The 144,179-nt window shown below is 35.7% G+C and overlaps 1 protein-coding gene across 1 annotated transcript; it reads left to right on the forward strand.

Moving 5' to 3' along the window:
• Window positions 1-61,355: 61,355 nt before the first annotated feature.
• Window positions 61,356-116,618, forward strand: EIF3E (eukaryotic translation initiation factor 3 subunit E). The gene is made up of 13 exons (XM_030303949.1): window positions 61,356-61,473; window positions 65,567-65,681; window positions 67,345-67,462; window positions 70,091-70,133; window positions 71,830-71,934; window positions 77,977-78,102; window positions 78,776-78,900; window positions 95,324-95,450; window positions 96,502-96,603; window positions 97,916-98,025; window positions 115,152-115,254; window positions 115,544-115,678; window positions 116,432-116,618. The coding sequence occupies exons 1-13, from the start codon at window positions 61,384-61,386 to the stop codon at window positions 116,468-116,470; spliced, it is 1,338 nt and encodes a 445-aa protein (XP_030159809.1). The 5' UTR covers window positions 61,356-61,383; the 3' UTR covers window positions 116,471-116,618.
• Window positions 116,619-144,179: the final 27,561 nt, after the last annotated feature.

Here is a 144,179-nt window from a genome sequence, read left to right on the forward strand (position 1 = left end):
AATCTGGTCTAATTAATAAACATCTTTAACTTGTAAAGCTGTAAATTACCTCTCAGATCATCTATCAGATTCAGATCTATCAAGATCAGAATCTTGATTCCTGTTTCCAGAAGAAGCTTACTTAATTTGCTCAGCCTTAAGAACAAACTCAACCAAAAAGACTCATAATACCAGCAAAAGCTTAAATTTTATTTCGTCACTTGATTTTTTTACCATTACCCAAATATGAAGAATATAAATAGAATCACAAGCTTTCCCCCTTCAACAGTTCATTTCCATTTCCTGCTAGTTGCTGCATCACTGATCTTTTCAAAGTCATCACTCCAATAGTACTTGGTCTTTCACTTTCCACTCCTAATGCCTACTCTAGATACACCCCATATAAAAGGCCACTGTGAGAATTATAAGTGTTATAACACCCAATGAATATGATGTGAGGAGGAGAGCAAAGCATTATGTAACATATTTCAGTTGTGCCAATAGGTGTTAACATTTCTGACTTAATAAGTTGACCTCTTCTAAGACAAACAAAGTGGCACAGCATGTAACAAAAAGCATCAACTTCAGGGCCAACAATCCAGACTTGGTTATGAATCCGAACACAATTACTTGCTTACTATGAGACTCTAGTCAAATTATTCAGCTCCATGCAATGAGGATGAAAATAACTTGTTGTTTCAGGTTGCTTTGAACATTATAGATAATGTCTACCATGTACCCAGTACAAAGCAATTGCTCAGTAAAGTGAAGCCACAAATATTTTTATCCAAATATTCTGTTTTGATAGTCAAAGTGCCACAGATGGAGCCATAGTAAAACAATATAGGTCTCTGGCCATGGAAAATGAAACAGTGTAGTGAAAATGAGTCTAAATACAGAAAATTACTTGAAAGTTTGTTTAGGAAACAGATCCCACATTCCCCTTTCTACTCTAAAGTGCAGGGCAGCTGCAGACTTCATCTCCAGGAGACGACTGAAAACATTTCTCTGAAGAGGGTAAAATAGAGGGTCTCTGGAGTAAGGAATGCCAGAGACATTGGTATCCTTCCCATCACACTAAAAATGTGGAGATTAAATCAACTTTTACATACTGAATGCTGAGATATCATCCCTCCTTCCCTCATCCAGCTCTCCGAATTCTGAAAGCCAGGTCTCTAACCTGCAGGCAAGAGATTGGAAGTTTACTTTGGGCAAAGTGACCAGCCCAAAAAGAAAGACTAAAGGTAGGGAACATCAGAAATTCAGTGAAAGGGCAGACCACCGAAAGTGAAGCCCCCAATTGACAAGCAAACTTGCAGCCAAATTTTCAATGGCCGAATCTCTGGAAAAAAAGAGCAACTAAGGATTACCAGACAAATAAACAAGGGAATTTAAACTATTAAGGGAGAAGAAAAGTTGACTTTAAAAAATCATCCTGAGATGTATAAGAGATAAATATTATAACCATGAGGCAAATATGCTATTTTAAAAAGGAAGGGGAAGTATTCATATTTTTTTGAGGAACTTTTGGAATTAAAAAAAATGCAGGAATCAAAAGCTCAATAGAAAGACTTTCAGAGAAAACTTTTTAGAGAATAGAGTAAAAAGACAAACAGAAACTAGGTAAGATAGGCAAATAGAGAACGAATTCAGGAAGTCCAAGACGTAAATAAAAGGATTTCCAGAGAGGGAATGTACACAATGGAGTAGAGGAAATCAACAAAGAATAATCCATAACATGTTCCCAGAACCGAATGACACGAGTTTGCAGGTGGAGGGTCCTGCCTCAGCACACTGGAAAAAATTGATTCATACTAATGTCAATTATCATACATTATCTGAACACCAAAGAGAGTCGGGTATTAGAATGACTTTGGACTTCTCAACAGCAGCCCTGGAATCTATGAGACATTGAAGCCATGACTTTTAGAATACTGAGATTTCTAACCTAGGATTCTATACTCTGACCACTAATTGACTGTGAGAGAAAATAAAGACATTTCAGCCATCTAAAGTTATGAAAATTGAGCTTATGTGAATCTCTCAGTAAACTGTTAGAGGATGTGTCATACCAAATAAGAGCATAAACCAAGAAAGAAAAGATACAGGATTAGGAAAATATAGGAAATTGGGAAAAGTCAAATAACTCGGGGAGATTTTTTCAAGAAAAATGAAATTGGTAGAATACCTAATATGTCTGAATGTATTTAGAGGGATATAAACAACTAAGTGGTTGAAGTTTAAGAATATATTAAATTATGTATACATACACACACACACATATATATGTACATACATATTATTTTTACTTTCTTTTTATTAGCGTACATTGTCTTCTTTTCTTTTTCTTTAATTAGTGATTTTACATATATAATCCTTTGGTAAGTAGTAACCTTATTATAGTAGTATAATCCTTTGGTTAGTAATAAAAGGAAAGTAAAAATAATCTCAATATAGTATGTGGCTCAGCAGGAAATGTTGTTTAACTACTTATTCAATCATTGAATATTGACATAACTAAACATGATATAACTATATTTGGGGGAGGGGAAATATATTTGGGGGTGGGGGGATAGAGACAGGCAGTAGGATGAATTGTTTCAAACAAAAATGAATGCTAAATCCTCATTTCAAGGAGGAGGACATGAAATAATATCTAAACTTGATAGACTAAGATGTAGCAGTAAAGCCATGTTGTTTACAAATATGCAGATAAGTTAAAAACAGCAAAAATATCAAATGGTTGCCTCTGGAAATTAAAAAATGGAGGAGCACTAAGGGAGAGGGAAAGTCTTGTTTTATAGAATGATTTAAGTTAACTATGTGCATGCATAGCTTGGATAAAAACTCAAAATATGCAGAAATTTAAAATGGAAAAACAAACAGCTAGCAAGCCAGCTTAAGTTTCCTTATAGTAATACTTTTGATGAGGAGTAAGAAGAAGGCAGTTGGCTTTTACGAGGAGGTGACCGTTTGAACAAACAATGTGAATGGTGTAAAAACGTAAAGATTGATAGAAGTGTAGGCTCATTGAAGTTGTCTGCCTCTATGTTTGGGAAGGAAGGGCACTGACCCTAGGAATATAGACTGTGTAACTAAAAGTACATTATTCCTATCAATAATTTCTGATGAAATAGGTTAACTTTAGACACAGAGTGAGGTAATATTTAATGTTAATATTAAATAATCTGCAGAGTTCATAGAAACACTGTTCAATATTAATTTTTAAGTTTACAATCCCACATACTTCTCTGATATTTAGATTGAATTGAATTGAATTTAGTGAAGTGTCAAAGAAAACATGTGAGTCCCATTATATTGTTTGATCACACAGAGAAAAGACAGTAGTTAGAAGTAAAACTCTTAGCTTTACAGATTTTTGATGTTTTAATGGTTTTCCACTAAAATCATACAATTTCCAAAAAGAAGTTTATAGATGTTTAATAACAGAGCTTCATATTGAAGACAACACTCGGCTTTTATGGCACATTTTTCAAAATCTTTTTTTTAACATTTTTTTAATGTTTATTTATTTTTGAGAGAGAGGGAGAGCACAAGTGGGGGAGAGGCAGACAGAGGGAGAGAGAGATTGAGAGATAGAAAGACTCAGAATCTAAAGCAGGCTGCAGGCTCTGAGCTGTCTGCACAGAGCCGGACAGGGGGCTCAACCCTCAAACCGTGAGATCATGACCTGAGCCAAAGTCAGATATGTAAACTGACTGAGCCAGCCCAGCAACTCCCACATTTTTCAAAATCTTAATGATTAAATACTTTCCATTAAAAATGAAATAGTTTTAGTTTTTAATTGTAAATTAAGAATATCATGTATATAATCATTTTAAGAAATTATCTAATACTTTTATCAATTAAAAGGGAAGATTGTTTTGCCAGCTCTAGCCTAAAAAGATCCAGGAGGAAAAATACAATAAATGCTCTTATATTCTTGCAATTCTCTTGTCATAGCTGTCACTTATATTTGGTGACATGATATACTGATTAGTAAGATATAAAAAATCTTTATAAACAAAAATTTATCTTAGAGGCTTTTTTGAAACTCAGATTCTTAAGTAATTTGTCTATATATGTGTGTGTATGTACATATGTATATAGGATCTAATTAGAATCATCCTTAAACATTACTTAGTCCACTCTTAGCTTTTGTCGAAACACAAAACTGAAGAACAGAATGGTTTAGTGGTTCCCTAGTGCTAATATACACAGCTGATTGGTGGAAAAGCAGCAAAAAAAAAAAAAAAAAAAAAAAAAAACCACACACACTTGATCTCCTGATCCTCAATCTCATTCTACTTCTGTATCACCAGTTGTATAAGAAACCCAATTTTTGGTAATTATGAATTTAAATGAAAAAAAAATTTTTAAAGCATAATTTTGTTTTGATGATAATAGCAGGACGAAAAGAACTTTTACAAATTATTCAATCAGAGTTGGAACAGATTTATTAAGGAAAATGGGAAAATTTTGGTAAGACTGTAGGTTGGCAATATGCCCCAGTCAGATTTCCTGTATCTATTTAACCCTAAATAACATATCTATAAAAATGGCCCTTCTCCCTCTTCAGTATGTGCAGCATGGGAAGACAGAACTCTGGAAGAAAGCCAATCTTATTGGCCTAAGAATTTAGAGAACTGAGTTTAGGTCTGTCTGAGCAGCTAAATCTAGGGTGAAATCCCCTAAAAGTAGGTGCTACTGAGTGAGAAGCCCTGAAATCTACATATAAACTCCCCTCAAATTGTTGGCTGACTGCCTGTAAATGAGCCATTGACAATCTAAGGAGCCTCGCAGAAGGAGGCTGGGGAAAGCTCTAAGAGCTGAGCAGAGATTTTAGCTGCTGCTCACCGCTAGTAAGATTTTAGATGCTGAAATCCAACTGGGTGTGCGGCCTTGGTAAACACCTTGGGCTTTCCATGAAGTTAGGAATAAAGATTGCATCACCAAAACTAAAGTATAAATCTGTCCTAAAGAAGTGAAAACCAAGGTTCCCCAAGTTAAAGTTGATCTGTCTATAATTTAACTGCCTGCTAGAGCAAAACTCAATACTTTTCAGAGGAAGATCCAGAGTCTGCAATATATTACCCACAGCATAACAATAAAAAATTATTAGAAATGGGAAAATGTGACTTTATAGTCAATAGAAAGAGACCAACAAAGGACCTAGGTGTTAGAGTTGGCAGAGAGAGATTTTAAAATAACTCTGATAAATACGTTTAAAAGTCTACAAGAAAAGATGAATATAACATATAAAGAAATGGGTAATGGGGGATAAAGATTAGAAAAGCAGAAATGAAACTGCCTTATTCACAGACAACATGATTCCACATGATTCTCCAAACATCTATTAATTCCAGTAAGTGAATTCAGCAAGTTTCTAGGATATAAAGTATTTCTATACTATTTCAATAAACAATTGGAAATAACATTTAAAAATAAATACCCCTCATAATAGTATAAAAAACATTAAATACCTAAGAATAAATTTTTTAAAAAGGTATAAAAGCTCTCTAGTTAGAAAACTACAAGTCTGCAGGGGAAAAAAGCCTAATAAGTAGAGAAATACTTTGTGTACATCATTGCAGGATGATATTGTAAAGATGTCATTCCACCTAAAAATGATGCATAGAATCAGTATACTTCCAACTTAGAATGCTTTTTTAATGGAAATTGATAGTCTAATATTAACTGTTATATGGAAATACAAAGGACCAAAACAGCCAAATTAATCCTGAAAAAGAAAAGAGAAGTTGGAGGACTTAGAACTACCTGATTCTAAGACTTATTATAAAGCTGTAGCAATTAAGACAATGTGTTATTGGCATAAAAAAAGACAAATGGATTGATTGAACTGAGTAGAGAATCTATAAATAGACCCCCCCCCCCATATATATTCAGTCAATTGACCGAAATGCCAGAAATTCAATGGGGAAAAGAAAATATTTTCAACAAATGATGCTAGAACAACTGGATATCTATATATCCTGACTTGCACATCACAACATATGAAAAAAATAACCTGAGGTGGATTATAAACCTAAAAATAAAAACCAAACCATAAAATCCTTGGAAGGAAACATAAAGAATATCTTTTCAATAATGCAGTAGGCAAGAATTTCTTTTTACATAAAAAAGCAGTAACCATAAAAGAAAGTAAAGACATATTGGACTTTATCAAGATTAGAAATTTCTGTTCATCCAAAGACACCTTTAAAAAAATGGAAAATGTAAATCACATACTCACTATCAAAGCCTAGTGGAACTGTATTACACAGCTCACATGCAATGGCAATATGATTTTTAACACAGACCTTTTAATTTTAGTTGCATTTTGTCGTGCAGAAATATAAATATCATAAATGTTGACACTGAAAAAGTACAGAAGTTGAGTTTTAAAAATGGGCAGCAGAGGGGCACCTGGATGGGTGGCTCAGTTGGTTAAGCACCCAACTCTTGATCTCAGCTCAGGTCTTGATCTCAGAATTCAAGCCCCATGTTGAGCTCTGCACTGGGTATGAAGTCTACTCAAAAAAAAAAAAAAAAATGGTGGCAGAGATAGAAGTTTGGATAGTGGTGTTGGTATCATCTTACTAACATGAAGAGTGAAGAGAAAGACTTGATAGTCAAATGGAATAGGCAATAGGAATTTCAGTATAATATTTAAAGTCACTCAGTAACCAATACAAATCAAAGTAACAATAAGATTATTAAAACTGGTATGAAGGAAAAACAAGTAGCAAATAACCTAAGTAGACTAAATACTCACCCTTTATAGCTGGGAATCAACAGAGAATATCCAAAGTTTAAAACTCAAAAACTAGCAGTAAAACATAAACATTTAACCTGGGGAAAACTGATTTAGGGGTGGAGGAGGGAATTCTGCTTTTCATTTTATGTCCATTCTCTAATATCTAATTTTTTCCATACATGTGCATTTAGTGCATTGTTTTTTGACAGATTAATAGATTATAGGAGACAGAGGGAGGGAGAGAAATCCACATACCTAGAGGTTATCACTAATGAACTTTCAGATGGTTTCTTTCCTCATTACACCTGTCTGTATCATATGACACTAGTTTTGTAATTATAACATGAAAATAAAGCTAGTTTCCCTTTGGAAAAAAAAAAAACAGAAAAATCTCAACTTTAAAAAAATCAACCCTGTTGAAGTACTTTATTGCCCATAAGAAAATAACATCTGGCGGTATTGGAGCTTTCTGGTGGGAAAACACTTTTCAGAATGTCAAAGTACTATTTACTTCTTGGTTTCAATCACCATATTACACTGAATACAAACTACTGTTGTTTCAACTGATGAATTCTGGAGAGTCCTTAGCCTAACGTGCCAGGTAGGACTGAAGAATACTGTAGTTAAGCAGAAAGTTCTCACAATAATAAAATTACTGTCAAATGTCATTGAGTTCTTTGCAATTATTGTGGGAGTAAAGAAATATTAAAAATATCCCTTATGGTAGTGTCTTTAGTTTGTACTGACATAAACTCTTTTGGGATTCTTCTCTAAGATTAAGTCTACACCCATAATTATGTCATCATGTATGCAGAAGTGTCGTTTTTGCTCAGTTCTTGTAACTTGTTTATAAGCATGGAAGAGCCAATAGCTAATGGTGATGGCCAGAGCCATCTGCCACTTAGATACCAAAACCTTTTGTAGTGTTCCCATTAGAACTGTGATGTTGATTCATCTATGTCCTAAATGAGGTGTGTAGAGAAAAAAAATACATGCCTGTCAGAATGCATTTTATAGCAAGCAGAGTGTTGTTCCAGAAACTAGTCATCAGGTTATCTTGCCCATTGTAAATGAAGTACATCTGGGAATTATTCTCAGTGAAACATTGGGTAGAAGCTCTAAGTAGTGGCTTTGACTTTGACTACTACAAAGACTGGAAAAAAGTAAAGCATGTATCAAGCTCTGGTGTATAATCTACAGGTTAAGTCCATGATATATGATAGTGAAACCTTCTTCAGGAATCCTCACTGGTTTTTTTAAGATTATATTAGTGGTTATGGTAGACTCCTTCACAAATGGCAATGAAATGTTGTTCCCAATTCCCCCATTGCTTTATTCCTAAGTCCGGGCCAGATATTTGCAATCAATCTCTGCTGTGTGTGTGCATTTTTTTTCCTTAGTTAAATTTAGGATTCTCTAAGAACCTTGCTTGCATAAATATAGTGAAGTAGTTAAAAGTAGGGATTGTGAAGTTAGACAGATCTGGGTTTGAATCCCTCAAGCTGTATTTGCTGGATAACCTTCATCAACAGTCATAACAGTCATTGTGAACCTCAGTTTTCTTACCTATAAAAAAAAAGAAATGAAAGCACAACTCAGAGAGTTGTAAAATTAAATATGATAGCTTATGTAAATCACCTAGTGCAGTGGTTCCCAAGTTGTATACACACTGGATTCTCCTGGTGAGCTACAAAACGACCTATGGGTTAGTGTTCCATCCCAAAACATTGTGATTTAATGGGTCAGACGTGTGGCCTGAGCTTGGAAATTTTTTAAAGGTCTCTAGGGGATCCTAATGTACAGACAAGTTTTAGAACCACTGACCTAGTTTACGGCAATACCTGCCTCAGGTACACATGACCTAAGTGTTTTATAATTATCTAACATAATATTTGTAAAAATCCAAATGCCATATTATCCTCCATTTCCAGATGATAAACTGGAGAGATATTTGATAACATAATCAAGGGCAAGTAATTATCACAAAGTATAATCAATATTTAAACCCAGTTTCCCTGAATCCAAAGCTGAGCCCTTGGTTGTAATTTTATCTCACTTCAAACAAATTTCCTATGCATAACTTTCCCAACCCAACTGAGGTATGGCATGTTGAGAATCTCAGTTTTGGGAGGAAGAAAAGAAAGAAAAAAATAGAAAGAAAAATCCTCCAGAATTGTGAGTAAATACTGAAAAAAATCATACAAACAGCTGATTTATCATATCTCAGTATGGTCTCAAGCAGATGGTCAGGCTGAAAGCATGAGGATTGTTGCAGGAAATTGGATAATAAGATTAGATATGTTTCTCATCTATAGACATATCATTCCATGGTAGACAATAGTTCTTAGTTCTGTTGAATTTTTAATTTTTTTTTAATGTTTACTTATTTTTTGCGAAAGAGAGAGAGACAGAGTGTGAGCGAGGTAGGGTCAGAGAGAGAGGGAGACACAGAATCCGAAGCAGGCTCCAGGCTCTGAGCTGTCAGCACAGAGCCCAGCATGGGGCTCGAACTCACAAACTGTGAGATCATGAAATGAGCCGAAGTCGGCCACTCAACCAACTCAGCCACCCAGGCGCCCAGTTCTGTCGAATTTTTATGTAGCGTTTTTCATGAAAACTCACTCCAGATTCCTTCTAAATGGATCAAGAACTCAAAAGACCAAGATGTCTTTTGGAAGTTACACTCAGCACATACTTTTCACTTACCTATACTACAATAGCTAGCATTTATCAAGAACTGGATTGATGTAAATCTCAGCCACAATAGTTGAAACATGGTCTGTATTCAACAAAGTCCAAGATACAAGTGGAGTGGTAATTAGAGTATTACCATATTTCTGTGAGCATATCCTTCACAGAACCATCTTGAACTAGATTTTTTTTTATCTCAGCTTCTCAAAACAGAGTAGAACTGAGAGACGAAAGAAAGAAAGAAAGAAAGAAAGAAAGAAAGAAAGAAAGAAAGAAAGAAAGAAAGAAAAAGACAACACAGCTATTCTCTGTCATGACACCTCGGTTGTCTGAGTCTCCAACTGAAGAAAAAAAACAAAGAGGACAAATACTGTCTGATTTCAAGGCTTATTATAAAACTACAGTAACTAAGTGATATATTGGCATAAAGATAGATAATAAAAGAGAATAGAGAGCCTAGATATAGGCCCACACATGTCCAGACAACTGATTTTTGACAAAAGTGCAAAGGCAATTCACCGGAGATAAAGTAATCTTTTCAACAAATAAAAAGTAACAAACTGTTATACGTGCAGCATGGATAAACCTCAGAATAATTATGCTGGGTAAAAGCAGCCAAGTGAAAACCAAATACATGCTGTATGATTCCATTTATATAAAATTGTAGAAAATGCAAACTAATATATAGTGACAAAAAGCAGACCAGTGGTTACCTAGACTGGGGTAAGGGAGGTAGGAGGGATTAGAAAAAAGGCACAAGAAAACTTTCGGGGGTAACAAATATGTTTATTACAGTGCTTGTGGTGTGGTGTGGTTTCAAAACATGTCAAAACTTACATTGTTTTAATATACTTTGAAAATGTGTAGTTTTTTATATCAATTGTATTTCAATAATTCATTGAATATGCAAATTTTCAAAAAAGCTCTTCTTGTTTAAAATTTTTTTAATGTTTATTTATTTATTCATTTATTTTTTGAGAGAGACAGAGAGAGACAGAGAGAGAGAGAGAGAGACAGTGTGAGGGGGGGGGGGAAGGGGCAGAGAGAAAGAGGGAGACACAGAACCTGAAACAGGCTCCAGGCTCTGAGCTGTTAGCTCAGAACTCAGAATGGCTAGATCATTACCTAGGCCGAAGTTGGACGCTTAACCGACTGAGCCACCCAGGCGCCCCATTTTCTCTTCTTGCTTAAAGAACTCATTAGCTAAATAGCAATGCATTACATATGATGGTGATATTTTTACTTTATATTTGTTTCTTTTGATTACATGCTACAGTGATTTCTGATAGGGTTAGACTTCATTTTCAATAATAAAAGATTACCTTTTTAAAAGCCTGTTTTCTTGTTTGAAGACAGCACAAATATTTTAATCAATTGTCTAGAAGAAAATGAAAAATTCCTTCTACCTCAAAAAGAAATTAGGAGTACTATGCATTAGAGAATGTTGTATAAAATTTTATAATATGATTGCTTCTGAAATTCAAAAATTGGAAAGCGTATTCAGTAGTTTGCAGATTTATCTCCTGTATCCTGACCCATTTGATAACAGGCAATTATGAGAGCACACCCCCGGTGAGACTATCCATTCTCATGACTAAAAATAAATCCACCACCCTTAAGTACATTTAATTTCTGTGCATCAATTTGCTGAAGCTTTTGTTTGTCTTTTGCTCCTTTCTTCTCTAAAGGTAAATGGCACAGCAGAACCTTTAGAGACAAAGTTGCATTTCAACAAGCTAGTTTGGGGATTTGTCCACATCCTGTGCTTGCAGTTATTTATTGCTTTATAAAGGTTATAGGTAGGTAAATATAACTAAAGGTCGATGAAACAGAACATTTTACATAACACCCCATTGGCTTAACATATTAGAACTTGTAGCATTTAAAATTATTTTAAAGAATGAATAGATTAGAAGTATTAGACCTGAAATATTCATGGTATATCCATATAGATAGGAATAGATGGTTTTTAAATGCCCACAGAGAATATTCCACAACTTTGCTTTTATAATCTATGTTGTGGTAACTTCACCTTAAAGCCAGGACTTAAAGTAAATTCTTGCTTATTCAGAATTGTGATGGATGACATATTAATAACTAACTTCATATTCTTGTTAATAGGATTTGCTGTATGTAGTATACCTGGATTTCTATTTTTTAAAGAAATATGTTATTATGAAATATACTAAAATGAAGCCCTAGAATACCTAAAACAATCTTGAAAAAGAAGAATAAAGTATGAAGAATCACAGTTCCTGATATTGGGGTCATTATATAGCTATAGTAATCAAGGCAATAGGGTATTGATGGAGAAAAAGATGGATAGATCAATGGAATAGAACAGAGAGTCCAGGAAGATACTTACACTCTATCAATGTCAAGATCCTGCTTGTCATATTGTACTATAGTTTTGCAAGATGTTACCACTGGCGGAACTGGGGAAGGGTACAAGGGATTTTCTTATATTATTTCTCACAAGGGCATGTGAATCTACAATTACCTCAAAATTAGAAGTTTAGTTTAAAACAACAGTAAAGGGTGCCTGGGTGGTCAGTTGGTTGAGCGTCCAACTCTTGATTTTAGCTCGGGTCATGATCCCAGGGTTGTGGGATTGAGCCCTACATAGAGCTCCGCGCTGAGTGTGGAGACTGCTTAAGATTCTCTCTCACTCCCTCTGTCCTTCTCCCCCACTCACTCAGGCTCTCTCTCTCTCTCTCTCTCTCTCTCTCTCTCTCTAATTTAAAAAGTAAAAAGATAGTAAAATAATAGCAAATGGAATGGAGGAATTTTTTTGTTTTAAAATGAAATACAGGGTTTTAAACTTCTTGGTGGCATTTATTATAAAGATGAGTAATCACATATAAAGACTAGAAAAAACAAATCATTTGAAATTTTTGGTTAATTTGATTTTCAATGAGTGGGCATTGACTGGACACAAGAAGTGCAGGAATAAGACCTCAGAGAGTTCTGTAACCTTTTCCAGTTGTCAGGAAGATAAGCCTTAAGCAATTTATCAACCTGGAAAGTCACTGATGCCCCTAGGCATGACCGAGGTCTATGCACCTGATTGGTTCTCAGGTAATGCAGTAAGAAAAGGATGTTCTCAGAGCACCTGGGTAGCTCAGTTGGTTTAGCATCCAACTCTTGATTTTGGCTCAGGTCATGATCTCACTGTTGTGACATGAGCCCGGCTTCATGCTCCATGCCCAGCACAGAGATTAAGAGTCTCTGCTTCTCCTGCTGCCCCTCTCCTGCTCATGCTCACTTGCACATGCACATGCTCTCTCAAAATAAATTGTTTTTAAATGTTTGCATGAGGTTATTTTTGAACAGTATATTTGCAAGTAATCCAACCTATGATGTTATCATGGATATTACAACTGTGAAAGTTTTATTGTGTTTTCCCTAAAGCATGGTCTTTCTGTTTTAGAAGAGATTAACATTGGAATAGCTGATAAAAGTGTAATACATTTTGAATTAGATAAATTTTCAAACATAATGTCATAAACTTTTAGAGCTTTAGAAATATATGGATTGTTAAAAATGTTTCATAAAATGCTTTATCAAAACAAAATTGTTAATGTAAAAGAAAGATTACCATTTTTTTCAGCTACTCCATTTCTACTGTGACCATCTTGCCTCTTACTTCAAATGACTTGCCTGAACAATTTAAGTAGCCTACTAATTTCTTTTCTCTGACCTATTCTCACTTCCCACCCCTTGTCCATCTCCCTAACTGCCCCTATAGTGATCTTTCTAATAAGGAGTCTGCTTACCCTTTCTGTCTGCTTGAAATCCAATCTTTGCTTCTGATTGCCTAAAATAGAAAATCTAGACTTTGCTGGGCATCAAGGCCACCTAAAAGGAGGCCCAGCTTACCTGCCACTACTGAATACAAATCCTGTGGGGCGCCTGAGTGGCTCAGCTAGTTAAGTGTCTGACTTTGGTTCAGGTCATGATCTCATGGTTTGTGAGTTCAAGCCTCACATCAGGCTCTCTGCTGTCAGCACGGAGCCCACTTCAGATCCTCTCTCCCCCTCTCTGGCCCTCCCCAACTTGCTCACATGCTTGCTCTCTCTCTGTCTCTCAAAATAATGAAGAATAAACATTAGAAAAACTGTTAAAAAATAAATAAATACAAATCCCGTATCCATCTTCTCAGAACACACCATGCTTTTTCTCATGTGGGCCCTTTCATCTAGAATGCCCAACTTTGCCTCTGCCTGGTCAATGATCTCACCTCCTCTCAGAAGCTGTCCTCAATATCCTGAAGCAGTTCATCACTCCTTCTTTTTGCTCTCAGGGGATTTTATGTGGAATAATAGTTAAGTTACTATTTGTTGAGTGCTTACTAGGTACCAGGCACTGTGCCTAACTAAGCATTTTACAGACGTGATCTCATTTAATCTTCCCAGCAGCCCTATGAGGTAATGTGGCACTTCTCATAGTGTCTTCTCATTCATTGTTTTCATGTCCACATCCTCATCATAAGAGACCAGCCTTATTCATCTTATCTGAGCCACGTTCTCTTATAATGTCTGATCAAATCAGGTACTCAGTAAATGTTTGTTGAGTGAGTGAATGATGGAATGAGTGAAGTGAAATAAATAAATACAGTAGGGTTCCTTAAAAAGTAACTTGTTGGATCTGGCTTTACCATACATGTATGTGGCCACAGCACTGGAATATGCTTCCTAATCCAAATATCTCTCTCCTTGCCCCTGGCATGCTGCCTGAAATCCCCATGGTCCTCAAGAAAGTCCTGTCTTTATTTTTTATTCTTACTGCCACCAACCTAGATTAGACCCCATCTTGCCTCTTATTTGATCCACTCATCTACTTGCATATCTTCTCCTCTTTAGTTATTACAGGCACTTTAGAAAAGATCAACTTTCCTAAAATACTCATCTGATTATTTATTTCCCTTGCTCAAAAATCTTACATTTTCTAGAAGATATCCTTTCTCCTTACCCTGACTTTCAAAAATCTCCACAATCTGGCCTTAACTTCATCACACACTACACTTTAAATCTTACAGTCCAATCAGTCTGAAATGGTTGCCATCCTCACCTCATGCCTTTGTTCAATATACTCTGTCTGCCTGTCTGGGCTGCCTCTTTCCCTACATTGTGTATAAAAATTATATCCCTTCCATAATGCTTTCCCGGAACACACCAGTCAGGAAAGACCTCTGGTTTTTTCCTACGTGCTTATTCCACTGACAGAGGGCTTCTGAGAGACATTTAACATTTTAGACATCTCTCATATTCAGAAGGTAGCTCTTTGAGCGATTAGGTAGACCTTTTCAGTTAACTTCCCACCTCGTAAATGGTTCCTTTTTAAATAAGTTCCCCTTTCCCCCATGTAGGGATGAATCCTCTGTAGCTATGTTTCTGCCATAATAGCCTGTGTCTCAGAGCATAGGTGAGTAGATCAGAATGGGCACTTAACTATGCTGGGCCAGAGCATCTCAGAGACCAGGTACTTGTAAGAAAGGAGCCTCTGTCTTTTAAAGGGAGAAGCTGGGGCCACCCGTAGTGATGTACCTTGAGGCCATGTCCCTCCGGAGGGACTATTTTGTTCATATAAGAAAAGGGCAGCCTTCTAGGTAAATGCAGTTTCAGGTGCAGGGCACAAATCTATGTAGTGACCTTGAGTAGCCATAGTATTTTCCTTCATAGCTGGGAAGGCAGAGAGAGCTGGGTTGCAGAAAGAGCAGAATGGACCAAATGTCTGGGGATGGCCAGAGGGAGATAAGAATAAACCAAAATCTGCAGAGAAGCAGCAGTTTGTGAGAAAAAGAGAGAGAGAGGCAGTAAGAGAGGAAGGGGCGGGGGAACCACTGCCTGGTTCCTGTCAGCTTTTCTGATACTGGGTGCAGGCCCTAAAGAGATCCCACTCCCTGTGGTTTTGCTGAGAAAATGCAGGATTCTTTCAACAAACTCTTTTTTAACCCCTGGACAAAATGACTTGTGTTTTGGTCATCTAATCCCACAAGGCTGAGAGTAGCTTTTTAGAGAAACTTGCAATGTAAGGCACCTGGTGGATACATGTCTTGGATGTAGGTTAGACTCCTGGTTCTTAAACTCAATCATCCGTTAAAAGCAACTGAAGTGCTTTTAAACCTACCAATTCCTGTATCACTGCAGACTAATTAGATTCAAATTGGCTTGGATGGGAGGGCTTGTGCATTTGGTATTTTAAAAAATTGTTTTAAGTTTATTTATTTTTGAGAGAGAGAGAGAGAATGGGAGAGAGAGAGCATGAGCAGTAGAGGGACAGAGAGAGAAGGAGACACAGAATCTGAAGCAGGTTCCAGGCTCTGAGCTGTCAGCACAAAGCCCAGTGCAGGGCTAGAACTCACCAACTGCGAGATCATGACCTGAGCCAAAGTTGACCGCTTAACCCACTGAGCCACCTAGGCACCCCTGCATTTGGTCTTTTTAAAAGTTTCCCTGATGACTCTAAAATGTGATCAGGAATTATGCGCTAGATGCTATAAAAGCACTAACACGAGGGAACACTAGTAGCATCTTAAGCCATTTTTATTGGTTAACTCATCTGTGTTGAATCACTTATCAGGTTACACAGGCTGGGAAAAGATTTGGGACAGTAGGGTAGGGTCAGGGTAGCATCAGAGTAGTAGAGAAATGTGTATAAGAAGAAGGAAGACAGGCATTGGCTTTAGTCCATAATTTTTCAAACAGCAAATTATTAGGACACTGGGAATAGTTGCATAAACCAGTAGCTGATCAAAGAGAAGGAAATGGGTTACCTGATCATAAAATGTTCCATTGAAACTCAAGCCAAACCATATGACACACAATTGTTAGCTTGGCATAAAAAAAGTGATCATAGCTTAATGTGCAGTTATTACTTCTATATTAATAATTTAATTATTAATGTAATTAGGAAGCAGCATAAACTTCTAAGAATACTAAAATATATCTTTTTTAAGGCTCTATGCCTGATTTCCCCACATGGTTCCCTAAAATCAAATCCTCATCTTGCTGAAAATGTTGGTACTGTATCTCTTCTTAATGCATTCTGACTGGTATTGTGGCCAGTTGAGTGTTCGTCTCTTGCTTTCTACTCAGAAGCTCTTTGAGAGAGGCAATCATGGTAGTGATCTCTGTATCCTTCACAAGGAAACTTCAATTCGGGCATTTTCATTTTATTTGTTGCATTAAGCTATATCATTTAGGCATAAATTCTACAAATAATGGTAAATCGTACCACAGTGGCTTAAACAGTGGGTTTATTCTCCTCATATAGCAAAAAATCCAGATACAGGCAGTCCAAGGCTGGCACAGCTTCTCATTAGGGATACACATTCTTTTCATCTCTCCACTTCTGCCATCCCTGCAGTTTTGCTTGTCACCACATGGTCATTAAGATGGCTGCTACACCCTATGCATTGCATTTTTTTCAGTCAAAAAGGGGACAGGTTCAAAAGGCCCAAATGATCATTCCGGCCCAAGATATCCTTTTAAAGAGCTTTCCTGAAATCTCAGCCATTAACACTTCATTGGTTAGAACTGGGTACATGCTCATCCCTGGCTCAATACCAGAAAATGATTAGGGAGAAAGGAATTATAGATTAGGGTTGAGTCAGCCAGAAACATTAGCATGAATTTTGATTCTAATTAGAATTAAAAGGAATGTTACAGATTATTTGGCACCTCCTACTGAGATCTGACAGATGAGAAAACTATGGGCCAGAAATGTCTGAGATCCATAGCCAAGTAATGGCAGGACAGAGAATAGATGAGGATCCAGCTATCACCATTCCTAGGCGATAAACATTCCATACATCCACATACAAATCATTACAAGGTCCTATGTTAGAAGCTATGAATCATTTCCAAAGACAGAATCTAGAACATTGGAACTTTGTTTCAGCTGTCTCCAAAAGAACCTTCCCTTTCCAATAAATATTCAGAGCAAAAAATGGGGAAACAAATCTTCCAGTCTTCCTTCGACTTAAAAGATGGCAAAACAAACTTCAAAATTTCCAGGAAACAGACCCATCCTCTGTAAGTTGTCCTCTTGCTCTGTGTAACTTGCAAGATTGTTTTTTAAAATTCCTAATCCAGAACAAATTCATTACACAATGAAAATCCAAAAATGGTCAAGTGCAATTCCAGTGTTTGCTTTTTTCCCTTAGTATATAATACCATTGATTATTTTTGTTAGGAAAATTTTTTTACAATTTATTGTTATTATCAAATGATTGTAATTCCCTTGATCCCCCCAAAATAAGTTTTGCTAATTGTATGATATCTAAATAATTATCATTTCATAATTTTTCAGTTTCCCCAAATGACCAATCTCAGCAATTTAGGGATGATAGCCACATTCCAGGGGGAAAAAATCCCCATTTCAACCAACTAATGTTCTGAAGACATCAATTATTAGTTCTCTGTATCTACCATTTTTATCATGAGTAACTGCTGAATAAGTGGTAGCTATTATTAAGTTTAGGTTAATATAAGTTCAACAACAAGACAATAGATAATACATCTTTGAAACAGTAAATCACGTTAAAATAAAAATCAATTATATTTTTATCATGTTCAAACACATTTGGGCCTGGATTTCTGGGACTCATAGTAGTTCATAACTCTATCATTACCCTTATGTATTTAAACCATTCATCCATCTGCTGTCATGTGCAGTTATTTTATACTACTTTAAGGATTTATTCAGCAATAATCTTGCTACCACCACAAACTCAGCTAGGGAGAATGATTTCTCTGAAAATCCTACTTCATAAGCTATCATTTTAAAGAGGGAGGTACAGTAAAGAGATGTTTTATCATACATTTTGTAATAACCCTACATAGTTTTTCTAAGTCAATGTTAATCTGTTTGGGGTGTGTAGTTTATCGGTTATATTTCAGTTTCCATGGCAACAGATGCAATCATCACATACACATTCTGCAGCTGGGTAGACAGGCAGTCTCCTCTGAGACTTCAACTTGCAAATAAAGCCGTGTGTGAGTAAGAGGCAAGCATTCCTCTCCTCCAAGAGGCTGAGCACACTGTACTTCTAGGATACCAGTCTCAGGTGATAGCCAAAGCAAGGCTTCCAAACGCAACTCTTTCTCCAGCTTTCTCATGGAACAATTGAGACATCTTTACCCAAGGCATTAAGACACTTCCACTTCTGCTTTTAGAATCTGGGACTTGGGTTAAATAAAACACAATGGAAAACTGTACACCACGTACCTGGTTCTCATCCATTTCTTAAGACTTCCTGTATTTCTGAAGTGGAAATTCATAAAAAATACAGTTCAGCTGTTCTGAAAATAAAACTTAGATAATGATGAAGAATAAAGTTGCAGAAATCACTGAAACAGAAGTAGGAGTCAAAGAAATTTTGGTAACAAAAAATGCTTGAGTCTTTCATGACACCCTAAAGGTGAGATATCGTGTATTCATCTAGCTACTTTTTCCAAACACAGTGCAATAGTTGACTCAGTTTCAAAAAAAAAAAAGAGACTTTATTTTTTTATTGTAGAAAATCTCAAATATATACAACAATAGAAAATGCATGAGCCTGTACATACACATCTCCCAGATTCAGTTATTAGCAATATTCTGCCACTTGTTTTATTTTTAACCCCCACACATTTTTGACAGATTATATTAGAGGAAATCATGTCATTTCACTCATATATGTCTACTCTATCTCCAAATGATGAGGATATTTTAAAAATAACAATTATGTTCTCATCTATAACACCTAAAAAAAAGCAATTAATTCCTTAATTTCAGAAATATTTTATTTTGAATTAATAATAATAATATGAAAAGAGATGGATGTTAGCAGTTGTTACACATTATTTAAAGGATTTGTAAATAAATAACTTTCATGAAAAATTATAAATTGTTTTCCCACGAAGAACAAAATACTTTTTTAAAATTGTCTTTTATTCTGTCCTAAATTTTTCTCCTCCTCTTTCTAGATGAGGCACCAGTTTCTACTTAGTTACTCTCATTTTACAATAGTGTAGGGAGTGCCCATTGAAGAAGTTCATTTTAATTGAAATAACATTGGGAAATCTCTGATGCAGTCTTCAGTTCCTCTTCCGTCAGCCCAGAAATTGGTGCCAAAGAGGTTATCATTCCCCATATGCCCATGATTGCTTAAAACTACTATGTTTATGAAATCTGCTTTGTTAAAAGCCATTGATTAAGCTATTTCTCCATGAAAACCTTCCTTGTAGATGACTAATGTTCCATTTGTTGAGTGTCTGTCTGTCTTTGCCTGTCCACTTAATGTCTGTAAAAGTCCCCCTGTTGTTGGTCCTTATCTTCTGGCTTGTCTATTTCTCTCTCAGTCTGTGAATCCCTTTCTTTCTTTTTCTCATTTTTTCCCTCCATGTTCATTTTTCATTTCCTTTCTAATCTCTGCCTCTCTTTACTAGTTTTTAAATGTATTGACAATTAGGCAGTATTCCCTATTCTTGATTTTAAAAATAGATGAGAAAAATATTTGGGGCTTGTCTAAAAGAAAATAAAATGGTTTCTCGTGCTTTTTTTCCTTTTTTAAATTGAGGTATAACATAAAACATGTTAGTTTTGGGTGTACAACATAATGACTCGATATCTGTATGCATTGCAAAACAAACGCCACAAGTCTACTTAAACATCCATCAAAAAATTTTTTTTTAATTCAAGTTAGATAACATACAGTGTCATCTTGCCTTCAGGAATAGAACCCAGTGATTCATCTCTTACGTATGACACCCAGTGCTCATCCCAAAAAGTGCCCTCCTGAATGCCCATCACCCATTTAACCCATCCCCTCCAGCAACCCTCAGTTTGTTCTCTGTGTTTAAGAGTCTCTTACAGTTTGCCTCCCTCTCTGTTTTTATTTTGTTTTTCCCTCCCCCTATGTTCATCTGTTGAGTTTTTCAAATTCCACATACTAGTGAAATCATATGATATCTGTCTTTCTCGGACTTATTTTGCTTAGTATAATATACTCTAGTTCCATCCATATTGTTGCAAATGGCAAGATTTCATTCTTTTTCATTGCCCTACAATACAGCAACTGCACCACTAAGAATTTATCCAAAGGATACAAAAATGCTTATTCAAAGTGTCACATGCACCCCCATGTTTAGCACTATCAACAATAGCCAAATTATGGAAAGAGCTCAAATATTCATCCACTGATGAATAGATAAAGAAGATGTGGTATATATGTACAATGGACAAATGGTTTTTCACTTGACTTACTTTCTTCCTTCAAAGTAGTAGCTCTCTTAGCATGTTTATTTAGGATGTATATTAATCATTCTAATAGGTAGCTATACTGCATATTTACTGAAGATGATTTCCAAAAAATTCTCAGCAGTTTTGTAGCTAGGAATTTTACTCATTCTCATGGCTTCTTTGCTAGTAAGATAAAGAAAATTGTACAATGCCCTGATTTTTAGTAAAGGTCACATGGTTTAGGGAGTTTCAAAATGTTGCTCAACAGGTGTATTGCAGACCCCTTGCTAGTGCTCAGTATTTATTTAGTAAATTTAAAGTTATTCCAATTGGATTCTGGCATTAAATACGGATTTTATAGGTCTTGTTAAAGTCTTACATCTGGAGGACATCTTAGAGACAATATACGCTACAGTCCCTTATTTTACTGGCTGGGAACTGAGACCCAGAGAGACCAAGTGACTTCCAAGAGTGGCCTCTTAAGTTAGAAATGGGCTTAGAACTAGAACCTTAGTTTAATGACTACCAGTTCAGTACTTTCTGTACAATTTCTGTAAATAAAGGGTGATTATATGTTACATGATGTGAGAAGAGGGTAGTCTCTCACATCAGTATAACCTGCATCGTGAATTGTTTTTCCAGGGTGCCCGATCCTCTCACACTCTTTGACCCAGCAAGTCTAGAACGTGAAAACATTATAAGGACAGCTGGTTAGATTACGAGGTATGGAAGAAGATTTAATCTGCTTTCATATAGGAATGCAGCTAAAGTAGTCCCTCTTTTCTGAAGGCGATATGTTCCAAGACCCCCGATGGATGCCTGAAACCACAGGTAGTATGGAATCCTATATATATATTCTATGTTCTTTCCTATACATACATGCCTATGGTAAAGTTCCATTTATAAATTAAGCACAGTAAGAGATTAACAACAATAACTAATAATAAAATAGAACAATTATAACAATGTACTGTCATAAAAGTAACATGAATGCAATATGGTCTCTCTCAAAATATCTCATACTGTATTCACCCTTCTTTCTGTGATAATGTGAGATGACAAAAATGCCTACTTTCATAAGATGAACTGAGGTGAATGATATATGGTTGTGACATTGGTCTTCTGATGGTATGTCAGAAGGAAGATCATCTGCTTCCAGGTAACCGTGGGCAACTGAAACAGAGAAAAGCCAAAACCACAGATGGGGAGGTGGGAGGACTAGTGTAATGGTAACTTACTAAGAACAAGTCAGGATACCCATGCAGGGGAATTTCAAAGTAAGAAACTCCCTGTAATGAAGCAGGAAAAATACTGGAATGATTTTCTAAAACAGCATGTGAAAGGGAATGGATGTCCATTCTTTCCTTCATCTTCAACGATCTAATGTATTTGTTGGCTTAATAGAGTCCCTGTCATTTTTGTTCTGTTTCATTGATAAGTTCCCAAAGAGCATGTCACTTGCTTTAATTAATGATGAAGTGTAAATGGATACACATGCCACATTCTTACTGTGGCTAACGTACCTTGATAATAACAGTGATGAGGAAGATAATAACATACATGTCCTAAATACTCATTTCATTAATTTAACCCTAATGCCTTCTGCTTTCCAAAACCAACTTTAGGAAATATGTTTGGTTTTTCAACTCCTAAATGGATGACCTATATTTTAAGACATTAGTAGCCTTATTTCATATTAGCTATTTCTCTCACGTATTTTTAAAATTATTAGCCTTATTTACTTTTATGCTTAAAATACCCTTTTTATGACACACAATTTTATTGAAGGGACACACTATCAACAACTCATTGTAGGTTGGAATTAGAAGTACTGATGACAAACCACTGTCCCTCATTCTGTGTTTCCAGTGACAAAAATAAACAAGTAAAGATTAGAAATGTCACTTTGGTGAGGTTATTAACAACCTTAAATTATAGGGAGGTTCCTCTAAAGGGGGAAAAGGATGATAAAACACGTCTACTTGAAATGGTTTCATAGTTTAAGCAAACAGCATAGCAAAAAAAAAAAAAAAAAAGAAAAAGAAAAAGAAAAAGTCCCACCCAGCAGGAAATGGTAAGAGCAGCCTTAAACCATTCCAGAGAAATAGACTGTTTCAATAAAAAGTTAGGGGGAAAAGATCAGCCCACAATATCAATTGAATTTTGACTGAGACTGTCAAAGATTTGGGCTGAGAAAACACAATGTTGGGGAAACTAACATTCTTATAGAGCATTGGAAATGCAGCCTGTAGGAAAAATAATGGCGGGTAATGCACAAAAATAAGTTACAGATACGGATCATATGTTGTAACTCAGTCTTTCTTTCCTCATATTAAGCTTTAAGTATAACATTGAACAATGTCACAATGTAGCTTTATTCCAATATTATTAAAATGTACTCACTGAGAACATACACTTCCAGATCTCTATACTTAACATCTAATTCATGCTGTGAACTAATAAAATGATTTCTACAAAAATATTTCCCGACATCCTGAAGAAAGTTCTTAACTTGTTAGTAGCTTTTCCCTAACTATAGTATCAAATAACAACCAAAAGACATGAGTGGTTTGTAGTCATAGGAGTTAACATAATGGAAAGAACTGGGGATTTCAAAGTCAGTTTAAATATTTATATCCTAGCTGCTAGTAATGACCTTGGTTAGATTATATATCTTTCCTGAGCCTCCACTTTCCCTATTTGTAAAATGGGGCTAATGATAATTACCTTATTGGGTCACCTTTACCATTTAAGCAAGATTACATATATCTTGGCTTAGTGTGTTATAGGTGTTCAATTAATGCTTGTTTCTTCCATTTTTATGATTAGGATAGAATCTGAATTAAAACCTGGGTATCTTAGAATGTAGGACAGTGTTCTTTTCCCACAGATTACACCAATTGCTGTGGTAAACTGGAGGGCCTCCCTGAGAAGGCTGGGGAATAAAGGTTTATATAAGAAAAAAAGAAATGTTAATCAATTTTAGAATGTTTAGATGGGCAGTATGATAAGAAGACCACATACAAATCAAGTATGGAAATGCTGCTTCAGATTTTTGTGTCTCCAATACTGAACGTATCATAAGATTCCTGGTAGAAACACAAACACTCTAACACACTGTGTCATGTTCCACATTACTTAAAGATGTTTTCTTATAAATTTCACATTTTCTCTATGAAGCCTGGTATTTTTTTTTCCTGATTCTTAATGACTTGATTCTCATAATGTATAATGTTGAGACATCTATTTTACAAAACATATCAGTAATAGTAGAGGACAAGTAAGCATTTGTATAGAATACCGCCACCTTTTGGTTAAACTTTAACAAGAAAGATTCCAGTGAGCTGTCTGGAAACAGGTTTTTACAAAATCCAGAATGGGCTAGGCAAGAGCCATCTCAAATACATTTACTTCTATCTAACAACTCCATTGGTGGTTGGATGTAGTATTAATTGTCAAGTCAAAGGATTTTCCTCTCTTATTTTGTATTTACTTAGTCTCTAGAGGGTGCTCTCAAAATTCCACCATTTTGGCAGCAATGGGTTCATTTACATTCTTGATCGTTGTCCTGTGATATGAAAGGCAGTCATTGAAGATGGCGCCTCTTACTCAAGAGGTCATGTTTTGAGAAGGCCGAAATATCCTAAACAGCCAACTAAAGCTTCACCATACTTACTGCACGCTGTCACTCACACATTCCCATGTGAGATTTGTATTTTCATTTTCTTTCTAGGCCCATCTTTAAGTGTTTGGATTTACATTTACTATATTCTTTTTATAGAATAGGTAAGTTAAATACATGAAAAAGCACAGCTTGATTGAAACAAGGATGCTCTGGAAATATATATATATGTATTTTATGTATGTATTTTTCCCCCCTAATGGTTAACTCATCCTCTAGGGTAGAAAACAAGCATTGCCTTACCAAAAGAAAAGGAGGCTGACTCTTACTTCCATTCTTTCATCTACCCACTCTTAGAAATTCCATGTACTCCAGAGGTGCATTTGTGGCTCTTGATTTTGGGTCAGGTCATGATCTCACAGTTTGTGAGTTCGAGCCCCACATCGGACTCTGCGCTGACAGTGCAAAGCCTGCCTAGAATTCTCTCTTTCCCTCTCTCTCTGCCCCTCCCATGCTCTCTTGCTCTCAAAATAAATAAATAAACTTCAAAAAACAGTTAAAAAAATTCCATGTACTCCAAAGATTTCAGTCCTCCTATTTATTCATCCTGCAACTCTATTTTAATCTATCCCTTGAATTCAAATTCCAAGTCCATATTGTTAATTTTGACAAGACAGAGACCCAAAGTATCCAAACTGAATGCTTCTTTTACTGAAATAATTTTCCCGTCCAAACTGTCCTGAAATCACTCTTGATTTTTCCTTCTTCCTTCCCCCCCCCCCCCACATCCTGTCAGTTATATAATCCTATTACTTGTTTAATTCAGTCAGTCCTTAAATAGTTCCTGGGTGTACACTTGTGCCCCCTGAGGTAAAATCTGCTCCAGGCACAGGCCTGGGAGCAAAGGATATCAGGAAAAGTCCCTGTCCCCAGGGTCACAGTGAATAATTTGAAGTTTTTATTTAATGACTTTCATATCCAACAATTTCTTTCCATTGCCACTGCCAATATTTTAATCCAATTGATCATCTTGTCAAGATCAGACGTTGCACGAGTTTCCTAGCTGCTGTCTGTCTGCTTCTATTCTCCCTGCTTACTCCCTGCTGGGGGGTAAGCTCTATCTAACCACTGTATTCACTACCAAGAGAAAAATCTTCCTGAACCCTGCTTTGTAATGTTGCTCCTTTGCTCATATGTCTTTAAAGGCTGCTATTGCTGGCAGAATCATGTTCAAACCTATTAGCCTGTTTTTCTCAAAGATCTCTGTAATCCTCCACTCCTCTTGTTCAGCCTTATTTCCCATCATAGGAAAACTTGATCCTCAGATTCCCTCAGTCAGAATCACATAGACGTCGTATTAGAAATATAGATTTCTTGTCCACCAGTGAATCAGTTTCTTGTGCTGCATCTAAAAAATGGGAAAAGCATGAATTTAGCAAAGTTGCAGGATACAAAATCAATGTACAGAAATCAGTTGCATTCTTATACACTAATAATGAAGCAACAGAAAGACAAATAAAGAAACTGATCCCATTCACAATTGCACCCAGAAGCATAAAATACCTAGGAATAAATCTAACCAAAGATGTAAAAGATCTGTATGCTGAAAACTATAAAAAGCTTATGAAGGAAATTGAAGAAGATATAAAGAAATGGAAAAACATTCCCTGCTCATGGATTGGAAGAATAAATATTGTCAAAATGTCAATACTACCCAAAGCTATCTACACATTCACTGGAATCCCAATCAAAATTGCACCAGCATTCTTCTCGAAGCTAGAACAAGCAATCCTAAAATTCATGTGGAACCACAAAAGGCCCCGAATAGCCAAAGTAATTTTGAAGAAGAAGACCAAAGCAGGAGGCATCACAATCCCAGACTTTAGCCTCTATTACAAAGCTGTAGTCATCAAGACAGCATGGTATTGGCACAAAAACAGACACATAGACCAATGGAATAGAATAGAAACCCCAGAACTAGACCCACAAACGTATGACCAACTAATCTTTGACAAAGCAGGAAAGAACATCCAATGGAAAAAAGACAGTCTCTTTAACAAATGGTGCTGGGAGAACTGGACAGCAACATGTAGAAGATTGAAACTAGACCACTTTCTCACACCATTCACAAAAATAAACTCAAAATGGATAAAGGACCTGAATGTGAGACAGGAAACCATCAAAACCCTAGAGGAGAAAGCAGGAAAAGACCTCTCTGACCTCAGCCATAGCAATTTCTTACTTGACACATCCCCAAAGTCAAGGGAATTAAAAGCAAAAATGAACTACTGGGACCTTATGAAGATAAAAAGCTTCTGCACAGCAAAGGAAACAACCAACAAAACTAAAAGGCACCCAACAGAATGGGAAAAGACATTTGCAAATGACATATCGGACAAAGGGCTAGTATCTAAAATCTATAAAGAGCTCACCAAACTCCACACCCGAAAAACAAATAACCCAGTGAAGAAATGGGCAGAAAACATGAATAGACACTTCTCTAAAGAAGACATCCGGATGGCCAACAGGCACATGAAAAGATGCTCAACGTCTCTCCTCATCAGGGAAATACAAATCAAAAGCACACTCAGATATCACCTCATGCCAGTCAGAGTGGCCGAAATGAACAAATCAGGAGACTATAGATGCTGGAGAGGATGTGGAGAAATGGGAACCCTCTTGCACTGTTGGTGGGAATGCAAATTGGTGCAGCCACTCTGGAAAACAGTGTGGAAGTTCCTCAAAAAATTAAAAATAGACCTACCCTATGACCCAGCAATAGCACTGCTAGGTATTTACCCAAGGGATACAGGAGTACTGGTGCATAGGGGCACTTATACCCCAATGTTTATAGCAGCACTCTCAACAATAGCCAAATTATGGAAAGAGCCTAAATGTCCATCAACTGATGAATGGATAAAGAAATTGTGGTTTATATACACAATGGAGTACTACGTGGCAATGAGAAAGAATGAAATATGGCCCTTTGTAGCAACGTGGATGGAACTGGAGAGTGTGATGCTAAGTGAAATAAGCCATACAAAGAAAGACAGATACCATATGTTTTCACTCTTATGTGGATCCTGAGAAACTTAACAGAAACCCATGGGGGAGGGGAAGGAAAAAAAAAAAGAGGTTAGAGTGGAAGAGAGCCAAAGCATAAGAGACTCTTAAAAACTGAGAAGAAACTGAGGGTTGATGGGGGGTGGGAGGGAGGGGAGGGTGGGTGATGGGTATTGAGGAGGGCACCTTTTGGGATGAGCACTGGGTGTTGTATGGAAACCAATTTGACAATAAACTTCATATATTGAATAAATAAATAAATAAATAAATAAATAAATAAATAATTGGAAAAGCAATCCCAACATCCAGGAGCTGCCCTGACCTTCACAGGTAGGGCCATGGTATTCTGTTGAGCCCCAGCAACTTCACAGAACACCAACATCAGACAAGACCACTTGGTACCCATGATAACCAATCTGTAATCACGTGTTAGCACAGACTAATACAGGAGCAGTGCCCAAACCACAAAAGTGCCCAAATACCCCCTATCCTGAATGGTATGATTGATTGCTGCTTCTTTACTAATTGCAGTTATAGCATTACTTTGTTTCTTCCATCTTCTAGGTAAGACTTATTAAGATCCCCAGTCATGGAATTACCCTGCTTCTTGACAGCATCTAACGTAGAGCAAAGCCCTGTTTCCTTGAACCCACCCCAAATTAATAGCATTAGCCTAAATATTATAGTAAGTCTTTTCTATTGCCCTCTTACTAAGATACTGCATAGTTGTCCCTTTTTGCAATGAAGCAACAAACCTAGCCTTCTTCAACTGCAGGTGTGTTCCTGGTGGTCTTTGGCTGGAGGATATTGACAGATCACATGAATTCGGAGGACACTGACAGATCACATGAATTCTCATTTTATTGAGCTCAAGTGAATCCAAAGTTGAGATCACAAACCACTATCACAATCAAACTGTTCTCAATTTTTTCCTGTAAACAAATCATATGCACTATTACTTATCTAAAGCCTTTCTATTTTCAAAGTTAACTTATGACCCACTTTATCACTGAGGGATCCTTGACCCTGCCATCCCACATTCTCTCTTCTTTCACTGAACTCATACCAGTGACACCCATTTGGTACCAAATACAACATATCATATTGCTCCTTGTCCTTTAACATTGTATGGCCTTCCTCTGCTTAAAAGCTATGTCTCTTCACCATCCACCTTTCCAGAGAAAGACCAATTCTACTGGTCATTAACAGAAGAATCTTCCTGGTTTGCAATGTTGCTTCTTTGTTCACACAACTTTAATGACTGCTGTTTCTAGAAGAATGCAGTTCAAATATTTCAGCCTGTTATGAATGAACAAGCTGGGACTGTTCAATATCAGGCCCTTCAAAGCAAAAGATAGAAAGTGAGTTCCAGGAATGTCAGGTTTCTGCTAGGGCCAACCTGGAAAGCAGCCCCCAGAGAGGCTTCAGAAGCCAAAAAGGAGAGGTAAAAGGCGTTGCTGAGTATGCAGGAAGAAGGTAATAAATAAATGAAGAAATGAATGAAAAGTAATTAATGGATCTTGTGCTCCTAGGAGAATTATTTATCACCAGACATGTTTTTTTTTTAACGTTTTTTATTTTATTTTTGAGACAGAGAGAGACAGAGCATGAACGGGGGGAGGGGCAGAGAGAGAGGGAGACACAGAATCAGAAACAGGCTCCAGGCTCTGAGCCATCAGCCCAGAGCCTGACGCGGGGCTCGAACTCACGGACCGCGAGATCGTGACCTGGCTGAAGTCGGACGCTTAACCAACTGCGCCACCCAGGCGCCCCACACCAGACATGTTTAAACAGCCCTACAGTGTGATTTTATTTCTTTTCAATGTTTTTTCTATCTTTTTAGAGAAAGAATGCATATGATAACAGGTCTTTTTTTTTTTTTTTTTTTTTTGGAAAACCCTTTTTACTTCCATATATTTATTCCTTTATTCATTACACTTTCCATGTGTGAGGCACTGTGCTAGGGACTAGTGATACAAAATTAATCAAGAAAGACAGGTCCATGCTCTCATTAAAATCTCATGATTTATTGGATGGAAATGGACAATTAAATATTAAATTACTCTAAATTATGCTGGAGTACAAGGGACTATTGAACTACATGGGATAGACTCTTGGAAGAAACAACTTTGAATGGACACTTAACAGACTAGAAAGAATTAGTCATTTTATAGAATTGTAATGAATCATTTAATATATGTGTGAAGGTCTTTTTAAAATACACTATAAGTCCACTTGCTCAAATGAAAATTTTTTAGCTATCCAGGTTTAAGAGGTTATTTTCCAAGGTCTTACTACCCGTCAATATGCTCTGACAACTGTTAGTTGCCTACTTTTCAGATACTGCATTTTTGTGTCTCCAGCATTTGTGTTATTTATCTATATCCTTTATATGAGTACATATTTCTGTTCTGAAGAGCATTCTGTGTTGAAAAATCTTATGGAAATTTCTTTGGTACAAGATACCACTCACAGCATATTGTCAGATCAAAAAATGGATTCTTCACTGGGAAATAGCATGACACACCATGGGTACTATCTTTAATCGTTCTTGGGAACTGTCACTGTTTATGTGTATTATTGTTTAATTAATTTTTCCCTAATAATACTGTACAGATGACATGGGTAGCAAATGACAGAAATGACATGTCTATCTTATCAATGACAGCATAGTCTCCCAATACCTAGCACCATTACTTGTACCACATCACAATGCCCATAATATAAAGAAAATGTAAAATGCACCTTTGCAAAAATTGGAGAGAATGTAACCAATAGCATAGAGAGGCAGAAGAGGGTAGGAAAACAAAATAACCCAGAGAGATTTGAATGTCACTAGAGGCAAGATGGTGGCATTTCAAATGATACATGTATAGTGATCCAAAATTCTTGTGGTTTCAGAGAAGGTACACAGAAATATGTCCACACGTACTCACATTTCAAGTAAGAACTTGTGGTTAGAGGAGGATTATTGTATGAGACATGATCCTTTCCTTAAGCAACTTACAGTCTAGCTGAGGAGACAAGGCTCAAGAACAAGAAACAACCTGGTAGCAATTAAGTGCTAGGCATGAGGTGCTGAGAGTCTGAGCCTGATGGAGGCAGAGAGAATGGTGAGGAGGAAGAACATTCATTTAAAATTTAGAGTGATACCCTTTTATATGCTTGCCCAGGTCAACTTTTCCCTTTAGAAATATAAGCTCCTACAGGGTAGCAATCATGCCTATTTAATTGACTAAACTCTGATAACTAGGACAACTTCCACATCAAATGTCATATAGTCTCCCAGTCTATGGGGTAATTCCAGCTTCTCTATAGCTGCCCGCCCCCCTCAATTAAGGTCATTCACCTGCATCCTTTACTAATCTTTGAGGTTAAACCTTTATGTACCGAGTTTTCCAAAGTGTGCCAATTTTGCTGGCCCTCCAATCCTTCAGTCTTGACATGCTGACTATCAAGACCTGTGGCATATATTTTCTTCTCTTAAGTGACTACTTAAATGTGATATATTCCTATCTCGTCCTCTTGCTGAAATGAACTCCTGGCCCTATCCTTTCCAGGATAGAGTGTGTGTTATGACTCCTGCTTCCTTGTGCTAGTTATCTGTTGCTGCACAACAAATTACCTCAAATTTTAGTGACTTAAAACAATGAACATCTATTATCTTGTAAAGTTTCTCAAGATCAGGAATCTAGGAGCTGCTTAGCTGAGTAGTTCCAGTTCAGTCTCCCATGAGGCTGCAGTCAGACTGTCAGCTGGGGCTATAGTCATCTAAAGGCTTGAATGGGGCTGGAATATCCACTTCCAAGCTCATTCACATGGCAAGAGGCCTTAGCTCCTCTCCACATGTGCCTCACCATAGGGTTGCTCATGCTACTATGGCTAGCTCCCCAGAGTGAATGATCTTAGAGAGAAAGAGGGAAGGAGGGAGGGGAGAGAGAGAGAGAAAAAGAGACACTACACTGTCCTTTATGATGTACATTGTTAGTTATACCTCATTCTGCTCATTAAAGCAAGTGACTAAGTCTAGCCCACACTTCACGGGAAGAGACTACATGAGGATGAGAATACCAAGAGTTAGGGACCATGTTCTAGAGTCTACCTACTAAACCCTTTTATAAGGTGACTTCTCAGTTCTTCATTTGAAGTACTTACCTTAGTTTTCTCATATATTTATTAACTTCCTATGGAGTTAAAGTGAATTTTAATGTGTTTGCTCATGAAGTTATAAAAAATTAACATTTTATACATTAGCTTCAAAATAAGAGTTCCCCTTTCTCCTACTGACAGATTTTACCTTTTTGATAATGAAAACATACTTCTCTTTTCCCGCCAATATTGTCTTCCACTGAAGGCTGTAGGCTACCATTTCTTGTTTGTTTGTTTTTTTAATGTTTATTTATTTTTGAAGGAAAGACAAGAGTGTGAGCAGGGGAGGGGGAGAGAGAGAGCAGGAGACACAGAATCTGATGCAGGCTCCAAGCTCCAAGCTGTCAGCACAGAGCCCAATGCAGGGTTTGAACCCATGAGTCTTGAGATCACGACCTGAGCTGAAGTCAGACGCTTAACAAATTGAGCCACCCAGGTACCCCACATTTCTTGTTTATTTTGATTTGTAAGTCTGTTGGGATAAAAGCACAGAGCATTCCTTAAACTCACAATGTCAAGACACAAATAGAGAGAATTCTTTCTCTTCCTTACTGCCAACTGAAAATATTCATATCCAAATGCTTTGCCACTCAGTCAATAAGCCAAACCGAATTCATTGTAAAAGTGAGCATTTGCCAAACATCTTCTTCATCTACTTATATGAAATAAATAAATAACTGTATTAATGTGACCACTGGTTTATTTCATAAATAATTGAAATAATTCAGGGCTTCAGTCTTCAGGGTTTAGAGGAAGCAAGAATTCAACAACGAAAACATAAGCTGCCATGGCTTGACTCTGGGCAAGATTCTTTTAAGCCGGGTATAAATTGGGAATTAGAAGTCTAGGTCATGGTCTCTGTCATGCAGGAGTTTACAGTTGGTGAACATGTTAGAGGTTGGATCCTGAAAACATACCCATTGTTACTAAGAAGGCAAAAACTGGTCTGATAGCCCCCTTCTTGCCTTTAAGGAAGCAGCAGAGATTTTCTTTTCATAAATGCATGCCTACATTGTCAGCACTGAAAAGACTGTCTGAAGAAGGAATGATGCTAGAATACCCATGGTGGGCTACTTGGGCTGAACTCTCTTACATTCATTGATTTGTACCTAGATCCTCAGTCATGCGTGTGAACAGAACGAAGACAGGATTGTATTCCAGTCTCAGTTCCACCACAGCTGTGTTAATTTCAGCACAGCTCTGAGCTTAATTTCCTTAAAAATGAAATAGGAATAATGAATACCTCGACTTTCAGATTTGTTTTAATGGCTACACCGTGTTAAAATACTAGTGAAAGGCACTAGTGAAAGGTGCACAGGCACTCAGGAAATGTTGATTCTTCTTCCTTTTAAATCCTATCAAAATGTGCTAAAAATAACTGCCAGGACATTTTTCATACAGCTATTGCCTCATTTTCTGGCTCTGCTTGTGGCTCTGGGTGTGGAGGGAAGCTTTTTTACCTTCTGCATGCAGGACATTATATTGTTAACTATATTCTGAACACTTAAGAGAGAACTGAGCTGAATATTTAAGTACTCCCTGAAGTCAATGCCTGATTTAGGAAATTATGTATATTAGAATGTTATGCTGCAACATGATACATTAAGTCCCAATGAAGCTGTGGTTCCCAATTCAGACTGTATTAAGTTTCTCTGCTTAAATTTTATTATAGTGTAGATCATCGATATCAAGTGAATCAAGCCAACTACGAAAGCATCACTAATAAGAGAAAAACATTTTAATGTATCAAGAAACCACTTTGAAATTTTTCGTGAAATACACCATTTATTTCAGAGACATTTGCTGAAAAGTTGCTAATATTTAGTTTGTGTTAATTTATGTTTACCAAATGCTTTGCAATCACCTTTATTTCCCATCTCCAAAGACTTTTGGATAAAGGATAAAACCAAACCACTAACTTGGAGATGCGATTTTGCTAAGGTCAAAGGCTCCGTTACACCACACTCTAATTGAAAATTGAGGATAACTGGGTCTACAATATTTTGTAGAGGTCCTTCTACAATCAAAATAGCCAAGCTATAGCCTTAAATCTTTTTCTCACTCTGTCTCCCATAGTTGAAAACTATATTATCTCCCAAACCTCCTTCACTTTGTCCACAGAGCCAGTAAGAAGAGTCAGCACACTGCCCTTTCTATTCTTCCAAGCCACTCGACTCTTTCAACCTTTACTCAACTGCTTTTCTTACTAGAAAAGTGATCCTCTTCTTGTTATATCATAACGGTTTCCTTGTCACATCCATGCTTGATATATTTTTAAACAATATCCCAATCATGCTCAGTATTCTTCATCTCACACTACCCAGATTCACAAAGGATTGACATACAAATCATAGTTTAGTTTTTTAGGTTTTTTAAAATGTTTTATTTATTTTTGAGAGAGAGAGCATGAGTGGGGGTGAGAGAGAGAGGTGGGGGAGGAGACAGAGGATCTGAAACAGGCCCTGTGCTGACAGCAGGGAGCCCGATGTGGGGCTCGAACTCACAAACCATGAGATCATGGCCTGAGCCAAAGTCAGACGCTCAATCAACTGAGCCACCCAGATGCCTCCAGTTTTTTAGTTTGTAAATTTACAATGATAAACGTGACTTTGAAGAGAAGACAATTACTCATGTTGGAAATGGGTCCGTTTTATCACTGTAGACCAATTTATGAGAAAGCCTCAGGAGAATCAGAGGTTGTTTGGTAAACATAGAAGCAGAGTAAATAAAGTTAGTTAGATGATTCCCAGTTAATGTCTTTAAGTTATGATTGCCTGATGCCTCCTTCACAAAAGACCATGTTGATAGACAGACTAGATATTTGACTAGTTTATAGGAGACAATGCTTTGCAACTATATTGAAGGCACACAAATCTTCCATAGTGCTTAAAAAAAATTTTTTTTAATGTTTATTTATTTTTGAGAGAGAGAGAAAGACAGAGTGTGAACAGGGGAGGGGCAGAGAGAGAGGGAGACACAGAATCCAAAGCAGACTCCAGGCTCTGAGCTGTCAGCACAGAGCCCGATGTGGGGCCCAAATTCACAAACCTTAGCCGAAGCCAGACGCTTAACCGACTGAGCCACCCAGGTGCCCCTTGTCTTCCTCTTAATAGGCCCTGTGCAGACTCGAAAACATGGGATATATTCTGTAACTATAGCCTGTCTTTTCTTTACTAAAACACAACATGGTTTATTACACTTAGACATTCTTTCTTGCAGTCATCTTGATAAATCTTCGGCATTCTTGTATCACCTTAAATATCAATTTGCAAATAACTACATCTATTGATTGTTATACCATGTTATTTTTCCAAAATTAACCATGAAAGAGTGTTTAGACACCTATTGTGTCCCACCTCACTTTCTCTCGAAGTACTTCTAGCTAGCCTAGGTGTTATTATGACAACCAGGCATACACAAATATAACGGGACAGCTCCTTGCCTCTAATGCAATTTCTTGCTTTCTACATCAGGGACTTCTGGCTGTAGTACCTGTGGGAACATGTTGAGCTAAGTTTTGACTCACACACAAACTTGCAAGTGTGAAGGTATTAACACAATGCAGAACAAGAATCAGTAGAGAAATATTTCCCTCTTCCAGTCCCTGAGTGGACCATTCTGAGGTGTGTTGCAACAGCTCCTCAGACTGTCCCCATAAGATAAAATCATATTGGTTGATTTGGAATATTTCTTAAAAGGAATGTATTTTTTGTTGTTGTTGTTAATTGGAAAATGTAGAACTAGGGATATTTTGGTTATGTCCATTTTTACATTGACAAGTAGCCATGCCATCATGAACTTCAGAAGTATTTTACCAGCTCCCAAATCAATTTTCCAGAATATTTAAACCAATCAAAAAATATTTGGACAATTAAAAAAATAAACACAGCAAGAGAAAAAAATTTTAATGAGAAATATAAGTAAATGAAATATTAAACTGTCTTCATGATTCTCTTCTATTCAATGTTTTAGAATAAAGAAATAAAAAACTAAAGATTTGCTGTTAGAAATTAAATACTTTTCTCTTTTTAATGATGGAAACATGTTATGGAAAATAGTCCCAATAAAATTACTGCATTATAAATATAAAACGTATAAGAGCCCTGGTATATGACTGGTCTTTGAATTTGACTCAAGATGATTTCTCATTTAATATCTTCCCTTAAATATTGATACAAAATCAGAGGTCAGCCAAACATCTTGGCAAAACTAAGAAATTATACATTAAATGAAGTATGCAAACACTTACTTTCATTTTCTAATCTTAATTCAGAGAAGATGGAAAATACAAGTATTCAGTCCCCAAAGAAATATTAACTCTTCAAATTGGGCTGCTTTGGAATAAAAAGTCTTACATGTGTGCCCTGTGAACTTAATATAACTATGAGTACTGTAATTTCTGCATTTCCTGATTCATACTAAAATTGCAAGTATATTAGTTTAATATTTTATAGGGGTTTTGGAAGACTTCTCTTGAAATTTTCAAGGTATGGGGTTGTCATTTCTCTGGAAGGAAAAATCCAGCATCTGACAATAATTCTCCGTAATCTTTCACTTGGACAAAGACTACGATTGGTTATAGTCATGGCTTTTTCTCCACACAAAAATTGAACAGTTTCACAAATAAAGAGGTTTATTCTTTTCTCCTTTGTTCAAAATAACAAGACTACACGTCATATGCTCCCTTTTTTCTCTGTCCTAGATTCACTAAAGTACTAGGTCTAATCCCAGTCACCCTGATTAGTTTCCCAATCGCATAGTTACTTTTAAAAAGAGAGAGTTTTTATCTGAGTGCGCAGATTGTGCTAAATGCTCTGCAGCCATTCCATTGACCTTATTCTTCCTTCTGTGTACTGTTGTCTGTTTTTATTTCTTTGTTTTTGTGACCCTACACATCCACAAGCCATCTGTTATTGGCTGTTGACCAAAGCTACTCAAACAATAAACCTTACCAAAATTCTAAATTATTTCATGGAAATAACAGGTTTAGATTCAGATGCATGGGCTAGCCTATGTAGACCCCTCCCTTCAAAACTAGCCTATATAAACCCCTCCTTTCAAAACAATGAGTATGCTTTTATTTTCACATGGTCATAAGAAACCATAAACTTCTTATTTATTATTTTTCACAGCAACATTCATGGGCCTTAATGTTTAGGTTTATTGATGACATTACCTGGAAACTTGCTAGAAATAAAAGTTTCAATCAAAATCTCCAGGAAGTATGAAGATCATTTTATAATTATGAAGGTCTGAGTAGCTAGCATTCACTGAGCACTTCTTGTTAGGCATCTATGGCAAAGACTAATTAGGCCTCTCATTGTCTCACCATTGGGTCATTTCCATCAATATGCTATAATGTCTTCCTCCTTAAAAACAAAAATCATTTGTGCCTTTTTCCTCAAGCTATCTTCTTTTTCTTTACTTCTTTTTTTTTTTTAAAGAAAAATATATAAAAAGCATCTATACTCACCATCTTCACTTTCTTGTCTCCTATTCTTATTTTTAACCCCCTCTAATCAGGCTTTCATTCTTCCCCTCCATTGAAAACCCATTCTTCAAGGTCATTAATTCTTATTGAATCCAGTGGTCTAACCTGAACCTTCATCATATTTTACCTTTCCCAGTGCAGCATTTGACAATAGTTGATCAAACCTATTTCCTGAAAACGTTCTTCTTTGGGCTTCAGAAGCATCACACACTTGTTTTCCTTCCTATGTAACTGGCCACTTCCTTTTCTCTAGGTGTTCTTATTCTTTTTAGCCTCTAAAAATTAAAAATCCCCTAAGATTGCTCTTCACTAAAAGTTTAAGATTTCTTTATTACTGTCTGTATAGAACTCTGGGCTCTATGGGTCCAGAAATCCTGATTCCCAAAGAGAGAACATTTCTTCCAGGGCACACAGCAAGAGTCCAATTGAACCATGAACTATGGCTGCTGCCTGGACACTTCTGGCTCCTTGTGTCCAGGGACCAGTCAGCAAGGTAAAGAGTCACCAAGAGGATCAAGAGGGGGTAGAACTGGTTGGAATATGTGCAAAACCCAGGTGATCTACTTGGGTGGCCCTTTATTCCCTTGCCCAATTCTGATGGCAGATTGACAAATGCAGTAACTCTGGCCAGAGAAGGGTATGGTAATTGGTGCTTTAGATACCTCAGAGAAAAGGGTCTGGATTATGCCACCAGGTAAACCACTAGAGATGATAGCTGAAGGGGAGGAGATCTAGAATGCATAGTAGAGGAGGGAGATGACCAGTATTTGTGGCCTTGTGACCAGCTACATCAGTGAAAACTCTAGCTTGTCTCATTAACCTTCCTTTTCCAAAGCTCCCCTAGGAAGAAAGGCTCATGGGGAGTGCTTGTGGAAACCATGCAGAGATTGAGGGGCACAAGGGGTGTATTATGGTAGCTTTCCCCAGCCTCTGGGACTGCTGCTGGAAGATGCTTCTTGGCTGTCAGCCTTCTACAGGGATTTCCTCGGGCCCAAGGTCATGCCTCCTTCCCAGAATAGCTGGTACACGATAACCAAAGAGCATGGGAGTATAAAGGTCAATCCCAGTACCTCAACTGGAGACAACTTCAAAGGGCTGTACTGGCTGCACAGCTACACATGGGGTCAGCTGGGGCTTTGTTGAAACTGCATTGCAGTTCAAATTCTACCTGTGCCCAATCCCACTTCATTTTCCTCTCTTCCACATTCCTCAATAAACTTCCTATACCCTAATCTCCATCTCAGGATCTGCTGCTGAGGAAACCCAATTAGAGGCAATAGGATATATTAATACTGTTGTCTGAAGAATATGAACACTTTCCTCTCAGAGCAAGGGATGGAATTGATATTCTTGTGTTATTTGTTCCAGGGTCCATTTCTCACTCTTCCCTTATACTGTTCTGTATGGCAGAAAGCTGGCTCCTGAAACTACATTTCCTTGGCTCTCTTGCCCATTGGCTTCTAGTTAGGTTTGCTCAATGGGAGGCGGAGGTAGGATATAACACAGCAGAAGGAAAAAGTTGGGGTATTTCTACCCCTCTCTCTAAAATGTGGTACTTACATTTTCTTTGTCCTTTTGGACCATTCCATCTCTATATTCTCACTCCTATTGGGCAGCCTCTGCCATGTTTCTAGCTCCCACTGGTTATACCTGATTTCTGAACTCATTAGATCATTGCAACCCCAGCATATAACTAACTACAATTCTATAACATACCAAATGGATTTGTGCATGCTTGTTATATGTTTTCCCCGCCCAGAGTCCGAGGCTGTTTCATCACATTCATCCTCCAAGACTCAATTCAGTTTTCACCACCTCCTTGAAGCCTCACCCCATTCCAACATGTGTTTCTTTAGAAGCCTGCACTTTTCTCTATCATATAACTTGCCATAACAATCTGTAATTATATCTTTACATCCCTGAACAAGACTGAGACTTCCTCAAGGGAAAGTCTGGTCTGGTCTTTTATCTTTAGATTCTAATCCTAATATGGGTATCTGATACAATAGGCAATCGATAAATGTTTTAAAAATGATCCAATAGCATAGAGACAGGCTTCTGTATGTCACGGGTAAATGTGTATGTGATATAGGTTTGAAAATACTGATTTTGGAATCAGACTGTACTGGAATAGAGACGTAGCTCTCTATTTAATATAAGAGATTTGTGAAACGACCTTGGGAAAATTGCTCAACCACTTCAAGCCTCATTTCCTTTAGTTATGAAATGAAAATGATAATAACACCAATTTCAGAAGATTGTTGTAAGACTTAAGACAATAATCATAATGGGCATGGTATCATTAAATGTCGCTCTCATTTGTTGCAGCCTATGGAGTGCTAAAGCTTTTCGCCTGTAATTCTTCAAATAATTCCGCAGAGGTGATGGCAACTCCTTAAAGATTAGAAAACAACAATGGCAAACAACAGCAAAGATTCACAGAATTTATTTAATTTATCTAATGGGACACAGTAGGCTCATCAGGGTCAGTTACTCCAAGCTGCAGGAACAAACAAACCCAAAAATTTCAATGGTTTAACAGATAAAGGTTTATTTCTTACACAAGCAAAGTTTGCTGTGGGTCCAGTGGTTTTATGGGTACCTGCATTTCAACTTTTCTTCAGGCATACAAGAGTTACTGTGTCTTCCATCTATAACATCTTGAACACACAGCTTCACACCTGGTTCACTGCAGCAAGGACGGTGTGGGGGGTTAGGTGTTTACACATTGCACATTGGCTTTTAACTAAGTCAATCAACTGACACACATCATTTCAAACAACAGCACATTGGCCAGAACTAGTCATGTGGCTCTGCCTAATTTCAAGAAAGCTACAAAATATTGAAGGAACATAAGGCTATTTAGTGAATTGTAAATATTTCTGCCATACATGGCTGGTAGGCTGGGTTTGAAATGGTAATATCTATGCCTCATATGCTCCAAAGCTAGATTTGCACGATAAAATACAAGAAACCCAGTTAAATTTCCAAATAATTCCAAATAAATGAATATTTTTAGTATGAGTATATCCCATGAAATATTTGGAACATACTTATAGTAAAAAATTAAGCATTATTTATCTGAAATTCACATTTTTATTTAAGTCTGACTTTACCTAAAGGTCATATGTTTCATACATAACTAAAAGCTGTTTCTAATCTGAAGTAGAGTTACTGCCCCTCCTAAAGTTAGTTAAAAATTCCCAGCCAATGCAAACGCATCTGCAGGTTGAACTTTGTTAGGCATCAGCTACACCATATATAGTTGTCTTTTTTAAGAATCAAATTAAAATACTTGTATCTCCCTAAATCCATCACCAACTAAGGATGTAGCTAACCTTCTCCTACTTAAGTTGCCCGAATTTCACTGTTCCTTAATTCGTAAAATTAAGAGGTTTGACTAGAAAATCTTGAGAGTTGCCTTTGTCCCATAGAATCTAGAATCCAACAGACTCTATTGTGTTACTTCTGTAGCAATGTGTCAGGATGTTAATGAAAACATACCACAAATAACACTTCTAAGTGTCCTCTCTTAAAGTATACTCCTCAGGAGGCCATTTCCTTATTTTAATGATAATGCTGCTGCTTAAGTCATTTTTGGTAAATGTAGCAACATACTGAATATCTTCTCTGGTAGCAAATTATTTTTTCATGAAAATGGATTTGATTTTTTTGGAACCAGACAAGTTACTCAGAGTCAAGTCCAATGGATGGACAAATTCAAAAATAAATAGAAAATTTGGACAAAATACAAGATGGGTTTATCAAATAAATGAAACTGGTTTATTTTTGAGAATCTTAAGCCACAAGTTAAAACCAGTTAGTTTTAAGAGAGAGTTCAAAACTCAACTTTGAGCAATTGTCCCTTCCCTGGAAAAAGTATATTGCCCCTGACTTTAAAGATAAATCACACTCAACTGGAGTGTAGAAGTTCTACAAGTTGGTTACAAAAAGTCACCTTCTATCAAGACGCTAATGATTCATTGCTATTCATGATAAAGTATTGAAAATACAATTCCACATGATTTATTACCCAAATCCTCTTGAAAATGACTTTTATCCTGAGACATAGTTCCTTTCTGGTGAACTTTTCAACTGTGTTTCAGAAAAGAATCCTGATGGTTTTCTACCTCCCAACAAAATACATACATACATACACACATACATAGCTTTTCTTAGCTTTTTCATCAAATGATTTTAAAAGCCCCCAAATTTATAGTCTACATTGTAAATATTACTTGACAATTGAAGAAAATAGGAAAAGAAATTCAATAGAAAGTGTCAAAATTGAAGATTATTTACATAAAAATGCAAAGATTTGAAAACAAAACATATTTCTAAGCAGAAACAAAAGAGATAATCAAATAAATAAGTTATAGCTACACAAGTTTGGCCACATCTCTAGGCCTAGAGCAGTAAGGTATGTGTTACCTATACAACTATGAATAGAATTTAAATAACCAAGGACGGCTCTGATAACCCCCACTATTCTGTTTTCACTTTTTCCCCACCTCTAATTGTCTCTTCTCTTTTCTTTTTTAATTTTTAAATGCAATTCAAAGTCATTCTAGAACACAGTTTGAAAATATTTATCTAAAACCATCATACCCTGAACTAACACTTCTAATTTTACAAATTTATCTTAGTGAAACTGTAGTGGGTTGAATATTGCCCCCTCCCGCCCCCCAGGGTATATTCATGTCCTAATCCCCAGAAGTTGTTAGTGTTACTTTATAAGGAAAATGAGTCTTTGCAGTTGTCATTTAGTTAAGGATCTTGAGATGATAAGATCATTCTGTATTATCTGGGTGGGCCCTAAATCCAATGACAAGTGTCTTTATAAGATTAAGGTAGAGGGAGATTACATAGGAGGAGGAGGCAATGTGACCACAGAGGCAGATACTAGAATGATGCAGTCAAAGAATGCCAACAGTCACCAGAAGCCAGAAATGAGAGGGCCATTACCCCAGAGAATTGGAGGGTCAGTGTGGTCCTGACAGGTTTCAGATTTTTAGCCCCTAGAACTATGAGAATAAATTCTTCGACCAAGTTTGTGGTAATTTGTTACAATGGACGCCAGAAACTAATACAGAAACTATCATAAAATCAATATGATCAGTGCAATTTAATTTATCACATGAAAATAGAATGTTTGCAATAGAAGGATTGTTCAAAATTACACTATACATATGCCAGAGTATAGATTTCATAGCAAAGTAGTTATTCTACATGTATTTAAAAATATATATTGGGTACTAATATCCAGAACATATAAAGATCTTCATCAACAGAAAGCCAAACAACTCCATTTAAAAATGGGCAAAGGACTAGAATAGATATTTCTCCAAAGATGGTATACAAATGACCAAGAAACATGAAAAGATCCTCACATTACTAATTAGAGAAACGCAAACCAAAAGCACAATGAGATATCATCTCATACCGATTAGAATGTCTGCTATAGGGAAAAAAAAGAAAACACAGAAAATAACAGGTATTAAAAAGGACATGGGGAAAATGGAATCTTTGTGCACTGTTGGTGGGAATGTAAAATGGTGCAGCTGCCATGGAAAATATTATGATAGTTTCTCAAAAAATTAAAAATAAAATTACCATATGATCCAGGAAACCTGCTTCTGGGTTTATATCCAAAAGAAATGAAAGCAGTATCTCAACAAGATATTTGCATAGCTGCGTTCATAGCAGTATTATTCACAATAGCCAAGAGGGGAAAGCAGGCTAAATGTCATTGACAGATGAGTGGATAAACAAAATGTGGTAGGGTATATACACAGGAATATTATTCAGCCTTAAAAAGTAAAGAAGGAAAGGAGTGCCTGGGTGGCTTAATGTCAATCAAGTGGCCTGATCTTGGGCAAGTCATTTTTAAGTCTATTCTGTAGTTTTCTCTTCTGTAAAATAGAATTTATAATAGTACCCTCTTGTACAACTGTTATTTGAATTAGATGAGCTAATGTTCATAAAGCAAGGTTGGGTACATTGTGCTAAATAAATGCAGTGACCTATCAGTCTCATTCTTGATGTATTCCTACATACAAATGTTAACAGAGATTATTTCTAAGTGGTTGTTCTACCATAGATTTTAATTATTGCCTTCTCAGCTCATCTGAATTTTTAAGCCTTTTTGTTATGTACATATGATTTTTATATTAAAAGCAAAAATATATATGTTTCATAAAGACAAAATGAGACAGTCCATCTAGTTTAGAAGTTTGTGTCTCCTGGTAATACTAAGGAAATAATTTCTAAACAAATGTGGGCTATTCATTACATTTCATTACATTTCACTATATTTCATTATATTCAATATTCTGAAATATATTCATTATATTTCAGAAATCCTTTTAAATTTTTTAGCACTCTTTATTATTGAAAAAAGAGAAGGATACTATTATATGTGTGACAAAAACAATTTACAACCTATACTTGTTATGAAAATTATGGTGTAAAATCACCTAAATTTTTATAGTAAACTCATTAACTATTAATTTCCTAATTGTATGTAGCTGGGTGACAATAATGCAACTTAAATGCACGATTGAAGAAGTATTTTATATAGATGCTATAAGCCATTATTTCTGCAACACTGGGAAGATTATCCTGCTTTTCCCCTGGACAGAGTTAGTTCTGGCCTGCTCTATCTTTCATTACTCTGATGATGGCCATATCCAGATGCCAAATACTCTAGGGACACTCTTATACAGTCTTAAAGACTCTGAACACTTCATCCCCCAAAGAATGTAGCATTCCAAGAGAAAACAGGCCTCCTTCTAACACTAGTAAAATTGTAAAGGTGTGTGATAAATCAGGCATCAGAATGAGAGTCCACAAATTCTTTAAGGTGCTCTGCCCCTTGCCCTTTAGTGAGTCTCTGCTTCTCTCTTTCCAATACAGAAATAGTCATATATTTTAAATAATAATAAATCTTATAAATACATATCAGTAGAAATGACTACAAAATATGTTCAAACATAAAGTGTTATAATAAGCTATTATGCAGTTCAGAAAGCTGTTATAAGTCGGAATTAGATAACAGTATTTATCATCAATAAAACTGATGATCAAAACATGTGAAATGTCTTAAGTTATTTGAAGGGATTTATTTTGAATAGAAGGGGCAGAAATGTTGTGTCATTAGGGCACTGTTTTTTTCCATTTTCTTTCTTCTTTGCTTTTTCTTTTTCTTCTTTCTTTCCTCCCTCCCTTCCTGTCTTCTTCTTCTTTTTTTTTTTTTCTTTTTTTTTTTTGATTTAGAGAGAGAGCATGAGTTGGGGTGGAGAGAGGCAAGAGAGGGAGAGAGAATCTTCAGCAGGTTCCATGCTTAGTGCAGAGTCTGACAGAGGGCTCAATTTGAGGCCAAATCAAGAGTCGGATGCTCAACTGACTGAGCCACCCAGCCACCCTTCTTTTTTCCTTTTTGTAGAAGTTTTCATTTCTTCATGCTCACAAAACAAAAATTCCATGGGTCTAAATGTACCATTTACTTGAAACATCAACTTTCTAAATTAATACAAAATTTTAGCAATCTATAGTAATGAATGTTATCTATATCAAAGAAAACAAAATAATGGCTTGCCTTTTCACATAAATTTGGCTATAAACCAGAATTATTTTCCATTAAAAAATAAGACTATTTTAACCAAAACTATATAAAATATTGTTTCTAAAATGACCAGTGCCAGTGCCCAGCTAGCTCAGTCAGTAGAGCATGACACTCTTAAAATGACCAGTGCCTAAGTCTGCTAACAAAATGCAAAACAATCTGCTTCAGAGCAACAGAAATATATAAATTATGACTGCTAGTGTCAATTAAAATTTGCTAAGTTTATTTTGCTAAGGAAATTATGTAATTCCTAATATTTTTTGTTTCTTTTTACCTTTTTAAGTTTACACCTTGGTGAATTTTTACATGTTACAGCCATGATCTGCCAACCAGATCAATATAGAGAAGCCTTAAAAGACAATGTTTCCTTCAATCGTAGGTGTATAAACCTCCCCTGTGAATGCTGTTAAAAATGTAGATTCCTAGGCCACACTCCCAGAGATTCATATCCATGAGTCTGGGATAGCGCCCTTGAGGCTGAACATTATATAAGCACCTCCATTTGGAGAAACTCTGCCCTTGAAGAAAGCTGAACTGGATTTATAACTTTAGAAGTTTCATCCCTTTCAACTTGAAAGATAATTTTATTAGGAAATCTAGGTGGTTTTCTACTGAGTAAGAATATATAGGGCTTTCAATATCTCTGTGTAGTCTTAAGTTTTCAGCGGTTTTTTTCTTTCTTGGAGCCAGTTGCCCAAATAAAGTCTCCCTAGTCCATGGCAAAATGAAAATTTCAAAGTCCTTAGTGAGTTTTTCATAAAGTTAAATGTGCTTAAAGGGTTGTCTTTTATTTTGAGATTGCATTCTTCTTACAGTCAGGGCTTTCAAATGCCATTTCCTTTATTAAATAATTCTAACAGTAAAAGAGTAGAGTTTATTTTGAATTTAGAAAAAGAGTTAGAAACTGTCTCTAAATTTCAAAAACGTGGGCTACCTAGCCTTTATGTCTGCTTCTGAAATTTGAAATGATTGCCACCAGGGGAAGCAGAGTGCCACAGCCTGTACAACTTTAAACCTAAGTAGGGGATTTTTCTCTGCCAGAGTGTGTCAAATTTGACTGAAATGTTCTACTGCTCCAAAAAATGACATTAGTATCTTTTTTCTCATTAGATAAGTAATATATGATCTCCATAGAAAACTTTCAAAGACTGGGGGGTGGGAGGGGAACCCACCCAAACTATTGTTAATATATTGATTTGCTTTTTCCAATTATTTTTCTATGTACAATTTTTAAACAAGAATATATGTATAAATATATATTGATCTTGCCATTACCACCACCTCGTATTTTTCTTCAGCATCTTCCAATATCGTCAAAATTCCTTTCAATGTAATTTTGTCTGTAGAGTGCTCTATGCTATAAAAGAATAATAATTTATTTTATTACTCCACATTAAAATTTTAAACACACAGGTTGTTTCCACTTTTTAAAAAAATGCAATTATCACTATGATTAACAATTTTGTACATATTTTAAAACATTTCTTTAAGATAGATTATTAAAAGAAAGAAATTAATATGGAAGGTATAGGCATTTTTAAAGATTTCTGATATATGTTTTCATTCAATTATCTATTGTTATACAACAAAATAACCACAAGTGGGTGGCTTCAAGTAACAAGCGTTTATTATTTCTGTATATGATATTGGCTGGGACCACTCATGCGGTTGCATTCAGCTGCAAGCTCAGGTGAAGGGGCAATATTTGAGATGACCTCACTTGTGTCTGGCACCTTAACTGGGATAGTGGGAATAGCTGGGGGATGGCGTGTCCTCTCTCTTTGTACATCATCTCTCGTCATTCATTTGTCTAGCCTGAACTTACATGGCAGCTGGATTCCATGAAAGTGAAAGTGGAAATTACCAGGCTTCTGAAGACTTAAATCTAGAAGTCAAGATAAGTCATCACACCAGCCCAGATTTGGGGAGAAGAGAAATCAACTCCAAATTTTTAATGGAGAAACTACAAAATGACATTGCAGAAGGGCACGTGAGATTAAGGTATTGTGTGGCCAGCTCTGGAAACAATTGACCACATATTGCCATGTTATTATTTTGTAAAGCATCAATTTATTATAAAAAAGTGTAAAAAAAACACTCCTCCATCAGATTGGCATGAATTAAAAAGTGTCAGCAAGGATGTATATCAGTAGTAACTCCCATATATTCCTGGTATGGGTATAATCTTGAATGCCCACTCTAGAAAACAATCTGGCATTAATTGTCAAAGGTCATAGGAATATACTATGAAGACATGGGTGCACTGGTAGATCAGGATATGTGTATAAGAAGGTTTGTAGCAGCATTATTCATAGTTCATTACAGCCCCAGACTGAAAACAAACCTAAAGTTCACTGACTTTAGAACAGATTTTAAGAAAATGTAGAATATTATAGAGCGAGAAAAAGGAAAAATTATACAATCAGCAATATGGATGGATCCTTCAAACATAACGTTGAGTATAAAATACAAGTCATAAAAAGATTTGTAGAATTTGATTTCACGTATGTAAAGTTCAAAAACAAGCAAACGTAAACTATTTTTAGGGCTATATTTATTGAATATAATTATAAAGAGCAGAAAAGTATTTACCATATTACAGCCAAAGTATGAGTTTGGCCTGGTAAGGGGGAAGGAGGATCCAGGCAGAGGAAACAGAATGACTGGGTGATAGGAAGGAGTTGGCTGAATTTGAGAAACTTAAAGGAAATCAGTGAGCAAAAGGAACAGGAATTTAGAGCCATTTTAAGGATTTTCAGACTTCATGCTAAAAACAATGAAAAGCAACTTTTTTTTTAAGTTTATTTACTTTGAGAGAGGGAGAGAGATCATGTGTGAGTGCAAGTGGGGAGGGGCAGAAAGACAGAAGGAGAGAGGAGAGAGAATCCCAAGCAGGTTCTGTGCTGTCAGTGCAGAGCCAGATGTGGGGCTTGATCTCAAGAGCTGTGAGATCATGACCTGTGCCAAAATCAAGAGTCAGACATTTAAGTGACTGAGCCACCCAGGGGCCCTAGCCAGTGAGTGGTTTTAAAGCAGAGGACAAGCTGATCAGATTTTCATTTTCGAGGAGTAATTTTTTGTCTGTTATATGTAAAACAGATTAGAGAAGGTCAAGTGTAGATACAGGAATATAGTTAGCAATCTATTTTAAATGGCTTCAGGTGAGAGATTATATGGCTTCAAGTGGTGCAGTGACAGTGGATAAGAAAAGGATGGAGCTGAGAGAGGCTTGGAAGGTGGAATCAGTAAGACTTGATGACTGGGGAGCTTTGAAAACATAGTGAGTTAGCATGACTCCTATTTTCGGGCATGATCAACAAGGTGCCATTGATGAAGAAAGGGAACTCCAGTGGAGAGCCAGATCTTGATTTTGGATTCCTGGGAGATACACAAGTGAAGATGTTACTCAAGCAGCAAATAAATGTTCTGAAGCTCAGAAGACATATCTCAGCTGGAGAGAAAATTGATTTTTTTTTCTTTTAACATACCATGGCAGTAAATAGGACAAAGCTACTACCAAGTAGCAGTTGTAAAACGACTCAGAAAGGACAGATAGAGAAGCAAGTGGCAGTGAAAATGTTAAGATTATGTGCAAAGCATTATATGTGATGCGAGGCACACAAAGGTGAGTAAGATGTCCCTAGTTTACTGCCAACTGGAAGTGACAGACACTTAAGCAGATCATATGTATCTCACTTGGTCAATGACAAGAAGTACAAGATGCTGTAAGATCCAAGAGGAGGGCAGTGAAGTCTGGAAAGTCAAATAAGAATTAGCCAGAAGAGAAATGGTGGGAAAGGCCTTCCAAAAGCACTGAGCATGAGACAATGTAATATGTGTGTGATCGCAAGCAGGCCAGTAGTCGTTAACCCACAGGGTTGGAAGGTTGTGCACCAGATCAGACAAGAGAAAGAGAAAGTCCCCAGTTATGGAGGGTCTTGCATGCACTGCCAAGGAGTTGGTACAGGGAAGTGACATGGTCCTGTGTGATTGTTAGGGAGATTACTTAAACCAAGCATGGAGATTGAGGACAAAGGTGAACCCAGCAGGACTGGCTAGGGAAGAAATAAGCTGCTAAATGTGTAGACAGTGGTGATATGGATAACGAGGAAGCATACATTTAGGACAGCTCTTTAGTTCAAAGAGCCTGTGTGGAAGGTCATATCTGCTTAGTCTCAGCTTTCTCTCAGCTTTAGATGCGGTTGACAGGGATTTGGGGGAGACGGTGGAAGCCCAGGTTTTAAGTCTTTGAATTCCTACAAAACTAACAAGCAAAAGCAAGCAAATAACCACAAAAACAGAGTAACTACGTGGGGAAGCCAAAACGTCTCGGTAAACGTGGCTGCAAAACTAGGGCACCCAAAATACAAGCGGGTAGAGCCAAATCCCCAATAGTCAGATTCTCAGGGTCAGTGCGGGAAGAAGAAGGAAGCTAGCAGGCGGATGCCCTGAAAAAGCAGAAGCCCTGCGATAGCCCAAGGCAGGTGAGCTCAGGTGCCGGCAGGTGCCACCGCCGCCGCGAGCGCGCAGCAGCTCCAGGCTCAGCAGCCGGCAGCGCGCAGCCGGGGTGGGAGCCGGCACCTTGTCCGTTCCCGCCGGATGGGCGCTTCAGCCCGCGAAACTGCAGGGAACAGAGCAGAAGGGCTCCCTGGGACTCCCAAACCTGCGCCTTGCCCCAGTGCGCTGATCTGGGGTAGGGTTCCACACGGAGGAAAAGCTGCTGCGCAGAAAAGAAATCTCAGCAGAGATTTTCAGAAAGAAAAGGTGCAGGGGGAGGAAGTGGGGCCAGAGAATTCCAGACAGCTAGCCACCAAGGTTTTGATCGCTATACGAGAACAGCCAAAGAGGGGGCATGCTGAAGTCAGAAAAGCTTTTCTCCACCAGCCTAACCGTAAATTTTCGGGGGGGGGGGGGTTAATTTCCCATAGAAGTGAGCATGAGGAGAGTATCGAGGGAAAATCCCTTACAAAAATATTATAAGAAAAAGGAATTAAGGAGCAAACTAACATTCCTACAGACAAGGAAAATGTGCTCACAAAACAGCTCAAAACTGTAACCCACCATTTCAAAACAAGCCTAAAAAAGACATTAAGAAAATGATTCAAGATGTGAAAGAATATCGTCAATCAGAATTAGAAAAGCTCAACACCGAGGTGACAGAAATTAGAAAAGAATTAAACCATTAATACATAAATTAAAAAATATTATGTTAATGCCTTAAAAATAAAGTAAAAGTTTTTTAATTTTAAAAAACAAATTATTTAAAAATCAAAACGAAATGAAGAGATTAAAAAAACAAAACAAAAGACGTGAAGCTAGTACACAGATCTTTTCCAGCAGCTCACAGACCAGGAGCTCTTGTTTTTACCTGTTGCTGCTTTACAACCTTCCTCTGAGCCATCTTTGTATCTTGTGGCCCCACTCAGTTCTTGTCACATAACAGGTACAGAATACTTTTGTTAAATAAATGGAGCTTAATGCCTGTAACAACTCCCCCATTCCTGATCTCCAGGACTCAGAGAAGCCTTCAAAATAAGAGTATCACTAGCTTAGTTCCCTCCTTCCGTGACATGGAGTTAATTTCCCATCGTCACATAGGAGAATAAAAAGGAGAGATCTCCCTTTTACAGATCAAATTCCAGGAATCAAGGAATTTTCACATTCTTTCTTTTTTATTTTTTAATGTTTATTTATTTTTGAGATAGAGAGCGCCAGCAAGGGAGGGGCAGAGAGAGATGGGGACAGAGGATCCAAAGCGGGCTGTGTGCTGACAGCAAGCCTGATGCTGGCTTGAATTCACAAACCCTGAGATCATGACCTGAGCCAAAGCTGGACGCTTAACTGACTGAACCACCCAGACACTCCACATTCTTTCCTTTTTCAATAGTTCTATATGTGTATATGTATACATGTCTATATGTATATTTATGTGTATACACACACACACACACACCAGGATATATAAGTAAGCCTTTTCTTATCATGTAGTTCTGCCGAAATAACAGATATTAATTCATTCAAAGATCCATTCAGCAAATAGTTAATAAGCAACAGTTATCAGGCAGTAATGAAAAAGACCACAGATTAGGTTCCTGCCTTCATGAAATTACCTTGAGGTGAGAAAGACTTAAATCAGTAAACACAGACTGTGATAAGCATTGGTGGGGAAATAAACAAGGTATTGAAATGTTGGAGGAAGCTATTCTAAATAGCAAAGTCAGGTAAGACTTCACTAACCACATCCATAGTCTCTTACTGTCTGGTTAGTTTGATAATATTAAAATATTTAAATGCCTTCCCATGAATCCACATGTTATTCCCCTTTGGGGCTACCTACAGGCCTTTCCCCCTCCCTCTTTTCTTTATTTCTTCCAAAAGGTAAATGGGTATAGACATAAATATGCCTCATTCCTGACCTTGTAGAACTCATAGTTTAGTGGAAGGGACAGACATGTAAACAGATCAAGTAAATACGATATGACAAAGGGTATACCACAAGTATGAACAGTGTTACTGTTCTCCTACTTAACTCGTCTGCCTTGGGGCGCTGGAGTGCCTGGAAAACTGTGTTTTCTTGTTTGGGTTCCAGGCTGAAAATTCTGCCTGGCTCCCTATAATATCTCAATATTTATCTTTTATTTTTTGGCTGGATCAGCAGTAACTGGACGTGCATGCAATACTGGCTTAATTTCTTCATAGCCAGTAGATCTAACATTGGCTTGAGCTATATAACTTAAAGTAATATGGAAACTTGATTTAACAATTATTTTCTTAAAGAGCCCGTATTTTTTACAGCAAAATTTTCAAATAAATTCTAAATAGGATTTTTAGCCAGATAATTGAAGATGGTTGTTATCACATAAGAGAATGTGTTCAAATGACAACTGTCATTATCAGAAACCTGTATTGCATTTCAGCACATATTTCTGTTGGTAAGTATGTTAACCACTGGTCTGGTAATCAGGCGGTAAGGGCTTATTTAGACTGCAAGAATTTTTAAAGACAGATAATACCGACACAGAATATTCTATAAAAGACACACCGAATTAGAAGTATTTGAACAGATACACAGGTGTTTTAATTACGTTCTGAAGTGGCCAGCAGTTTATATTAGCTTGTCAGCTCTTTTAGATTCATCACAATTCTTTCAGATTCCTCTGAGATACTCCCAACTACCAGTAATTGCTACTTTCCCAAGAATGAGGTAGCCACATTCCAGGTCCTGGTGTTGGAGACAGATGAGAAAGAGCAGTGATGGTTCCCTTTGGCGAATATCCTTCACTGCACTTATTACAAAGTCTCAGAGTAGAATAGAATTAGCTGTCAATCCTAGCTTTATATGAGGTGGTAAGTGAAGAAAGAAGGGGATTTAAGTCCTCCAAAGGCACCTTCTCTCTCTGTGATACTTTAATGAGGCTGACAGCAGGACTGAGGCTCTGGAAATTCTCATGCAGGCATTAGGTAGAATCAGCACATAAGGAGTTACAAGAGGTCCCTCCAGTGCAAGAGAATAAGGTCAGGAAAAAGTCATCTTCTGAAGATACACACTCCAAGAAGTAATAATTATTTGGGAGGAGAAAAAAAGACTTAAAAAACACCTAGATGAAAGGTACGTCTGCACTTTCAGTCTAATGAAATTACTCCATTAATGCCTCCTGTACATTTCTATCTTTGCACTTACCACACTAAAGTATAATTGTTGGTTTATGTATCTGTCCCTTTTACCTAACTGTGAAACAGCATTTAGTCTCTCTCTCTTTTTTTTTTTTAACTTCACAATCTAGCATGTGTCTAGCACAAAATAGAAACTGAACAAATGTGTGCTGAGTAAATGAACTGGAAATATAACTAAAGAAGGCAGACACTAAAATGCAATAGGCATCTGCATGCAGTATATAAAAGGGTAACTGGATTACAAATAATGTTATTTAGTGTTATTTATAAATATGTAAGAAAGCTATTAAATCGGAGACATGAGCATTCTAAAACATGTGTCCCCTATCGTAATGATAGGATTTCATTAAACCATTCCAAAATATGGCTGGATTTCTTTGAAGAACACATAGGTCTGGATATCCAGACACTGTGCACACTTATTCATTTCCATAGTATCTATTGAATAATTGTTATGTGCCAGGCACTAAGACAGGAATTGGGACTATAAAGACAGATATCATAGTCCTTATACTCAAGATGTGTATAGTAAAGTAGGAGGAAAAAAACATGTAGAAAAAAGAAAAAGTGGGCTAGAATGTTACAGGATGGGATAAATGTTGCTGCCAGTAAAGAGGGTTAGAAAGAGGGATTAATTACTTCAGATATGCTCTGCTAGTGGAAAACACAGTATATGGAAGATGATGCTTCATTTGAGTCTTAAAAAGTGAAAAGGTGGTCAGTGGGGTGGGAGGGGGCAGAAGGGCATTTTCGTCTGAATGACCTGCTCGAAAGCAAGTGCAGAAGCAATAAATGCATGGTTCCACATATATTTTAGAAGTTTTTTTTTTCCCTACTTCTATAAAAAATGCCATTGGAATCTTGGTAGGGATTGCATTGAATCTATAGCTTCAGCAGTATTCTACTTTAACAATATTAATTCTTTTACTCCATCAACATGAAATACTTTTCCATTCATTTGGGCCTTAATTTTTCATCAGCGTCTTGTAGTTTTGAGAATAGTGACTTCTCAACTCCTTAAATTTATTCTTGAGTATTTTGTTTTTGATGCTATTATAAATGGGATTGATTTCTTTCTTTTTCAGAAAATTTGTTGTTAGGGTATAGAAACACTACTGACTTTTATATGTTAATTTTGTATTCTGCAACTTTACTGAATTCACTGATTAGACCTAAGAGTTTGTGGTTAAGTGTGCAGGATTTTCTATGTATAAAATCATGTCATCTGCAAATAGAGGCATACCTTTTTTAAAAAAGTTTTTATTCAGGAGAGAAAGCATGAGCAGGGGAGAGGAGCAGAGGAAGAGAGAGAGAGAGAGAGAGAGAGAGAGAGAGAGAGAGAGAGAGAGAATCTTAAGCAGGTTCCACACTCAGTGCAGAGCCTGATGTGGGGCTTGATCCCACAACCCCGGGATCATGATCTGAGCCAAAATCAAGAGTTGGACACTCAACCAACTGAGCCACCCAGACGCCCCATAATTCTCATACCTTTTATTTCTTTTTCTTGCTTGATTGCTTTAGTTAGGACTTCCAGGACTATGTTGAATAGGAGTGGTGAAGGCAGACACACTGTCTTGTTCCTGATCTTAGAGGAAAAGCTTTCAGCCTTTCATCTCTGAGTATGATGTTAGCTGTGGGCTTCTTATACATGGCTTTCACTATGTTGAAATATGCTCCTTCTATGCCTAATTTATTAAGCGCTTTTATCAGAAATGGATGTTGAATTTTGTCAAATAATTATTTTGGAAAAAAAACTTAACCACCTAGATATAGAATAGACACACTTTTTCTGTCTGTTGAGATGATCATACAATTCTTTTCTTTCATTCTATTAGCATGATGTATCACACTGACTGATTTGCATACATTGGACCATCCTTTCAACCAAGGAATAAATCCCACTGATCATAGTGAATTATCCTTTTAATGTGCTGCTGAATTAGGTTTGCTAGAATTTTGAGAGTTTTTGCATCCATATTTACCTGGGAAATTGACCTATAGTTTTCCTTTCTAGTAGTATCCTTTTCTGGTTTTGTTATCAGGATAATGCTATCCTCATAAAATGAATTTGGGAGTGTTCCTTTCTCTTTGACATTTTGGAAGAGTTTAAGAAGGGTTGGTATTAATTCTTATTTAAATAGTAAAGAGTAAAATCCACCAGTAAAGACATTTGGTCCTGGGCTTCTCTTTGTTGGGAGAATTTTGATTACTGATTCAATCTTCCTATGAGAGGAATTGGTCTATTCTGATTTTCAGTTTTTTCTTGATTCAGTCTTGGTAAGTTGTATGTTTCTAAGAAATTTTCCATTTCTTGCAGGTTATCTTTTCATTAATGACTTTGATTTGGATCCTCTGTCTTTGTTCCTTTGTTCGGCTATCTAAAGATTTGTCCATTTTGTTTATCTTTTCATAGAACCCACTCTTAGTTTGGTTAATCTTTGTTTTTCTGTTCTTGATTGTATTTATTTCTGCTCTGCTCTTTATTATTATATTTATTTCTGCTCTGCTCTTTATTATTTTCTTTATTCTACTAACTTTGGGCTCCATTTTTTTTTTCTAGTTCCTTAAGGTGTAGAGTTAGGTTGTTTATTTGGGATCTTTCTTCTTCTTAATGTAGAGAAACAGTAGACTTGGTGGTTTGTTTGAGCAGAGCTTAGCATGGAAAGGTATAAGATTCTGGAGAGATAAGTTTCCAAAGAACTTTATATATAATATGCTAAGAAGTTTTGACTTTTATTATATGAAATAGGAAGTGCAGAATTCATTGGTTTGCTAGGGCTGCCATAACAAAGTACCACAGACTGGTTGACTTAAATAACAGCCTAGAAGTCTAAGATCAAGGTGTTAGCAGAGTTGTTTCTTCTAAAGGCCTCTCTCTTTGGCTTGTAGATGGCTCTCTTCTCCCTGTGTCTTCGCATGGTCTTTCCTCTGTACGTGCATGTGTCTTAATCTGTCTTTATATTTGGTCACCAGTCATATTTGATTAGGGCTCACCGAATGACCTCATTTTAACTTAATCATCCCCTTTAAAGACCCTATCTCCAAATACAATGACATTCTAAGGTACTATGGGTTAGGACTTCACATATGAATTTTGGGAGTTGGGGGCACAATTCAGTTCATAACAAAATTAGCTGTATATTGAAGTCATCTGGATAGCAGAAAGGAGGACAGGTTAGATGAGTGCAGGACCAGGGACAGTGAGAGCCTTTGAAAGACTATTGCAGTAGTCTGTGTGAGAGATGATCAGAGCCTGAACTAGAAAGACAGAGGAAGAGGATGTGTCAAAGGGAGATGTTAAAAGAGTTAGGAAGACTGGCCTGCATGATAGAATTTAAACTTATCAGCATAGTCCTCAGTACCTTTGACATTTTAGCCCTGATCCCTCAAAGCAGACTAATGTTTTGCCACTTGACATTACACATGGCACCCTCTAGGCATAAAGACTTTCTCAATGTCTTTGATCACAGTATGCTTTTTCTCAAGGCCAAGTCTGTGTGCCTGCTCATCCCTCATTATTTCCTCTTTACTTAGCCAGCTAAACATCTATGTATTCTGGTAGAGGTAGTCAAATGTTACCTTCCCCATGAAGACCCAACTTCCTCTGACAGCAAATCATTTCTTGCCCTGGGCTCCCAAGTGCACTCTGAATAGACTCTCTCACACTGTGCAACAATTATTTTACATTTTACATGTTTGCTACCACCAATAAACTATAAGCTTCCTGTGGGCTGAGAGTGGTTTCCTTTCTTTGTTTCCATAGAACCTGACATGGTGATCAGCCAATGGAAAGCATTCAATCAATATCTAATAAATGAATGAGAATCAAATACCACTGAGTACTAGGTGAGGCTTTGCTTGTTCCTCTTCTGTAGTATCTGTTTTTAACTAAAACACTAGAAAGATAATAAAGCAAGAAAGTCAGATTTTCCATCTTTGGAGCTAAATCTCTCTTATAAAAAGAAACAAGATATTTTCACAAACCAGCAAGGAAAATTCCAAGGGAAAAGCCAGGCAAATCAGTAGAGTTTCCAATCTGTCACCACTTTAATCCAACTTGTAAATCACTTCTAGTTTAATTTTAAAGGATAACAAACCACTGTATGTTTGTTTGTTTATTTCTTTATTTATTTAAGAACTTAATGAGTGGCTCCCATTGCCTATCTGATCAAATCCAAATTTCCCAGTCTGGTTTTGAAGACCTTCCACAGCCTGGCTGCATTTCACCTATCCAACCCACTGTGCATACAACTGTCAGAATTATCTTCCTGAAACACAGATAGGATTACTCACTCTCATATTCAAAAATATTCTAAGGTTCCTCATGACCTCAGATAAATTTCAAATTCCTCATATAAGGTTTCTACTATTTGGCCCTCGTCTTTCTTTTTTGGCGTATCCTCCCTTAGTCTTCGATCTTCAGCTAACTTCCCAAGCTGTCTTTCTCAACTGCTTCTTCCATTTTCCTGTTTTTGTGTCTCTACATTGTTCACATTGTTCCTGAACCACCTGCAAAGCCCTCTTCCTCTTCTTTGCTCAATAAAAAAGACATCCAACCCACCAAAATTTCCCCATTTTCTCTACTCCCATTGAGAATCAATCTCTGGGGCCAGCCTGACTGGGACCCATGCTCTTCTCATATTCCCTACAGTCTAGGATTAATACTCTATCCTTCCATGAGGGTCATATACATAAATATCGTATCATGTCAATCAGTATACGTGTTTTAAAACACCCTCCCTAGACTCCACATCTATAGCTCTATTTCACTGCTTCCCTTTCTAGTAAAATTCCTCAAAAGATGTTTATATATGTTGTTTCACTTCTTCTCCCATCTTTTGAGCCCAATGTGGGGCTTGATACCACAACTGTGAGATCATGACCTGAGATGAAATCAAGAGTCAGACGCTTAACTGAGTGATCCACCCAGGCATCCCAATAACCTGCATATTTTGAAAGCCAAAGGGCAATACTCAGTTGTCTCCTTGAACTAACAGCACCATTTGATATACTGCTCTTTCCTGCATGGACCACTCTCCTTCTTTGGCGCCTGGGACACCACTTTCCCTTACTTTCTTCTTCTTTTTGCCATCTCATGGTTCATCTTTCTCCAGCTTCTTTACTTTATCTAAGTTGTCCCAACTTCTACACGTTGAAGTGCCTAAGATTTAGTCTTCCTCATGTCTTTTCCAAATGTACTCACACTCTGATCTCATTCAGTAAATGTTTCTAAATTTCATCAATAGGTTGACAAGATCTAGTTTTCTGTCTCCAGCTTTTACCTGTCTCCTGAATTCCAGATTCATATACACCACTGCCTAATCAGTGTTTCAGTTTAGATGTCTAATAGGCATCTAAAGCATATGTCCAAAGCTAAACTCTTGCCTTCTCTCTAAAACATGTATCTATCACACCCTTTATTTTAGTAAATGGCCTCTCAGTTCTTCTAGACCTTGGAGTCATCTTTGACCCTTTTCTTTCTCATACAGTCCATTAGCAAATTTTGATAGCTCTGTGTTTAAAATATATTCAGAATTTTGTTACTATGCACAACTTTTTCAATGCTATCACTAAGCTGCCATCATCTTTTGCTTGAATCATTTCAGGAGTCTCTTAATTGGCTTCTCTATGCATATGCTTGTTGCCCCCACCTCCCAACCTCTGAAGTGGTCTTTTCAAAGCATAACTCTGATTATGTAATTCTATGCTCAAAATTCTCCAATAGCTTCCCATCTCATTCAGAATACAACCCAAAGTCTTGACTGTGGCTTTCCAGACATTGTCATCTGTCCCATAGCCCCTCTCTGAACACATCTTCTATCATACTTCCTTTTGCTCAATCAGCTCTTGAATTTCTAGTCTCTTTGCTATTTCTCAAGGACATCAACTGCAGTTTTGATTCAGTACCTTTATACTTTTACCTGGAATTTTCCTTTAGAAAACCATACGTTCCCTACTTTCTTCAGGTGTCTTTTCACATTCTACTTTGTCAGAGAGGTCTTTCCTAACAACTTTATATCAATTAGAAGCCTTTCCTCACCATTCTCTAACTTCTACCTTGCATATTGTTCTTCACAGCATTCATCACCACTGGACAAAGTATATATTTATCTGTTTTTATCCATCTCCTTTCCCTTGAATATATGCTTCTTTAGAGAAGATAGTTTTTATATTCCCAAGACCTAGAACAGTGCTTAGCACATTGTTAAGTATTCAATTTATACAGAATGAATGAATAAGTAATTGCCACCTATTAGGTTGAAAGCTCCTATATAGCCTTTACTGATAATATATTCCCATTAATACCTAGCTGAGTGCCTACCATATGGTAAAAATTCAAAATGATAATCAAACTGAATTGCATCTTATTTCTCTCTGCTTCTCAAAAATGCCCTATGTTCCTTATTGGAAAATTTCCATACTGCTACCTAATTGCTTCCTTTCTCTGCCCCCAGCCCACTTCTGCTAGAAGCTTTGGTTGCTATTTCTTTAACTTCCTCTTTTCCTGTCTATATTCTATTACAACTTTAGTATCTGGGCTTCCAGAAAACTTTGCGCCCAATTTATAAATTAAGTTTTATCGTACGTATATATGTACAGGACAAAGCATAATATATATAGGGTTCAGTACTATCCATGGTTTCCGGCATCCACTTGGAGTCCTGGCACGTATCCACTGTACGTGCATGGTAAGCAGTAACAACTATACCAACTGATCCAGAGTAGTATCTCAACTTGCATACTACACATTACCACTTGGATACCTAATAGGGATCTTATTCCGTCTGAAACAGAATTCCTGATTTTAGCACCCATACCTATTCCTTTACCATTCTCCCCCCATATAGTAGTCATCAGTGAGTACCCAGTTTCTTACGCCCAGTGTAGGAATCATGTTTTTATTAATTTTTTTAATGTTTATTTAATTTTGAGAAAGAGCAGGAATTGGGGAGGGGCAGACAGAAAGAGAGAGAGAGGGAGACACAGAATCTGAAGCAGGCTCCAGGCTCTAAACTGTCAGCACAGAGCCCGATGTGGGGCTCAAACCCACGAACTGCGAGATCATGACCTGAGCTGAAGTCGGAGGCTTAACCAACTGAGCCACCCAGGTGCCCCTAGGAATCATTTTTTTTTTTTTTTAAATTGAAACCTTACTCTGAGATAGTAGATTCAGAGGCACTGTAAGAAATAATACAGGGAGATCCAGTGTATCCTTTACTCAGTTTCCTCCAGTGTTCATATGCTGCAAAATTATAGTACAGTCTGGCAATTCCTCAAGTGACTACAGATAGTTACCAGATATCCCAGCAATTCCATCTCTGGGTAAATAACAAAAAAACTGAAAACATATGTCCACACAAAAACTTGCACGTGAATGTTAATAGCAGCATTATTCATAGTAGCCGAAAGGTAGAAACAACCTAAATGTCCATCAATGGATAAGTAGGTAAATCATATGTGGTACAGCAGCATAATAGAATATTATTTGGCCATAGAAAAAAAATGAAGTACGAGTAATGCTACAGCTTGGATGAACTCTGAAAATATTATGCAAAGTGACAAAACGCTACCTATTATATGATTCCATTCATATGAAAGTCCTGAATAGAGAAATCTACAGAGATAGAAAACTGTTGCTTCAGGCCAGGGTTAGAACGAACAAGAGGAAGAGATGAAGAAGTCAAGGTCAGTGTAAGATAATAAGTCTTGGATAGTTTTAAGCATATTTAAAGTCACTCTGGCTGCTGTATCAGAATAAATCATAGGTAGAAAAGAGGGTGAGCAAGCTAATTAGTGAAGAAGCTACCCCAAAAATCAAAGCAAGACATTGACGGTGTTTGGACTAAGGATGTGACTTTGGAGGTGGTGTGAAGTGATCGGATCTGGATATGCTTCAAAGGTTTGAACCAAAGGGTTTGTTAGTAAATTCAATGCAGAATGTAAGAGAAAGAACAAAGTCAAAGGTGATTCCGAGGGGTCTGAGTAACTGAACAGATGGAACTGGCATTCATTGAGATGGGGAAGAGTGCAAACAGCAGGTTTTGATGAGCTACATGGGGGAGTTTTGTTCTGGACATGTTAATAGTGAGATGTTGAGTAGCCAGCTAAATGTATGTGAGTCTGCGGCTAACTAATAGTCTGTGTTGGAGCTATACTTTGGGAGTTGTCAAGGTATAGATTGCACTTAAAGCCCTTAGGTTGAATGATATCAACTAGGGCATTAACGTAGATAGAGAAAAGCTCCAAGACCCACAAGGACTCCAAAATGAAGAGGCCTGAAAGATGAAAACGGACTAGCAAAGGAAACTTCAGAATAAAATCCACATTCCTTATCTTAATCATGACCTAGCCCTTTTCAGAGTCGTTTACCTTACTGTCTAGTCACACAGGATATTTAGCTATTGGAACATACCAAGTCCTTTCCTGTCTCATGGCCTTTGTGTTTGCTAAGCTTTCCACCAGCATAGTTTTACCCTGTCTCCAATTTTCGTGGCTTCCTTCTGTCAGTACAAACTCTCAGTTAAATTGTTACCCTAAGTTTTCTCTTCCCCCCCCCCCCAATTAAACAGGCCCAGCCCGACCACCCCCACTAAATTATGGCTTTTACTATAAACTAAAATTATTTCACTTGTTTCCTGTCTAGAAACGCATCCCACCATAATTTAACAAACGATTACAAAATGATCAATATATGCCAAACGAAACCTCAGGTCTATTCCTTCTTGTACGCAACTTTTCGGAATACGGGAGCCTCATTATCTTGTCCTCTGTCCTCTGTCGCATCCCAATGTAACCGACAATCCCTCAGCAATCAATTCTCAATTTTCAATATTTATTAGCGAAATGCACTGCAGGGCACTGACAAACTTTCAAACGGAAGATCTGGAGCCAGCCGCTCCGCCCAGTACCAGAGCTGCCTAGAGGAAGGACCTACCTTACCTTGGCACGCATGCGCCACTGTTCGCGGAGCGCTACGGGCTGAACCCCTCCCCTTTCCCCCTGGCTTGTTGAACTACTGCTCATGCGCAACCTGGGGCCTGTCTGTTCGTTTGTCGGCGCTATGAATAAAGTTTTAGTGAGCTCAGACTCCCTTTTTCCTTGCCAAGATGGCGGAATACGACTTGACTACTCGTATCGCGCACTTTTTGGATCGGCATCTAGTCTTTCCGTTGCTCGAATTTCTCTCCGTAAAAGAGGTGAGGGGGGCTTTGAGCGCGAGGAAGGCGTGGGAACGCGTGATACACTGGGGAAGGCCGAAAGGCGGTGACTCTAGCCCTAGGCCTGACACGTGTGAGGCGGCCGCCAGTTTGGTCCTGGATCGGGCAGTAAGGATCTGCTGGTAGTTTAGCGTCTTCTCAGTTGATTAGCACCGCAGAATTCGGTTGTGAAGAGAGGGGAAGTGACAGTAGGCAACTTAGGGGGAGAAAGAGGTCTTTGCTTCACTTCTTGACGTGACGGTGCCGGAGGGACTTCCGCGTCGGTTCCTCTCGGAAGTTGATCATTCGCCAGCTTCGCTGGGGTAATGCTTGCTTCCAAAAGCAAATTGATGTGTGAGAGATTTTGATTTTTCTTTCAGAAACTGTGGGAAGGATGTGCTTGGCTTTGTTTTTGTTTGCTGGAACTTTGGAATAATTTTCCTACCCTTAAGTGAAATAGCTAGACTTTAATTTCCATAAAGTTGTGAATTTTTCCCTTAGAGTTTTCCTGGTCTTTCCTGCCACTTCTAGAAGCGTGGCATATTTTGTCGGATGGGGACGCCCTCCTGCCCCCGCCAAAAATTGGACAGTTTTTACTTAACAGTGCTTTTTTCGGTGTATACAGACTTGGAGTAATTTGAGTGTTAACATTCATTTAGCTACTCAAAATATCGTGAGATTAGTCTGTGGTTTTGGTACCTCATTTCAAAACATCTCAACCCTAAAAGTTTTGATATACTGGTCTTAGTTATACCTTGAATTTGTTGGGAAATTGATAACATTTTATTAATTATAATAAAGTAATATTACTGTGATGAAAGGATTCAAATATTGGCCAAAAAAGTAAATGAATTCTTCATGTGAACGCAGATTACAACATAAGTTTACTTAGGGAATTCTAGATTTGGGGAGTAGATTTGTGTGTCCCAAAAGCAATAAGACCAAAAAGCCCTTCAAAGAAACATAACATTGTTCTGATAACTTTTCAAATCTTCCTGGTAGTTACGGTTCATTAGATATGTATACTCCTCATTCACCTGATCCTTTTCGAAATAAATAACACAACTCCAAAGTTGTGATGTTAGGGAACAGCAAAGTTCCCTTACGGGATTGTTAGACAAATTACATGAGATAATGCATATAAAGTACTTAGTCTTGTAGGACAAAGTAAGTACTCGTGAATATTTTCTATTCGGAGGGTAGGCCATCCTGTATGAGAGAGGAGTGAGGCAACCAGTTGGGGTTTTGAGGAGTGAGGTAAGGACAAGAAGTGGAGACTGAGAAAACTGACCAAATACAAGAATTGGTAAGTGTGGATGACCCAACTGAGATTGAAAATCATATAAGAGCTCATGCCAGTCACTCTCAGATTGAAAGGAGCATTGGAAGATGATTGAAGTAGTGTAAACATGTTTGGAGGTAGACATGTAAATATATGTCGTTTAGAGATGGATTGCTGATCAGCAGAGAAAAAGCACAAATGTGATTGAATAGCATTGTTGCCTGCTCTTGAAACATTTTATAGTCATCCTTAGCCAGAACATAGAAAACAGATGATTTTTTTCCCCAGAACTAGGGATTGACACTGAATTGTATTTGGTTTGAGAAAATGGATGGAATCAGTGATACTACTAATGAGGAAATCTTTGAAATAGCTAAAAAATGATATCTAAGCTAATGTGGTGACAACGAAAAAGGGTGATATAAAAATGAGAAAGAGCAGAGGGTACAATGGGATGATGAAGCATTTTAATGATATTGGTGACCAAGATGATGAATTTAAGTTGAAAGTCTTAGAGATGAGGTACTAAGTGAAAGTTGTGAGATAAAGAAATTTTAAGGCTTGAAGGTTTCTTTTTTTTAATGTTTATTTTTGAGAGAGTGCAAGCAGGGAAGGGACGGAGAGGCAAGGGACAGAAGATCCGAAACAGGCTCTGTGCTGACAGCAGAAAGCCTGATGTGGGCTGGAATTCAGGATCTGTGAAATCATGACCTGAGGTGAAGCTGTACGCTTAACCGACTGAGCCACCCAGGTGCTCCAAACCTTGAGTTTTTAAAGATCTTCATTGTGGATGTTGGATTTGTGGAGGATGACAGCAGGAAGAGATGTCAAAAGAATATTTTCAATCTGTTAAAAAGTTGGATCTGTTTCCCAGAGATTGATAGACCACAGATTGGCAAACTATAGCCCGTGAAGCAAATACAGCCCTTTGCCTGTTTTGTATGGTCTGTAAGTTAAAAATAATTTTAACAGATGGACATTTGCAAACATTTTCAGTTATAGAACACTGACTTTATACCCCAATTGAGTGAAACAGTTCCCACCCAAAAAGAATGGCATTCTTCTCATTAGTAGATCTCTTTTACAAAAAATTTTACTCCATTTTTTTTTTTTACTTAGAAAAGAAATTGTGGAAACTCTTACAGTACTTATATAGCCTATCCTAGATTTTTGCTTCTTGGTTTAAAAGTCTAAAATATTTCCTATCTACTCTTTACAGAGTAAGTGTGGGTGGGTATAAGGCAGAATTTAGAGAAGGTGATATAAGCAGATGCAGATTTAAGAGGCTAGTAAGGTCTTAATGGCAGAGGAGCAATGCTTTGAATCTACAGTAGAGACGATGCAAATTAAAAGCTATTAATGGGGTGGCAAGAAGAGGTTGACATGCTAGAGAAAGATGTTTTCACTGAAGATTAGGTTCTCCTGTTTTTTTAAGTAAGCTTTTTATCAGGTATAACATTCATACAGAAAAAAATAATGCCTTTTTTCAGAGTGAACCCACTTGTGTGACCACCATCCAAATCAATAAATAAAACATTACGAACATCCTAAAAACCTTCCTTCTGACCTTTCCTAGTCATTACACCCCCCAAAGGTAAGCACTAGTCCTAGAATAGTTTTGCCTGGTTTTGAAATTAAGCATTGTAGTGCTTTGTATGATTTATTTCCTTCACTGTGAGAGTCATCCAGGATGTTAGGGTAACTGTAGTTCTTTCGTTCCCAGTGCTGAGTGTTAATATGTTAGATGAGTAGACTACAGTTTATCCATTCTAATGTTGATAAACTTGGCTATTACAACTAGTACTGCTATGAACATTCTTGGAAATGCCCTTTGAATATATTCCCCCATTTCTCTTGGGTATCAAGGATCAGAATTACTGGGTGAAAATGTATGTTTGATTTTAGGAGATAAAAACAGTTTTCCATAGTGGTTGTACTTCTGCCAGAAAAGTAAGTGTTCAGTTACTCTACTTCTACATCAACACCAGTATTGCCAGTTTTTTGTGTGTGTGCATGTTTTTTTTTTTTTTTTTTTTAATGTGGCTTTAACTTGCATTTTCTGTGTGATTAATGAAGTTGAGAACGTTTTTTGGTGTTGGCCATTTGGTTATACTCCTGTAAAGTGGGTATTAAAATTTTTAGCCATTTTCAATTATTTTTCTTATATTCTGTAGGAGTTCCTTATATATAGTTTGGAAGTTTCAGTTTTGATCTCATAGCTGTACCATTTGATCACCTTCATCTTTTCACAGGCAGTGAAATGTGGAATCTTCTTGTGTTTTTTCTTTCCTTGACAAAATTAAATTTAGTATGCAGATCTTTTGCTGAAGCCTTATCTTGATGACTGTTTACTTAAAATTTTTTTTTTTTAATTTTGATTACTGTCTCCTTGAATACTGTTGTATAGGATCCTTACATGTTGCTCATTGCACTAAACTTCTCATTTATGTGAGTTTGCTTGTGTGTCTGTTTGATCCCTGTAGTATGGGTTAAATTGTTTCTTGAATTCCTTGCAAAGCAAAAACCTGATATGACATGGCTGACCTAGAGAATGGGTGCTAGTTCTGTTTTAGTGGTGTGGATGGGTAAGGATTATGAAGGATTCAAATGATTTAGCAAAAAAATATGTGGGGGTAGAGGAGAACCCACCTCAGGGAGAGATGGGTAGGCATCATGTGGATGTGAGAGATAACTAAGAAGGTGTGGCAAGGAAACCACTATATATGCTTATCAGTAGAGTTGGTGTGGATATTTATTAGTTTATTTGTGGGAACTTAAACATAGTCATTAGAAAGTAATTTTCTCTTGCAGATCTATAATGAAAAAGAATTATTACAAGGGAAATTGGATCTTCTTAGTGATACCAACATGGTAGACTTTGCTATGGATGTATACAAAAATCTTTATTCTGATGATATTCCACATGGTAAGTTTTGTCATTTGGAACTACAGCTTGTCTTGTGAACTGAGGATATGTGTGTTAAAGTTTTGTGATTTATAAAAGAGCTTTTAGCCAAGAGCCTTTAATGCTATTTGAGGTTATTATGGTTTAAAAGTTCTTTGGATGAAAGGTAATGTGAAGGTTACATGTCATCTAAAGTATATTATTTTCTCACCACAAAAAGTGTGAGACTACTTTAAAACATGGTCTTTAAATATTTTCAGTTTATAGTATGTATCATCAAAATTGTGCTTATGAATGAATTGTCTCCTTGGAATTATCTGAGAATGTGGCTGTTTTTGGTTTGCTAGTAACTTTTTCAGTTAGCATCTGTGTGCCTTAGAGATTTTTTTTTTTTTTTTCCATCTTGAGGCATCTGGGTATAGTCACGGTTCTCATAAATAATGTCCCCAGTCCCAGCATCGTTAGTTCACCTGGGAGAGCTTGTTAGAAATGCAAATTTTGAGGTCATACCCCAGATCTACTTAATCACAAAGTGTTGGCTGAGGCCCAGCACTCAAATTGGAGAACTGCTGTGGTATGGTGTTTTCCACATGTTTCCTATGGTAATAGATGTTCCTTTAAAAAAAAAAAAAAGTTTCCCTGTAAGTTTGAAAAATGCTGTATTATTTCTTCTGTGAGCATGGTATTTTAAAAGATTCTAAGAATGCTTTCAGTACATAAATACAATTTATTTAGTTTAAATTGACATTTTCCATAATTTAAGCACATATCCCCTTCTATGTTTGAGAAACATTGTTCTAGTAATACTTTTTAATGTGTAACACAGAAATTATTATACTAAACATAATCACATTTTTTACTTATATTATAGTAAATGACAGTAGCTCTTTAAATTTTAGTTTGTGATGAAAAAGTTAACTTTTTAAAAAAAATTTTTATTGTTTATTTTTGAGAGAGAGAGAAAGTGCGCGCGGGGGAGGGGCAGAGAGAGAGGGAGACACAATCCCCGAAGCAGGCTCCAGGCTCCGAGCTTCCAGCACAGAGCTCGAAGCGGGGCTCTAACCCACAAACTGCAAGATCATAATCTGAGCTGAGCCGAAGCCACCCAGGCGCCCCAAAAGTTAACTATTTCAGAGTAAAAGTTTAAAGCATGCCTGCAGGGTAGGTTATGTTCAAGTTTTCTGTGGCTCTTCATAATGCAGTAAAAAGAAACTAGAATTGGGTTTGATAGATTACAAAAGTAGGTTTATAGTGAAAAGAGAGATTATTGGTTGGATTTAAAATCCATTCAACCTAATTGAAAATCTATAGTAATGTGTAAACCACTCTGAGTCTCTATTCAGGAACTCCGGGATAATACTCATCTGAGAAAATTCATTGAGAACAAATGAAACACTAGGAGTAAAGTATTTGAAATGTGGAATTAGGTAATTTCTCAGCTGTATTTGTATATTCCTCAGTTTTCCTTAAGAATAAGAAGAGGACTTCTTTATGTGCTTCTGCATTGCTAGAAAGAAAAAAAATGGATTTGCGAGACTTACCGGGTTGGTGGTTCCTGGCATGTGAATATACTAGGGGCAAATAAATCTATGTACAACTGAAATAAATTGAAATTTTTCCAGAGATATTCTCATGGTGAGCAGTATAGTTGAACATTATAGTACTCCTTTGCATTTTTAATTAGCTTTGAGAGAAAAAAGAACCACAGTTGTTGCACAGCTTAAACAGCTTCAGGCAGAAACGGAACCAATTGTGAAGATGTTTGAAGATCCAGAAACTACAAGGCAGATGCAGTCAACCAGGTAACCTCCCTTAATTTGAATTCTAAAAATTCTTTTCTGGATTAATACAAATGTTAATTCAAATTTTATTTAATATCCCATCATAAAAGTTCAGGGTTTAATTGATAACTTTATCTGTTTATTTTCATTTATCCTTATTGTGTATGGACCAGGAATTCCTTAATTAATATTAATACTAATTTTTTTTTTTAACTTCTTTACCAGTTCCCCAAATCTGATCATGCTACAGCAGTTCTGCCTTCCTCCCCTCTTCCTAGGGGACATTTGGCAATGTCTGGTGACATCTTTCATTGTCACAATTGGAGGGGTGCTACTGGCACCTAGCAAGGAGAGGCCAGGAATGCTGCTAAATATCCTACAATGCATTAGACAGTACCCTACCCTCCAATAAAGAATTATCCACCCCAAAAATGTCAGTAGTACTCAGGTTGACATACCTGTGCCTGGGCAATACCTAGAGGGAAACCTGAGCTCACTTTATCATTTGGCTACATTCTCTCATATCCTTCCAACCTCATTGCCCAGCCCACGGAGGGAGGGTGGTGTGGAGCTAATAAAGTTATTTTATTCTTAACTTCTCCTTAATTAGAAATAAACATAGTGCTTGGTTTCCAAAGAATGCATATTGCCTTACTCTGTCTTAATATATATCATTAATTGAAGCCCTTTGAGTTATTAGAAACTTTTTAAAATAAAATCTCCTACTAAAATTGAATATTGCCATTGTGGTAAATCTTAGCTACCAACATATTTACTAGAAGAATTGCTGAAGATTTTGCCATGTTGTATCTTCAGTTTATACAATATATGGCCAAACCAAATATTAAGAGAGATTAATTCTAAGTTGTCATTTGTGATCTGGGGAAGTGTTACTAGATAATTTTTAACAAGACAGCAAATACTACATGATTATTATACTATCTTTTAAGTTTATTTTTTAATTTTATTTTTATTAAAAAATTTTTTTTAATATTTATTTATTTTTGAGAGAGAGAGACAGAGTGTGAGCGTAGGAGGGGCAGAGAGAGAGAGGGAGATCCAGAATCCGAAGCAGGCTCTGGGCTCAGAGCTGTCAGCACAGAGCCCAATGTGGGGCTGGAACTCATGAACCTTGAGATCATGACCTGAGCCGAAGTCAGATGCCCAACTGACTGAGCCACCCAGGCACCCCATCTTACAAGTTTATTTATTTTGAGAGAGAGAGCACAGGTCTACGTGTGTGCATTCAAGCTGGGGAGGGGCAGAGAGTGAGGGAGAGAGAATCCCAAGTGGGCTCTGAGCTGTCAGCGCAGGGCCTGACACGGAAGCTCAAACTCACGCTTGGTGAGATCATGACCTGAGCCGAAATCAAGAATTGGCACATCACCCAGGAGCCCATATACCATATTACAGTGTAGCCTGCTATATTACTAATATACACTGTGTTATACTACATATATATACACAGATTTTATATACACACACACACAGATAGCTATACATAAGATATATATGATTGCTTAGTAAGATAAAGCCATCTGTGTGTGTGTGTATATATGTATATATATATACACGTGTGTATATATATATATATATACATACACATGTATATATATGTATGTATATATACACACACACACACACACACTACATGTATACACTTATAATGATTTAGACCTTCAGTCACATGTAAATGCCCACAAAGGAACAGCTGAAATAATCCAGCTGTTAGGGGACAATCAAAAATTTAGAATTTAAATTCTGAATTTATTCTAGTCACTTAAATACGAGGAAGTAATGAGATTTGGGTTGAATAAGATGAATATAGATTTATTCACCAAATATTAGCACTCCTTGCAGTTTAATAGGCATGGCATTGAGATAAATGAAAGAATGGAATTGTTTTAAAAACTTGTGATTAAACTACTTATTTTCAAAGTAATAACCTCTTCCTGCCAATTTGTTTTTAAATTTTGTTCAACATATTGTATTTCTCATACTTTCCCAGAAATACCCAATCAACCAAAGGACAGTGATTACATACTAAAAGGTACAAGGAGTATGACACAAGTTATTCACTATGATCCACAAGAAATGTTAAGCTTTTTTTGAAATCTTATGTTAAAAAGTTATACAGTTTCATATTCAGTATTATAATATACCCATGTTGATTTTGGTGATGATATTATATTCCTTCCCCATTAAATCTCAAGTAAAATTATGTTCCAGAAAAACATTCCACAGCATTCCCTCTTGTGGTAAGCATAAGAAAATGTTTCCTGTTTTGAAAATGCGCAGAAAGTGGGTCACTGTGCCATCTATCACTTGTTCCTTGGTGTCTTTGTCATCATTTTGTCTTTTACCCGCCTGGCAACATCTTAGTTATGCAAAGCTAATTTAAGAAAAGTTAAATTGGATTGACACTAGTTGGATAATAATTATACAGGGTGTGTAGCATAGATATATAAGTTAAGCATAATTGATTAATCTTGTAATGTTCTGTTTATTTGATTCTGGAAGACTTACTTTGTTTCTAGTGTTTAAGTATTAAGATACGTAGATGGCTTTATGTGGGTAATAGGAATGTTTGGATATGCTCATTTTGTTTTCTGTGGCCTATCAAATCAGTAATTTTTGTTTCTAATTTAGAGATGGTCGGATGCTGTTTGACTACCTAGCGGACAAGCATGGTGTAAGTGGTATTTTAAAAGTTTTCTAATTTTCCCATTTATAATTCATTCTACTTTAAATCATTGTTAAGAATGCATTTGATGGCAGTTGTATTCACGTTGGCAATGATTCCACAAATCTGACAAAACATATTTAAGTGATATATTGGTCAATAAAGGGGCTCTTTATTATCTTTAAAAAAAAAAAATTTCTTTAGGGCACCTGGGTGGTTTAGTCGGTTAAGTGTCCAACTCTTGGTTTCAGCTCAGGTCATGATCTCAGTGGTTCGGGGGTTTGAGCCCTGTGTCGGACTCCCTGCTGACAAGGGAGAGCCTACTTGGGATTCTCTCTCTCTCTCTCTCTCTCTCTCTCTCTCTCTCTCTCTCTCTCAAAATAAATAAATAAATAACACTTAAAAAAAATTTCTTTAGTTGTCCTGTTTCAATAAGGTTAATTAAAGAATAGTGCTGTAAAGACAGGTTTGTGGCTTAACAAGAATACAATTTCCAGATTGACTTATTAAATATATGATATGTTTTCAAAACATCAGTTTTTAAAATTGGTGCTGATAAGAAAATGAGATGCTTACACTTACCTTTATTTTTTTATAAATATTATTTTGAGTGAGAGTGTGAGCGCAAGTGTGCGTGTGAGTGAGGTGGGGCAGAGAGGTAAGGAGAGAGAATCCTAAGTAGATACCACACTCAGGTCATCATGGAGCCCAACATGGGGCTGGAACTCATGACCCTGAGATCATGACCTGAGCCAATATCAGGAATTAAGGGTCAGATGCTTAACTGACTGAGCTACCCAGGCGCCCCACTTAAACTTACCTTAAATCATAGAAATTCTCAAAACTTTTTATTTTTCCTAGAATACTCAAGTAATAGGTACCATTTATTTTTCATGGATTAACAAATAAAGATAGAACTAAATTTGAATTAGAAATGCTTTGAGCAGAATTAAGTAATACTTTGGCTGCCTTGTGGAATATAGTAGCTCTTGACATTATCAAGGTCTTCATAAATACCCAATAAGGGAATTTTATTGTAGGCTTTTCTAGTCATCTCCCAGTCTCCCTTCCCTTGTGTTAACTCAAACCATAAGGATTTACATATAATTAATTCTTTAACTTGCGTTCAAGTTTTATCTCTCATTTAACAATTACTTTAGCAGGAGGTATGCTGACCACTGTGCAAATTATTCTTTCTGGTTTCCATATAGAATGTTTGGTGTATTTGATAATGTTCTAGTTCGGAGTCCTTCTCTTAGATTTCTTCACTTTCACTTTGCTTGCATAGCTAATGTTAATATTTCGTGTCATTTGGAGGCCAGTTTTCACAGAGAATTGAAGTTTACTGTACATATTATTTGCACAGAATCACAAGACTGTATAGGGATGCATATATTTGGTAGTTATCTAAGCTCATTAACCAGCTGGGAGACCTTCCCACTGCAATTCAGATTTGGATTGCAAGAAATTAGGTATTGTAGAATTTGTAACTCTTTGAGACCAGAATTGTGAATGCTAAATCCACCAATTCCTAACATATGTTTTAAGAGTCATATGTATTTCTGATCATGGATTTTGTTTTTGTTTTTTGTGACACTTGGCATACAGAGAATTGACTTCTAGGGACATTTAAAGGAGTGAATGGTTTGAATTTTAAAACTCAAAGTTAGAAATAGAACTGATGCTTTTTCTTTTCTTTTTTTAGTTTAGGCAGGAATATTTAGATACACTCTACAGATATGCAAAATTCCAGTATGAATGTGGGAATTACTCTGGAGCAGCAGAATATCTTTACTTCTTTAGAGTGTTGGTAAGTAATTTTTTTTTCTTTCAGATTTTGTAGGTTTTACTTGCTTTGTCAAAACATGTCTATAGATTTGAGTCTGTACATTAACTTTTCAAGAATTCTTGGGGAAAGGAAAAAATAAAACTTTTCCTAACAAAGAACAAATAGAAATAGGAAAGCTTATATCAGGACCTCAAAATTTGAAGAAAGATTTAACTTGTCCTTGAAATCCAAAAGTAGGAGCCACTAATTTGTTATTTTATGTATAATTGTATGATTTTAACATTAGCAAAATTCTATCTTATAATCAATTTGTTATGTTACTGTGCAGCACAGTGAGCAGCACATTGTGGGTACTTAATAAATATTTATTGCATAAATCCATTATTCCTAACTTTAATTCATTATTTTATGCTGTATATCTCCCTTGAGTTGTTTTTTTTTTTTAATTTTTTTTTTTTTAACGTTTATTTATTTTTGAGACAGAGAGAGACAGAGCATGAACGGGGGAGGGTCAGAGAGAGGGAGACACAGAATCTGAAACAGGCTTCAGGCTCTGAGCTGTCAGCACAGAGCCCGACGCGGGGCTCGAACCCACGGACCATGAGATCATGACCTGAGCCGAAGTCGGACGCTTAACCGACCGAGCCACCCAGGCGCCCCTTGAGTTTGTTTTAAACACTATGGAATTCTTAGGATATTTGAAAAAAAATTACACCTTAATAGTAACTTTTTTCCATTTACTTCTGTACTCAGCTGAGTTTAGAATATGAAACTCTGTGTGTGTGTGTGTATGTGTGTGTGTGTGTGTGTGTGAGTGAGAGAGAGAGAGAGAGAGAGAGAGAGAGAGTGAGTGTGTTTAATGTAGGAGGTAGGTGAGTTTAAATGGTATTATTAGAGCAAATTTCTAACCATAAAGAATCCTATTTGTTATTTTCATTTGGCTATTTGACATGTTCCTAGATTACTGCCTTTTTAAAAATTTTTCAATGTTTATTTTGAGAGAGACAGGGATCGGGGAGGGGCAGAGCGAGAGAGAATCCCACGCATGCTCCATGCTCTTAGCACAGAACCCATAGCCTGATGTGCGACTTGAGGAACCATGAGACCATTACCTGAGCTGAAATCAAGAGTTGGACTCTTAACCAACTGAGCCACCCAGGTGCCCCTAGATTTAGGGCTTTTATTTGGGAGGAAGGAGAGTTCCATGAAGCCACAGAAAAAAATCAGCATTTGAAATGAAAAGATCTCTTTCTCATTTTGCCTTCTGTGTAGGTAATTGTATTAATAAATGCCTTGTGGAGTTATCAAAATGCCCTTGTTTTTAACTAACTTCTCATTTGAAGAATTACAATTTGTTACTCACCCTGGGTTAATAAGCAAGTACCTAAGTCTCTGATTTCTCTAGTTAATCCTAGATGTTGGGAAATGATCTCTTAAGACAGGGACTTGACTGTTTTCTAACCTTGGAAGAGTCTGTTTCTTCTGTCTCTGTTTTCTGGTGCCTTTCTTTTTTTTTTTAGCTGCATATGTCACAAAGAAAAGATGTAGGGCTGCTATCTTTGGTTGTTTTCCAGGAAATTAAATTTTCTTTTGGGGGGGAGCAGGGAAAGGGAAGAGATTGATATGTTATTAATTCAAATAATTCCTACACTTAAAAAAAGTACTTAGAGAATTTCATTTTTTAAAACTACCGTCTATCTTTCAAAGAAATAAAGATTTTCAGTTTATTTCCAAGTTTGATTTGAAAAAAAATTATTTTTCTCTTGCTCCCGTTTGTGAATATTCTTAATTTGCAGATTAGCTGTGGTTAGCTTGCAAGTGCATTGAAGGTAATCAGTGATGCTAAACTTGTAGTGGCTTATCAGAAAATTCCATCAGTTTTACTTTGAATATTATGAAGGATTTAGGAGAGCAAAAGTTGATTACTTTGGAAATGTAAACAGCTTAGACCAGGATTGTAAAATCAGAAGCCTGATATGATTACAGGTACATGAAAAGAGTTGGTTATTCATATCATTTGTTAATGCTGGGAGTGAATTTTGAGAATGAAGATTTAGTGTCATGTTAGAGTTCTAGCACAGTAAATTTATTGTTGCTGGTCAGTGAGTGAATGTGCCATTTTGCTAAGACATGGAAACTTAAGGTAACTGCTGGAAATCCAGATATTGAAACTCTTCTAGCATATCCATCCTTGAAAGCAGGTCGGTATGAAGAGCCAACTGTAATGACATGGACTTGAGCCAGAGTAGTACGCATGAATCTTTGGGGGATTAAAAAACTTTCTATGCTGTTACAAAAAGCTTTTATCCTAACAAATATAACATTCTAGTCTTAATAGTATATTATATGTAGTAATATTTTGTAATTAGTCTGACAGTTTCTACAAATGCTCGTGAAGTTTTTATACTTACCTTTTTTTTTTTTTTAAATGTGAAGATCTAAGTTAGTTTCCTAACTTAAAAAAAAACTCAATTTTAAACCTTTGCATTACCTAACAGGTCTTGTGTTGGAACTCAAATGACATTTGTTAGGTGATTGATTACCATGATTTGAGCACAAAATCAGTGTTTTACGTTAAGAGCAGTTAAACTAGAGTGATTAGATAGTGCTTAGAAATTAGGTGAAATTTATTTTTAAATTCATGTCCCATATGTGTGACAAGACATTTGAGTAGCTGGGAGTTGGTTACTTTCTGTTGGCATATTGATAGAGGCTAACAAAGCTAAGTTTTAAAAAATGGATAATTTTACTTCTCCTTTTCTTTTGTTTGGATAGGCATTACTATAAAATCTATGTATATGTGAAATCTTGTTAATAGCAAAGATTAAAAATCCTGGTTTTGATTTGGGATGAATAATGTCAGTGTTTTACATGTTAGTTATTTACTTTTATTTTTTTGTAATAGCCTTCTTTTTTTCATTTCTAAATTCTTGTCTGGTGGTTGGGTATTCTTTTAAATCTATAGTTAGGGAAACATAAGATATGAAAGAACCATTGTAACTATGATCTGAGATTAGAATTTGACTCTCCAGGTGACCTATTGTAGGTCAGTGTTGTGTAAATTAAAGCAGTGTGACCTCGGAATCTACCTTTATTTTTAAAAAGTTTCGTGGTTTTTAGAATACATCAAGCAGTGTTTACATGCACCCTATATGGTTGTACTCTGAGAAATGCATTAATTTGGAATGAAATGGTAGAGCAGATTTAGTAGGAATTTTTGAACATTTTTGTTTTAAAAGTTATTTTAAAAAATTAATAAAGGGGCGCCTGGGTGGCGCAGTCGGTTAAGCGTCCGACTTCAGCCAGGTCACGATCTCGCGGTCCGTGAGTTCGAGCCCCGCGTCGGGCTCTGTGCTGACTGCTCAGAGCCTGGAGCCTGTTTCCGATTCTGTGTCTCCCTCTCTCTCTGCCCCTCCCCCGTTCATGCTCTGTCTCTCTCTGTCCCAAAAATAAATAAACGTTGAAAAAAAAAATTAAAAAAAAATTAATAAAAGGTATTAACACTGTATTTTAATTATTTTGTGAAAATCTGCCTTCTCTGTGGCCTCTGACTCTAAAATATAACCCTCCCTTCATCCAGCAGCTATTTGAAATAAAAGTGATTTTAAGATGCTAGAACTATTTGTGATCATGTTTTACTAGCATGGTTTTTTTGTTGTTTTCACTCAGAATTTTAAATTTATCTCCTGTAAGTACATGCCATTTGGTTTAAAGGTACTTTTCCTTGACTTAAGAAAGCTTAAGTAATGATGACTTTTGGAAGCTTTAGGATCTTAGGTGATGTTTTGGGTCTGATGTGCTCTGTTTGATAATGTTGGTGTAAAAGATGTTTGGGGCACCTGGGTGGCTCAGTTGGTGTTAAGTGTCTGACTCTTGATTTCGGCTCAGGTCATGATCTCAGTTTTTAGTTCATGAGTTTCAGCCCAGTGTCAGGCTCTGCACTGACAGCATGGAATCTGCTTAGGATTCTCAGTCTCCCTCTCTTTCTGCCCCTCCCCTGCTCCCTTGCATGCTCTCTGTCTCTCAAAACTAAACATTTTTTAAAAAGTTATCTGTTTCATATTGATTTTCAGATACATAGATTATCACATTTTAATACCAAACTGGGTTGTGTCTTAAATTGGTTGTGTTTTGGAAACATAAATAATAGTGTATCTTAAGATTGATGGCGTCTTAAATTTGATAAAATATTCCTCAGATTTTAAAGTAAGGATCAAACATTTCATCCTTTATAATTTGAACAGTGATTTTATGGATTTCTGTAAATCAATTTTTAAATTTCACTGAGTTTTGACAAATGAATATACTTGTACAACTATCACCATATCAAGATAAAGAATATTTCTGTTAATGCAGAAAGACCCATTATGCCCCCTTGTAGTCACACCTCACCCTGATTTTATCCACTGATCTGTTGTCCATCCCTATAGATTAGTTTTGTTTGTTCTAGAATTGTATGTAAGTGGGATGAAATATGTAAGCTTGTGCCTGGCTCGCTTTGACCAGCAAGTTTTTAAGTTTCATTTCTGTTACTGTGTGCATCAGAGTTGATTCTTGATGCGCCTGGGAGGCTCAGTCAGTTGAGCATCTGACTCTTGATTTCAGCTCAGGTTATTGTCCCAGGATCTAGCCACACATTGGGTTCTGTGGTGGGTGTGGTGCCTACTTAAGATTTTTTTCCATCTGCTTCTCTCCCCAACTCACACGCACGTGCTCTCTCTCTCTCTGTGTCTCTTTGTCTCTCTGTCTAAAAATAAGTAAATAAATAATAAAAAAAAGTTTGATTCTTTTTATTGGTGCATAGTATTCCATTCTATGACTATACTAGAATTTATTTGTTGATGATCATTTGGATTACTTCCAGTTATCTTAAAAATAAAATTGCCATGAATATTCAAGTACATGTGGTATCTTTTTTTGTGGACCTATATTCTAATGATAATAAGAATCAGTGGTTTCATGGGTATGTTTCAAAATTTAATTTATGAATTTAGTGTCTGTTATTAGAGTTTGCTGAATGTTACTCAGTACATTTGAGTTAATTACTGCTGTCAAAGTCCTTAATAGGTGTTTTGGCCTTGTGACTCTTTTCCATCGGTGACAAGAAGAGGTAGGGTGCTCTACCCTTTTTGTAGGTTTAGATTGTGGTATAAATTTATATCTTTCATGATTAGAAGTATAACTTTGGGGATGCCTAGGTGGTTTAGTTGGTTAAGCTTCAGGCTCTTGGTTTCGGCTCAAGTCATGATCTTGCAGTTTGTGAGATAGAGCCCGTGCCTGCCTCCGCACTGACCAGCATAGAGCCTGCTTGGGATTCTGTCTCTCCCTCTCTGCTCCTCCCTGCTTGCGTCCACACTCTCTCTCTCAAATAAACTTAAAAAAAAAGTTTAATTTTGGGGGAATTACGGTCTCCCATGTGTCAGGTTCCCCTCTTTAATTAAAATGGAAAATATTTACCTTTATAGTGTTTTTATTAGGATTATATATGAAAATTAACGTTTATTGCTCAGTATGTATACCTTTGATTATTATTATTATTATTATTATTATTATTATCCAGTAGACCTGCTTTTCCCTCTGTCTCTTTCTGACCCTTTTCATTTGTGTCATAATTTGGATATTTTTTTCTAAAAATAATTTTTCTAAATTGTGAATAAAATTCACAAGTCTGGATTTGCCACACATTTATTCCAGTGATTTTAACAACAGGTATCCTTTGAATCTAACTGGTTTCCAAAGTTTTAGGTGCCTAAAATTTGATTAGTGTATAAATTACCAAAAATGGGTTAAACTAAAACACTGGTGCTGTGTCCTAGTTTTAAATCACTCTTTCTGATTTAGACTGAATATCAAATGGCTGAGGTTTTTTTGTAAATTAAGTTAAATGGAAGCTGTTTGAATCAGTTTAGCCAATGTGAACCAATAAGAACTTAGATAATTACAGTTTGGGGTAGAAAGCTACAGGTCTTTTAGTAGGCAAGATAGATATGTAAAGTATAAAATGTACAGCATCTTTTTTTTCCAGAGTATTCAGAATATAATTAATTATGATTGCCTAAACAGGTTCCAGCAACCGATAGAAACGCTTTGAGTTCACTCTGGGGGAAACTGGCCTCTGAGATCTTAATGCAGAACTGGGATGCAGCTATGGAAGACCTTACACGGTTAAAAGAGACCATAGATAATAATGTGAGTTACATTTTTCCATGGTGATTCTCTGCAATTTCTGTGTGACCTTCATACTTTCTGATGAGGAAAACACTGTGTACTTTAAAAAACAGAAGGGTGGGGAGAGGAAGGAAACTGTTCAGATTAGCTTTTGTTGACTTGACATACAAATCACAGTGGGTTAGTGGATTGACTAGTTTCACTGAATCTCCTTGAGAGAAACTATCAAACTTCTTTTGGCTCTTAGAGAAAAGAACTGTTTTCATTTCTCTTACAGCTACTGTGCCTTTTTTATTTGTACAGTGAAAATGGCGTAATACTATTAGTGCCACCTCAGTAATAAGTCCTCAATAAGACAGTTTTCATCTATAATTATTTCTGATAAAAGCACTTACTATGGAGTATTTAGTTCAGTCTGCTTTTAAAATGTTTTCTGAAATGGGTATAATTTACAGCTTCTGGCTTAGCAGAATTATTGAATTTATCTCTCAGAACAGGGAGATAATTTCTAGTGTCGAGATTTGTGCAGATAGTAGAGGGTCCAGGGGTTAGGACTTTGATCATAAGGGCTCTAGGGTATGCCTCAGAAGGTTCTCATTTTTAACTAAAATTCTGAGATCAGTGTTTATTCTTTTATTCTCTTGCCTCTTTCTCATATTAATATTTCCTATGTACTTATTTTTTAACTCTGTAGTCTGTGAGTTCCCCACTTCAGTCTCTTCAGCAGCGAACATGGCTCATCCACTGGTCTCTTTTTGTTTTCTTCAACCACCCCAAAGGGCGTGATAATATTATTGATCTCTTCCTTTACCAGCCACAGTAAGTTATTTTACTATATAATTTGGTTTTAGTCATATGAAATAATATGGATTTTTTTTTTAAACTTAAAAATGTACTTCTAACATTTGAATTTGTTGTCAACCTTTTTTCCCTTCATGTGGTAGGGAAACTTTATTGTTAAAGTTTACACGTAACTCTAAATTTTTTGAAAAAAGTATACTTTAAGATCATTGAAGTGCTATTTAGTGTGCTTCCTGGGCCAGCAGCATAGGCATCATGTAGAATCTTAGGCCTCGCCCTAGAAAAACTAAATCAGAATCTGCATCTTAACAAGATCCCAGGTAATTAATATATTAATTAAAGCTTTAAAATTAGGCTCCATACCAAATTACTAGAAGAAATATATACATCCTAGAATCCTTTATATCATCATTGCTCCATTATCCAGCTTTTGGTGATGAGAAATTTACTGCTTTATGAACATTGTTAGCTATATCATTTTTTTAAATTTAGTTTTCCATTTGAGCTTAGGTGCCTCTGAATCTTATTTGCTTAGAACACCGGAAAACAAGACTGCTTTGTGAAAACACTTCAGATATTTGAAGATAATTTTTCCTTATCTCTTCTTTCAGGCTAAGTATCTATGGTTTTATCAATATTTAATTTTTCAGACTCTTTAGTATTTTGGTTGCCTTTCTTAGATAACAATGCCAGTTTATCCATAGCCTTCTTAAAATAAGAATCTTCAGAATTCTAGGTTTGTTACTTAAATTTTATAGGTTACTGGGGCAATATTAGCTTCTTGACCTGTACATGTGCTTATATAAATATAGCCCAAGATTGCAATAACACTTTAGCATTTGTTTCATGGTATGCCATATATTGACTATCTTGTTAGCTAAACTTGATATAAACACTTGAGCCATAGGTTTTGTTATATCTTACCCTAAATGAAGATGTAGTTCTATTTCACTTGATTTTTGTTTATTATTGTCTGTCAAATTATCAGATTTTAACATTTTTCTCTAAAATGTATATTTATTTTAATTTATAAAAGTATACCTTAGAAATAGTTGGTGTAATACCCTTCTGATACAAAACGTCAGTGACGATTGAGCAACCTGTTTTTAATTTTTGTAATTTTCAGTCTTGAAAATAATATCTGTGGCAATATATTTGGATAAATTGATGAGATAATCTAAACTGAGTCCCATTAATAAATGTGACTTTAATTAATAAGTATACTTCAAATACTCATTTTAGTAAGATTTTTCAGACTAATATATTTGACCTCCTCAGTGAAATTGTTATCGTAATCAGTAGCACTTTGAATTTAAGAGAAATTAAGTTGTTAATGGTAATACAGATAAATAATATTCAGCGAACTGAGAAATGCCAGTAATTATTTTTAGGGAAAATTAGGGAGCCAATTTTAAATGGTGTATATTATATTCTCTGCATTAGATGCTAAATGTTCCCCTGGATTTGGTAAAAAGTACTTTTAACAGAAATAGACCTGTTTTATTTTGCATTGCAATGTAAATTGAATATTAATGTATTTAGTCAGTATAAATGACATGGTGACCCAGTATGTTAAAACTAAACATGGGCAGAGGAGTTTTTGAAACAGGAAATTATGTTTTTCTTTCCTTGAAAAAAAGAAAAAAAAAAACCTACATGGCATTAGGTAAAAAACAATTTTTGATCTTTGCCTGCATCCCATTTTAAATATAAATTACAAGAGGTGAAAATTTATTTTTTATAACATTGTATTTATTTTTCTATTTGAGATATTTTATAGTATTTTATAGTATTTAAGCATGCCTTCTAGATTTACATTATTCACTAATGTGTTCATAATAGCCTCATTCTTAGCTGTTATACCTTAAAGAAATCATATTTGTGGGAAATTCATTATTAAAATTATATATATAGTTTTAAAATTATAATTGTATTTGAGTATTATGCCTTGATAAATTGTTTATAATCTGGAAAGTTATATAAATCATAGTCTGTATGTTGAATTAAGTAAAAGACTAATGCAAAAGATTAAAAAGACAAAGCCCAAAATAACTGTAAACTAAAATAAGATTCTACAAGGGTGTAATACTTGTTCTGGCTTTTAGCATAGAAAGCTCAGCAGCTTTACTTGGTAGTGTCTTAAAGGTAGATTTATGAAGGTAGAAGCTGAACCATCCTCAGAAAGACTGATGTGTAAAACCAGAATACCATCAGTAATTTATAATGAGAAGTGTAAGTGGTAAGAGTTCTCACCCTATAGATTTAACACATAGGAAGCTGTGTAATAAACATAAGATTGCTTATGTTTATGCTTAGAATCAGAATGCAAAGTTTAATTATGTGGGTGGACTGTTAATGGCACCATCAGGTTAAGCTGGCCTAGTATATCTATCTTCACAATAGGACTATTGCACTGGGACCAGATGATGAACATTTTTGACATATGTTACTCTCAACATTTGGATGGGCATTTCCTAGATTTGCTTTTTTATTTCTCTTTTCTTGATTCCATTTCAGATCAGTATTTCCCACTGTGTTCCTACCCCCACCCCCCATTCTGATTTAAGTATGTTAATGTCTTTTATCAAGTTCTTCTCAAGTTTTATTTGGTAGCTTTCTCTTACCAGAGATTAAACTGATTAATCTCCCTCTGCTGTGGTGAATTGTTTATTTAATCCTCTCAGGGCAGTGATTCTTGAGAGGTACCTTTTGGGAAGTACTTTTGTGCAATCATTACATTTTAGAAAAGGCTTATTTATTTGTGATACTGACAATTACAATCTATCTCATGCAGTGATTGAGACACAACAATAGTGGACAAATCTGGAGTATTTGTAATTACTAGTAAAATTACTAGTAAATCATTGCAAGAAATTTGGGAATGTTGATTGGTAAAATAGCTACATATCTGTTTTTAATGTTAAACTATGCATCTTTTAGAAAAGATGTTTTCTGAGAATTTCACACAAGAATTAAGGATATATTTCTCGTTATTTATGGAGATTTAAGCAAACATGCATTTAAATGAGAAGAGATTAAAAATAACACAAACATTAATATTTTGTCTCTTTCCTGATTAATAAAACCTGTAAGATTGTCTTAAGAGTTGATTGGTATCCCCAAAATCAGGTGTGTGAGGATGAACCTGCCATGAAGAGCAAATTTAACCCACACTTTGGCCTGTAATATGTGGCTATAATCCTGACACCTAGGGGATGAGTTAAGGATAAGGGCAGCTCTTCCTGAATTAAGCCATTGGAATCATTAGGAATTGGCTTTCCAGGGTACTGCTTATTAGTAGACCCACTCTTCTGTGTTTTTTGCAGTTACATCTGTATTTAGAAAGGAACATTATATTAAATAGGTAGGCTTTTTGAATATTTCCAAGTAATGAAAACATGCAAACAAGAAAAATGAAAGTATTCAGGGGCGCCTGGGTGGCTCAGTTGGTTAAGTGTCTGACTTTGTCTCAGGTCATGATCTCACAGTTCGTGAGTTCAAGCCCTGCATCAGGCTCTTTGCTAATAGCTCAGAGCCTGGAGCCTGCTTCAGATTCTGTGTGTCCCTCTGTCTCTTCCCCTTTCCCGCTTGTTCTCTTTCTCTCTCTCTCTCTGTCTCTCAAAAATAAACATTAAAAAAAGTATTCTTAAAAAAAAAAAAGAAAAAGAAAAGTGTTCAAACCCACTGTGAAAATTATGTAATACAAACAAGAGGGAAACAATACAGATTAATTCCTGACAATTTTATGGCTCATATGAAATTTTAAAAGCATATGTTTAATTCATTAGTAGAACCGTTTGTTATGGATACTAGAAATACAAGGGTAGTTCAGTTGAGATTACAGAAAGTGTTAAGATAAAAATCAAACTTTTCAAAAGGCAAATAATGCAAAAATGTAGATTATTTTAAAAAACTCCAGTGTAGTTAACATACAAGGTTATATTAATTTCAGGTGTACAATATATTGACTCAACAATTCTATACATTTCTAAGTGCCCATCACAATAAGTGTACTCTTAATCCCATTCACCCATTTCACCCATCTCCCCACCCACCTCTCTGGTAGCCACCACTTCTGTATAGTTAAGAGTCTGTTTTTTGGTTTATCTCTTTTTTTCTTTGTTTTTCTCAAATTCCACATGAGTGAAATCATGGTATTTCCTTTCTCTGAATGATTTACTTCACTTACTGTTATGTTGCAAATGGCAAGATGTCCTTTTTTATGGCTGAGTAATATTCCAGTGTGTGTGTGTGTGTGTGTGTGTGTGTGTGTGTGTGTACTACATTTTTTATCTACTTAACTTAGGCTGTTTCCACAACTTGGGTATTGTTAATAATGCTGCAGTAAACAAGGAGTGCATATATTTTTTCAAATTAGCTTTTTAATATTTGGGTAAATTATTGGATCAAATGGTGATTATATTTTTAATTTTTTGAGGAATCATCATACTGTTTTCCAGAGTGGCTACAGCAGTTTGTATTGCCATCAGTAGTGCATGGTTCTTATATCCTCGCAAACGCCTGTTGTTTATTGTGTTTTTTATTTTAGCCATTCTGACAGGTGTGAGGTGATACCTACTTTTGTTTATTTGCATTTTTCTTGATGAGAGATGTTAAGCATCATTTCATGTTCTGTTGGCCATCTGTATTTTATTTTTACTTATTTTGTAATGTTTACTTACTTATTTTGAGAGTGTGTGTGCACACGTACGTACGTGCTGCGCTGGTGGGGGAGGGGCTGAGAGGGAGAGACAATCCCAAGCAGGCTCCACACTCAGCACTTGATCCCAAAGCAGATTATGACCTGAGCTGAAACCAAGAGTCAGGTGCTTAACCAACTGAGCCACCCAGGTGCCCCTCTTTTACCCGTTTAAAAATTATTACTATTATTATTACTACTACTGCTACTACTATTTGGTCTTGAGTTTGAGAAATTTTTGGTAGATTTTGTATACTAAGACCTTTATCAGATATATCATTGTTCAGATGTCTTCTCCTAGTCACTAGGTTGTCTTTCAGCTTCTCTGATTGCTTTCTTTGCTTTCAGAAGCTTTTTATTTCAATGTAGTGCCAATAGTTTACTTTTGCTTTTGTTTCCCTTGCTTCAGGGACCTATCTAGAAAAATTTTACTATGGATGATGTCAGAGAAATTACTGCCTGTGCTCTCTTCCAGGATTTTTATGGTTTCAGGTCTCATATTTAGGTCCTTAATCCATTTTGAGTTTATTTTTGTGTATGGTATAAGAGAGTGGCTCAGTTTCCTTTTTTTGCATGTGCTTGCCAGTTTTTCCCAATACTGCTTGTTGAAAGAGACCATCTTTTTCCCATTGCATATCCTTGTCTCCTTAGTTGAAGTTAATTTGACCATGTAGTCGTGGGTTTCTTTCTGGGCTCTCTGTTCTGTTCCATTGATCTTTGTGTGTGTTTTTGTGCCAGTACCATACTGTTTTGATCACTAAAGCTTTGTAGTATATCTTGATATCTGGGATTGTGATATCTCTAGCTATGTTCTTTTTCAAAATTGATTTGGCTATTTGGGATCTTTTGTGGTTCCATATAGATCTTAGTATTATTTGTTCGAATTCTGTGAAAAATGCTAGTGGTATTTGGACAGGGATTACATTAAATCTGCAGATTGCTTTGGTAGTGAGCACATTTTAACAATATTTGTTCTCCTAGTCCATGAGTATGGAATATCTTTTATTAGTTTCTTTAATTTCATCAGTGTTACAGTTTTCAGAGTACAGATCTTTCACCTCTTTGGTTAAGTTTATTCCTAGGTATTTTATTATTTTCGGTGCACATGTAACTGAGATTGTTTTAATTTCTCTTTCTACTAGTTTGTTACTAATATATATACAAATGGAGTGGACTTCTGTATATTGCTTTTGTATCCTATGGCCTTATAGAATTCATTTATCAGTTCTAGTAGTTTTGGTGAGTCTTTCAAGCTTTATATATAGTATCATGTCATCTGCAAATAGTGAAAGTTTTATTTCTTTCTTACCAATTTGGATGTCTTATTTATTTTTCTTGTCTGATTGCTGTGGCTAGAACTTCTAGTACAGTGTTGAATACAAGCAGTGAGAATGGAAATCCTTGTCTTATTCCTTGACTTTAGGAGGAAAGCTTTCAGTTTTTCACCGATGAGTGTAATGTTCATGTTATCCTTGAGTTTTTCATATATAGTCTTTATTATGTTGAGATACGTTTCCTTTAAACCTATTTTGTTGAGGGTTTTCAACATGAATGGATGTTGTACTTTGTCAGATGCTTTCCCTGCATGTATGTATGTATGTATGTATGTATGTATGTATGTATGTATTTATTTATTTATTTATTTTTTAATTTTTTTTTCAACGTTTATTTATTTTTGGGACAGAGAGAGACAGAGCATGAACGGGGGAGGGGCAGAGAGAGAGGGAGACACAGAATCGGAAACAGGCTCCAGGCTCTGAGCCATCAGCCCAGAGCCCGACGCGGGGCTCGAACTCACGGACTGCGAGATCGTGACCTGGCTGAAGTCGGACGCTTAACCGACTGCGCCACCCAGGCGCCCCTCCCTGCATGTATTTAAATGATCATTATGGTTTTTATCCTTTCTCATTGATGTAATGTATCATGTTGATTTATTTGCAAATATTGAATCACCCTTGCCTCCAGGAATACCCACTTGATTGTGGTGAGTAATTTTTTTGTACTGTTGGATTTGGTTTGATAATATTTTGTTGAGGATTTTTGCATCTATTTTCATCACAGAACTTGGCCTGTAGTTCTCTTTTTTAGTAGTGCCTTTATCTGATTTTGGTATCAGGATAATGCTGGCCTCGAAGGATGTATTTGGAAGCTGTCCTTCCTGTTGTATTTTTTGGAATAATTTGAGAAAAATAGGTATTAGCTTGTTTAAATGTGGTAAAATTTTCACCTATGCAGCCTTCTAGGATTTTTGATTGTTGGGAAGTTTTTGGTTACTGATTCATTTTCAGTGCTGGTAGTTGATAAGGTTTGCATGGGTCTCTTGTGGGAGCCTACAGCCACTTGAGAAAACTCCTGCTGGAGGGAGTAGGCACTCCTTGCTTGCAAGGTCCTAGCTGGTCTGCTGTGGGAGGTGGTCTACAGCCTCCTGGGAGGGAGACTGGCAGAGCTGGAGGTGGTGGGTTTTCAGAAGAGGGTGGAATGGGTGAGGATGCAAGTGTCAGGAAGCGTTGCGCATTATCTGCTGTGGGAGGAGACCAGACCTGGCTGGAGAGGGTGTGTCCACAGGAGAATGTCTGGGCTTGGCCCTATGTTAGCCAGCTAGGTGGAGAGTGTTAGCGGCACTGGTTCCTTGCAGGTGTCCAGGTACCTAGGCTGGGAGGCAAGGGAGAGAAATGGCCCCTGCCAGCTCCTTTGTTCCTAGAGAATTCTCCCATGATCCCTGCCCTCCAGCATAGGCCCTGAGATTAGTAAACAAATCTTCCTCCTGCATACCCCAGGTGTTTTTCAAACTGCTGCTTTTATGCTGTATCTTCTAGGAGCTGTTTGTTGTGGTGTCTTTTAAGGGTGGGGACTCTGATTCCCCTCTCCTGGCTCTCCTAGAGCCACACCACTGCATTTTAAAATTTCAGGTGTTGAGCCAATGTAACAGCTCATGAAATTCCACCCTTCTGTTTTTCAAAACCAAATGTTATGGGAGTTTGTCCTGCCTGTTCACGCTTCTGTGCCTGGAGTGCTTGGTGTGAGGGTCCTTTTCTCTCCATTCTTCATGCCCAAGGCATCCCTCCATTTTATGGACAGTCCTTTAGGTCCCTTTAGCTCCCACCCACGTCTCTGCTTTTTTTTACCCATTTTGATGAGGCTTCTTTTCTACATTGAGCTGTGGAGAGTCTTTTCTGCCAGTCCTTAGGTCATTTTCTGGGTTATATACACTGTTTTGGGTATTACTTAGTTGTATCTGTAGGATGAGGTAAGCTTAGGATGTTCCTACTCCCAAAGGAGTAGGAATTCCCCAGAACCCCTCCTAAAAAGTAGATCCGTATATGTGCTGCCAAAGCGAGCACTAAAAAAAAGTAGATTTGTAAAAAATTTTAAGATATGGTAGAGAGGTTCATGGTTATAGAAACCCTTAAGCTATTCTAGATAAATAGGTTTAATTCTTCGTTTATATTTCCATATTTCATATATAAAAAAGAATACATTTTGCCATTTAAGATGTAATAAGGTTAAAAAAGTATACATTTTATAGATTGTAGTTTCTGGGCAGAATACAGTGAAACTAGAAATTATTCCAAGTTGTAAAAATAACAATCAAAGAAGAGAATAAATGTTAATCAGGAAACTCTGTCAAAGAAACACTTAGATTAATTCATAGCTTTGATTACTTACTCAGCTTTTAAAACCTTGATTGAAAGTACAGAAAAACACAATAAAGGTGATGAAAATAGAATTACCAAATATATAATGTTGAAATTATTATTATATTAATATTAAAACTGATAAATTCATTTCAAGAATAAAGAGTTAGCAATGAAAATGGGTTTGTATGTCAAATGATATAATAAAAATTATAAGGAATACTATATATACTTGCACAATACTTTCCAAAACCTGAAATGCTCCAGGTGACACACCTTATCACATCCGTTAAATGAGGATGGAATTTTGAGGTGGTTTTGCTTTGTTTTGTCTTCTCAGTGATTCTGCTAAAGGACTGTGGGTTGTGATGGATTATTGGCCATTTGGGTACATTTTAAAGTGTATGTGTATATAGGGAGATAGTCATCTATCTTTGTAAGGCAAATAGGACTCTGTTGGAATATCTAGTAAGAGCTTCAACCCCCCCTCAAAGAGTCAAATTAATGTAAATACAGAGGAGCTATTCAATGTTAATTAAAAAAGAAAGTTGACAGGGCACCTGGGTGGCTCAGTCGGTTAAGTGTTCTACTTTAGCTCAGGTTATGATATCACAGCTCGTGAGTTTGAGCCCTGCATCAGGCTCTGTGCTGACAGCTTAGAGCCTGGAGCCTGCTTCGGATTCTGTGTCTCCCTCTCTCTCTGTCTCTCCCCCACTCGCACTCTGTCTCTCTCTGTCCCTCTCTCTTAAAAATAAATTAATAGTAAAAAAAAATTTTTTTTTAAAGTTGACATTAGAATTGTCTTTGGAATGTTATTGCTACAAGTGAATCACACTTACACTTTTTGGTCTTGAAACCTTTTCATGAAGAATTGTTGAATGTAATTTTGTCTTTATTGGCTAAATGTATTGATATATATCTATACTGTATGAGATCGTAAAACTGAGAAATTAAAAAATATATTTTATAATTGACAAGTAGTAAATTGATTATGGTTGACTGATTTTTTTTTTTTTTTGAAAAATAACTTAAAAACAATTTAATGAGAACTGTGAATGTCACGGTTTTACATTTCTGCAGGCTTTTCACTTGCTGGCATGTTAGATTTTCCTATCTACTTTAATCCTTGATGTTATTTTGTTAAGAAAATCTAGTCTCACATATATGTAGTTGGACAAGAGCTGTTTTAATAACCTTTTCAGATAATTGTGAATATTCTTTTTTGCTAATCTAACAAAACTCAACAAGTAGTAATATTTTAAAGTTTATTATAATGTGGAATCCGAAACCTTATTCAGTTTTTTGGATTCTAAACTATACTGGTATTCTAAACTATAGTGGCCCATCTTGCTCTTTAATGGATTTTGTACTCATGCTTGACTTTATAACATCATGCATTGGTTGTTTGGGAAATCTTGGATCATTGAGTTATGCAGGTATTCCAGATATGTTGACATACAATACCAAAAAAAAAAAAAAATCACTCATTAATATCACCACTAAACCTATTAGAAAAGGTTTAAAGTATTGGAAAGTGTCAAGCTCTTTGTGACAGGTATTTTCCAAAATTCCACCTTTTTGGGAAAGCTCTAATTTTATCTTTTATTTTTCTGAAAGTTTAGGCTCACTTTATTTTCTAGAAAATGTCTACCAAATACCCAATTCTGAATAGCTTTGGTTTATCTGTCATTCTTTGTTTCAAGTAAAAATAGTATTCTGTGAGGAACACAGTTAAGCATACAGCTCAATCATATAGTTGTCCTTAAGATAACTGACAACTACAGTATGCAGCAGACGAGCATTACACATACTTCCTTTTGTCATACAGAATATTATGAAGATTAGTACACAGGGATTGAATTTTTTTAAATTAAAAATCTGTACTACCTGATTAAGGACATAGTTGAAACTGGCTTTTTTTGTTTTTTTTTTTTAACTGTAAGAGTCTGGTAGTGAAAAAAAAGTGATTACTGGTATAGAATGATGCCACTATCTTGATTTGTCCTAAGATACTCAAAAAAGATTTCATTTATTTGTTTGTTTCCAATTCAGTGAATTTTAGTGACTTTACCAAGTGTTGCAGCTGTCACTGTTAATCAGTTTTTGAACAGTTTCAACTCCCCAGTAAGACCTTCCTGACTGTGAAACTTTTTTTTTTAAACAGAAACAGCCTGTTAGCAAAATGTGGAAAATAAACTACTTCAGTAATATTACAACTTTCTTTTTTTTACTAAAATACTGTGCTTATTCTTTTCACTTGCCATTAGATCAGGTTATCATCATATTTTCTCCCTCATTAGTAATGTCTTCCTGGCTTGTTTTCAGTTTTACTTGATTCTCACTTTTTTCAAATGAGAATATACTCAGTTGGCTTGACAGATCATTCATTGTTCAGTTATTTTTCTGGATTTTATATTCTTTAAGTAGAACAGCTGCTAGTAAGTAGTGTGTTACTGTCATTTGTATGTCTATATTCAATGTGCTTTTCAGTTGTCTTTGATAAACAGTAGAAATTAGTGGAGAAGGTATATTCCTGTTTTCCATTTCTAGTAGCACAGTAATAACAATTCATTGTGTTTTGCTGGATATATTAATTGATAAAATTGTGTTAGATTGATAGTTTTTATAGATTGTGGACTTTAGGCTTTTTTTTAAATATAAAAGTACTTTGTTGATAATTAATACATTTGTTCTTGAAGTGAAAGTTTAGATGCCAGTGCAGGTTAAATAAAGTATCTTGCATCATATATATTTCCATTTCTGGCATAATTTATTCTGAATCTAAAATGGAGATGATTTACACATTTGAAAAATGTTGAACTTTTAAATGTAACATTATATATAAGATAAGGTATCTGGTTTAAGATAGAGAAGTGTTCATAGGCTATTAGAGATGAGGCTTTGCCACCAAATGTAGATGCTATTAAAGAATGTTTTTGTAATACAATGCTCTAGTTATTACTCTCCAGTTGTAAAAAGAAAGATTCAAAGTTCAGTTTGAATTAAACACTCCTCTGAATGTTTAACACTCAATAAAATAAATATAAAATAGTAACATGAAATAACATAATAAATATAACATAAAAATAACATAAATACCCTAAGAAATTGCAAGTTTACTTTTATAGTCAACTGGGTGGTATTCAGAAGTTGTCAACTTCTAGTCATTCCTGCTAAGAAAGCACTTTTTCATGTAGGTATTTTACCTATTCTAGCTCAGGATAATGACCTTTTAAGGTGTCCATCTAAAAAATAAAAAAGCAAAAGTAAAATTTCATCCTGTGAGGTTCTAGTAAGTGCCCTGCCTTGTTTTTTTCATGTTTTGTTTTGTTTGTTTTGTTTTGTTTTGTCTGTCTTTCCAGAAATGCCCTTCTTCTCTTGTTTGTAAGTATTCAAGCCTGCCTTTTTTCAAAATCCAGCTCAGCTTTATTTCCTTAATTAAGTCCTGTATATAGTGTCTATGTTTGGTATCTAATTAATACCTGTAAAATAAACAATTTATAATTGCTTTAATTTTCCTACTATAGTATAAGCATATTTGAGGGCAGAATTTTTATTCTTTATTTCTTGTAGCATGGGCACATGATAGATATTTTTTTTTATTTTGGGAAATTTTTCTTTTGATTACTAAATGATCTAATTTGCAGTTAGAAAACACTGTAAAAAAACTTTCATAAAATTGTACAATTGGAACAGGGTTGTTCTAGAGAAAAAAATATACAAAAATATCTTTAATTACCTATTATGAAATTATACTTCAGAACACAATAAATATTGATGCTCTTATTTTTAAAAAATAATAAAGTTAAATTTCAGAAATAATGGAGTTACAGCCTCTGTTCTTAAATAGTTTATAATCCAAACAAATAATAATAAGAAGTAGCTTAACATTTAACTAAGTACAGATGTATTGTGCATTATAAATACACTGTAGGTATCACAGCTATCAGTGAGATCTGGAAAAGTTAGAAGAGTGCGGTGAAGATGAAAATTGACCCTTAAATTTCAGTTGACAGAAAAGGAGATAGTGAAAAGAAACAGAACAAAAGAGCACAGTGGTCATGTGTAGACTCTTAACCACATCTGTGGTTTTGCTTGTATTTAAACTAAAATATATCATCATTGATTCAACAGGATTGCAAATTTTTAAGATGGTAAACTAACTTCGTAAGAGTTACTCTCTTAATCTGCACTCCCCCTTTTTATGTATTGATGTGTGTAGATTCATATACATACATACATAGGAAGGATCGCTTCAGTTCTAGAAGATAGGGAGTCCCTGCTGTGTTGGGAAGTCCAGAGCCACGGTAGTGCTATATACTGGAAGTCTGGACTATGGACCAAATCTGGCCCATTGCTTTTTTCCTTATGGCCTGTGATCTAAGAATGACTTTTACATTTTAAATGATTGAAAAAAGAATATTTTATGACCTGCAAGTTATATGACACTACAGTTTTAGTGTCCATCATAAATTTTTATTGGAACATAGCTGGGTTCATTGATATACATAGCATCTTTGGCTGCTTTTGAACTATAAGGGGGAGTTGAGAGTTGTGACAGAGATCATGCATTGTTGCATTCTTGTTGCCTCACACAGCTACTCAGTACACAATGAATCCCCATGATGCTGCAGTTACACTTGGCCAGTGTTTCAAGGGCCCTGAATATTGTCATACTGCAACATTTTATTCCCAATGCATACTCATGTCAAAACAAGAAAAGTCGACTTCAGAGGTACTCTTAAGGCATAGTGGAGTGGGATTACTTTGTATTGAATTAGAAAGCAAAGCATTAAACTGACGCTATAGGTATGCTGAAAGAATATATTTTAATTCACATTGCAAGACATTCCAACTGACAGCAAAGCAGCTATCAGAAAAATTAGGAAATTTAAAGCAGAATATCTCCTCATAGCAGAATTTCCTCACAATTAATGAAAATGAGGCTTCAAGCAAAGTAAGTTTCTGAATGGCCATGCAGGGAAAGCCACTTTACCAGTGGTGATTCTAAATCATGTTCAGTTGCAGCAGTCAAAGAAATAATGTCCAGAAAAAATAGATGTGTTTAAAAATATTAGCTTTTTGGTGAGAACAGTTACTCAAGAGTTGAAGATATTTGGAGCAACATCAATAATCAATTAAAAAAACAAGGCATATGATTTTTAGTGATTTTCCTTGGCTCTTGATGGGTTAATAGATGTTATCAGTATGGTTTGAAGAATCATTGCTGGATTTGAAGTGACTGAAGAACACGCCTTTATGAATCGTCTGTGGAATAACTACAGGTGAAAATATTTTCAGAGTTGGTAAAACACTAATTTAGTACAACCTGAAGTGGAATCTGCAAATATATCTGGAGGGAAAAATGAGAAGTGTTCAAAATACGGTTATTCAGTACATTGTTCGTCTCTAGATACTTTGTGGAAAATAGTTGAATCTGTGGTGTAATTTTGAGCCATTTTAGTCAACTGTGAACTTCATTTGTTCATGTGGACTTAACTGTGATCAGTCCATGAACTTTTGTCAGAAACAGAATATCCTGACTTTCTCTACTTAACCTTTAGATAGCTTAGTAATGGCAAAGTTTTAATGTGATTTTTTTTTTTTTTTTTTCCCCTTGCTCAGGGCAAGATTGAAATTTTTCTGAATAAGAAAAATTGCCCTCAATCTTTATTATCAAGCCTTGGGTGGCTCTGGAAAGTAACTTTTACTGTAATTTGTTATTGTTTCTTAATTCACCCTAAAATATTATAAATACAGTAAATATTCTATTATTTATATTATAAAAATATAAAATATTATAAATATTATAAATATAGTATTTATTTGAAAAACTATATTGCAGTATATTGTCACAATGATGACAACTAACATAGCATGAATAACAAGTAATGTCCAAAATTTTAAAAAAGGTAATGTCCAGTGGCTTTATCTGTTTGCCTTTCTTTCACATGTTAAAACAAGAAGGCAAACCTTCATTCCCACACAAATTTGCAGCAGATATATTTTTCAAGCTCAAATTGCAATTCCATGAACTTTTAGGCCTCACTGTAAGTACAAAGTAAATTTCCATTTCAAAATTCATTTGGCTGTGCTATTGAATTGGAGATGATTTATCTGCAGTGTAATGATACGCTAAAGGGCAATATCATAAGAAGAATTTAACAGAATTCCATAATGCCTTTCAGGTGATAAATATGCTAAATTAAAATCATTTCTGTCAGTTGATACCAACATTTGGTAGTACTAGATTCATGAAAAACATTTATAAAGACTCAGTATGTAAAATTTCATTACAGAACAACAGTTACAGATAAACATTTGCAACTAATTTTAATGTTAGGGATTTGTAACTTTGAATGCAATTAAACCAAATTATCCCCAATAGATAATTTCTGTTCTCATTAGTAGATGAATTACAAAAATTATACTCAACAATTAATATTTTGACTAACATATTTTGGAAGTTTGTTTTCTTTTCATATAAGAACCTGTACAGTATTCTCAATTGTGCCTCCTGGCCTGCAAAACCTAAAATATTTTACAAAACTTTTACAAAAGTTTTGCTAGCCCCTACCATCTCAAAAAAAGTGAGATACAATTTCCTAAGAAGTTACCCTTCATTAAAAACAATGAAGATATACATGGTGCAGTGATATAAAGTTAGGATAGGTAAAAATAAATATGTTTAACATCTTAGACAATAAACTTATAGTTTTTTAAGCTGTATGGATAAGTTTATGAGTGAGTTCCAGAAATGTCTACTACAATTATTTACTTCAAAACTGATACTGAGATAAACAGTCATCCTTGTGCTTGTGCATGAGATCTCTGGCAGGAGAGTATTGAGACAAACAATTGTTCTGAACAGGTTGCAATGTAAAAAGTTTCTGCCTAAAATTCAGGCTTAATTTTTCAGGTGATGAAACTTTTAACTGATGTTAGTTATCTTTTCCTAGAAATTGTTTTATTCTTGAGTGTTGATTTTTATACCCTGAGGGAATATAAGAAGGGACTAAATATTATTGTTAGGTTATTATTATCAGATTCTAGAGTCCTCTAAGGAGTTCAAACAACATTTTGTGGAGAATCTACAATGTGGTGAAATACAAAGATTTATTAGTATAGTCTGGAAGAATTTGGAAGATAAGGTATCTGAGCTGGATCTTGAAGGACACCAGAGTTGAGGATTTCAGAGGGATGTGTTTGGGGGAGCAATCCATGTGGAGTGAACTTTAAGAAGTGAGAAAACCAGGAAGTGGTCAATGATGGGTCTGGTGGGAGGTGGAGCTGGATGGGTACTTTGGGGTTTATATATAGCCAAGAGGAATGGACTTTATTGACAAATATTTCCAAACCTGGCATAGTGCCTGACACTTAGAGGTACTTCTTGAGTAAAAATTAGGGAGCTATTTAAGGAAATTGAGCAGGAGGAATACAGGATAAACGCCAAATGACAGGGTGGCCAGCTGCTGATCATCAGAATAGCAGGATTTGTTAAATATTAGCCAAGGCCCTGCTGACATTTGTCTGACATCTAATCCTTCCTTTCTAATTCCCAGTGCTACCAGTTTAACCAAAGCCTTATAATACTATAACAGTTTCCTTCTCCCTGTAGTTTATAGACTTTCATCCTTTGAATCTTTAATTTGTTTAACTGCCTCATTTTCTGATTATGAGGACTTATTTGAACATACAAGGTTTTCATACATTTTTTTTAAAAGGTGAATGAGAGTCATAGCTTAGCAATCTTTTGAAACAGACTGACAGTGTATATAGGGGGCTTCCAAAATCCTTTTACTCAACAACAGTAATAGGATTATTTACCTCTGAATTGAGTCTTCTGTTTCCCTTCAAACTAGGGAATACAAGCTGGTGTCCTCCTCAGGCTTCTGTTTTTTTTATTTCTTGGAGGAGATGGTCTTTATAATAATCATTGTTAATTGGTCACATTCTTAGGTTATTGAAACAGCACAATCCAATGGGCTGCTCAAGTGTGTGGTTTTTTTTTTAATCACATGGTAAATTAGGTCTAGAGAAACTGGGTAAGTTATTAATAATTAACTCTTAAAAATATTAAAGTTATTTATTTATATTTTTACCTTAGGTATCTTAATGCAATACAGACAATGTGTCCACATATTCTGCGCTATTTGACTACTGCCGTCATAACAAACAAAGATGTTCGAAAACGCCGACAGGTACTAAAAGATCTGGTTAAAGTTATTCAACAGGTAAAAACTAAAATCTTTTTTAAAAAATGTTTATTTATCTTAAGAGAAAAAAAGAGACCGTGAGTGTGTGTGCGCACACGAGCAAGGGAAGGGCAGGGAGAGGGGGAGAGAAAATCCCCAGCAGGCTGTATGCCCATTGCTGAGCCTAATGTGGAGCTGGATCTCACAACCTGAGCTCATGACCTTAGCCAAAATCAAGAGTCAGACACTTAACTGATTGAGCCACCCAGGTGTCCCCCAAAACTAAAATCTTTATTAACTTTTAAAACTCTAAACTAGATCTAACATCTGTTTCTAAAGTAGGACCCTTAGTTCTTAAGGTAAAATGTTTTAAAAATAGGAGAAAGGTTACATGAAGTATACATAGAGAGGAGCCCAGGATACTCAAATGGGCATTTACTATCTTTAATTCCAGTATATACTTATGCCAGATGTAGTATGGAATGAATACTGCTCTCTGCTAGGTGGATACTTAATATATATCGTATATTAGCATTGCCTTTATTGCAGAGTGAAGGAGATTTGAAGCCTGGCATTTCTGGGAGATCTCTTACCTACCTAATTGCAGAGTAGTGATCTCTACATAGAATATGGTATTAATAGTCCCCAAGTTGTACAAAAGCTGCAGCCCTACTGGTTGATTTTTAGTGAGTTTCTCAGTAATCACTATGGGTTAGAAAAAGAACTTAAATGCTGTTTTGACCTAAGGATAAATTAAATACCAAGAGACAAATTCAGCAGGTTATGAATGAGTGCCCTTATACTTGGGGATGTTATTGAGTAAGGAAGACTTTTGGCAATAGAGGAACTTGAAACCATTTGGAATGGTTCTAGGATGACAATATATAGAGAACTCAGTCTGGAAGACATTATATGCTTACGGTTGGGCCTAGAATCAGGATATGAGCAATTGCTTTGAGACGATGACACTAGGTAATTTGCTAGAAATTAATAACGAGGAGAAACCAGGAATATTGGGATATTCTAGGGTCAGTCTACCACCAAACAGTGTTGAATCAAATCCAACTTGACCTTTGACATAATTTTACAGGAGTCTTACACATATAAAGACCCAATCACGGAATTTGTGGAGTGCTTATATGTTAACTTTGACTTTGATGGGGCTCAGAAAAAGCTGAGGGAATGTGAATCAGTAAGTATGAATTTTTACTTATAAATTAATATTTAATGTTTGATTATTGTAAAAGTTAACTTTGCAGTGTTTTATTAAAGTAATTATATCAGAAATACATATTAATCTTAAAATGACTGATGTTTTAGAAATGTGCGAGATGTAGACATTTTTAATATTGCCATATGTGTATGCTTTTGTTAGTACAGTTTGTTAAAACATTGGTGGCATTAGAAATTCACACGTATGCCCATGATTCCATATCTTATTCTATATTAGTGAATATGTGAAGTATTTCCTGTGTGTGTATAAGATTGTATAGAACTGCACGTTCTGAGATTCTAAATTTGTTTCGTAAGTGGGCCTGTCTTTAGAATTTTTCAAATGATTGTACTGAACATTTACTATAAACCAGTCAAGCTATAAGGGCGTGAATTTTATCACAATGTCTTCTGTTGATTGGTAGAAACTAAAGTACCTTCAAACAGCTGAGTTAGATTTATCAGCTTTTTTAAATGTTAGTTTTAAGAAATTAAGAACTTACCTGTTAAATGCATTTACCAAATCCATAAGTTATCAGTTGTCAGTTTTATTTTTGAGCCCAAATGTTAACACAAAATATAAAGAGTTTGTTGAAGGATTAAGATCTTATTTCCCTAAGGACAAGAAAATTATCATGTAAATACAACTTCAGGGGTGATTTTCACACATTGGACAAAATAAAATAGACTCGAGTGTGATAATTTGTATTCACGTAGTCATATGTAGTGTTATTATGTATTATGTGTTGGTATATGCCAATACACTAAGTAGCTGGTTAGGCCTGGCTGAGGCCAAGGGGCACTTGGTTATTACTGTGAAGTTAAAATACCCTCTTTTAATTATGATACCTTCTGTGGAATAGGAGCCACCCCTTGAATTTTTCTCCTTTGTAGATTTCCAAGTCTGTTTACTTCACAAATATGCATATATTTAGTCTGTTCATAATGATTTTGAGTACCTAGAAGAGCTATGTTATCTACACAGCATTTATTTCGGATAACGGGCAGGGCAAAACTACTTTGTCAAAAGGTTGCTAAAGTCATCAGTAGAACAAGGAAACACTGCAGTGCTTAAATTAGGTTGTTTTTTTTTTTTTTTTCATATAGCATTCATTTACTTCTAGTTAAATTGTTAGAGGCTTGAGCATAGTATTCTAGAAAGTGCTGTGGTATATAACTTGTGATATAAGGTGAGAGAATTGCAGTAAAGCACACGGGAAGTATTTTGGGTCACATTTTTGAAAATTGCTTGTCAGTGCTGTTAATTTTTTTGTTACACTTTACACACATAGGTACTTGTGAATGACTTCTTCTTGGTGGCTTGTCTTGAGGATTTCATTGAAAATGCTCGTCTCTTCATATTTGAGACTTTCTGTCGCATCCACCAGTGTATCAGCATTAAGTAAGAACACCCTGATTTGATTTGTATTTTCTACTTTTAAATTCCTGGAAATTTCCATTTACTGTAAAATTATACTTAATAGGATTCCAGTTAATTGGATTTTTGTTTTATTTCCCTTTGCTTTAGAAGAGAAAGAAAACAGTCTGATAGTGATTTATTAAAAATCCTAACTTTTGTTTTTATCATGGGATGGTACAGATTCAGAAATACCTTCTTTGGCTTCTATGTGTGTGGCATAGTATGATTTTTGAAAATGGTATCTTCATGGCAGTATTCTGATTGTTGGGTACCTTTTTAAAAAGTACTGTTATACTCTTATATAGGGAGAAAAGAGAAAATAACGTTTTAGAATGGTTTCAACAGGAGTTCAAATAAGGAAGAGATTAGCCCTTAGTGATTCAGAAATACTGTTGAAAGACTACATTTGGTAATCATTTCAGTTGATTGAGTTTGTTTTATTTAATTATATATTTGAATTCTCATATAGTAAGCTATGACCTCCTAAAATGTTGAAACATGGAAAGTATGGTGAATTTCAGTTCACATTTCCTTTGTTGTGTGAGAAAATTATTGGGGGAAAAATTGTGAAACTTATATAACCTATTAGAAACTAATTGTACATATTAGAATTTGAAAAATAACTAGTGCTGTTTGGCCACAGATGAAGTCAAACAGTAAATATGTTCCATAAATGTTTAAAAAATTACTTTAATGTTTGCCTCTTTGGAATTGTGTGTAGACCAAAGTTTTTCTTTAGTGCCATTTGTTTTTGCTGAGGCATCCGTACTTGTTTGCCTAATTTTACTGGGTGGTTATTGAAGTGGTTTTTCAGAGTTTGAAGTATGGTATAATCATGGTGCTTCTCCTATGGGAATTAAAGCCTTGACCAGTTTTATTAGTACTTTACTATAGCTAGCAGACATAATTTAAAATATCTGATTCTCTTGAAGAATACTTGCATATTCCTAATATGTTATTGGTTATTGGTTGTGAAATAAAGAGATGAATCATACGTGGGATGCAGTCACATTAGGTAACAATTCTTGTAATGCCCTTTTTTTTCTTTTTTTAGAGATTTATAATTCAGTCTTATGAAAGAGGGATGCTAATATTTTGTTTTTTCTTGCAGACTTTCCCCCATTTCTTATTAGAATATGGTCACTTGGGTGTTTTGCTTTGTCTAGGACTATATTTATCCTTGTTATCAGCCTTTTGAAAGCAAATTCTCCTTTTTATATCTTTAGTACCTAGTATGGTGACTCTGTACATTAGAGATGCTCAGTAAATACTTGTTAAATGAATAGATTTCTTTGCATTAGTGAATTTGTGTTTTTGTCCACAATAATGCTTTTTCACTGAGGTACCATGAGTAAAGTTTGTTCCAGCTCTAGCTTCTTCCCTTTATTAACTTGAGGACTTTGTATTCATTATTTTCCTTTTTTGAGATTTGGTTTACCATGCTTAACAGTGAAATAAAGTATTTGTCCTGTGTACACAAGAGAAAAGTGCAGCTCAGAGGATATAATATAGTGGAAATACATCATCTATAAGCTTTTATGTGACTTTATCATTACCTAATAGTTTTTTAAAGTTGGTATCAGTGTAGTTTTGATGTTTTTCTTTGAATGCTGTAGTTCTTTGATCCCAGTAGTTTTTTTGTAGCTTTAGACAAAGTCTAAAGCATTTTCAGACTAAAGTTCTAGTGGCTTTCTAAAGTCCAGAAATCTTTTCTCTTTTATAATGATAGTATTTCCTTTGTATTTCAGTTGTTTAAATGCTTTTGGCTGTGTGTGGAATGTTCTATAACTCAGGTGATTTTGGATACTTACATTCTAATGCATTTTCTTCAATTATTAAGGAATTTTAGAGTTGGAAGAAATCTTGGGGAGCTTCTGATCCAACAGTGCAGTTACTGAATCATCAACAGTAGGGCTTTTTTCTGCAGTGATGGAAATGTTATGTATCTATATTGTTTAGTATAGTAGCCAATAGTCCATTTGTGGCTTTTTTTTTTTTTTTTTAAAGAGAGCAGAGAAGGGGCAGAGGGTAGAGAGAATCTCAAGCAGGCTCCACGTCCAGCACGGAGCTGATGGTGGGGCTTGTTTTCACAACTCTGAGATCATCACCTGAGCCAAAATCACTTAGCCACCCAGGCATCCCCATTTGTGGCTTTTGAACACTTTACATGTGGCTCAGATTTCAAATTATAGAACCATGGTTTAAATCCTGTGTGTGTGTGTGTGTGTGTGTGTGTGTGTGTGTGTGTGTTAGAACTTGTTTTCAAATGTGACATTATATATATATTTCTGTGTATATATAAGTCAAATTATAGTCCCTTTATGCTTGCTTAGCTTGTACCTCTGTTCAGCTTTCCTCCTGACTACCGAAGCACTTCGGTGGGCGCTAAGACTTCTGGAAACACAGTTTTACCAAAAAAACCCACAAAAAACAAAAAACCAGATCCAGTACAACTCCTTTGTTTTCTAGTGGTTTTGTAGCCCCTTATTTATAGCTAGGAAACTTAATGCTCAGAGACATTGAGCTGTGTAGTTCTTACTTAATGACGGAGCCTGAACTAATAGATCTCTGACATTCATTGTATTATACCTCACTATAAATTCTTTTTTTTTTCATTGCGCACAGTTGATATTTTTAGAAATATCAGATTGAGACTAATTTATCATTAGTCTTTTCACTAAAAGCCAGAGGATAAAGATGGAAACAGTAAGTCACTGTTTAACTTTGTGTCTCAGAATCATTATAGAGTTTTATTTTATTTTGCAAATACAGATTTCCTGAAGCCATTTCAAAGTTTTTGGATCAGATTTTCTGGATATGTTCTGCTGTGATGTCTAACAGAGCTACTACCCTATACCTTCAAAGTGGTTATTCACCAAAGCACATCCAGGATTGAGAACCACTGCATCAAGTTGCCAGTTTTTTAGGCACACATTTACATCCTGTTAAAGTAATGGAGTGAAAAATCATTGATTTATATTTTTAGTATATAAGGAATTAAGATAGGGGCAGAGGAGAAAGTATAGCTATGGGTGAAAAAGAAATAGTTGTCTTATAGCAACGAGATCTCTGTAAGGTTCATTGGCAGGGTGGAGGGTGTGTACAGTAGGACTTAGTCTAGGGGTTAGGTTTTTCATTTTTTAAAGCTGCTTTAATGGGTTTGGAATATGGTTTAAAATAATGTTAAACATTTAAGTTGGGCTTTTATAAATACAGAAAACATCAAAATGCAGACTCTAAGGATTTGAAATCCATGGTAATGACCAACAGAGCTTAATGTTTACCTTTAAATAGTACATAGAAAAAACTCATTGTTCTGTAATCCAGATATTTCTGTTTCTATTTGTTTAAGATAGAAAGAGACACACACAGTATGTGAGTGAGCAAGGGACAGAGAGAGAGAGGGAGGGAGAGAGAATCCCATGAGAGAGGGGGAGAAAGTGCAGAGCCTGAAGCTGGACTCAAGCTCACCTGATGTGGGGCTCAAACTCAGGAACCAGGAGGTCATGCCCTGAGCCAAAGTCAGATGCTTAACCAACTGAGCAACTCAGGTGCCCCTGTAATACAGGTTTTTAACGCAGGTGTACATCAAAATCATCTGGAGAACTTAAAACAACATTAACTTAAATTTTAAAAAGTATAGATTTCCAAATCTCTGGGATCAAGGCTTGGGAATCTGGGTTTAAAGCTTCCCAGGTGCACTCAGCCTTTGGTGGAAACATTGCTCTGAATTAGTGATTTGTAGTCCTGACAGCATATTAGCATCAAGTGGGAAGCTTTTAAAAAGAAATAAACAGGGGCGCCTGGGTGGCGCAGTCGGTTAAGCCTCCAACTTCAGCCAGGTCACGATCTCAGGGTCCGTGAGTTCGAGCCCCGCGTCAGGCTCTGGGCTGATGGCTCGGAGCCTGGAGCCTGTTTCCGATTCTGTGTCTCCCTCTCTCTCTGCCCCTCCCCCGTTCATGCTCTGTCTCTCTCTGTCCCAAAAATAAATAAAAACGTTGAAAAAAAATTTAAAAAAAAGAAATAAACAAAAATAAAGAAGGACTGTGTTTTTTTAAAGCTCCTCTAAGTAATTCTGATGTAAAACCCGTTTTTAATTACACTTTTTATTTTGTGATGATTATAGATTCACATGAGGTTGTAGGAAATAATAAATCCCCTTTGTTTTTCAGTTTCCCATTTACACAGTTCACATTTCCAGTGATAACATCTCGCAATAATATCTCACAAACTGTAGTAAAATATTACAACCAGTGTATTGATATTGATACATTCTCATCTGTTAACCATTTCTATAATTTTGTTACTTGAAGAATATGCAAAAACTTTTTTAAAAGGTAATGTTCAACTTCCCAGAGAGGATAGACACACTAGGTGTCATGATTATGATGTAATTAGCAGCAGTATAACTAGTATAGGTCTTCAAAGAAGAAAATACTGCAGATGTGAATGAGTGCCTCTTGTGGCCAAGCACTGGTTAGAAGGTAGTGAGCACACCCTCAGAACTTTAAATCCAGAGGAAGAAGCAAATTAAATAAAGACAAAATTATAAGTTATGATAGGTGTTTTGAAGAAAAATAGAGTAATGAGAATGACATGGACATAATTTATAAATTGTGTGTTGGAAAATCCCAAAGTAATTTAGATTAAAGCTTTAGTGAACCCTGTTAACTCTGCAAATGGAATATGTTTAAGCTGAAAAGTAGACTTTTTTCCCCACTGTATACTAATTATGACACAGTATTCCATTCACAAGTTTGTGCTGACCTATTTCTCTGCTTCTAATTAATCTAAAATTATTTAATATTTTGTCCTTTTTGGGGAGACCAGGGGAAGGATTGGTCTCCAGCCTCCTTTCTGTCCAAAAGTGGACACATTTTAAATGCTCAAGAGAATAGTACATATTCTAGAACCAATGGTGGTTTATTAAACAACTTTTCCATTAGTGATTTGGAACATTCTCAGTTGATAGGTTTCTTGACTAAACACATGTGATAGTCATATCTTTATAAAAATGCATATCTTTATAAAGAATGTTTTTAGGGGTGCCTGGGTGGCTCAGTTGGTTGAGTGTCTGACTTCAGCTCAGGTCATGATCTCATGGTTCACGAGTTCAAGCCCTGCATCGGGCTCTGTGCTGACAGCTCAGAGCTTCTAGCCTGCTTTAGATTCTGTCTCCCTCTCTCTCTCTCTGCCTCTCCCCCACTCATTCTCTCTCGCTCTCAAAAATAAATAAAAACATTTAAAAAAAGAATGTTTTTATCAGTTTATATACAACCTTATAGATTTGTAGGATAAGTTACCAATCTGTTTACTATAAAGTATGCAACATCTGTCATAAAAGATTACTGTGGTGGGATTTAATTTAGTGTAGTTGAACAGTTTATGAGATATGGTGTGTGTCTGAATTTTAAAAGCTGTTCTAGAGTAATTCTTGGACCAGTTTTCAATTGTAGATAAAAATAAAGTATGGAAGTAATACTTTGAATGTGTGTGATAAACATGTTGGAGCATACATTAATGTAATTTTCCTTTAGAGAGTTAGTTTGACTTTTCACAAAAGAAGATATTTGCCAACTACTCTTAAAGCCATTCTACTTTGTTAAATAACATTTTAGAAATTAATATTTTTCTTAAAGTTCTTATTAACTTTCTTACAGTTACTATTCATAATTTTATTTCCTGATATTAAAGAAAAATATAGAAAGGTATATTTCCAGATGGAGATAAACTCGTTTCAAAAATATTTTTGTATTTCTGTGTTAACTGTTAAGTAATATATGACATACCTTGGAGATACTGCGGGTTTGGTTCCAGGCCACTGTAATAAAGTGAATATCACAATAAAGCTGTTCAAATGGGGGCACCTGGGTGGCTCAGTTGGTTAAGCATCTGACTCTTGATATCGACTTAGGTCATGATCTCAGAGTCATGAGATCAAGCCCTATGTCAGGCTCATCACTGAGTGGAGCTTACTTGGGATAAAAGCTAGTTGAATGAATTTTTTTGTTTCCCAGTATATATAGTCTGTAGTCTGTTAAGTGTGCAATGTAGCATTATGTCTAAAGAAGGTACATACCTTAATTTAAAAATATTACTAATGGAGCACCTGGGTGGCTCAGTCAGTTGAGTGTCTGACTCTTGATTTCTCTGTCTCTCTCTCTCTCTCTCTCTGCCCCTTTCTTGGCTCACATGTGTGCTCGCTCTCTCTCAGAATGAATAGTAAACATTTTTTTAAAATATTACTAAAAAATGCTAACCATCATCTGAGCTTTTAGTGAATCATAATCTTTTTGCTAATGAAGGGTCTTGCCTCGATTTTAATTGCCCCTGACTGAACAGGGTGGTGGTTGCTGAAGATTGGGGTAGCTGCTGCAATTTCTTAAAATAAGACAATGAAGTTTCCCACATAATATTGACTCTTCCTTTCACAAACAATTTTCTCTGTAGCATGTGATGCTGTTTGATAGTATTTTACCCACAGTAGAACTTCTTTCCAAATGGGGAGTCTGTTCTCTCATACCCTGTCCCTGCTCTATCAACTAAGTTTATGTAATATTCTAAATCCTTTGTTGTCATTTTCAATAATCTTCACCAAGAGTAGATTCCATCTCAAGAAACCACTTTCTCTGCTCATGCATCAGAAGCAACTCCTTATCTGTTAAAGTTTTACCATGAAAGTATTGCAATTCAGTCACATCCTCAAGTTCCACGTCTCTCGTTCTCTTCCTATTTCTACCACATCTGCAGTTACTTCCTCACTGAAGTCTGGAATTTTTAAAAATCATCTGAGGCTTGGAATTAACTTCTTCCAAACCCCTGTTAATGTTGATATTTCGACCTCTTCCCATGAATCACAAATAATCTTAATGGCATCTTTTTTTTTTTTAATTGTTTTAATGTTTGTTTATTTTTGAGAGGCAGAGAGAGAGAGAGCAGAAGCTGGGGAGGGTCAGAGAGAGGGAGACACGGAATCCGAAGCAGGCTCCAGGCTCTGAGCTGTCAGCACAGAGCCTAACGCCGGGGCTTGAACTCAAACTGCGAGGTCATAACCTGAGCTGAAGTCAGACGCTCAACTGACTAGGCCATCCAGGCGCCTCTGTTAATGGCATCTTAATGGTGAATCTTTAGGAGGTTTTCAATTTACTTTGTCCAGATTCAACAGAAGAATCACTGTGTATGGCAGTTATAGCCCTAGGAATTGCTTAAATAATAACACTTGAAATTACTCCTTGATCCGTGGACTTCAGAATGGATGATGTATTAGCAGGCATGACAACAACATTAATCTCATTGTACGTCTCCATCAGAGTTCTTGGGGTGATGAGGCACATTGTCAGTGGGCAGTAATATTTTGAAAGGAACTTTTTTTCCTGAGCAGTAGATCTCAACAGTGTGTTTAAAATATTCAGTAAACTATTTTGTAAACAGATGTGCTATCATCCAGGCTTTGTTCATTTACAGAGCATAGGCAGAGTAGATTTAGCATAATTCTTAAGAGCCCTAGGATTTTGGGGATGGTAAATGAACCACTGGTTTCAACTTAAAGTCACCAGCTGCATTAGCCCCTAACAAGAGGGTCAGTCTGTCTGTCCTTTGAGGCTTTGAATCCAAGCATTGACTTCTCCTGTCTAGCTGTGTAAGTCCAAGGTGGCATCTTCTTCCAATATAAGGCTGTTTGGTCTACATTGAAAATCTATTGTTTGGTGTAGCCACGTTCATTAATTATCTTAGCTAGATCTTCTGGATAACTTGCTGCTTCACCTTGGGTACTTTTATGTTCTGGAGATAGCTTCCTTTCTTAAATTTCATGGCCAGCCTCCAGGAACTTCAATTTTTTTTTTTCTTGGCCTTTCTTACTTCTCTCAGCCTTCATAGAACTGACAGGGAATGTTGTGCCTGTTTTGGTCTTTTTTCCAGACCACTAAAACTTTCTATCAGCAGTAAGGCTGTTGACTTCTTATCATTCGTGTATTCACTGGAGTAGCACTTTTAATGTCCTGCAAGAACTTTTCCCTTTGCATTCACAACTTGGCTAACTGGCATAAGAGGCCTACCTTTCAGGCTGTGTCAGCTTTTGACATGCCGTCCCCACTAAACTTAATCATTTCTAGCTTTTGATTTGAACTAAGAGACATGTGACTCCTCCTTTCACTTGAACACTTAGAGGCCATTGTAGGGTTATTAATTGGCCTAATTTCTGTATTGTTGTGTCTCAGGGAATAGGGAGGCCTAAGGAGTGAGAAATGGGGAACAGCCATCACTAGAGCAGTCAGAACACACACATTTATGGGTTAAGTTTGCTGTCTTACGTGAGTTTCATGGTACTTCAAAACTGTTAACAGTGGTAACATCAGTTATCACTGATTACAGATTACCGTAGCAAATATAACAATAGTGAAAAAGTTTGAAATCCTGTGAGAAGCACCAAAATGTGACACAAAGACATGAAGAAAGCAAATGCTGTTGGAACAATGTAACTAGTAGCCTTGCTCTTTGCAGGGTTGCCACAGACCTTCAATTTTTAAAAAAATGTAGTATCTGTGAAGCTCAGTAAAATGAAATTCAATTAGAGGTATGCCTATATTCTTATTTTTGACTAAGGAGATATTGGAAAATTCAATGAGAATCTTTAGTTGTCACACAGCATTAAGCATTTCTCAGTTTTCTCCTTTTTTCTTTCTCCTATTTCCTTCCAGTTTTACAGTTCAGCAGTTTATTCTTAATACTCATTCTTAAATTAGTTGTCCTACCTTTGTAAAAGACTGGAGTACTTTGGATATGCTAAATAGTTGGCCTCAGTCTTCAGTGAAAAGCAAGCAAGAGGACCCCATAGGTAAATGCTTAAGTTCATAGTTTTTGAAATACATAAAATTAGTAATTAAAAACCTGAAAGAAAATTGACCTAGAGTTGGTGGAACCCTAATTGGTTCTCTAGATTTAGACTGATGTTCCTAGGTAGGACCACTGGTCTTAATTACTGCCCAGAAACAAGGAAAGTATCTGGTTTTGTGCTAGAGGCATGAACGTGTTTAATGAAACAGAACTGAGGGTGAAATACTTACTTTCACTTTGTCTTTTTGAAATAGCACTTAGGATCCTATATATTTCCTTTTTTTTTTTTTTTTTTTTTTTTTTTGGTCACTGAAAAATTATTAACATTTTGCTGTAGTCAGAGTTACTACTAATAATTTGTCATACTGGATTTTGTATTTTATTTTAAATTCTTTCTCACAATAGGTTTATATGCTATTTATGTTTTTTCCTAGGACTTTTATGGCTGTATTTTTTTCTATTTAAATTCACCTAGGATTTATACTTGGGAATAGAGAATTAGGAAGACACTACCTTTTTTTTCCCTAAATGGCCAGTCAACATGATTTATTGAAAAATTATCTTTTCTCCCACTAATTTGAAATGACACCCATATCACATTTTAAATTGTCATTTGTATATGGGACTTTTTCTGAATGCTTTAATCTGTTGTAATTATCTCTGGGTTCCTGAACAAGCACCAAATTGTTTCAAATAAGATTTGTAATGTGTTTTAGTATTCACTATACTCTGTGGAGTTGATAATTGCCATTTTCCTCCCATTTGCTTAGTTGTTTTTCTTAGTGTCTTTATCACTAATTACACTTCAGACTGCTTGCCAGTTTATAAATCTCTTCTCAAGACTAATTACTCTATCAGTTATATCTATGGGAAAAAGATCTGGACTTGTTGCTTTCTATGCCTGTTGCACATTTGTCTCCCTTTGTCCTTTGTTCTAAGGATTCCTTTAGTCTGTCTCCTGTAATAGAGCTCCAGTTTTATTGTATTCCTTTTTTTCTTGATTTACTATCATATTTTGGTAAAGCATGTCCTTCAATAGCTTTATAAGGAAGGTTGTTTAGAGGTAAAATAGTCATATCTGAAAATGTCCATTTTACTCTCATATTTGAATAATGGTATTAGGCATGGTATTCTAGGTAGAAAACTACTTTATTCCAGAATTTTGAAGACTTTGTTCTGTCGCTTTCTAGAAGCTTTCTGCTCTAGAAGTCAGAAGCTATTTTTATCTCTGATCTTTTACATATAGGTGTTTTGTTTCCCTCTCTAACAATTTGAAGGATTATTTTTCTTTGCTCCCATTGCTTTGAAATTTCACAGTGATATATCTTAGTGTAGGTTTATTTTAATTCTTCATACTGGACCCTTTTAATTTGGGAATTCATGCCCCAGTTCTGGGAAACTTTTTTTTTTTTTTTTTTTTTTTTTGCATTATTTCTTCAATGATTTATTTTCTTTTATTTTCACTGTTTATTCTTTCTGAAACTACTGTTGTTTGGATAGTGGATCTCCTGGACTAGACTTCTAATTTTTTTACCTTTTCTCTCCAATTTCCATACCTTTGTCTTTATGTTCTACACTCTGGGGAGATTTTCTCAACATCTTCTTCCAAACCTTCTGTAGGTAAAAAAAACAAATCCATGATGTCACATCTTTCAGTTCTTATTTTATGGATGCAGTATCACAACAGTTTGTAATTTTTCAAAGGATATTGCTAGCCTTTTAGTGTTTTTATTGAGCTATAATTGATACATATAACATACTAGTTTCAACATCATGGACAACATAATGTATAACATAAGGATTGGATGTGAAATGGTCACCACAGTAAGTCTAGTTACCATCCATCACCACGCATAGTTGCAAAGATCTTTTTTGGTGATGGGAACTTTTAAGGTTTGCTCTCTTGGAAACTTTCAAATATACAGTGCAATATTATTAACAGTAGTCACTGTGCTATACATTACATCTCGTGAATTATTTTATTATTAGAAGTTCGTGCCATTTGACCCCTTTAACCAATTCACCTGTCCCTCCACCCATCACCACCTCTGGCAACCACCAATCTGTTCTCTGTATGAAGGCCTGTTTTTTTAGTTTTTGTTTTGCTTTGTTTTGTTTTGTTTAAGATTCCAAGGGTGCCTGGGTAGCTCGGTCAGTTGAGCATCTGACTCCTGATTTTGGCACAGGTCATCTTCCCAGGGTTGTGGGATTGAGCCCCGCATTGGGCTCCATGCTGAGTGTGGAGCCTGCTTAAGATTCTCTCTCCTTCTGCCTCTCTCCCCAGTTTGCAATCTCTGTCTCTCTCTCTCTCTCTCTCTCTCTCTCTCTCTATATATATATATATATATTAAAAAAATTATAAATGAAAAGAAAGAATTTCCACATATGGAATCCACATATAAAGTGAGATCATATAGTATTTGTCTTTCTCTGTCTTATTTCACTTAGCATAATGCCCTCAAGGTCATACATGCTGTTGCAAGTGGCAAGATTTTATTCTTTTTTATGGCTAATATTCATATAATATCCCACTTTCTTTATCCACTCACCCATCAATGGATACTTAATTTGCTTCCATATCTTGGCTATTGTAAATTAGCTGTAGTGAACATGGGTGTACATAAATCTTTTTGAGTTAGTGTTTTGTTTCCTTTTGTTAAAACCCAGAAGTGGAATTACTGGCTCATATGGTAGTTGTATTTTTAATTGTTTGAGAAGTCTATGCTGTTTTCCATCCAGAATGTATCAGTTTACATTTCCACCAACAATGTACAAGTCTTCTCTTTTTTCCACATCCTTGCCAACACTTGTTATTTCTTGTCTTTGATAATAGCCATTCTAAGTGTGAGATGATATCTCATTGTAGGTTTGATTTGCATTTCATGTACCTGTTTGCCATCTGTATGTCTTCTTTGGGAAAATGTCTATTTAGGTCCTCTGCCCATTTTTTAGTTAAATTATTTGGTTTTTTGTTTGTTTGTTTTTGTTTTTTGCTATTCAGTGGTAGTAATTCCTTATATATTTTAGATATTAACCCCATAGATATGTCATTTGCAATATCTTCTACCACTTGGTAGCTTACTCTTGCATTTTGTAGATGGGTTCTTTTGCTATGCACACTTTTTAGTTTGATGTAGTCCCACTTGTTTATTTTTGCTTCTGTTGTCTTTACTTTTGGTGTCAGATCAAAAAATCATTGCCGGGGCGCCTGGGTGGCTCAGTCGGTTAAGCGTCTGACTTCAGCTCAGGTCACGATCTCACGGTGCGTGAGTCCGAGCCCCGCGTCGGGCTCTGGGCTGACGGCTCAGAGCCTGGAGCCTGCTTCTGATTCTGTGTCTCCCTCTCTCTCTGCCCCTCCCCCCTTCATGCTCTGTCTCTCTCTGTCTCAAAAATAAACGTTAAAAAAAAAAAAAAATCATTGCCAAGGCTGATGTCAAGGAGCTTACCACCTGTGTGTTCTTAGAGGCGTTTATAGTTTCAGGTCTTAGGTTCAGGTCTTTATTCAGTCTTTAATATGTTTTGAGTTAATTTTGTTTATGGTGTAAGATAGTGGTCCATTTTCAATCTATTGCATGTGGTTGTCCATTTTCCCCAGCATCATTTATTGAAGAATGTATAATCAAACAATATATAATTCTCCATTGTATATTCTTAGCTCCTTTGTCATAAATTAGTTGAACATCTATGCAAAGCTTTGTAACAATAGTTTGAAATTAGGAAGTGTTATGCTTCCAGCTTTGTAATTCTTGCTCAAGATCACTTTGGCTACTTAAGGTCTTTTGTGGTTCCATATGTATTTCTCATTTAACATATTCAATATGTTGTTGCATTACTTGAGAAAGGTGTGCTAGTCAACTTAAAGATATATATAAGGGACATTTACACAAATATTTAGATGTCAGCTTTAAGCTGCCAGATGAGGTTGAGAGTTTATAAAATCTGAATAATCTGGAAATTATTTTTGTGTTTAAAATCTAGATCAAATAGATACTTTTCTCAGAAATTCTGCATTTCGATACATTTTGTCTTTTAGTGTATTGATAAACTGAGTTAATTTAAATAACACAAGATAAGCATGGTATAGGATAGCTTAAGCCAACGTTTTGTTTTTTAAGCTTTAATAGGATTTATAGTTTTATTTTTAAAACTTAACTATTTTTGTATAAAATCACTGGACCATAAGAGTATTGTCAAGTTTTGAGGATTTCTTTCTATCAGTCATTTAATTTCTTTTACCCTGTATATTTTCCTGTTACTTAAAAGACCCTGGACTGTTGCCACATTCTTTAATTCACTCTCAGAGTGATTGGTAGCATAGATAACCTGAGATGCCATCAATAATTTATTAATACTTCTTGGACATTATTCAGGTTTTTCTTTGACTTGATTTAATACATAAAGGATCAACAAGCACAATGCAAAGCAGTAAATCCCCAGCGTAGGATTATGGGTCAGAGTTTGCAGATATTTGTGGGTCTTCATGCATGTTGCCATATTGCCCCAGCCATGTTGGAATATGAGATAGAATATGGATGTAAAGAAAGAAAGGATGAAGAATTCTCTATGGAGTTATACAGAGTAGACTTTTCTGTCTTTTATGTTAAAATCTGACCTTAAATATTTCCTTAAATAAGAAGTCCCCAAACCTCCAGACTAGAATAGTAAACTCTTGTGCATCTCACATAGCTCTTTCTACTTTATTCATCTTTACACTTAAAATAGTTTATATATTTTGGGGATGAAGTTACTGTCCTCTACTCCCCAACCCCTGGCTTAAACTTTATAAAAGTGAGGAACAGACTGTATTTTCTTGTTAGCATCTAACAGTTCATATTTTGTTGAGTGAATGCCAAGGAAGGAAGATAATTGGTTTGGTTTGGCTGGCATGTAGTGTTCATGGGAGAGAATAATGGGAATTTGAAAGTGAGGTTGTAGCCGAATTGTATAGAACCATGAATGAGATATTTAGAAGTTTGGATTTTACTGTTTCGGTAAAAGGACTGTGTTAAAGTTTTGAAAGGAATTTGGGAATAAACTGGTTAGTTAGCAATTATATAAAATAGATTAAGGAGAGACTGGAGAGGTAGATGAGTTAAAAAAAACTAGGAAACACTAATAGAGCCTGAACTAGGGAAGTGACTAGTACAGGAGTCAAACAGTAAATTTTTATTAATTGTCTCCTGTAAACTGGGCATTGTGCTAATTGCTAGGTAGGTAACAGTGAACAAAGAAACTTTGGTACATTCTCTTTGGCTGCATATACAGTGTATCATGAAAGCAGATACTCAACAACAGAAAGTTACACCTATTATATCTGCTCCAAAGAATATAGAGGGGCTATGAAATCAAAGATATATTACAGTTTACAGAGGTGTCGTGGAAGGCTTATGAGGGTACTGTTTTAGCTGAGACCTGTGTAACAGTTAAGTGAAGATGGTGGATGACCCTTTTAAGCAGAAGGCACAGTATATGCAAAGGTCCTGAAGTGATTAAAAACCTGGCATGTGTAATGAATAGAGAGGTTTAGTATGGTGGGTGGAGAGGAAAGTCTTTCAAGATGACAGTAGAGTGGTTAGATAAAAGGCAGTGGTTAAAGAGAGAATTCTAGGTCTTCTCAGTTAGATGTGACAGCATCTAGAGGAATCTAATAGATAACCTAGGCTTCAAAAGACCATGTTTCATTATAATTTTAGTTATTTAAACAGCCTCATAAATAGGTTATATATTATAATTTTAAAGCATCTTTACACTACCAACTCTACATAATTCATAGCTTACTGAGAATAATTTTTCTGCTCTTTAAAATAGAATATAGTGGTTTGGCCAAACCATAAGAGACTCTTAAAAACTGAGAATAAACTGAGGGTTGATGGGGGGTGGGAGCTCGGGGAGGGTGGGTGATGGTCATCGAGGAGGGCACCTGCTGGGATGAGCACTGGGTGTTGTATGGACCAATTTGACAATAAATTTCATATTAAAAAAAATAAAATAGAATATAGTGATCTTAAACATTGGAATTTTAATATATTGAGTACAGTTTCTTTTGTGCTTTTCAGAGTAAAATGCTTTGGCCTCAGTTTAATGAGTTATATTTGGGGGGATGCAGGAGGCATACGAAAGATAAATTGCTATAGGAGGTGATAAAATAATCAGTATGTTTTGGAAAATCTGTTCTTTACATTTAGAGTTGAGTTTTAGGTAAGAGTAGCAGACATTTGCTTACTATAGAAGTGTAGAGACAATGAAATTTACACATTTCTAAAATAAGTCAAGCACCAGCAGGAAACACAGGAGTTTATGGGAAACCACAGGAAACACCAGTTGCAGGAATTTTTACTAGTCAAAAACACACCTGCTTGTTTAAGTAAGTTGATGTAGTTCCCTATTTTTAGTAGCTTAAATAAAATTAGGGTTATTAGAGAACAGTGATAAAGAGAATAAAATCAAGTCCATGAAATTGAATTAATAGTCATGGATTAATTGTTCTTTCTGCTTGCTGAGAATGTTGTATTTAGAGCAAAATCGATCGCAGAAAGACAGAGAACAAAATTTTGACACATAAATCCAGGGAGTTTTATGGTGGTGTTTTTGCTTGTATTCATCAAGATGTTATTAGCTCCAAGCATATTTTAAGGATAAGTTTTTTTTTTTTTAAGTTTATTTATTTTGAGAGAGACAGAACGAGCTGAAGAGGGACACGGAGAGAGAGGGAGGGAGAGAGAGAGTCCCAAGTAGACTCTGCACTGTTAGCACAGAGCCCTACACGAGGCTCAGACTCCCAAACTGTGAGATTATGGCCTGAGCCGAAACCAAGAGATGCTTAACCGACGGAGGTATCCAGGCTCACCTTTATGGATAAGTTTTAATTGTATATCTGCATAGATTTAGTTTGTACTTATTTTATTGATAACCTAACTTAAATTTTTCATTAAAGATTTTTTTATGTTAATTTTTAGAGAGAGAGAGAGAGAGAGAGAGAGCGCGAGAGAGAGCGCGCAGGCAGCGATGGGGCAGATAGAGGGGGAGACACAGTCTGAAACAAGCTCCAAGCTCTGAACTGTCAGCACAGACATGGGGCTTGAACTCAGAACAGCGAGATTGTGACCTGAGCTGAAGTTGGACGCTTAACCCATTGAGCCACCCAGGCGCCACATTAATTTTTACATTTTGAACGAACTTCTGTTAACTCTTTTTCAATAAATGTGTAACATGGGGATAGCATAGATAATATTATTCTCATAAGGGTATTTTTATAAATTAGGTTATTTGTGTTGGAAAGTCTGGAATTACATAATGATATGATTGCCAGTGTCTTGACATCGGATCAGGAATTTTAGTTTATAATATTCTAAGGAAAGATTGTATTATTGGTACTCTAGTTCTTTTCATCAAACCAGTGATAACATTAGAGGGCCTGGCAAGTGTGTAATGTCTTCAGTGAAGACTGATGAAAAGAGAACAGTTAATGTTTAAACATGCATATGTGAATACATTTATACTCTGTACTCTTTAATACTATATATGCATACTGTTCCATCAGCTGAGTGGTTTACTTATGTACTGCCAAGGGGTGCTTTTATTAGTCCTGATAAATTGATCTCTATAATGGTATCTTTTTTACCCCAGTCATCTCCCTAGCTCCCTTCTCTCTTTCTCTCTCTCTCTCTCTCTCTCTCTCTCTCCCTCCCTCCCTCCCTCCCTCCCTCTTTCTCCTCTTTGTCTTCCTCCCTCCTCCACCCTCCTCGTATTTTATGTATGTGTATCTTTCTCCTTCCTTTGAAATTCATTGGCTAACATTTAGGTTGTATAGTGTACAATTCCCAGAGTGCCCTCGGAGTTTAATGCAAACATATACACCAGACCTGAGTTTTAGTTACTTCATTATATTATACTTATCACTGATGTTCCTTGTAGTAGGTTTAATTTGTATAATCATTATACATTATAAAACCTTTTCCTCTCTTAGAGCATTATTAATTGAGCACTTGCTAAGTGTAAGGTACTATTCTAGAAGCCAGAAAGATTTCTATAAATGTGAAATGTGGTCCTCTCCCCTCAAGGATCTTAACAGTCTGGTTGGTGGAATGGGGATAGGTCATGCACAGTATTAGATAATTGCACAAACATGGAATAGTGCAGTTATTAAGTCACAGTATTTAAGAGAGGTGATCCATAAATACCTGAAAGTCTCTATGCAGAGTGTGGTTCAAAGACTATGGACATGAAACCAAGGTTTTAGACTCCATTAACATTGTTTTTACTTTTTTCATTAGCATGTTGGCAGACAAACTGAACATGACTCCAGAAGAAGCTGAAAGGTGGATTGTAAATTTGATTAGAAATGCAAGACTGGATGCCAAGATTGATTCTAAATTAGTGAGTATTATGTTAGTTATGCTACATCTTGATATAAGTTGCTGATTATTTTATGCTTTTTTGGGAATTTTTCATTAAGGACATTTTGTTCTATTCTGTTAGAATTTTTGCTTTGTTTTAAGGCAACAGCAACCACCTGTTTTTTTTGTTGCTGGAGTTATATTGTCATCTCTGTACAGTGCATAAAAATGTGTGCAACAGTCAGGTAGTGTTGTGATGTCATGCTCATGACTTACTGGGAAACTTGGTTGTAATATTACAGGATCAATTTCCCTCTGTCTTATTTTAGGGTCATGTGGTTATGGGTAACAATGCAGTCTCACCCTATCAGCAAGTGATTGAAAAGACCAAAAGCCTTTCATTTAGAAGCCAGATGTTGGCCATGAATATTGAGAAGAAACTTAATCAGAATAGTAGGTCTGAGGTAAGAACCACATATTTTCTATTCAGTCTCGAATTTAGCAAGAATATAACATCATTATTACATCTTACATGTGTGGTTTAGTATTGATCTTTAAAAAATTGATTTTATCTGTCATATTTAACTATGTCAAAAAATATATATATCCCTTCTTTTGGTAAAGATCCTACATATTAGATATTAAACTTGAACAGCCATGTAATTTTGGAATCCCAAACCAGCTTTAATGCTTCTTAGCTATTACGATTATGTGTAACTGAAGGGTAGGAAGCTATTATTTTTAGGAAGTACAACTGCTTCCTAAAATAGATGGAACATTCAGAGACCTCATGTGATTGAAATCTTAACAGAGGTTTGTGTCCTTTGAGTGGTTTTTCAAAGAAGAGAAGTAAGAATTGGGAAATTACTGTTCATGACTGTTCCAGCCACGTCTAGAATAACTCAACCTAAAAAGATAACTTTTATATGATGTTATTTTCTGTATGCTTAAAGATCAATTTGTATTGACTTTTGTTATAATGTTGGTGATACTGTCATTGTTATATTTTATAATTGGTCAAAAACTGTTTCAGATGATATTTGGACTTGTTTTTTATTGTTGTAAGTGGCATAATTTAGAAATTGCAGAGGTCATTAAAATCTTAGAGAGGGGTTTGGGCAGGAGTACTGAAAGGAAATGCTAGTATCACTTTGTAAGTTAGCTTTTTCAGAAAGTACTTTCTTCTAACTCTGTCAATTTCCCTTTGCATGTTTTAGGCTCCTAACTGGGCAACTCAGGACTCTGGCTTCTACTGAAGAAGTGTAGAAAGACAAGATGAAAAAACTATAAAAATGAAATAATAAAATCATTATATAAAGGATGACATGCATTTTAGAAACAACATTGTGTATAAATTTGGGGGAATTTGAATAAAATTGGCTGTGTTTCATTTTATCTTGTGAATTTCCTTGTGTATAGATGTGTGTATTTTTTTAACTTTTCATTTTGGAATAATTATAGATTCACAGAAAATTGTGAAAATAGTACAGAGAGGTCTCTTGTAGCCTAAACCTAGTTCACCCCAATTTTTTCATTTATGTTGCTATGATGCATTACCGCAACCAGGATATAGACATAGGTACAATGTGTGTAAATAGCTCTATGCCATTTCATTACTTCTGTAGATTTGTATAGCCTTCAGTGCAGTCAAGATAAAGTACTATCTTCTTTTCTCTGCCATCATAGTGTGTTGGGTTGACTGTTCCTGGCTAAGAAACAAAAGCAGAATCACCCCATTCCCAAATGGATTCAGATGGAAACTAGTAATAAAATCAGGCACAACTCCCAACAGGCGGCGTTGGAGAAGAATCAGGCTGGGTCTATAAGGGATTGTATATGGGATGGCACACATATTTATGCTGCATGAAGGTCATGTGCTTGTATCCTATCACTCTGTAAACATCACTATTACCTGAACAATAGATATGCTTTATTGGGGAAATGATTTTTCTGTTACTAGGCTTTTGCACCACTGGGTTGGTGAGAACTTTTTTATATGAAAAAAAAAAAAAAAGACAAAAAATATAAAGAACTATCATCATGAACTTCTCCCTCATGCTATTCCCTTCATGTTTATACCTACCTCTGCCATCTCTACCCTTAGAAACCACTAATCTGTCCTCCATCTCTGTTATTTTATCATTATGAGAATATTCTAGAAATGGAGTTCTTCAACATACACAAGGATAAAAGATACGTGCATATTGGCTTTTTATTTGGCTTCTGATCAGGTCACCCTCAGTCTGCAGTTAAGTTTAAAGAATATGGGCCAGATTTGACCCATGTGCTATTGTTTAGACCTCTGGTTTATGGTATTGGTTCTTCTAAACTGTAGCCCAAAGGTGCTCAAGAGAGGGGGAGGATTGCTGGTTAGGATAGCCCAAATACTAATACTAATTTTTTATTCATCTTTTGCCAGTGTTCTGAAAATGCCAACTTTAAAGGATCATCTCTAGTACAAACTGGGCAAAGTTCATAAAGTACCAAAAAGTGGCATTTCAGGAACTAGATTGAAACAGGTCCTTACCTTGTGTGTAGGAGCTAATTCCATGAATCAGAAGTACAGATCGCTAAAAACTAGAGATAGTTACACAAAACTATGTAAAATTACATATGTTGCTCAAGTTAGATGTTAAGATGACTTTCCCTCTTCACAAGTGACTCAAGGGCAAAAAGAAATATCAATGACTTTTTATCTTAAGACTATAGCTCAACCAAACCAGATTAATGGCAAGGATTTCTAGGTGATTACCTAGCAGCTAAAAGCAAGTTGTTTAATGTGCTTTAGTGGACCAGTAACACAGGGAGGAAAGATGGGAAGCTATTGCTATGTATCAGGCATTTTCACACATATGTAGAGAAGCAAAGCTAACATTTCAGTGCCTCACAATGCCTGGAAACACTGAAATTTTGGTGCTAATATTTGTATATTATTGATGAGGAAACATGATGGTTACTCAAAGTCACACCTATTAAATGTTAAAGCAACTAATTGAAAAGCTTTTCAGTTATACCCCAGTGCCCTTTCTTATATCATTATTGCCTTAAATTTATAAAGGGTTAAGGGGTATATGTTCAGTAGGTTGCAAAGGAGGATCTTGATCCACAAAACTGTTCAAGTCTCTTGGCACCATTACTTTCAAATGAGAGCAAAGGATATTCTATTTTTCTACCAGTATAATCATTGAATTCTAGTGACCCCACAAAAAAAATCTATTTGGAATAGACAAGTGATGAACAGACAGATGATGAACATCCCTTTGATTTTTTTCTATTTATGGTTTGCTCCTTCAAGGTTATCCATTATATGAATAATTAATGTTCACTTTTCCTATCACTTTTTGCTTTTCACATATTTCTGCCCTTTGAACTTGAAAGATGATGCCACTATAGATTACTAGTATCGGAAAAAAAAAAAAAAACCCTGTAATGGCCATTTTTACACATTACCAACATTTGTTCATTGTTAAAATGCATTTTTGAAGCTTGCATAAAAAACTTACCTGGTTCTGGATTTAACCTTAACGTTTAATAACAGGTAAACTGTACCAGTAAAGATGGTGAGCACAAATAATGTACTGATTAACTTTCTTTTTTGTGCCCTGTACTTTCATTTGTTTCCACTTAGTAGACCTTCCTATGTGTCAGCAACTTTTACAGGTACTGGGAACACATTAAAGAACAAGAGTTCATGAAGCTTATATTAAGTAAGTAGTTGCTTGTGTATTTTTTAAAGTTTCTATGTATTCACAAGCATATGTGTTTATGGTTTTTAAAATATATATATAGAAGCTAAAAAAATAAAATCAATGCTCATTTACACAATACTTCCTACTTGGTACTCAGCTTAAAAAATAGAACGGTCCTAGTAACTTTGAAGAGCTTGTGGGCCCCTCATTAATTGTATTTTCCTCTTTGCCCTGGAGAAGCAACCACTACCATGACTTTTGTGTTAATAATTCCTTTGTTTTTCTGCATGGTTTTATCATACACACACAGACACACACACACACATTCCTAACAAAATGTTTTTGCGTGTTTTTGACATGTACTTAATTGAAATCATACTTCATAATCTATTGCTTGCTTTTCCCAGCACTGAAATTCATCTATGTGGATATATTCACGTTGGTGTATTCAGCTATAATTCATTCTTTGTCACTGCTTTATAGTATTCTATTGTCGAATATACCATATTTAATTCATCCCAGTGTTGATGAACACATTGCATTTCCAGGTTCTTGTTTTAGCTAGAGTATTCAGAACCAGTCTGAAAATTGTGTCTTTTAACTGGTGAGTTAAATCCATTTCCTTTTATTATGATTACTAATCTATGTGGGTTTATTGCTACCATCTTTTTTCTTTTAATTTTTTTAAATGTTTATTTATTATTGAGAGACAGAGCATGAGCATGGAATGGTCAGAGAGAGAAGACACAGAATCCGAAGCAGTCTCCAGGCTCTGAGCCGTCGGCACAGAGCCCGACATGGGGCTCGAACTCACATACCGTGAGATACGACCTGAGCCAAAGTCGGACGCCCAACCGACTGAGCCACCCAGGCTCCCCATGTTTTTTAACTTAGTGTCCTAAAATTATCTCTGTTCCTCCCCAACAATATAAGGAAGATATTATGCCAGTGATCTTCCTCCCCACTTACTTTTGCCCATATTCTGTTCTTTTTATTGTACTTTACAAATCAGACATTATTTTATACAATAATGCCCTTTTTCTTGTTCATTCCTTTTGTAATGAGACTTTCGTCAGGTTGCTTTTAGGATCTTTCATTAGTGTTCTACAGTTTCACTATGATGTGTCTAAGTGTGAATTTTATTTATACTGGTTGAGATTCATTGGCCTTCTGATTCTGAAATGGCTTTTGTCTTGCATTAGTTCTAGAAAATTATCTTTTTGGATAATTCTTCCTGGTTCATTGGTTGTTGTTGGTTGGGTGTTTTTTTTTTGTTTGTTTTTTTTTTTTAGTTTCCCAAGAAAACCTCCCTCCCTTTCATAGTTTTGATCTTTGCCACCTGTGCTGCATTGCATTTTGCCTAATTTCCTCAGATCTTTCTTCCAGTTTGTTAATGATCTGGTCAACTGTGTCTAATTTGCTCTTAAACCTCCATTGAGTTTCTTCTTTCAATTATTTTTCTTTTCATCTTTGATGGTTTATTTTTCTTTTACCATTTTTCAATGCCAACTTGTATTCTTTAAACTTATTTTATATTCTATTTTGAATCCATCTACTTCTGCGCCACCACCATTCTTGCCCAGGTTAGTATCCATCATTTAGTGAATATAGTATCTTCTGAATTATTCTCCCTATAACTATGCTTGACCCCCATTCCCACCTGTTTTCCAAATTACAGAGAAATCTTTTCAAGTTGAAATCTGATCATTTTTCTCCCCTATTTAAAACCTGTCCATGGCTCCCTATTGTTCTTAGAGTAAAGACTGAATTCTTAACATGGCTGTAATTATCTGCTATCTTCTTCTTGTATCAACCTCATGTTATGCCACCCTCCAGCTACACTGGCCTCTCAGGCCTTCAAGCTATTTTGACTACTGCAGAATAAGAAAAATACTTTACATCATGATTCTTTACTATAAAAATAATACATATATTTGACTGATGGAAGTTTTATAAACAATACCCATCCTTAGTATATGTAATGATCTCTATTATTGTTTTTGTAATAGTTACTATGTCCCATAAATTAATTTCATTATCTACCAGTTGGATTATGGACATTCGAAGAATACTGCTCTAAAGAGCAAAAAATCCTTCCTATGGTTTGACTTTTGTAATATTGTTCTCTCTGCCTGGGAATGAATTTTCTCTTCCTCTAACCCCCACTTCCCATGCACACATGTATTTCTAGTTTGTATTTTATTTATCCTCCAGAACTCAAATATCAAGGAAAACTTGACATTTCCTTTCTGTAGGAAACTTTTTCTTACCCCTAGACTAGGCTAGATAGTTATCCGACTTGAAATTACAGTTATTACTTTATAAATTTTATAATTAGTTGATTAATGTCTTAGACTGTCATTTTCATTTGTTTATGGATGATATCTGTCTTACTCATTACTGAATCCCCAATGCCTGGCTCATGTTAAACCTTTGATAAGTTATTGAATAAATGGAACGAATGAATGAATCGTGTTTGGAATGGCATAATGGAAAAAAACAATGTGTACTTAAAAATAAACATACCTATCAAAAATCTTTAATTTTCATTCTATTGGGTGAGCTTAAACAAAATCATGGATTTCTTATTCACTGATTTCCTAGTCGTTCTAATGGCAATATTAGCTGCTTTGTGTGGCTGGTTACTGGAGATAAAAAGACTCCCACATCCTTTTTTTTTTTTTTTTACATGAATATACAGTTGATGTCTGAGACAGACACACAAACATAATACTATATGGTAAGTGCAGTTGTATGTGAAAACAGGTTACACTCAGGAAGTATGGCTATAAGATACTTTTTTAAATGGTTAAGGTCAACTGAAGACTTGCAAAAGTCACCATTAACTACAATTTATGAAATGTTTCAAAACTTATCTTTCTCTTGGTCTTGGCTTTTTCTTGGCAATGATGGAAATAAAAAGAGAGAGAGATATACTAATGATCTCAGATGTTTTGCTTCCTCTCTACTACCCATTGGTTAGGAAAATAGCTGGACAGCATATAAAACTGTTGATTTCCAATTCACAATATTGTGAACTCATGTTGTTTGCCAGCCTATTGTTGATCTTCATATATGACCCCTGTTTTCTTTTCTAGCTGGTAGATGTGTGGACAAAGGAAGAGGTACAGGTATCTTTCGAGTATCCTAAAGAGGTCATGTGGGAAGTAAATCTGCTTCCAGTACCACTGCTAACACAGGAGCAATCTCAAATCACATTCACCTCTGCAGTAAAAAGGTCAGAAGTAAAATACTAAGCATAATGACCATCAGTAAGAAAAGTAATCAAGGCCAGAGCCAAACAATCTGCTAGAGTGAAATGTTTAAAACTTTCAATGAGACTTTAATTAGATTCTTAGAAAATAGCCTGCTTTGAAACTGTTTTGTGTGTCTTCCATGAATAATTTACTCCCATGCATTTTAAATTATCTTAGAGATCAAGCCATTCTCTGGAAAAGTGTTAATTTTCTGGAGAGGTAGCACAAACACTGTTATGTTTTGTTAATTTTTCATCTCATGTATTTAATAAACTGTTTGACTCTTAGAATCTGCAAGAAATAACATTAACCTAAGGCATCTCCTATTTTGGTTCTGAAACTCTGACTTTTAGTCATTTAGTCTGTTGGGATTGGGAGAACAATGTCAGACTGATCCATTTGTTTTTAAGTTTTGTGAGGACAATTGAGGGGTAAGGAGAAGTTACTATTTTGAACTGGGAAGCAGCTTGGGCACTTATGCACAACTCCAGGTGAATAAAATAGTGTGCCTATATGTAAGCCTGATTGCCTAAAGGTATACATCTAAGATTCCATATTGATCAGTGCTAGACTGCAGCTGTTTGAGGACCAGAGGCATGGTTTATTCAGAGTGGCATGGAAGGAAAATTGGATCACAGAAAGACATTCTTATTTAAACAGGACTTGAAATCTGGCAGTTCTCCTAGGGGAATAAAATACTATTGGATTACACTTATTTGTGGGCATTTTTTCTTGCCTTCTACATTGCCCTTTAAGCATAATAACCATGATATATGTTCATCTTTGTATTCCCCAAACAGTAGGCATGATAATACTGTAGAGATTTACTCCTTCACTACCCATTCATTCATTCAGGTACACAGGTGATGTTTAGGAAATACTGAAGCAGTAGCCTAGCCGAGAGGGCATTGCTCTGAGTCTCTCTGGTTGCTATACTTAGGGACTATGCAGCTTTTCACTTCATTTTAAAGACAAATGGTCTGCATAGAGAGGAAGCACATGATTAGCTTTGTATTTTTGTTCATTTAGCTAATCGGGCCAGAGCTGTTGGTCCATCTGTGCATAAGCCAGTTAGTGTTTCTCTGTTCTTAGCCACAGATTGCACCTTGAACCTTTGCCAGCTGTTTCCTAAGTGCATGCCATTGGATGTGAGGGGGACCTGAAAAGAATACAGATAGATCAGCTTAAAATCATCACAGCTTTTAAAAACAAAACAAACAAAGCACGAAGCATGAATCCCATAATGGTAGATGAGAAGTTTTGTCTTGGTATATTCAAAGGTCAGCTGCTGTATGTGCTGCAGTGTAAACACTACATGATAGGGACAAAATTTAAGAAGCTGTGACAAAAAAGTATTAGAACTTTTATAATCCTTTTTTATTTAAAAAATTGAATTTCTGCTGCAAGTTACTATAACTAGTCCTAGAAAATATTGGGCAGATGTGGATGGTCTCATTGGTTCAGAAATCGCCCAGAGCTCTACATGACCAGTATGCCTCATGATTTCATAGATGACGTGATTCGACAACATTCTTGGTTATCTAGTAATAACTCCCTTGCCGCTGGGCTTGGGGCCTTGTTCTTTGAAGATCTGTAGAACTCAAATGAGGTTTCACCTATAATCAATAAAAATGTCTCTTATTTGCTTCATATTTTTGCTTTTACTTAACAATCATGCACATTATTTCAAGTGAGTCTCAAAACAACCTTGTTAAGTTAAACATTATTCTTCAGGTTTACCATCTGATCACCTGGCAAACTCTTCTTGTCTGACATTAGTGACTGATGGAACTCAGGGAAGAATAGTTTACTATAAAAAATTGACTAAAAAAAGTATAATCCCATACTGACAAAATTATCACTTTTATAAGATGCTACATTCTCTTATTAGGAAACAATCAACTTTTAGGTGAAATATCATTCACCAAAATTTTAAAAAATTACTGAAATAGTTTGTTCACTTTGAGAGCATCGAAAGAAAATAAAAGTGAAAGAACTCTCTTTGACATCTCTGGATATTTGAACAGACAGCAAGGAAGAACTGTAGTTTTTTTTTTTTTTTTTTTTTTAAGCTAAATTATCCTAAGAACACTCTGCTCCAACATAGGAATGCCAGTGGAATAAGAGATGGTAACACAAGATGCACCAGGAGACTCGAGGTTTTGTGTGTTTGAAACTTATATTCTACTATAATGACTAAATTGTAGAGAAGCAAAACTAATGTGTGTGTGTGTGTTTAAATTTGCCCAATGTTTTTTTGGTTCTGTCTTCTAGGAGCAGACAAACTTCTTTTGTTTTTTTGTTTGTTTGCTTGTTTGTTTTTAAAAGGTCACTTCAATTTTATAGAACAGTATAAGACAAGGACAATTAAAAAGTTATACTACATTAGAACAATATATTTTGCTCAACATAGAAATGCCAAAGGCTCATAAAGGTGTATGTGATATGCAGTGTTTTCTTTCACATAATTTATTTAAATTGGTAGGACTTTTTTTTTTTTTTTGTCTTTCAACTTTTAATTTCACTATAAACAAAAGTGAAGTAAATACAATGGTTGTTATCAACTGAATACCAGATGAAATCTTGGCATTTAAAAGAACATAGATCTCTTCTTACAAACTTGCTTTTGATTTTAATTCAAGAATAATTATGCTGGATTCTGATGTATGACTGGACAGAAAAAAAAAAAAACATGTGGTTGTGTGTTTTGGCATATGTTCTTCCAGCTTTTTCAGTGATCGACATGATAACCAACAAAGAGAATTTACTTTGAAAGTCCTTTTTCTGTACAATATTCTAATCATCACCAAAGAATAATTCCAACACCTATTGGTTACTTTTACTTGAAGACCTTATGTATATATACATATCAATGACTTTATTTTTTTTAAGTTTTTTTTTTTTTTTGAGGGGGGGCCAGAGAGAGAATACCAAGCAGGCCCCACACTGTCAGTGCGGAGCCCAACAGGGAGCTCAATCCCAGGAACCATGAGATCATGACCTGAGCAGAAATCATGAGTCAGACGCTTACCCAGCTGAACCACCCAGGCACCCCATATGTCAGTAGCTTTAAGTGGTGGAGAATAGGGATGTGGAATTCAGAGGAATAAACTTTTGGAACAGATACCCGCATAATATAATGCTTTTTTCCAGCTCCATGGCTGCTAACAGAAAAAAAATTTGGGTAAAGTAAGAATGAAATAAGTAAAAATATAATGTTTTTATAACAGATTTTTTTTTCCATCATTCATGTTTATAGCTTGCTCCTGAGAGTGGACTTAAACCTATAAACCATAGTTTTAGCATATATCATTACCATAAAGGAAAAGAATGTGCATGCTCACACACACACACACACACACACACACATAGAGGAAGCCTAGATTTTAGTATCAAATAGAAGTGAATGTTATGCAATCAACAAAACACTGTTGTGCAATAATTAAAGAATTTTTAAACTGAAGATTAAATTGGAATGTTGTTATAAACATAAGGGAAATGGCCAACATTTTTCTTTGTATCAAAAGAAAACTCATTTCTAAAAATAAGCACCCTCTTTGTGATGACCCTTTAAAATAGTTTTAAGTGATTCCAATCACAGATGAGCTTTTGGGTCTGTAGCACTTTGCTGTAAGTGGTTTACTCTTTGATCCTGCAGGCTTTAATCAGGTGTGTGTCTAGAAGAAAGCATCGGCATAGCAATATCACCAGCCAGACTCTCCACAGCTCTCTAAAGTGAACATGGCAAGACTAAAACATTCTGCTGAGTCCTGAAAGGCTTCCTTTGGTATATATATTTAAGAAGGTATTGGTTAAAGCCATTCCCCATTGCTAAACTTTATGTTATCAAATTGAGGAAAATATGGACCTTTCTAAAGTTACCAAATTAAAAAAATCACCTTGATGGAAAACAAGGAAGGTTTTTTTTTTTTCTCTTTCATGTTGCATTTTTAAGTAAAATGAAACAGAAATCAGATTTAAATAAAAGGAATGATTGAGAATGTTGGCTAGTCTTTGAAATGTTGTTATTGACCTTAGTGTTCAATTCCTTTATCATGTGAAATTGATTTAGTGTAATCGAAATGTTCCAATTTTCTTTACTTAGAGTGTCTTGGATATTGCCTTCAGAAATGCAAAAATCAAAGAATTACTGTCCTGTTTATTCCACCTCCCATCCCCACTCAAATCCATACTTCTTATCACTACTGATTCTGTAACTTAGACCCCAAACCTTCATATTTTCTTCCCTGTCCTTTTGCTCCCCTAATCGAAACAATTTCCCTCTTAATAATAACTTAGTGGTTAAGCACTAGGTTTGAGTCCTTTGCCAGTTAATAAATTTTTATGGCCTTGGGCAAGTTACTTAACCTCTCTAAAGACTTTTTCTAGTACTTATTTTGTAGGTTTATGGGATTAAATGAAACAAATTCATGTAGACAACACAGTGCCTGCACTCAATACGTGTTAGCTACCACTCACTCTTCCCCTCTTTTTAAAAAATTAGTTAATTAATTATTTGTTATTTTGAGACAGCATGCAAGAATGCACAGGAGGGGCAGAGAGAGGGAAAGAGAGAATCCCAAGCAGGTTCTGCACTGTGATCATGACCTGAGTCAAAATAAAAAGTTGGAGGTTTAACCAACTGAGCCACCCAGCCACCCCCTACTCTTCCCCTCTTGTCCCTTCCTTTCCTTACACTCCCTTGCCTCCTCTCCCCATCCTCCTTTCTTCTGCTTCCCTACATCCCTCTGCCTTTCTTCCTCCTCTTTGAGTGAATGCTTAGCACAGGGTAAGCACTCAACAAAATGATAGTCTTCATTGTTGTCTCCATGAATCAAGCCTTCATCATTTCTCCCCTGGAAAACTGAATTTAGTTCATTTGTCCTCATTCCCTATTTATATATCCTTCACAGAAAAGTTGTATATCTTTAATTTGAATTTGTGAAAGTATAGTTTTTAAATCAAATCATGTATTTAGGATTAGAAAGTGAAATATTGTAAAAACCACTGTTAGTAACTATTATGCTTTTGCTTTCTGATTGTATTTATCTTCATATAGATGCTTCCTATAGTCACTGTCTTCATATAGACTTATTTTGAAGATTTTAAAATTACTTTGAGAATATATATAGACTGTTTTGCTTAAGAAGACTACTATGTACCAGGCAATATGACTTAAGTGCTTTGCATACATTATCCTATTTAATTCTCAGTAACCTATGAGATGTTTAATATTATTACCACCTATTTTACAAAGAAGAAATCAAACCGAGAGTTATGCTCAAGGTCATACAGCTATAAATAGTAGAGAAGACTTTGAACCTAGTCCAAAGACTATGCTCCTAAACACTAGTTTATACTGCCCCCCTGCTTCTAGGAATAATTAAATAATTTAGCCAAGTGTGTCCTTTACTTAGAATTTTCTGAGCACTTGAGTTAAAATGAAGAACAATTTCTGGAAATTCACCTTTTAAAAGGAAAAGTAAATTATTTTCTAATAAGTACTGAAAACTAAGTCTGAAAATAAATCTTACCATTGACTTTTCATCTTTTTTTGTGGCTAGTCAATAAGGTTTTCTCATTTGTTAATTGTCTAAAAAAAGGAAATGTGTCTGAAGGATGACATGTGAACTGAAGAGACAAAATCATGACCCTATGAAAAATAGCTGAAGGATCTGGAGATATTTAGCCTTGAGAAGACCTGGGGGGGGGGGGGCGGGGAATGAAAACTTTTCAAATATTTGGAGGGCTTGTATGTGAAGGAAGGATTAGATATACTCTGTGCCCAAGAGGATAGAGTTAAAACCATTTGTTGGACTCAATTAGATGAGAGCTTTCTTTTTTTTAATTTTTTTTTCAACGTTTATTTATTTTTTTTGGGACAGAGAGAGACAGAGCATGAACGGGGGAGGGGCAGAGAGAGAGGGAGACACAGAATCGGAAACAGGCTCCAGGCTCCGAGCCATCAGCCCAGAGCCCGACGCGGGGCTCGAACTCAGGGACCGCGAGATCGTGACCTGGCTGAAGTCGGACGCTTAACCGACTGCGCCACCCAGGCGCCCCAACAAGTTCTTAATTTTAACAGTCATATTAATTAATCTGTTCCTCTGGTTTGTGCTCTCTGTGTTTTGTTTAAGAAATTCTTTTGAGTGCCTGGGTGGCTTAGTTGGTTGAGTGACCAACTCTTGATTTCAGCTCAGGTCTTGATCTCAGGGTCACAGTATCGAGCCCTGCGTGAGGCTCTGCACTGGGGATGGAGCCTGCTTAAGATTCTGTCTCTCCCTCTGCCCCTCCCCCACTCATGCTCACTCTCTCAGAAAGAAAGAAAGAAAGAAAGAAAAGAAAGAAAGAGAGAGAAAGAAAGAAAGAAAGAAAGAAAGAAAGAAAGAAAGAAGAAAGGATCCTTTTGTGCTTTGAAATCATAAAATATTCTTCTATACTGTTTTCTAAAAATTTTATAGAAAACAGTATAGAAGAATAGTGTTGCTTTTCACATGTGGCTGTAAATCCATCTGGGATGAGTTTTGTGTATGATGTGAGGAATAAATGCTCTGCAACACTACCCTTATCATATAGCAAATGACCATAGGAGAGTATTTGTTTCTAAGGTCTTTATTCTCTTATCATTCTAGTATTGGTTTCTGACTTAATCATATTATAGTCAGAGAAGAAGGTCTTTGAGTACAATCCTTTCAAGTTGGTTGAGAATTGTTTTATGTATGTGGTCACCTTTGGTAAATGCTTCATGTGTGCCTGATTTAAAAAAAAAAAGTGCCTTCTATAGCTGTTGGGTGCATTTTCTAAACTAACATTAGATGAATCTTATTAATTGTGTTATTAAAATTGTCTATATCCTTAATTTTTTTCTACTAAATCTTCCAGGTACTGAGAGAGTTGTGTTAAAATCTTCCACTATTATGGCAGAATTGTCTATCTCCCATTGAAGTCTATTAATTGTTGTTTTATATGTTTTGGGGCCATAATATTAGTAGTATACACATCTAGAACTGTTAACTTTTCAGTTAATGAGCAGGTAGTGGACCTCTTTATTTTAATAATGCCTTTTATTACAAAATCTATTGTGTCCAATATTAATACAGTAATATAATGAACAGTTTTCTTTTGGTCAATATTTCCTAGGATTTTTTCAACTTTTTCCTTTTAAACTTTTTATAGTCTTGTGTTTTAGATGTAGATTTTTGTTTTCTTAAACATATTCTGGTGATGTTTGTATCTTAATGAGTACATTTAGTCCATTTAGATTTATTTTAATTACTATATGTAGATATAATTACCATATATATGTGTGTATAAATATATATGATATATAAATATATGTTTTATATATAAATATCTGTTCATAAAAATATATATATTCTAAATTACTACACACACATATTTGGATATTTTTTTCTAACATTTATTTTGTTTTTCCTCATTATTCTATTTTTTCTATATTTCTCTCTCTCTTTTCTTGGACTTTTATTTTCCAAATGGTATTTTTCTCTGTTATTTTGGATTAGTCTCACTGGTAGCTGTCGTATCTATCAGTTACGAATCAAATAATAAAAGAGATTTTATTCCCAGGATTTTCTTAGAAATTGTAGCATGAATGTGCATTATCAAGATCTAAATTTAATAAAAAATCTTTACTCCCCTCCTGAACAATATACAAACCTTAGCACAATTGATTCCAGTCACCTGCTCCTCATTTGTATCCTTTTATTGTCATGTATTTTAATCCTAACTTATTTTTGTTTTTATTTCAATCCAGAAAGACATTAGTTTTATTGTTTTATACCATCAAGATTTCATCGAATTTGTCCATAAAACCCTTTCCTCTTGTACTTTCCACCACAGCTCCCATTCCATGTGACTAAAAGACATATTTTGGAATTTCCTTAGTAATATTTTTTCTAGTGAATTATAATTAACATACAGTGTTACATTAGCTTCAGGTGTTCAATATAATGATTTAACAATTCTATACATTTCTTGTTGCCCATCATAAGTGTCCTTCTGCCCATCTCTCCTCTGTATTTAAGAGTCTGTTTTTGGGTGCCTGGAAGGCTCAGTCAGCTAAATGTCCACCTTTGGCTCAGGTCATGATCTTCCAGTTCACAAGTTCAAGCCCCATGTTGGGCTCTTTGCTGACAGCTCAGAGGCTGGATCCTGCTTCAGATTCTGTGTTTCCCTTTCTCTCTGCCCCTGCCTGTCTGCACTCTGTCTCTCTCTTTCTAAAATAAATAAACATACTTTTTTTTTAAAGAGTGGTTTTTGTTTTGGTTTGTCACTTTTTTTCTTTGTTCATGTGTTTTGTTTCTTGAATTCCAAATATGAGTGAAAAAAATGGTACTTGTTTTTCTCTGACTTATTTTATTTAGCATAATACCTTCTAGGTCTATCCATGTTGTTGCAAATAGCAAGATTTCATTCTTTTTTATGGCTGAGTAATATTCCATCACACACACCACACCAAATACACACACACACACACACACACACACATCTATTCATTCATATGTGGGTGAACACTTGGGTTGCTTCCATATCTTGGCTATTGTAAATAATGTTGCAATAAACATAGGGGTGCATATATCTTTTTGAATTAGTGTTTTTGAATTCTTTGGGCAACTACTCCATAGTGGAGTTACTGGATCATATGGTAATTCTATTTCTCATATTTTGAGGAACCTCCATACTGTTTTCCAGAGTGGCTGCATAAATTTGCATCAACAGTGCACAAGGGTTCCTTCTTTATATCCTCACCAACACTTATTTTTTTGTTTTTGATTTCAGTTTTTTTTTTAATTGAGAGAGAGAGAGAGAGAGAGAGAGAGAGAGAGAGAGAAGCAGTGGAGAGGGGCAGAGGGATATAGAGAATCCCAAGCAGTCTCTACACTCAGAATGGAACCCGAAGCAGGGCTTGATCCCACAGCCTTGGAATCATGACCTAAGCTGAAATCAAAAGCTGGATGCTCAACTGACTGAGTCACACAAGAACCTCTGATTTTAGTTAATCTGACATGTGTGATATCTCATTGTGGTTTTGATTTGCATTTCCCTGATAATGAAAGATGTTGAGCATTTTTTCATGTGTCTGTTGACCATCTGTATGCCATATTTAGAAAAATGTCTATTCATATCCTCTGTACGTTAATTGGATTATTGTTTAAATGTTTAATTGGATTATTTGTTTCTGTGTGTGTGTGTGTGTGTGTGTGTGTGTGTGTGTGTTGAGTTCTATAAATTCTTTAAATATTTTTGATATTAACCCCCTATTGGGTATATCACTTGCAAATATCTTTTCCCATTCAGTAGGTTGTCTTGTTGATGGTTTCCTTCACTGTGCAAAAGCTGTTTTATTTTAGTGTAGTCCCAATAGTTTATTTTTACTTTTGTTTTCTTTGCCTGCAGAGACATAGCTTGAAAACTATTGTAATGGCCAATGTCAAATAAATTACTGCCTATGTTTTCTTGTAGTTTTACGGTTTCAGGTCATATTTATGGCTTTAATCCATTTTGAGTTTATTTTTGTGATTCTGTGAAAAAAGCAGTCCAGTTTCATTCTTTTACATGTAGCTGTTCAGTTTTAATACCACCATTTGTTAAAGAGACTGTCATTTTCCCATTGAATATTCTTGTCTTCTTTATCATAGATTAATCAATGATTTAAGTATGGGTTTATTTCTGGGCTACTTTATGTGCCTATTTTTGTGCCAGTTAGTAATATTATATTGGTAGCAAACTCACTGTTTTTTCTTCTCTGAAGACATTTTAATTGCATCTCCATTTTTAATGACTTTTTGGGTACAGTCTTTCCGTGTATAGAATTCTGATAGTTCCCTTCCCTTGGCAAAATTGAACACATCTTTTCACAGACTTCTGGGTTCCATTGTTGCTATGAAAAAGTCTGCTGTCAGTCTAGGTTTTGATCCTTTGAAGATCCTTTATCTTTTTCTGTTAGGCTTCCCTGAAGATCTCTTTATCTTTGATGTTCTGTAGTGTTGTTATGATGTCTAGGTGTGATTTTTTTTCTTTTAATCTTACTTAGAATTCACTGAACTATTTGAGCCAGAAGATAATAGAAGATGACATTCATCAGTTTTGGAAAAATTCTCTGCCATTATCTCTGTTTTTCTCTATACTTAATGTGATTTTTTTTCCAAGTGTTCCTACATTTCTGTCACATGCCTATCAAAATAGTGCATTAATAACCTAATGCTGCATAATAAATCAGCCCAAAATTTTGTTTTGTTTTGCTTAAAACAAATTTGTTTTGCTTAAGACAACAATAATCATTTATTGTCACATAGTCTCTGTAGTTCATATTCAGGGCTTAGTTCTTATTCAGGGTCATTCATGATATTAAAGTTTTATGTCGGTTGAGACTATAGTTATCTGAAAGCTTGAGGGGGGCTGGAAAATATATTTTGAGGGTGGCAAATTGGTGCTGACTGTAGGCTAGGAGCCTTAGTTCTTCTCTACATGGATTACTCCACAGGGCCACTTGAGTGTGTCCTCATGGCATGGCATTGTTCAGATTTTTTCTTCTTATGAAGGAGGGAGACATGACTTTCAAGCTCTTTTCATGTCAGAGCAGAAACTGCAAGTGCTGACTTTGTCTTTTAAACTATTGTTTGGAATTTTTATTCTATCCATTCTGTTTTAGATTTTAAGATCTCTTCTTATTTTCCTTTATCATTTTTAGTAGCATATAATAATTGTTTCATAACTGTAGTAAATTTTCTTACCTTTTTCTTTTCCCTCTGAGCAAGTTGTTGATAGTTTTTTCCTTTCTTTTTTTACTCTACCATTTTATCTAAATTAATGTTTATCTTTGTTATTTTAATTAATATATGTTCATTATAGAAAAATAATTTTTAAGCAGAAAACAAGACAAGGAAAGTCAAACTCCACAAAGCAGAGAACTGTCAGTAACATTTTAGCCTACCTGTCTCCACTCATATATATATATATATATATATATATATATATATATATATATCACATCTTCTTTATCCATTCATCCATAGATGGACATTTGGGCTCTTTCCATACTTTGGCTATTGTCAATAGTGCTGCTATAAACATTTGGGTGCATGTGCCCCTTCAAAACAGCACACCTGTATCCCTTGGATATGTACCTACTAGTGCAATTGGTGGATCATAGGGTAGTTCTATTTTTAACTTTTTGAGGAACCTCCATACTGTTTTTCAGAGTGGCTGCACCAGTTTGGATTCCCACCCACAGTGCAAAAGAGATCCTCTTTCTCTGCATCCTCACCAACATCTGTTGTTGCCTGAATTGTTGATTTTAGCCATTTTGGTTTGTGTGAGTTGCAGTTTTAATTTATATTTCCATGATGATGAATGATGTTGAGTATTTTCTCATGTGTCTATTAACCATCTGGCTATTTCCATCAGTCTATTTCCATCAGTATTCTTTGGAAAAGTGTCTATTCATGTCTTTTGCCCACTTCACTGAATTATTTGCTTTTTGGGTGTTGAGTTTGATAAGTTCTTTATAGATTTTGGATACTAACCCTTTATTTGATATGTCATTTACAAATATCTTCTCCCATTCTATTGGTTGCCTTTTAGTTTTGCTGATTTTTTCCTTTGCTCTGCACAAGCTTTTTGTCTTGATGAGGTCCAAATAGTTCATTTTTGCTTTTGTTTCCCTTGCCTCCATAGATGTGTTGAGTAAGAAGATGCTGCAGCTGATGTCAAAGAGGTTTTTTGCCTGCCTTCTCCTCAAGTATTTTGATGGCTTCCTGTCTTACATTTAGGCCTTTCATCCATTTTGAGTTTATTTTTGTGTATGGTGTAAGAAAGTGGTCCAGGCTCATTCTTCTTCATGTCTCTGTCCAGTTTTCCCAACACCATTTGCTGAAGAGACTGTCATTATTCCTTTGGATATTCTTTCCTGATTTGTCAAACATTAGTTGGTCATATGTTTGTGGGCCCATTTCTTGGTTCTCTATTCTGTTCCACTGATCTAAGTGTCTGCATTCGTGCCAGTACCGTACTGTCTTGATGATTACAGCTTTGTAATATAGTTTGAAGTCTGGGCTTGTGATGCCTCCAGCTTTAGTTTTCTTTTTCAGGATTGCTTTGGCTATTAGGGGTCCTTTCTGGTTCCATACAGATTTTAGGATTGTTTGTTCTAGCTCCGTGAAGAATGCTGTGTTTTTTGATAGGGATTGCATTGAATGTGTAGATTGCTTTGGGCAGTATCGACATTTTAACAATATTTGTTCCTCCTATCCAGGAGCATGGAATCTTTTTCCATTTTTTTTTGGGGGGGAGGTCTTCTTCAATTTGTGTCATAAACTTTCTATAGTTTTCAGTGTATAGATTTTTCCCCATTTTGGTTAGATTTATTCCTAGGTGTTTTATGGTTTTTGTGCAATTGTAAATGGGATCAATTCCTTGATTTCTCTTTCTGTTGCTTCATTATTGGTGTATAGAAATTCAACCGATTTCTGTACATTGATTTTATATCCTGCAACTTTGCCAAATTCATGGATCAGTCTAGCAGTTGTTTGGTGGAATCTTTTGGGTTTTCCATATGGAGTATCATGTTGTCTGTGAAGAGTGAAAGTTTGACTTCCTCCTTGCCAATTCGGATGCCTTTTATCACTTTGTAGTTTTTTTTTTCTTTCTAATATTTTCTTTTATGCTTTGCTTTGCCTTTCTTTTTGAGGGTTAATTTCTATTCTTCTGTTTTTTTTTTTAATTATCTTGACTGCCATATAAATGATAGATGAAACTGTAAGAATGGATGAAATTGCCTTGCAACAGAATGAGAACAGAGTCTAGCCCTGGAAATCTCCAAAATTTAATGGGTAAAGATGAAACATATTATTTTTATAGCCTCTTAAATTTTAGTTCATTTATCTCTATTCATTGTTTGCTTTAAAAAAATTAATAAAGGTTTGGACAACTTTGACTGTATTCCACAAACTGATATAATAGAAAAACTGTTATTTTTGAAGTAGTTGAGGTGTTTTTGTTTAAATTTCCATTGCTTTGCAATTTAAAATTAGCCTGTTATAATTTATTTTTATAGAACTTATTTATATATATTTTTTGGCTTAGTGGAGGTTAATATGTTAATTTTACTTAGGTGCTTTTCAAATTATATGAAGTATTTGCAATATGCATTACTAATTTTATTAATTATTCAACTCTCTGTCTTTATCTGTTTTTTTCTATCTTTTTAAAATTGTTTTTTGAAATGTTTATTTATTTATTTTGAGAGAGAGCGAGAGAGGGAGAGGGAAAGAATCCCAAGCAGGCTCTACATTGCCAATGCAGAGCTCGACATGGGGCTTGAACCCCAAAACTGTGAGACCATGACCTGAACCGAAACAAAGAGGTGGACGTTTAACCTACTGAACCACCCAGGTGCCCCTTGTTTTTTCTATCTGATATGACAAAATTTATAGTAGCATGTTAAAATTTTCTGTGTAAAGTGTATTTCTAAATATTTCACATATACTCTAATGACTCTTTTTATATTTTGGTGCTGTGTAATTTGATACATAGGTTTTTATATAGTTATTATGCATTTTTTAGAACGTATTGTTATACACATGTATGTGTATCTTTTATTCCACTTAATGCTTTATTCTTTGAGTTGTCATTTTTATGAAATTAATGTTTGACCCCAGTTCTATTTGTGTTGCCTATGGTATCTTTTACTTTTAAACCAGTCTGTTATTTTTCAGTTGCTCCTCTTATCTGAGATATTTGCCTTTTATTTTAACCTGATCTGACACTCTTTATCTTTATTTTTTATTTTTGACACTCTATCTTTAAATTGAGATAGTTTTAGTGCTAGTTCTATGTATATTTTTATGTAGTTGAATGCATACTACATACATAATTTTTTTTATGCACTTCTGATTTTGCAATGTGACAAAAGATTCCTTGTCAAAAATCTTCTCATAGTTGATGTTGGTTCTATTTTTCCATTGTTGGGTATTAGGTTGTTCCTTTTGTTGTAATTGTTTCAAGTAATGTTTCAATGAACTACTCTGTATTTTGATTTATGGTAGATTCTCAGAAGTAGAATTAATGAGTCAAAATACACAAACAGTTATAATTCCACTTTTTATTAAATTTATTCTGCCATCAATATCTGAGATTGAATTTAAACAAATATATGAAAGCTTATATATCCCAAAGTATCATCCCCCTTAAAGTGGACATTCTGCACAGATAATTGCTTATGTAACATGCTACAAATTCTGAAACTCCTCTTTATGAGTTGCCTTCAAAGCCTAAAGCATAACTTTTTAGTGATTTTCATGTGGTAATCCTAACTTTTGAGAACAGATTTGATTCTTAGAACTAGGTTTTTTAAAATTCATATCTCATGATTTAGAAAAATAAACTGGATAATATTGTTTTTAATGAAAGTTTTAATATATATCTGCCTAGATAAAGTAGGATTTCGACTTACATCTGTCTGACCTCCAAACCCATGTACTTAACCACTAGACTTACAGTCAGCAGACAAAAGTTATTATGGGTATGGTGCTAGGTGCCAAGAATAGAGTAGGGGTCCAAACAGACGTGCTTCTGGTTCTTATGCTGCTGAGTCTAGCTTATACTCAATATTCTTCCTTCAGATATACTCTTTTAAGAATATTAGTAATGGTACTTTAAAAAACTCTATCTTGGGGCGCCTGGGTGGCGCAGTCGGTTAAGCGTCCGACTTCAGCCAGGTCACGATCTCGCGGTCCGTGAGTTCGAGCCCCGCGTCAGGCTCTGGGCTGATGGCTCAGAGCCTGGAGCCTGTTTCCAATTCTGTGTCTCCCTCTCTCTCTGCCCCTCCCCCGTTCATGCTCTGTCTCTCTCTGTCCCAAAAATAAATAAACGTTGAAAAAAAATTTAAAAAAATAAAATAAAATAAAATAAATAAAAAATAAAAAACTCTATCTTGTTATTTAATACTTAGTACTTATATACACCAAATTATAGTGTGTTGTTTCATTAAAAGCAGAAGGCATTAATTCTTTTTATCTTTAAATTGCTATGCATTTAGTGTTGATCAGTTAGTACTTGCTCTAATGAATGTTTCATTTTATATTGATAGCTTTGACTCAAACTCATTTTAGGTAGGGTAACATTATAATTTATTATCTAAGATGGAATATATGATTGCCCTAACTTTATTTAGTGTATTAAAGAAGTAGTTTTACAGGACAGCATATAGGTACTTTGAGGATATTTGAAATGGGATTAGAGGATAGAAAAATTAATCTGATTTTAGAGGACCTCAAGGTAAATTTCTATTTGTGAAAAAAATATTCTTTTAAAAAAGTAGAAAATTAACAAATATTCATAAAGTCTCTTTTATTCCACCATCTCTATTTTATTAAGTCAGATTTTGATAATTATAGTCATAGCTTAAAATACAGATTAATCCACTTGAATCCAGTACAGTGGAAGAATTGCTTTAAACATATGGAAACCTGGGGCGCCTGGGTGGCGCAGTCGGTTAAGCGTCCGACTTCAGCCAGGTCACGATCTCGCGGTCCGTGAGTTCGAGCCCCGCGTCAGGCTCTGGGCTGATGGCTCAGAGCCTGGAGCCTGTTTCCGATTCTGTGTCTCCCTCTCTCTCTGCCCCTCCCCCGTTCATGCTCTGTCTCTCTCTGTCCCAAAAATAAATAAACGTTGAAAAAAAAAATTAAAAAAAAAAACATTATGGAAACAGCACTAATTGGTTCTAGACTTATAGAAATAACTTAGTCCTAAATTTTGGGATCTCCAGAAAGAAGATGGGCATTGTACATTTTCAACTCATTTATCTAGGCATCTAAATGTTAATAGGTTAGATGGTTGAATCATTTCTTAAGCCCTATTTTGTTTTTTTGTAAGTCAACATGAGTATATAAATCAATCAGAAATTTTAGAGGACATCTGGAAAGCATCTGTTATCTCCTGAAATAATTTTATTTTAAACTCAGGATCACATGAACCATAGTAACTTCTTTTGATTAAGAAAAATTAATAATTAAGATATTTAATATGTTACTCTAAAAATGTCAATAACTATTTGAAATATAAAGAGACATTTGGAAAGATTTGTTTGGGGAAATGAAAACCTACCATTTACTCATTTGAAGTGGTTGTTGAGTTTTCCAGATAAAGTTTGTTCTAATAATTACATGATTTTTAAATTAACATAGTGAAATGATGTGAGACATGATGAGACAGGTTAGAGTTAAGAAAATCACAAGACCTCTATTCAAACATAAATATTACTTTGAATTTGCTAAGTTTTACTGATAGTGTCTTGTATGCCATACAGTGGGGTTTCTGTAGCATCATTAATATCAGAATCTTTGGGGATTCTTGCTTTAAATGCATCCAGTTTGATCTCATCATTCCAATTGACAATCTTTAGCAAAACTTACCAAGAAAAGAGAGAAAACCCAAATTGCCTATATTAGGAATGAAAGGAGAGATACCTCTAGAGACCCTAAAGAAATTAGAAAGATTTAAAAAAAAAACTATGAATATCTCTCTGCTTATAAATTCCGTAACAGATTAAATTGACAAATTACTCAAAAAACACATATCACCAAAACTCATTCAAAAAGAAATAGCCTGAACTACCCTATATCTATTAAAGAAATTAAATTTATATGTTAAATTATCTTCCAACAATGACAACAACAAACTGGTTCCACTGGCAAATTATCCAAAACATTTAAGGAGGAAGTCATATGAATTCTACACAAACTATTTCAGAAGATAGAAGAGGAAAAGACATTTCCTAACTCTTTTTATGAGGTTGGCATTATTCTGAACCCAAAGTGGACAAAGGCATATAAGAAAACAACACAACAGACCAATATATCTCATGAACACAAACATAAAAATCCTCAACAGTATGTTATCAAATTAAATTCAGCAACATATAAAAGGATTATATATCATGACCAAGTGGAATTATCCCAGGAATGTAAGGCAAGTCAACATGGAATAATCAATCAATATAATTCATGATATTAACAGATTGAAGAAGAAAAACCACACAGTCCTCTTAGTAGATGCAGAAAAAGCACTTGAAAAAAATTCAACAACAATTTCTGATAAAAATTAACAGCAAACTAGGAATGGAAGAAAACTTTCCTAACTTGATAATGAGTATATACAAGAACTACAGCTGACATAATGGTAAAAGACTAAATGCTTTCCCTTTAGGATTAGCAACAACTCAGGATGTCTCATTTTATCAATCCTATTTAAGACTGTTCTGGAAGTCTTTGCCAGTGCGAGAAGATAAAAAAAAAGAAAGAAAAAGAAATTGCACACAGGCTGGAAAGGAAGAAACAAATTATATTTATTTAAAAGAGTTTATCAAGGTTGCAGATATAAGTTTAATGCATAAAAATCAATTTTACTTTTATATAGAGCAACGAATAATTGGAAATTGAATTTTTAAAAACTGTACACTTTGCAAAAATGAAAAATAAAAATAAAAAACTGTACACTTTACAATCACATTAAAAGCAATAAAATATTTAGCTACAAATCTAGCAAAATATATGCAGGACCCCTATTTGAAATACTATAAATTACTGGTAAAAGAAGTAAAAAAAAAGACTTAAATAAATGAAGATTTATACTGTCTTTATAGAGTGAAATAGTATTTTTAAGGTGTTAATTCTTCCTAAACTGATTTACAGATCCAATGAAATTTCCAGTCAAAATCCTAACAGGATATTTTGTAGATATTGGCAAGATGATTCTAAGATATATAAAGAAAAAGCAAAGGACTTAGAAGAACCAAACACTTTTGGAGGAAAAAAGAAAAAACAAAGTTGGAAAATTGACACTATCTGATTTGCTCATTTGCTGATTTGCTTCAGTGATCAAGAGAATGTGGTATGAATGAAGGGAAGGTACATAGATCAATGGAACAAAATAAAGAGTCTAGAAATAGACCCCTATGTATGTGGTAGACTGATTTTTGACAAAGATGTGAAGACAACTCAATGGAGAAAGGACAGTCCTTTCAAGAAATTATGCTATAGTAATTAAATATCGATATGCAAAAATAATGTACCTTGACATATACTCCATACTTTATACCAATTTTACCTTAAAAAGTATCATAGGTATAAATGTAAATAGCAACACTGTCAAAATTTTGGAAGAAAACATAGGGGAAAATCTTTGTGACCTTGGGTTAGGGCAAGAATTCTTAGATACAATATCAAAATCATAATCCATATTGTAAGAAAATGAAAACAGAAGCCATAGACTTGGGAGAAAATCTCCAAGAACTTGGATCCAAACTATATAATGAAAACTCAAAAATAAGAAAACAAACAGTCCAATAAGAGGTTAGAGTGGGAGAGAGCCAAAGCATAAGAGACTGTTAAAAACTGAGAAGAAACTGAGGGTTGATGGGGGGTGGGAGGGAAGGGAGGGTGGGAGATGGGTATTGAGGAGGGCACCTTTTGGGATGAGCACTGGGTGTTGTATGGAAACCAATTTGTCAATAAATTTCATAAAAAAAAAAAAATAAAATAAAAAATAGACCAAAGATTTGTACAGGCAGTTCATTAGGAAGATAAACAGATGGTAGATATCCACATGAAAATATGCTCAATACCACTGATCATTAGGGATATGCAATGGAAGACTACAACATGATACAATTACTCATTAATTAGAATGGCTACTATCAAAGACTGATCATTCCATGTGTACAGGACTGTGTGGAACAATGGGAACTCTCATAGTTTGCTGGTGAGAGGGCAAACTGGTACTTTGGAAAACAGTTTAGCAGTTATTACAAAATTTAGCACATTTACATTACAACCCTATAACTCAAGTTATACTTATTTAACTAAGTGAAATAAAAAAAATCTGTGCTACATAAAAACCTGTATATGAATGTTATAGCAGCTTTATTCCTAATACCAAATCCTACAAATAATCCAAATGTCCCTCAACTGGGGAATGGATCAACAAACTATAGTATATCCATACAATGAAATGGTACTCATCCATAAAAAGGAATGTATTATTGGTGCATGCAATAACTTGGATTAATCTCAAAAACAATATGCTAAGCAAAAAAAAAGCCAGATTCAAAGGCTATATACCATGTGATTCCATTTATATGATATTCTAAAGAAGTAAAACTATAGGGAAAGGGTACAGATCAATGGTAGGCAGGCACTAAGAGTAGGGGGAAAGCTTGACTCCAAGGAGGTAACCCAAGGATTTGAGGAGGAGGAGGTGGTTGATGGAACTGTTTTGTATTTTGTTTGTGGTGATCATTACTCAACTCTGTGCATTTGCCAAAACTCATAGCATGGGGTACTGGAAGGAGATAATTTTCTACTTGTAAATTAAAATAAAAAAATGCATTCTTGTCTTGATTTTTTAACTTGTACCATCCCCTGATCATTTTTGTGCATGGTAAGTTTTTTGACTTCTCCCCAGCTGATTCAGAAAGGAGTTTCTCAAAAGCACACCTACACTTTCAGTTTAAAAATTGCTTTGTAGTTATATGAGCAAAAAGATAACTAAATGCCACTTTGGGGGCCAAGATTTAGCTGCATACGGTAAGTCTTACTAAAAATATAAAGTTTAAACTGTTATTTAATTAAACTATGTTACAAACTATAAAAAAATATTGATTTATTACTATAGTTGTATTCTCTGTACAATGGTTTTAAAAGCATTGTGTGGTATATAGCTTTCACTAATCAGAGCAATCAATGTAGCAGAGAACAGAGAAGGATCCAAAGGATCCAACTGGTCACTTCCACTCTCAGGAAACAAGCAAGAAGAAATGAACCATCCAAGGGCTAATGGACAAGAGAATGTCTTGATATTCATTAATTTTTCTGAGCAAGACTAATGGTCACACTCACTTTTTCTTCCTGTGCTACAGCCAATCACTTATGGTGACATAGCAGAATAGAATAGATAAAAAATTTCCATGGAATCCAAAACTGTGACTCCATACCAGTGATGACTTCTTTTCCCTGGACATCATTGTAAGTGGAATGTTGAACTTTATAGTTCACATCACATCCTATGATGAGAGGCATTAAAAAAAAGAAATTAGGATTTAAGATGCAAAAGCATCAATGTCATGGACCTGGTAAAATCTACAGAGGGACAACAGGATGTTATGGCAGATCATCGATGTGGAGGTAAGGCATATTTAGGTTCAAATCCCACCCTGTCACTTACTAGATAATTAGGCAATTACTTAACATCCGTGAGCCTCAGTTTCCTTGCTCTTAAATTGGAAATATAGTATAGTACTCATCACAATGAATTGTTATGAGAATTGATGAGATGATGTAAAGGGCTCCATTTAGTATTTTGCACAGTGAAGATACTCAGCAAGTAATAGTTGTTACTATTATGATTTTTTTCTTTGAGAGAAAGAGAGGGAGGGCAGCATGCAAATGAGTGAGGGGTAGAGAGAGAGAGAGAGAGAGAGAGAGAGAAGTGGGGCTCACCTGGGGCTTGTGTTTTAACCGAACCCAGGCTTGTGCTCCTGCTCATCCAAAGCAGGGCTTGAGCTCATGCAAAGTAGGGGTCAAGCTCACCCGACGGGTTCAAGCTCACTCCATGTGGGACTCGAATTCACCAACTGGGAGATCATGACCTGATCCAAAGTCAGATGCTTAACAACTAAGCCACCCAGGCCCCTGTGATTATGTCTTTGTAAATCAGCATGGAATAACTAAAGTGACTATCTTTAAGTTTCTATTATCCCTTCTATTATAATACCCATTAGTGTATGACTTTGGGCACATTACATAATTTCTCTTAGTTTTCTCATGTATAGAATGAGGATTAGCATAATAGTACCTATTTCATAGTACTGCTGTGAGGATTAAACAATTTAATTCTTCTAAAACTCTTAGTACAGTGCCTTACACATAGTACACAGTAAACATTAACTGCTACTATTATTACTACTATTATGCTTTTTTTATTAATCTCAACCAAGGATTAACATATACTAACTGAGCACTATTATGGGTCCAAAGTGTTGGTAAAAGAAAATATTGGTAAGCTCTAGTGAATACCAAACTGCATTGTATTGAGTCTAAGTTCTCACACCTACTCAAAATATTTGATTAATTAATGAAGGTGTTCATTAGTAATTTAGTAACTAAATATGTCTGACCTCAACTTGTATGATCTGTCAGGATGGACAGTGAACTGGTGAGGAAGAATCAGGAAGAACAATATTCATATATTGAGAGAATTAAATTCATGGGGAGAAAAAAATGTCTCCTAGGCTGGAACAGACATAGAGACAGAAGTGGAGCAAGGTACATGTAGAAAATCAAATTTCCACCAGCATTAGAATAGATACAAGAAGCTGCAATATAATAAAGTAATACAATGGAGTATTATACAGCAGAGAAAATTAACTAATTATACCTCTCTATCAATGTGAATGAATCTCACAAACAGAATATGGAATGGGATAAGCAAGTCACAAAATAAGACCCACTATTATTCTATTTATATAAAATTTAAAGACAGGAAAAGCTAAATTACATTGTTAAGGGATAACATATATAAGTGATAAAACTATTAATAATGATTATCACACAAGTTAGCATAGTGGTTATATCACAGGAAGGGAAGGTCTCCTGAAATATTAACTTTCTATCATTTTGTAATATGTATGTGGGGGTATGGGGGACCTTGGTATGTGCTTTATAACAGTCTCTTTAAAAGTACATGTATGCTTTACACATCCTTTTTTATGGATGACATATTTCACAATAAAAAGTAAAATCACTTGAAAGTAAGAGTGAATGGGGTCAGGAAGTCAGCCAGCCCAACCAGAGGATATTGTATGTTGTGGAATAGCAGGAATTAAAACAAATTAGGTGATATTTAATCCATTTCTTTTTGAGTGCTAAATGGCATCCAATTGGTTGCTTTTTTCCCTTTGTAAGCTTAAAAATCTCACCTTCCTCAATATATAGAAACAAATC

This window comes from Lynx canadensis, chromosome F2, assembly GCF_007474595.2.
Source record: "Lynx canadensis isolate LIC74 chromosome F2, mLynCan4.pri.v2, whole genome shotgun sequence".
In the NCBI taxonomy this organism is placed as follows: domain Eukaryota; kingdom Metazoa; phylum Chordata; class Mammalia; order Carnivora; family Felidae; genus Lynx; species Lynx canadensis.

Excerpts from the sequence above, each read along its gene's own strand:
- EIF3E (XM_030303949.1), top strand. The coding sequence starts at position 61,384 with ATGGCGGAATACGACTTGACTACTCGTATCGCGCACTTTTTGGATCGG. Across the intron at positions 115,255-115,543 it reads CCAAGATTGATTCTAAATTA|GGTCATGTGGTTATGGGTAA; the intron begins GTGAGTATTATG and ends GTCTTATTTTAG. Across the intron at positions 115,679-116,431 it reads ATCAGAATAGTAGGTCTGAG|GCTCCTAACTGGGCAACTCA; the intron begins GTAAGAACCACA and ends TGCATGTTTTAG.